The 144,179-nt window shown below is 33.8% G+C and overlaps 1 protein-coding gene across 2 annotated transcripts; it reads right to left on the bottom strand.

Moving 5' to 3' along the window:
- Positions 1-29,582: 29,582 nt before the first annotated feature.
- On the bottom strand, positions 29,583-110,535 carry LOC108911913 (B-cell lymphoma/leukemia 11A). Of its 2 annotated transcripts, none has more exons than XM_018716991.2 (3): positions 110,186-110,535; positions 55,188-55,694; positions 29,583-32,476 (listed from the first exon to the last, which is right to left on the bottom strand). In XM_018716991.2, exons 1-3 carry the CDS (start codon positions 110,220-110,222, stop codon positions 30,516-30,518), a joined length of 2,505 nt encoding a protein of 834 aa, XP_018572507.1. In that variant the 5' UTR covers positions 110,223-110,535; the 3' UTR covers positions 29,583-30,515. The 2 variants fall into 2 exon arrangements, with proteins under 2 accessions (XP_018572507.1, XP_018572513.1); XM_018716997.2 differs by having other exon boundaries at positions 55,188-55,691.
- Positions 110,536-144,179: the final 33,644 nt, after the last annotated feature.

The raw sequence follows: 144,179 nt of genomic DNA, 5'->3' as shown, positions 1-144,179 counted from the left end.
GGGTGAACTTTTCTGAGAAACCAAAAAGGACACAAAATTTCCAAATACCACCCTGAAATTTTTTCTACGAGAAATTGTAACTACAAGAGTCTAGTGGCTGTCAATAAGTGTATACCAAAAATAAAATACTATAAATTCAATTCCTACACATCCGAAATTTATTCATTATGCCTTCCATTATTAAATTAACTAGTCTTTCTAAAACACAGTACCCATATGTTTTAGAAATTTGCATGCAATTTTAAAAATTTAATTAATTAATTCATTTATTTATTTGCACCTTAACGGGAAGATCCCAATTATAAGGAATGGGTTCAGGACTGATCGCTGAGGAACACTGGAAAGGACTGGAAAACTGCGAGATGAGAAACTTTTAAAGCATACATATTGATACCTATCAGAAATATAATTCATTGATAAACAATTGCAAACACATGTTATTTACGCAGACTTTCCGAAGGCATTCGACAGATTTGACCATCAAATATTACTATCAAAGCTTAACAATTTTGGTCTCTCGAATTCCCTATTACAATTAATTGAATCTTATTTGTGAAATAGATTTCAGTATGTCCTATTTAAAGGGTATAGATTACTTAGCCACGTTGGGAGTCCCGCTTGGATCTGTTCTTGGGCTCCTACTGTTCAACATTTTTATCAATGATATAACTAATTGCTTAGATATTAATTATATATGCCGATGACCTGAAAATATTCTCAACCATTGACAACATCGACGATTGTATACGTCTTTAAAATAATTTAATTCAAATCGACTACTGGTGCAAATTAATAACATAATATCTTACACTTTAAAACCATCAAAAATAATGTTTGACTATAATTTTGGCGGTATTACTTGAACTCGACCTAATACTTTTTTTTTAATTCGCATATTGAAAAAATAATATCTGAAGCTAGCAAGTCGTAGGGTTTCATAGTCAGAAACAGTAAAGATTTTGTCCAAATAAACACGCTAAAAACTTTATATTTTTCTTTTGTTAGATCTAAGCTTGAGTATGCTGCACCAGTTTAATTATAATTATAATTCATTTGTACAGAATATCGAAGCAGTACAAAGAAAATTTGTTAAATATCCAATATTAAAATATATGGTATATTTTTCCACCTATTGGCTTTCCACAATCCGACTTATTACGACATTCGTTGAAAAGTCTTGATTTAAGGCGTCAGTGTGTACTATTTTTATTTAAAATTTTGAATAACCAGATTGACTGTCCTGATCTTTTGCATCGTCTTAATTTTTACGTTCGTTCCCACTGGCAATTCAAGAAAGGGAAACACTTTTTATTTATCTACACCACGTACAAATATATTTAAATATCACATATTCACATTTTTTTTTATGTGTAATTGTAATTTATTAGGCAATCGGTTGTATATTTTTAATTCCAGCGCTGCGAAAATAAAATCACTGTATTTTAGCTGATGCGTTTGTATACTATTCTTTTTTTAAATGCAACTTTTAATTATTAATAATGTTTTCATTTTATTGTACTTTTATCCACTGTCGTTTTTTACGCTTTTAATGTTTTTACTGTAATTTTGTATTCTCTTTACTCTTCTGTTCTGTAGTTGGGTTTTTACACCCATGTATCAAAAAATAAATAAATAAATGTAAATGACACAATGTGGGCTAATTTATTTATGCTAGTTCTTTCAGAATTTTCACATGTATAACAAATAGGGCGAATTAGATCTATATTGCTACCATAAATATAAACCATTTGTATACTTTGTGATTGGTACATTATCAACTCCAAGTTAATTTACCGAAAATGTCAAAATCTTTACTCCTTTTTCGCCAATTCGAAACAGTTTTCGAAAAAGTATTGTTCGGATACATAGTTGAGAATTCACTTTGCAACTTCCCAACTTAGAATATAAATTAACTGTAAGAATTTAAGAATAAAAAGAAAATTACATAAAAGATGTTTTTTTGGAAATTTTAGAAATAAAAAGTCACTTTCGTGACACACCGTAATCAAAAATCCTTTTGAAAATTTTTCCCTGTCTAAGCGAATTAAACAAAAGGCTCCAAATCCGAATGTTTTCCCGGCAAATACACGAACTCCCCGCCAAACTACAATTAAGCAAATGCACGCCGTCCGCCTGAAATTACAAACTACCCTGCCCGAGCGGCTGGCACGCCATTGGTCAGCCGCCCTATGGATTATTCCGTCTTTTGTTTCACCCCCTGCGACATGGGGGGCGCGGGGGGTGGCCGTCCGAGCCATGGCCGCTTCTCGTAATGACACTCGGACGGCCCGAGTTTCCAGTTTCAGAGAGTCCGGGGTTGAGGACGCCGCCCCCGCCGCCCCCCGACGCCCCCGCGGCCCCTGTGCATGACAAACGCAGAGACGAGTCTGCCGTGCGGTTCGGCTCGGCGGAGGACGTTGTTCGGGCCCCCGCGTGCCAACAGTTGGCGCAAGAAAAACGCGGCGCTGGAAATTAGTCTCGGGGTTATTAGCTGTTCGTTGGGGATGTGGGCAACGGGGTTGTTCGGTCGCCGAACAGGACTTGAGTTTTTTATAGAATTTATTTGAGAGCAGAACATAGCAGAAAAGGAATTGGTAACTTCTCGGTTAAAAGTTGATGCAATGGGCCCATTCAGTAATATTTAATTTATAACTTTTTTTAATTGTCAGTGTTGCGAGAAGCAACTACTCCGCGGGCTATATGCCCCGACCGGCATTGAATTATACTCGCAACACCTAGTGCAACAGCTAGGATCGTTCGTCAGTTTAACCCACCAGGCACAGACCGGTTTCGGACTTATTAGTCCTCATCAGTGTGTCATAGGTGAGACAACCGACGAACGATCCGCGTACAATGTACCTCTGTATCGTGAGGATACGGCCGCATAACGGCTGGATCGTTCGTCGGTTGTCTTACCTATGACACACTGATGAGGACTAATAAGTCCGACACCGGTCTGTGCTTGTGGGTTGAACTGACGAACGATCCTAGCTGTTGCACTAGGTGTTGCGGGTATAATTCAATGCCGGTCAGGGCATATAGCCCGCGGAGTAGTTGTTTCTCGTAACACTGACAAGTAAAACATTGTGTTTCGCCCTCTGTGGGTGGCAGTCGTGCAACAAATTACCTGGCAATATAGCAGGTCGCTTCCTACTGTAGCTATTTGAACGGCACAGTTGGGAGTCAGCACGACAGATGGAGCCATTTGCGCTGCGCGTACAATAATTTATAACTTGTTTTTACATTTACTTGAAGTACTAATCTCCTTAATATCTGGTGAATAAATCAGATCAATAGCTTTAGTAGTGATAAATAATTTTTAATCCTTAAATATTTAAAACTGTCCGAGTCATTCGAGGAGCATTTGTGACGTCAGACCATTCGACTGGCTCGACACGACGGCTATACGCTATACATAATTCTGATTTTTTGCACGTGTCGAAAAATTCTTTGCACAACTTTTCCACGTCTGTCAAAATAAAAATGACATTTTTACTAACGACATATATTGTCCCAAACAAGTTCGATAGGGTTCAGGTCAGGGTGGTGTGTTGGTAATTCCAGAATAGTGTTACCTTCCTTCTATAAGATTTGACGGCTTGGTATATCTCAAATATTAGCTTATGTGTAATTATAATATTATATAATTCTACATTTAACATATTATCCACAAATTGAATTCCTTTTTCTCTTAACCATTGCCTCAATTCATCCTTTCGACATGTGATATGGTTCATTGTCAATCACTAATACAGAACATGGAGGCAAATTTAATATGTGACAATTTTTTATACTTTTGATAGTTTATGTCATCATGATAGTCCCTTGGCTTAGTTTTTTACTTAAAAATTAGTTTTGCGTTTGCTACAAAATCGTTTCCTCATCCAGCATGGACTATAATTAAACGTTGTTCTTTTGATACTGGTCTTGGGAGCCCTTTATTGCGTTTATCGCACCAAACATTTTCATGGGTGTGAGAAGAATGAATGTACGTCTCATCCACATAAACAATTAATTGACCCTCTTTACGGTATTCTTGAATGTCATGACGTTCCATTAATAGTCGTCGGTTGATCTTTATTTTGCGCCACTGGAATCCTATAATATTCAAAACATACGCAAACTTTCCCTGCTTCCATTATATCCCACATTGTACTTTCTATGGATACGTCTAAGTGTAGATGCCGTTTTTTCTTGAACATACCAATTTTGAATGGTCGTTCATAGCACTACATGATTGAAGTACTGAATCCAAGTTTGCTTTTGGCGATTGAAAAAAAAACATGATGAGGTTTCACCATTTGCGATACCTTTCTCTTGCTTCTCAATATTTTTCAATGTACTGACATTATTGCAAGCTACCTTTGCAACTCTTTCTTGCACTTTTTCTAAAGAAATTAATATATCAACATTTTGTGCCTCTTCAATAATACATTTAAATACCATTATAAGTTACTGAGAATTTACCACACCTCATTTGATTATAATGGCTTATTTCACTCACTTGCAGTGTTATTGGATTTGTAAGCTACGCCATCTAATGTCTCTCGTCTTTGAAAAATTTCAAAATATTCCATTTTCTCGATGGTACATTTAGAACATCATATAAATAACAACTTTCGCATTGGTATGCCGAATTTTCCTTCAGTTTTTGAATTACTGGAATCATATTGGAACTTTGCGACATACTACATACAGAATTTTCTCTTTTTGGTCGCAAGCTTTTCTTTGCGTTCGTCTCTGTATTCGTCCACATCGCTTCGCGTCTCTTTCTTTGATCAAATAAGTTTCACTCCGTCGGTCACACTTTATACGTTGCCAGTTATCTACCAAATAAATATCCATAACAACAGAACTTTCTGAAATGATATGAGGTGGTATCGATTCGTTTGCAAAGCGGCCGGAAAGTTCGAGCGATGGGCAAAATTAACTACGCTGGCTGACAAGTTGGTTTAAGGACAACACAATTCGAGATAAAAAAAACTCAATCTACATTCCTGCCTTTAAATTAGAAAAAAGACATGTGTTCTAGTTAAATTATTCACATACCTCATCATCTCCAATTTATCTAAGAGTTAATTTAATTTTTTGTCTTCAAATTTCTTTGTTATTCTTTTATACCTAGTCTTCTTCTATATATTTGTCAATGACATTCTATGGTTTTTCACAAAATAATTATCACTTATTATCAATAAATCGTAGACAATAAAAGTGATTTTACGGGTAAAAGTCATTAGTTTAGATGTGAATATATTGAGAGACGACCATCGGAAACATCGTTAGTAAAAAGCGAAGACAAAAGCGGTCCTAAATTAGAGCCTTGTGGAACACCGGACAAAGGAAGAATGATTATTTGTTAAATAAGATTTTGGGAGCCTAATTAGCGAATCTGAATATAATATGATAGCTTATATGATCGAAAGTTTCTTAAAAATCCTTAAATATGACGTCAAATTGGCCTCATACACATGTGAAGGTGTCTTTACATATTCTTCGGACTTCGGAGGACATCTTCCATAACTAAGTAAACTAAAGATGAGTTTCCTTTTTTTCGGGGGCTAATTGCAGTTTAAATTATAGAGATAAAGAATTACTTTAAATTTTTAAAAAAATAGAAAGGATGTGATCGTAACACATAGAAAGCTGAATATAATTCATGTGAAACAAAGACTGTGGGTATATCAAACACTCCCCAACAGTTCAGGAGTGCGTCCGCGCCGGGTAAAACGGCAAAATATTCAAGTACAAGTGTAGTCTGTTACCTGGGTGACGTCATAAAGCGCGTGTTGCCGGGAGACCAATCCCTCATCCTCTGAAGAGTTAGCGGGCATATCAGCGCATCACTGTCGTCGCCCAGCGCGGTCCTGCACGCGAAACAATCACTCGCGACGTCTTCCGCGAGCAGTACCGGTTTGGGCGACGCATTCTTAAATGCCACTGAGCAAAATACAATATTAAAATATAGAAATATACACATTCCTCACTTGCCAGATATTAAATTATTGACATTTTTATTGTGCCTCCGTCTTAGCGACGCTCCCGTATGAAATTCATGTTTTGATTCCACCGTGAGCAGTGGCGGCTTCTTGTTTATTAGGGGGCATTGTCTTTTTGCTTATTGCTGGGAAAAAGTTACGTCCCATTGAATCAAGTCGCGAAATAAGTGTAAAAAATCAAGAATGTATGACGCTAATGGAAATAAAGACGAGAAAAGATTTTTTTATTGCGATAATTTTAAAACTGCTATTCCTCATAAAAAGAAGTTAACATTGTTCTTGATTGATGCACTGCAAATAATTAAGGAATTTTTAGGCAAAATTCCCAATTTCTGCATATTTCTCTTCTAAGTACTGAAACAAAATCCTTTTCCTGGAAGATTTTCACTTTTCGACGTCCTTGACTGTCGAACAATTAGCGATATATGAAGAAGAGAAATTGTGAAAATTATAAAAAAAGTGTAATTAAAACAGAATGCTTTAATTGCAAGACTAAATGTGAAACTCTACAGCAAAAACAGTTACAAGAAGGATTTTCTACTCGCACTTAATTTTTCAAAAATCCAACAGGACGCATATGAATATATCTAGTGTTGGCAAATGTCCGGACATTTTAGAGTTGGACAAAACCATCTGGACATTTTAGACACTTATACCGACATTTTATAAAATAAAATATAACATATTTATTGTACAGCACATGTCATAACCTTCAAGATGATACCAAATACTCACATTTTCTAGAATACAAGAATTAGGTGCAAAAATGAATATGTAATTTCAATCTTCGTCTACCCTTTAGCTTATTTTTAACATGGAAAAAATTAACAGTGTTAATTACTAAATTATGATTTAGTCTGAAAAAGTTTAAATTTCTGTTGTGTACCTACATGTGAAATGAAATGAAATAAATAAATTATAGAAAAAAAAAAGAAAAGTAAATAAAATAAATGTTTATTTGGAGTAACAAGTACAACATATAATATATACAGAGTGTTGCGCTTAAATGTGATACAAACCTGTAACTTCTTTATTTTTTGACCGATTTCAAAATTTTTAGAATGTAGGGTAAAAAAACTGTATCTAACTAGATATTGCTGTTTTTATTAATGTAATATACGGCCAACTAGGACACATTTTTTTTGAAGTCAAAACAGCTAATTAGCGATTTTTTTTCCATAAAACAGATTACGTATTCTCATTCAGTATCCCTAAAAACGTCGTATCACAAAGTTTCAGCAAATTCGATACCTACATCTTCAGGCGAGCACTCAATGATGTCGCGCTTAAATGTGACGCAAGTCCGTAACATCTTTTTTTGTTACCTTATATTCTAAAAAAGAATTTTTGAAATCGGCCAAAATATAAAGAAGTTACAGACTTGTATCACATTTAAGCGTGACATCATGGAGTACTCGCTTGAAGATGTATCGAATTTGATGAAACTTGGTGATGAGACGCTTTAAGGGACGCTGAATGAGAATACGAAACCGGTTTCTTGTAAAAAAGATCGCTAATACCGATTAACTGGCTTGACGTCAAAAAAACGTCCTAGTTGACTGTGTTCGAAAGTTCTTTTTACCCAACATTCTAAAAATTTGAAATCGGCCAAAAAATAAAGAAGTTACAGGCTTGTATCACATTTAAGCGCGACACCCTGTATGTATATGACACATAGTAAATATTCAGTTTGTAGTTGGCATGTTTCTTGCAATTTGATCTCCAAATCAAAGTTTTTGATTTAACCATCTTTAATCCAAATAATTGGAGTAAAAACCATAAAAAATAAACAAATCCAAGAAACTTTAACAATTTTAAATTGCATATTTTTAGGTTAACTCAGTTAGCTGAAAATGGCGGTAATTATAAATCTGAAAGAAGTCTAGACAGATATGATAAATGTCTAGACATTTTCATTCTGTCCAGACACTTTTGGACACTGTCTGGACATTTAAGGACCTTTATATAAGTAACTGCCAACACTAAATATAACCTAATCTTCTCTAAGGTGGTTTCTAAAAATTCGGACAATCCTCAAATATGTTATATGCGGCTGTACAAAAAGTTGACAAAAAAGAGAAAATCACGTAAAGACACACAATTGTTTTGAATTACAAATACAAACAGGAATCAAATTCAATGGAATGGTAAATATTGCCTAATTTGGGAGAATACTTTATGATTTAAATCCGCAGCGCAATTTTTCTTCAAGAACGACTGCTGTCTCAAATTTGGCCGAAAAAAAGGTTGAACAACAGCAACTTATTAAAATAGTGTTAAATGCTATATATAGAATTAACTAAGCCAAATGGAACTGTACCAAATATAACTGGAAAATCGTACTAATTGCTATTATGTCAAATGGTCCTATGCCAAATGCAACTATACCAATTAGTATTATGCCATGAAACATGATATGGTATGCAATTTGTTTGTTATTTGAGATTTTAAATTTGTTACACAAATTGTTAAGTGAATTTATTAGAGTTTGTTGAATTTCGTAGATGAATTATTATATTTATAAGATGATTCGTACGATTTGCTGGAAAATTCGTTAGATTTGTTAGATAATTTGATAAAAGATATATTACACATTTATTTGTTAAAGGTTTTGTTAAATTAGTTGCTGTTGCTGTATTAATAATATTATTTATTGTTTTGTATGTACATGCTCAATATATCCTATATTAAATTTTTTTCCTTAAAAACTCCTATAGATAATAATAATGATTCTTTTTCAGAAACACTTCATACGAAACACCAAAAGGGCAACATTTGAGGATGTATGTTCCTAATACCTAGGCGTTGTGTTATGTCGTCTGGGGTTAGGAGTATATTTTTGTTGTTGTTCATATCTACACGATAAATTCCTGCAAAGAATATGCCACATTTTCTTCGTGAAAAAAAAATTAAAATAGAAGTCTTGCACCAATAATATTTTTCGTTTGATTATGTCCCTTGTAAAGTGACTACCACCGAATTTATAATGTGACAATAAATCGTTTTCTGCAAAAAATCGGAATGTTCCTTTCCTCGAAAAATCAAATTTTCGGCCGTATTTTATTAAACTGATGTTCAGTTGTTTTTACTATTCCTATACACTGTAAAAAAAAGTTGAAGGAAATTTTACTCAATTGTTCTAAATAATGTACCAATTTGTGTCCACATCTGATGGAGTAAAATTTTCATGAGTATGAGTAGGTATAACAGAAATTTTATTAGTGAAAGTATTGTAGCAGAAGTGAGTAATTTTTCTCAAATCTAAATCTCTGCTAACTATCCAGTCTCTTTTTACTCTATTCTGAGCATGTAAGAACAATTAAAAGCTGCCCTTTTCTTTAGTATGAATAAATTTAACTATTATTAAGTAATTTTTTGCTCAGACTTGGTTTTTAGTTGACTAAATATTGAGAGAAAAACTTTTCTCTCATAAATTATTAATTTGCATATACAGGGTGTTGAAATTAATTAGACGCTATACAAAGTATGCAAGAAATGGTAGGAAATCCTTCGGATCTTGCAAAAATAACATCACAAATATATTTTTTTGTTCAGTAGTATTTTTATTAATATTTTGGTGTAACTTTATTCTTTCTTATTAAATTTCGATAATTTTTTTGCATAAAAGCTGTCATTTGAAGCTACTACTAACGTGTTTAATTCAACGTGAGTTACCTTTGTCACAAATAAAACATTTTTGAAATAAAAGTGTTTGGTAATGAAGGTACCATCTTATTTATGTCATATATTAATAGTAGTAAATATCTAAAAAGACTAGTCGGTCGTTTTCAAGTATTTATTACTAAAATGTGATAAATATGATGGTTTTTTGTCGCTAAATACTTTTATCTTGAAAACGATTCATTTTAAAGATAACAAACATGCACAACTTTTTTACTTAAAAAATTATAAAGATTTAAAAACAGGTGTTTCACCGCGTGCCTTCTAATATTTGTAGAAATTGCTTTTTCTCAAAAATTATCACTTTATGACAAACGAAAAAGCTCTAACGAAAACTTGATTTTTATCACTCGTTTTCAGGAGTTAATAATATTAAAGAAAAAAGTATAAAAAAAAAGTTTTATGTTAATTTCATTAGCCCTACCCAAATCTGGGAAGTTGACAACTATTTTCTGGACACCCTGTATATTTCATGATTTCTGATTACTGATGTAACCCATAACAAATATAATATTAGTCGAATTTTACATACCCAAACTTATACTATAGAAATGATATAGGTATCTTCAGAAATTTTAACGAAAAAAGTAGACTAAAAACAGGCAATAATAAAAATTCGAATTCAGAAACATGACTCTTTAACTCCATAGATGATGATGCATTTCAAGATGTTCTTTATAAAATAAAGTGTTTAAACAAATAAGTTTAATTCAAAAATTTAAATTCAGAAACACCCTGTATATATCTACAGCGATTTGTGTAAACACTTGTAAACAGCGTCAGTTTAGTCTAGATAATGATGCATGCAGGCGGCAGTTCTAAAAATGTTTCCTCGTATTATTATGGTAAGTCAGTGGATACTAAAAAGAAATGATTCTATTCGTAAAAAATGTTCCTGCCGATAGAATTTTATTCTTTTCGTTCCAAGTTTGTACAAACCTCATATTTTTTATTATTTAAAAGAAATTTCACTAAATGTTTTTTCCATTTCAGAGAATCGAGTCGACTTTCCCCGGGAAAGTGGGTGAAACTTGGAGCCAGTTCAATGAGTGCATCCTTGCGATGAAACGCTGGAAAAAGAGAGATATAAGAAAATATTTCGTCGCGGAAAACCCCAGTTTTAATTTAGCGACGGCAGAGGAACGTTTAACCGCTTAAAAACGGAATCAATACTACCACGTAGCATTTTTGTTCATTAAACCATCATAACAGATCCAAAAAGGGAACGGTTACAGTTTTTCCACAGTGTGAATCGTGCCGTGTAGGACGAGTGGTCAAAGTGACCGCTGGCTAGTGAGGACCAATCAATGGAGCACGTATTCAGGGGTGGACACTCCCTCTGTCAGGAGTGGGGGGTGATGAAGGGGAGTTTGACCCTTTGCTTGGACCATCTATCTGTCACGTCCTCTTAGGGTAACTTGGATTCAACCTATTCACTCATTTTTATCAAATATTGTTAATAAAATATTTACACATGGATTTTGTTATGTTTTAATTATAGTTCTTTTATGTACTGCTTGTTATGCTTTAGTTTTGTACGACTCGCTTATCTTATAGTTATTTTTTAACTAAAATTCTGGTAGGATATTAAACCAGACTAAACCTTTTACTAACTTTTAAACCATTTTCAATTATTTTCTGCGATTTAATATTTTTTTTATATTACTTAGGTACTATCTTTATTTACAATCTGACATTTTTGTTTTATGTAAATATTCAAAGAGTAAGTTATACGTGTTTATTATTACATTTATGTTAACTTGGCATGGCTCATGATTGATTGATTTTTATTTTAAAAACGTGGCCTATAATAAATTTGCCAAATTAATGCAGCATGTGTAAAAAGGAGCTATACATATGATCAATTGTGATCATTTCTTAAACAATTTATTTTTCCAAATACATCTTAGGCCATCAATTGAGAAGAAGAAGAAACAATTTATTGACGTCAAAAATTAGGAGGTGTAAGATAAGTTTTATAACTTTTTCGATAAACAAAATGATAATTGTAATTAACATTATTACTAACTATTATTAACATTATTATTAGTATTATAAAAGCACTTTGTTTTTGAACTTGTATTAATGCAAATTTTATGTAGACAGCAATAAAAGGTTATATTAATTTAATAGTATTGCAATAAATAATGTGTATGTCTTGATACTCCTAACCAATGTTGCTAAATTTTGAGACGTGAAAGGTTACACTGAAAGAAATGTTTTTTAGCTATAAATAGAAATTGATTAATCCTAAACAAATTCTGTTTTAAATACACTCAAAAAATTTCACTCAAATTTCACTCAGTTTTACTCAATAATGTGTCAAGTTCTGTCCGCACCCGACTGAGTGAAATTTTCACTCTATTATTATGAGTATAAGTAATTAATTTCAACACTGTATATCCTAATTAATCATTTATGAGTGATTTATTTTTGCACTCAATATTTAGTTAATTAAAAACCAAGTCGGAGTAAAAAATGACTCAATAATAGTTACATTTAAATCATATTAGAGAAAAAGTCAACTCTAAATTGGTTTTATACACTCATAATAGAGTCAAAAGTCGCTCAATTGATAGTTAGCAGTGACTCGGATTTGAGTAAAACTCACTCATTTCTGATGCAATAGTTTCACTCAGTTGCACTCATACTAATAGAGTGAAAATTTCACTTAATCGGGGACAGAAATTGATACATTATTGAGTAAAATTGAGTGAAATTTTAGTGAAATTTAATTAGTGTAATAAGTGATTTTTTGCCATAATTATGCGCACTTAGCTAGATTCAGTTCTAACTTCGTCTTTAATAATATAATACGATATTTCTATGAAAGATAGGCAAGGCATCCTTACTCCTGCAATATTGGGAACAAAATGGCCATGTAGCTCATTCGTCTTCATGTCAACTGTGATAACTACTCGCTAAAAGAATATCTAACTACTGTTAAAATTTTTATATTTCTATGAAAGATAGGCAAGGCATCCTTACTCCTGCAATATTGGGAACAAAATGGCCATGTAGCTCATTCGTCTTCATGTCAACTGTGATAACTACTCGCTAAAAGAATATCTAACTACTGTTAAAATTTTTATATTTCTATGAAAGATAGGCAAGGCATCCTTACTCCTGCAATATTGGGAACAAAATGGCCATGTAGCTCATTCGTCTTCATGTCAACTGTGATAACTACTCGCTAAAAGAATATCTAACTACTGTTAAAATTTTTACTTCGATTCTTGTAGCCATAGATAGGTAAATTATTTTTAACAACAAAGAAGTAGCCACCAACTAAAGTTAATTACCTAGCGGAATAAATTATTATCTAGTTACCTTTCATGGAAGAAAAAACGTATCTATATTCACTGTGCAAAAACCTGTTAGCAAAATAATTTTCATTAAGTTTAGCATATGATATTGTAACACAAATAAGAAAAATTAATGTTGTATTTTAGTTAATAAAGCTTTCTTATGGGTCCATTTAACACTAATAAGAAAAATTAATGTAATATTTTAGTTAATAAAGCTTTCTTATAGATCCATTTCCCTCAGTGTAGTTTAGATAAATATTAGAGGTATTTTTTGAAACAGGTATATTTTAGATGATCTAGAAATAATAAAATTTATGTAATACACTATTTTATATAGTTTTAAATGTCTTGTAAACGTGATTCAGAGTAATGTTGAGTTTGTTGGGACAACAAAAAAAGAATAGATAATCTTTACGTTTAAATACTGATCGAATATTCACTTTATTTCTGCAAATTTTCATATTAACAAACTACTTAATTATCTATTTAAATTTAAAAAAATTCGAAAATGAAGGGTACTTTAGGTAGTGTACCGTAGTTATGGATTATTCGCAAACGAACGCCACTGGACGACATCTAGTTTGCCCTCCCGCCCCTCGTCGGCCTGCAGCCGACTTAACCCCGCCATTAAGATTAATGAGTCGAATTTTCCGCGCGTTCCGCGCTTTCCCGTGCCCATTTTTACCATTGCCATAATAAACCATAAGCCCTCTCCGGATAATTGTGCCTCCTTGGTACTTGGCTGCCGGTAATTAAATGGAGTGATGTTTATTCTGCCGTAACACCTCAATCCCTGCACACGCCATATGCCTCCACCCCGCAGGCTCCCCCGCCGTATGGGGTTATTAATGATCCCAGCGCATCCTCCATAATTTGGAATTCTTATGAGAAATACGAGATGTATTCTTATATTACGAAGAAAGCAATATATGTTCGGGGAAATAATATGTCACGTAGACTTGCTCTAGGTGTGCCAAGTAGATACAGTATTATTCTGCACTAAGAAAAGAAAAAGACATTTGTGTTGTAATAAAACTGAAATATTTGTAGTGAGGTAAATTTTAAGTGAAGATGGAGGTGGTGGCTATCATTTTTTTGAAACATTCGCAATTAAATACAAAATCAGAGAAAATTACACGTGAAAATCATTAAGTATATTAATGGAAAGGAATCTAATTGCTGGCACCTTATTCCGGATTGAATGTAAAAACAATACGTTTTCTGTTAATGAACTTTTGGATATTAAAATTTTAAAGGAAGAAAATGCAGATGTAGAATTAAAGAAAATAATTTTCAATAACAATAATAGAAATGAAAGTTTATACTACAAATTACAGTTTCTAAACACTGTTCAGATTGTAAAAAATCAGAGGTGGAACAGCAAACTTTTGGAAGAAATACAATTTTTAATGGTTGTAAATTTACTGAAACTTATCTATTTTTTTTGGGAATTGCACCGTATTTCTAGAAGTTTATTGCAAAAATATTAAATATTTGTAGATTCACAATAAAAATGTATATGTGAAAGTGAACCAATAGACATGCAAATTTTTATCACGTGGTGTATGTACATATGGTGCGGTCGTCATTATAGTTGTCGCTATACATATGGCATGGTTGTTATTGTCTGAAAATATTCAGCAAGTTTGATTATGCCAGCTTTACTTACACTTAAATCACTTAAAATCACTTAAATTACTCAAATCGAATTTCGAATAAAGTATTTACAATTGGCTTCTTGCACATTTAAGTATATTTTCCTGCATTAAGGGTATTTGTCAGTGCAATTAAATCGTCCCAATCCATTAATAGCCCTAATCCTAATTTCTTAAAATTTCTGAAATCATCCCTTAACTTCTAATCACCCTAACTCTATTAATTTTAATAGTACAAGAAAATGTCATTTTTATGTAGAGTTTGATGCTCTACAACTTTTATAAGACATTTTTTTCCTAGCTCTTACCCTTTTTGAGTTATCTTGAAAAACACCTTTATTTTATCTTTTTTCATCTTTGGCCGAGGGTTGAAAAAAAATTACTGTCACTTATTGCTATTATTCAGGGTGTCCCGGTACTCGATACAAAAAAGTCCAGTACAGCTAGATGAGGTCAAAATAATATCAGTTTTTCATATATTTTTTTTTTCATACGGGCCTTCGTTAACAAGTTACGGGCCCCCAAAGGTGTAAATTAAAAAGTTATTTTTATTTACAGTCTCTAATCCATTGACTTCAGTGTGGAGGTGGAAGGTGTCCATATTGAAAATGTATTTTGATAGTTTCCTTTCTTCTAAATTATTTTTTTAACTTTAACTTATTCTTGTTTTGTTTTTCTATTTTGTTATGTGTAAAGTGCGCTTGTCAAATTTTGTTAATGAAAATTACATTAGCAGACAGTAAGATTTTTGTAGGCTCTTATTTTAAAAATATGTATGCTTCTAACATAGTAATTATTAAGTGCAATTAAAAATTAAAAACAAAAAATGGCGGAGGCGCCAGCGCCGCTCGATGTGTACTGTGACATAAAATCACAAATATTTCCTAAACTATTAATTTTACCAAGTTGAACCAAGAGAGGATTATTGTTGGCAAATTTTTCAGGGAACTTTATTTTTGATACATGCAGATTGCGATCGTCATCTCTACAAAAATTGTGGGTCGTTAACCATTGGGTATAGTCCGTTGCTGGCGTTATAGGCATAATGAAGTTTCACTTACATGATCAAAAACATGCTATACGCATGTATTATAGATCTCCAAATGTGCATCATACTAAAGTTAATAGTTTAGAGACTGTAAATAAAAATAATAATTTTAATTTTCACCTTTGAGGGCCCGTAACTTGTTAACGAAGGCCCGAATGAGAAAAATTTATATGGAGATTATTTTGACCTCATCTATCTGTACTCGACTTTTTTGTATCAAGTACCGGGACACCCTGTATACCTCAAACTAACTTATATCAAAAATGCAGGCATGTTGATCAAAATTGCGATTTAAGGGTCCATTTAATTGGACTAATATTTTACCATCGATTTCTTTTTGCGCATCAGGTTTTCCCTTAATACTTCGTTGTAAAATAAATTATTTGTTGTGTTCGTTACTGTGAGTTTATTTTGGTGGACAAAACTGTGTTTAAGCGCAATATTTTATAGAAATAATCCTGTGGTATCCCACTCTCCCACTTACTTGGGGCTACCAGCATGCTTTTACATAATTCTGTAGAACACTAGTCACCTAAATAGAAAAATTAATTGTCCCTTTATACATATACAGGGTGACGTCATTAATAATGGTAGTACGCAGCTTAATGGCAGATTGTTAACGTCAAAATATAGCGATTGAGCCAAACATGCCTTAATAAATTAATTGTTGCTCATTTTCGTTCTACAGGGTGTTAAAATTGAAAAAAATATTTTCTTTTTTTATCTATATATTAAGTATGTATGGACCGATTGTTTTTTACGTTTTACAAAAAAAAATTGTTTTGTTTAAATTTAATCTAATTTTAATAAAAAAAAAATAAAAAATTAAATTAAATAAAAATTAATCCTTTAAATGGAAAAGAGAGGAAAGGAAAATTATTATTATTTTTTGTTTAAATTACTATGAAATTGACCAAAGTGGGATTAATTCAAAGCGATTTTCTCAGAAACCGTTAAAGATAACGATTTGAAACAAGAGTACCTTTTTAACGTAAAACAGTTCGGGAAAACGGAATTTTCTGTCCAATTTGTTAAAAAGTCAAAGATGAAAAAGTTACACACGCAAAGTACCAAGCCACGTACCCACCCCAATGGACCTTGTGGAAATAAATCGATTAGTCCATAAAATTGCTCATCAAGCATTTCCGGACTCATGTTTATATGAACTTTTTTACTTAGTTTTGATCATAGAATCGGCCTGTTCAGGGTTGGCAGCTAATTATGAGACACCCCGTATTTTATCAAAATATAAGTGTACAGTAAAAGTTAACAGCGAAAAAGACAGTACATAGTAGGCTCAGGAGAACTGTTGTTTCTGTTGTGGCACATCTTTTTCGTTTCTGAGACATTTTGGGAGTGACAATAGATTTCTGGGACCTTTGTTCGTTTCGTGCCGATGAACTATCAGCATTAAGATTCGGAAAATCGGGAATCGGCTTAACGGTTGCCATGGGAGTCGTGCCAAATTTTTCCTAACCGATCCGCTCTTCTGGCGTTTACTGCTTATCTACTACCGCGAGGACCCATCCAGCAATCCCCAAAACAATCGACAATCAACCGCACGACGCAGACATCCATTGTGAGCCATTCATCTAATTAGCGATGGCTGCTGACTCGCATGCGAGGCTTATCGTTCTTACGCTCATTAGGGCCGGATTAATCCATCACCGGAGCGCCCGGAGTGTATCGGCGAGGCGTCGGAGCCAGGCCCAGGCCGAGATAAACAACAGACGCGCGGATTGGAGCAGGTGAATGGAATTGCGCGATTATTTCTTGTGAAAAAAGAACTGGTAAATTTTCAGTTACAAATTTTATTGCACGTCGAATTAACCGAAAAAGTATTAAAATCTACAGGGAGTCTGGTAAATGTATGGCATACTCTAGGGAGTGTATAGGGGAGGTCAAAATAACCCTAGTTTGTCATAACAAAAAAATTCCTAAAGTGCCCCTTAATGGAGATACAGAGCCCCAAAGGGGTACCCAGCTTTTCGGTTCTAATCATAAAGGCTCATAAAGCCATACTACAGTAGATGTTTTACACTGTCACAGAAGTCAAGAACGGACTTGCCACCACACTCGTAGGGCCAAAATTTTGACAGGTGTCACTTTATAGAGCGGAAATCTGAATATTTAAATACTTTGGTCATTCCTCTTTAAAAAGGTACTCTACATAAAATCGATAAAATTAACCATTTACGAACAAATTCAGTTTTTATATATCACGTCATTGAAATAATAAATCAGAATTCTGCAATAAAACACTAGTCGTTTTAATGTCGTTATTGACAACACTTGTAAAAATTGTCTGATTTATTGAGTACATAAGACTAAATAATTGAGCATTATTCCTATAACGAATATGCTGACATGCATTTAATTTATGGACAAGCACTCGGCAATTGTGTTGAGGCAAGAATAATTTATTCTGATACATTTTCAAATCAACGTTTACCGCACCGTACAATTTCTGAAAGGGTTAATCGTAGCTTACGAGAAAGAGGTAAAGAGTCAAGTGAAATAAAAAAATGCTAAAAGTAGCTAATCTTTTGCTAATACAAGTTTTTTGTCGCATCGTGGTACAGAAGGTCCAAGAAGAGCAAGGAAGGTTAGAGGAGGAAATTCTGGATGAGATTGCTGAAAATCCCTTCAATATAAAGTGGATCGTTCATGAGACCCTTCCAGAACAACTGCTACATCCTTACCACGTCCAAAAGGTACCTAAAATGTCTCCCGCTGATTATCCTGCAAGAGTAAATTACGCATATTGGTTCTTGCTACGATTTGGGCAAAATACAAATTTTATTATTATCGTTTTGTTCACGGACGAAGCCAGTTTCAATCAAGACGGAGTAATGAATTGCCATAATTTGCATTTCTGACATGAAGAAAATCCCCATGCAATAGTACAGACAAAGCACCAACAAAGGCTCATGGTCAACCTATGGGCAGGGATTATTGGGAATTATCTCATTGGATCGTTCCTTTTTGAAGACAATAAATGGTGTCATGTATTTGCAATTCTTGCAACAAAGCTTAAATGATTTATTAGAAAATGTGCCCTTAGAAATTTTAGCAAATTCGTTTATCAGCACTTATTGTCAAATACTTTTGGTTATCAATAGATAGGTCGACATGACAATCATGACATTGGATTTCTTTTTATGGGGAAATTTAAAGAGGTTTGTATATTCGATGCTAGCTCACACCAGGAAAAACCTGTAAATATAAAAAAGGCTATCATTTCGAAAATCTGTTGAAGTAAACAAGAAGAAGCAAAGCTTCCGAATTTTTAACAGCCTTGCGTTTAAGTGATTTGGAAATGTATCAGAATAATTTCTTCTTGCCTCCATACAACTGCCGAGTGCTTGTCCATCCATAAGTTAGATGCATGTAAGCATTAATAATGCCAAATTTTATTATATTAATACGAATTATTAGTTGTGATGTGACAAAAACTGATTTTTTTCGAAAACGTCTGATTTTATCAAAACAAATGTAGAGTACCTTTTTTAAAGAGGAATAACCAAAGTATTTAACAATTCAAATATCAGCTCTATAAAGTACATCTGTCAAAACTAGGATTATTTTAACCTCCCCTATACACTCCCGAGAGTATGCCATATACTTACCAAACACCCTTCTTCTAGTTTCTCTTGCTAAATTAGACATTAAATATATAAAAATTATAATGAGTTTGAATACAAATTTTCTAAAATACAGTACATTTCCCTGGTAGTTTTAGAAAATTTCAAAAAATTTATAAATAAGATGATGGATAACAATAACTAAAATTATACTACTCTATTTTGAAAATTTCCAGTGTTATATTTCACTGTAAAACTGCAGAAGAACACCATTTTCTTCAACATACTACCTACTGAGTTTTTCTTAAGTAAACTTTTACTACTTAACCTAAATACCTTACCCAAATAGGTACCTAACCTAAATTTTGATAAACTAAATACCTAACCAAAATTACATTGGGGTATGTAATTGTAAAGCATTTTTGTAAACGATTTGAGTAGTACATTGAGAGAAATCAACGAATAAGCAAGTTTTGCTAACCTAACCTATATTAGGTATAGTAGCAATTTTTTCCAAAAATTATTTTGCTAACACGATTTTACTATCTTAAGTACCTATATGCTTTTCTGTAACAAGAGGGCACTTTCTTACAGAAAACATGTACTTATATTTTCTGACAAATTTTTCACTAAAGTAGATCATTTATTGCACCTGATAATTGACTTTAGTTGAGGCCTACCTATTAAGGGTTAAAACCTATGGTGAAGTAAAAATTGTATACTGTCTTTTAGGCTTTGCTTTGCCTAGTATTGCGTAAGTACCTGAAATATGGAAATTTCTTGGAATTTGTATAGGCCACGTATAAGTACTTATAAATTTGGATATCTTCTAAAAGCTTGCTGCTTCCCTTGGGACCTTCATCGCAGAATTAGACAATGTCTAGGTGGATGGAATTCTAGAAATGAGGTCTAAACCGGAAGCAAAATTTCTGAAAATTTTTAACAACCTTTCGAATTGTAAAATTTTATTATTTATTGATAAAAATATGTTTACAATAAATGAATGTGCAATTTATGATTTGCAGATGATAATATAATGTAAAGAGCAGTATTTGAAGCGTACTATAAGTACTGGCCAGGTTGCGTTCCTGGTTACTAAACTGCGAGGTATCAAGGTCGACCTTCGATCCCATTCCTTGATGGATCCGCTGAGGTTCTGTAGCGAAATCCGCCTTACATTTGGACAATTAGCCTCTTTGAAATTTCGCAATTTCCGAGAAACTTTTATTTTCCGAAATCCGAAACGTGAATTTTCTGTCTTGGAGGATGCTCTGTCTGGAGTTTGTGGGCAGATGGGAGCTTCGTGAAGAACTTAGGTGGAAATCGAAACAGTCGAAAATGTTATTTCCCGCGCCGAGCCTTCTGCTTCTCGTGGATAGGAGCTTGGGTCCCCTCGAACCTGGGTTTCTACTTTGATCGAGATTATTTGGGGCATATAAGCCATAAAGTGGCTGTTTTTCGAAATACTAGCAGTTACTTGGGTTTCTGATATCGAAGAACATTGGTTTACTTCATTGGATAAGATTTTTTTAAATACATTTTTTGAATTTGTTGTAAAAAATGTGAGAGTTAAAACAGAATGTACGTTTTTTTAAAGAAACTTAAGCTATTTCCCCTAAATCTTATCTACCCTTCACGAAGCACCTGCATTAATCTGGAAAACTGTAATTATATCCCGAACGCGCACCCGTCAACGTCACCAGCAAGCGGGCATAATTTAAATCGTCAAGGACGACCCCCTCGGCCCACCCTCTCGCGCTGCACGGAAGCCGCGAGGGCTGTACTCAATCCGGAGCTGTCCCGACCAGGCGGCACGGCGGGCTAGATGTAAAAACACCTCGCTATTATGGCTGATGACTGCGAGATGGATTTGCAGCTATGGCCCGATTGTTCCAGCTTTGTTTACCTATCAGCCGCCGCTGCGGGTCCCCTCGAAAGTACGCGGGCGGCTCGGTGCCGAGCACCGCGCTGTGAATAACCGATGATTAACATGTGTGCTCACTTCACATCGCGACTAGTCGAATGGAGGGCTTATGGAGGTGTGGGTGCGAGAGAACGCTTGAATTGGAATAGCGGGAACAATCGCTATCACTTTAATAACGTTTATTTCATACAGTACTGTAAATCTCTGTTTGTGCAATTAATTTCAGTTCAGAAAATGCGTTGTTACAATATCAAACCGGTAAAACGTAGCTGGGCAACATACCGGACTTCTTTCTTATTGACATATGCCAGTATAAAATGTCAAAACATAGACCTTGAGTTGAGTCTGAAAGACTAGAGTTGTGTGCAATTTGTGTAAAAATATATTAAAAATCTTGAAAATCACTGATTATGCGTTTGTAACGTGCAAAACAATAGAGTAAAATTTACAAAAGATAAGATTGTGAGATTTTATTGAAATTAGGTTAGGCTAATACTTCCATATAGATTTATGACAATTGGATTAATAGGACTGTGGAAAATAACCTTATAAACTACTAGGTCTATGGGAAAATACCCTCTTCCATAGAATTAATCTGCTCATAGTTCTGTTGTGGGTCATACTACAGCTTCAAAGGTGCTCTTCTCAGTATTTTTTCGTTTTGAAAATTGTGAATATCATCTTCAATTATGTTCAACAGTTGTTCCTCACTATTAATACTCATACAATACACTTTCTATCTTAAGATCCCCCAAATAAAAAAATCATCATCATCATCATCATCATCATCATCATCATCATCATCATGAATTGGAACTTGGTGTATTCTGCCTATACGTCAGCTTTGGTACTGATCATTTAAGGCCCGGTACTTTGAGTCTCGGTTAAAGCTTGATTAACTGATCAGGCGATTAGACTGTACATAATACTGATTTATTTTATAATGTATAATCACAGTCTAATCGCCTGATTAGTTAATCAAGTCTTAATCGAGACCGAGAGTACCGGGCCTAAATGTTCTCTTGCGACAGAAGTGCTGTGGAGCTCCGTCTTGCATAAAATACATTTAGTCCAGTCGGTATCTGTTTTAAAAGTGAATGTTTCATATAGTAACGCTAGTTTTTGTTGGAAATACATAGTTCTAAATACTGCGACATGCGCCAGCTGAAAAAGTTGTGCATATTGTTAGCGCAAGAAAATGTAAAAAAAATTTAAATGGCGCATTTTTCTCCCTTCTTCAAGATCTATTCGAATTTTACAATGTTGATTCAAAAAAATCTTTCAATTTAAATTTATATGCAAAATAAAGAACATTTTAATTTTCAAATTTCAAAAAATTCAAAGAAGCCTCTATTTTTCAAATACTACATAGTTTTCATTGAGATAAATTCTTAAATAAGATTGTTCATTTCAAGGTTAGCATTTATTTTGAATATAGGTAATATTTCTCGAATAAAAAAAATGAAGAATTTTGTATTTAAAATAAACTAAAAGTTAAGTCTGTTTTATTGATAGCTTTTATTTTAAATATAACGTAAATTTTTTATTGAAATTAATTGAAATACGTTTTATTATAAAATAAATTTTTATTCTAATAAAAAAAAGGTTTTATTCTAATCTAGATTCTAATTTACGTTTCTTCGACTGGGAAGTTATGTCTGTAGAAATTTCTGTAGAAGCCTCGTCAAACTCTAAATTTTCATCTTCAAACTGAATAAGCTCTTTAAATGTTTCCTCTATAGCCGTATCATCTGTAACCGTATCAATCTCTTCTTGGAATAATTCTTCCACATCTTCGTCAGTTACTGTCAACGGTTTCAAAACTTCGGCATTTTTACATGTATAAATATAACATTTTCTTGCATTATAAAGTCGAATTTATCTTTGTATCACAAATATGCTCCTGTAGCAATTGAAATATCAAGAAGTAACGAACACAAACTACTGTCAAGGTCGTTTTACAGCAAAATAATAGCGACTAGATTCAATATGTTGAGAAGCTGAGAAAAAGTCGATTGAAGTTCTTCCTCTTTGACTCTCTGCTCGATTCCTGTGAAATGTATCAATCTTTTTGCATCAGAACAGTTAAAATTCATTTCCGATTTAAACAAATTTTCATAGTTATAAAGTCTTTACTTCAAACAATCAAAAAATACTTTTGATTGTCATTGTACAATATATGTTGTTTTGCCATAAGCTCACTTCAACTTTGAGCTTTCATATCTCGATGACGATTTATCGTATCCACAAGATCAAAAGTGGATTTTATTCGTCAATCCTTCCTCTATTTGATCCTATAATTACATTTGAAGAATATGTAAATACGGTAGCTCCAGCTCTAAATGTTTATAAGTATTTTTTCGAAGAAATTTTGAAAAAATTATATTGCTAAAATGGATAAAATAGAAAATTTTTAAATGGAGATTGATAGTTGGGACTTCAAAGGGTATGTATAAAAATTGGGAGCTCAAAAGAATCACTGGTTTTACCGTGAGAGAGTATTGAAAAATAAGTATAATTCTTTATTTTCTTAATTAACAATACAGTTGTGCAAAATCTATCAGGCCGATTTCGATGAAAAAATTTTGGCAATTTTTTTTCGGTCTATACTGTATTGCAGCAACAATAATGCACATAAAAATTTCGGACCACTTGTTTCCTTTGACTAGTACCAATATTCACCGAGTTATGCATGAAAGAAGGGAGAAAAATGTGCCTTTTTTATTTTTTTTTACATTTTGTTGCGCTGACAATTATTCACAACTTTTTCAGCGGGCGCATATCGCAGTTATTATTCGACATAATATTTAGAGCTATTCCCAACAAAAATTAGCCTATATAAAACATTCATCCCGAAATAGATACCGACTGGACTAATTGCTAAAAGATATTTCTCAGTAGGAGTTTCTTTCATAAAACGATTTATTTATTCTTTGGTGAGAATTTTCGACTGATTAATTTTATATCAAACTTTTTTTTTCAATTTTGAAAAATGTGCAATATTCACAATGTTTATGAACCAGCACCGTCGTTTTAACTATCGAGTATTTTGACCACAGTGACGCACAGGTGACATAAAAAACATAATATTCTTTATTCTAAATATGAAAAAGGAAGGATTTGAACTAAAAATTTAATACTACGTACTTTCTACATCCAAAAAGTATGCTCAAATACTACGTACTTACTACATCCAAAATGTATGCTCAAATAAGGTCTTCGTTATCTTCTTCGACTTGATATAGTTCTTCCTATTCGTAAAAATACTGATACTCCTTATCGTATCTTCAAACAGATTTTGTGGGAATCAATTTTCCCATTGCTTCAGCAGATTTTTACAAGAATTCATTAGAAATATAAAAATTTTTATTAACTTACATTTTTGACATTTAAAATGACATACTTACAATCATAATAATGCAAAAATACAAGAGCTAATAATAAATATATATTTTTAAAACGTAAAGTTGTAATATCTACATCTCTAGATGGACATTGTGACAAATGTCAATGAACAAAGACCAAAGGACAATAGGCCAAAGTCAAAGATCAGTGAGTGGAGATATTTTAAAGTTTTTGAGACGTATTTCAAATTTCGTATTTCAAAGTTTTCGAGATAATTCGATACAGTTTTAAGTTTTCCAGATATTTTGGCGTTTTTAATTTTTCTGAAGTATTTCGAAGTTTTTCTAATGATGTAAGTATTTTGATAAATTTTGAAGACAAACAGAATATTAGAAGAATTTTGAAGAAGATTGTACTATATATATTTTCGTGCCGCAGATTTTTTTATTAATAGTTTTTATTGATGAAAATGATAAATAAGCTAATATTTCAGAGATTTCAGATTTTCCTAAGGCCCAAAACTTTTCTGAAAAGATCATGTTTCCTTTTTTTTAAAAAAAATATAATAATAAAAAATGTATTTAGACAACGATTGTAGAAAATTTTGAAGAGAGCAATTTTAAATAATATTTCATAATTGGCCATTATTTCTGTTTTACGTAAGGCATCAACACTTGAACTACACACAGGTAACTCATGCCTATAGGCAACCTAACATACTCCCCTGTCGTACAGGTAAATAAATATGAACAATCACTTTTTACCCTACGTGCAACCCTCCTGAGCACCCCTACTTACCCTCGTGTTCATTCTTTCTATGGACACCCCTAATCGAAAGGATGGAATTATGCAACGGAAAGTGCTGCGTCAGAGACATCTATGCTTCGGTAGAATAACTCGAAGCTTAATTAAGTTGGTTGCATATGCTTCGGGGCGTAGGGAGCGAATCTCGCATTTGGAGTGGGTGGGATGAAGCGAAATGTATTTGCTCATGCATTTAGTATAGACTGGGGTTGGAATATGGGTAGAAGTTGTGTCGAGTCTTTTGCTGCAGTCATTTTTTATTGAGGGTTTGGAAAAACGTGGAAGCGTCGGTAAAAATGTAATATGTACCTACAGGGTGAGTTAGATTGATCATATGGGAGCCAAATTAAAAGTACTAATATTATTTATAGTTAGTAGTATGTTGGGATTTCTGCCAAATAGGAATAAAAGAAACCATACAATGTCTACGTTTCGTTTCTTTAGGACTCTTAAATGAAAGTAAGAATTACAAATAGTAAATAGTATATAGAAATTACAAAAAAAAAGTTCTTTCAAAAACACTCTAATATTAAAAAATGTATAATCAAATAAGTAAAAAAGGACAAATTAGATTTGTGAATAATTAAAATTATATTCTACTTAAGTCCTGAAGATGTTACAATAAAGAGACGAAACGTTGACACTCGCAAAATCTGTATTTTCTTTAGTTTCTGTTTGGCCATAAATCCCATCATAATAACTATACAGGGTGGTCCGAATTTTATGCAGGAAACTTCGAGGGCAGATAGATCTCTTTAAAATAATAGGTGTTTGCCTTATAAACATAGGTCTAGAACGGCCTCGTTTTAGAGATACAGGGTGTTAAAGTTGTTAAACAAAATTGATTTTTTGTTTATATCTCCGGAATCTATTAACCGATCTCAATAAAATTTGGCACAGATAATGTATGACAGTAGGCCTTGCATTCCCTAAAATGCGAGCTCTAGAGGTTTCAACCAGTGGTGTACAACTGGACAGGGGTCGCCCTCTTTTTATAAAAAAAACCTACGCCACTGTATTTTTTACAACATATTGTAACGGATTTATATTATAATGCACTAAAGACGTAAAAAAAGGTAACTTGAATTTTTTCCCTAAGATTCTCCGTTCTCATTTCAAACCATAATATTCCAAGAATATTTATGTTTATGCTTGTAAGTAATAATTCAAATAGATGGTTTTCTAAAGAGTTTAGAAATTATTGGGAATTTCGATGGTAGCAAGAAGAAAGGTCCACAAACTTTATTGCGAATTATTCCGAGCCACACTTTCACAGAAAATTCGTCTTGAAAAGATCTTGTTCGAATTTCATGAGGATTGAATGTAGCTTCATCGATCCAGAGTATTTTTAGTAAGAATTCTGGATTATGTTGTGATTTTAACAACCACCGGAAGTAAATTTTGCACAGGTTGTAAATGGTACGGATTTCTACCATCTTTATGTAGAACTTTTTAAATTTTCGATTTACTCATCTCGAGTTGCCGAAACGTTTTTTAATCCAAAAAGATGAAAGCGACGAGTGTAAAGAATTTTGTTGAAGTGCTTACAAATTGCACTTACTTTTAAGCATAAACATAAATACTATTGTAATATTATGGTTAGAAGTATCTGTCACAAGGGGATTGTATTGGTATGAATAACTTGAGAACGGTGAAATTTACGGAAAAAAGTTACCTATTTTACGTATTTTGTGCATTAGAATACAAATCCGTTACAATAACTTGTAAAAAATACAGTGGCAGTTTTATAAAAAAATGGGGTGATCCTATCCAGTTGTACACCACTGGATGAACCTTTAGAGTTAATATTTTAAGTAATGCAAGGCCTACTGTCGTACATTATCTGTATTAAATTTTATTGAGATCGGTTAATAGATTCCGGAGATTATAAACAAAAAATCAAATTTTTTTAATAATTTCAAAACCCTGTATCTCTAAAACGAGGCCGTTCCAGACCTATGTTTATAAGGCAAACAGCTATTATTTTAAATAGATCTATCTGTCCTTGAAGTTTCCTGCATAAAATTCGGACCACCCTGTATTTATTTTGCTACTAATTCTATAATTTCCGTATTATTATTCTTTTCCTAACTAAAGAAAACTTGAAAAAAACTAAATAATGAATATGTTCAATAATACTCCCATAGATTGCAAAAAAACATCAAGTTATATTTTCATTTAAAAAAGGAAGAAAAATAATCATTTCTTGGTTGGTAGAAATAGATAGTTAAGTTACTTTTTTTATCATATTAACTAAAATGATTTGCCACCCTCATCTCCGTCACTGGTTGCTCAGAGCACTTAGTATTTCATCGAATATTAAGGCAACCTGTATTTCTAGGTATGATGTGTATCAAACTTGGTTTAAATATCTACGTTGCTTTGGAAAATATGAAATATATTTTTGCTATCTAATTTCAAAAATACTTACTCCCAAATCTGACGATATATAGAGGCTAACTTTAACTAGGGATCAGTTTTTTAAAGGTTCCTCAGAACATTAATCTAAAATTAATATATTTTATATTTCTTTAAATTACACTTAATCCGCTGTCTACGCCGCTACTGGCCAGCTCCAAGATTCGGCTGCATGTACGTTTTTATTAATGTTGCCTCTTGTTACCTTATATAAAAAGGTGATGAAATGTCGAACATCAAACAAATTTCCCAGTGTTTCTAAAGTAAAAACTTTTTGCATGATTTGTTAAATATTAACTAATATTTACTGTATAAATTAAGTAAGATTTATTTAATAATGATTGTTTTTGCTAAAGCACTTTAATTAGTTTGTGAATCTCAATGTAAATCATCTCCGACATTGACCTAGTTTAGTTGAACTACATAATACCAATCCTCCTATTGTGATATGACAACAGGATGCTAAGCGGGCAAGAAATAGGAAAATGACCAACATTAATTCGATGAAAGAGAATTAATTACATTTATTTTAGTTTTAAGTTTACTGATTTACTAGAAGGTGTTTGCAATACAGTAGGTAATTTCGTGGTATTCATCTTATAATAAAATTTATGGTGGTACTTAGTAAGTCTATTATGCAGTGAAAAAATATAGTAAGTAATTTCAAAACAATATTAAAAGTCAGTTTTCACGAAATAATTTGAGAAAACTAACTTATGACCTTTTTTTAAAGGTAATCTTCACGTAAACATGACTCCCATCAAAAGATACACCCTGTATACAGAGTGAAGCAAATTATTACAATATTTATATTTATTGACTTGCAAATAGAGAGGCAAATCTTCCTTTTTTATAATTTTGTCAGATTTACTAATAAGAAAGAATTGAAAGAAAGCATTTAGAGTATTTAAATGTTGTAATAGCTGAGTAATTTGTATATTCTATAAGTTCACTAAACGTTTATTGTCCTAGGAAATACTAAGAAATAAAACAATGCGTGTCAGTTGTAATATTTAATGTAATACACACTGAAAAGAGATGTAAGTATAGGAATACGATTCTACTAAGTACTTTGTTGTACCCCATACAAACATCTAAAGTGCTACAGCCATATTCTCAAATAAATAAAAAATATTCGAAATAACATATTAACATTAATAGTTTACAATTACATTCAATTTTTTTGTGAATCCGTCAGACCGACAGACGGACAGAGGATGCTGGAGAGACCCTGGTCCACGTTCAACTAAATATTGCGCACCCAAATTGCAGTCACCATAGGAATCTTTTTGTTTTACGTTATATTACTCTCGAATTCTAACCCTGATTTCATCGAACACCCTGTAGAAAACAGGTATTTAAACTAACACATGAATTGTATACACAAAGTAGTTCAGTATACTAAACCCAAACCACTCCTATTCATGTACAAGACTAATAAAAGTTTTGGAACAAATGTTGTACTTTTTCATGGGTTTCTTTACTTACTAATACCACACGCTTTTAACAACACTTCACGCCCTTTTATATATTTTTCACCAACTATATTTGTTTCTTTACATCGTTCTTCCAAGTATCCTGATCTGAGTCCAATTGAATTTTTGTTTTTCGGGCCCGGAGGGAGTGTTGCAAAAAGCAGATATAGCGAATACAAATTAGAATTAAAATTTGTTCCAAATTTTTTTTCGTTCTACCTTAAATTTGTAGAATTGTCACCTAATATGTACACAGGTATTTTGATTTCAGTGAGATCTCCTGGAAATAGCCCATGGTTTGGGAACAACAAGGTATTAAATTTACAAAACAGCAGTACACAGTGGTTTTTCGAAATATCTTATATTGAAACTCTGTATGATACACTGGGTCTAATTTAACACGGCAATAATAAATAGTTCCATATATTTACATTGCGGCTTACTGGCCAAAAATGATATGATAGGGAATGTACAGCGGGCGAAAACTCCGCCAATACTCAAGCGACGGCTTCTACCCTCAGTCTCAACATATAAATCTAATTACAAATATACAAGTACATAATAATAAACTCAATAATCAATAATAATCTTGAAAAAAAGTTAAACATTGCTTTGGTATCAGTTACGAAGAACAACGTGATCCTGTTTATCCATTTTTACGGCCGGGATCACCTTTAATGTTTAATACTATACAAGATAACTTACATTAATAACACTGGACAACCCTGGCTACGTTAAATAATTTCGTAGACAAATGTCTTGCACGATTTGCTAATGGTTTTGGCTTATTCGGAAAATTTAATGATTGCTTACAAAATAAACATATTTGTGATATTTTCCCATCGCATTTTTGAAATATACAGGGTGTTTAGTGTATATGTAAATTTAAACTTAACAAATCCTTACAAACAACATTTAGTTGGTACACTAAACATCATGTCAATGTCTACTATACTGCATCCATTAAATTTCTTCGCCTTAAAACCACCGAGTGCAAATTGTGCAAGACTGTGTACCCTTTCTAATAATTAACAAGGCCATGAGATGTCCGTCCATAACGCTAGGGTACTTTCATTTTGAGCTGGCGCAAAACGTCCGATTTAAGCGAGAAAAAATTTCCGTCCAAGTTTTAGGCCACCAGAAAATTGAACTACACTAGACTTCCCAACAGAGGCTAGATCACCGCTCACAACAACAATTTCCTAAACAGTTCATCGGGACTAGTACGTTAAACTGGGGGGCGGCGGGGGCAACCTCATGCCGCCCCATGGAAAGAGTCATACGGCCTCTTTGGAAGTGATACTCGTCGAGGAATCTTCATCGCCGCTTAGCATGGGCATCGTGCCCAGGAGGTGGCCCTTGCCCTGGTTCACCACGCATTTCCTCATGTGTTTTTCCAGCGTGGAGGGTACAGAGAAGGGCATCTCGCAGAACCGGCACCTATACACGTCTTTGCCGATCCTGCCATGGGTCTTCATATGTCGTGTCAACTTAGAACTTTGCGCGCACGCGTAGGAACACAATTCGCACTTGTAGGGCTTCTCCCCCGTGTGGGAGCGCCTGTGCACCGTCAAATTCGAACAGTTTTTGAACACTTTCCCACAATACTCACAAGTGTCGTTGCGTCGGGATTCCTTCTTTAGTAGGGGGTTGGGTAAAAGCGCGCTGGGACCTGGAACTCCTTTATTCTCTCTAGGCAAACCAGGCAACCACCAGTCGGTGCGCTCCAGGTCCAGTTTCATCCTCTTACTAGCTTCGTAGGAGTCGTTGAAGGGGGGAAATAGTGGTAGGGGTTGTGGTGGAGGAACTGGTAACAAGCCTTTGGCGAAATCGTCTCTGATTTTGAGTTGGCTCAAGCTGGTGTTGTTGTTGTCCCTGTCTTTGCTAGCTAGTTGAAGCTTAAGAGCTGTGTTGGATTCCTGAAGCGCTTGTTTGTAAGCTTCGCTGTACTGGGCAATATTGCTTAAACCAAATTTATCCATCAGTTCACCTACTAGTGAAGCTGATGGATTAGCCTCGTTTTTTGACATTTGACTGGGTACGCTTAGGTCTTCCGCTTCCTCTTCTTCCAATTCATCTTCCTCTTCCTCTTCATCGTCCATCTCGTCTTCGTCCTCACTTTCATCACCCTCTAGTGTTTCTACTGACCCTGCATTACTAGTGCGATCTTCGGGAGTTCTGTGCAGCTTCATATGTCTTTTCAGTTTAGAACTTTGCGAGCACGCATGGTCACATACGCTACACTTGTAAGGAAGTTCTCCCGTGTGCGTTCTTCTGTGAACCTCCAGGTTGTTTTGATAGCGGAACTTCTTCCCGCAGTAGTCGCAAGCGTGGATGGGTTCTGCGGAGTTAGAGTTCCTCGGCGAGCCAGGTTTTCCTGGAGGTGTCGAGGCAGATCTGGGAGTATTCGTGATCTGATCGTCTCCTTTGTTACTGGGGGGCGAAACACTAGGGGGCCGACTACTGTTCCCGCTGTTGCTACTGTTGTTATTATTATTATTGTTGTTGTTGCAGTTGCTACTGCTCGAACTAATGTTGTTGGGGATAGAAGTGGGCGGCAGCTGGGAAGGGGAAGGACTTGCGAAAGGCGGTGAGTGCTTGCGGGGTGACGGCGAGCTCGCCTGCGCCGCCCCCGGGCTGGTGGTGCCTGCCAATTGCCTCAACCGCTGCGAGTAAAAATCCAGCTGGGGTTCCAAAGATAAGGGTTGGTTGGGTGTGCTCCTCTCCCTCGATGGAAGACTACTAACGGAACCGGCACGTTCCGCAGGCGAGGGGAAGCTTGAATGTGGGGGTGGTACCCCTCCGGCAGCCACGGCGGCGGCCGCCGCCGCCAGATTCAGACCGTGGTGGCGGAATTGTTCGCTGACTAACTGGTCGATCCTGTAATGGTGTTCTGGTCTTGAAAAGAGGGGCGCTGGAGGTACCGGTCCATGGTTAAGTGGTGGTAATGGAAGCCTAAGCAAACCTCCAACTCCAAAAGGGTTGTGTAGGTCCGGAGGCGGCAGGAGATGGTGCCTCATATTTGGGGGAGGTGGAGGTGCTCCTCCCGAGGAGCAGCCCGAGGAACTGTTGCTGACGGAACTGGCGCCGCTGTGATTGTTACTGCTGGTACCTTTCGAGCTGGTGGGCGAACTTTCCACGTAGATTTTAATGCCGTGGGCGTGCTGGACATGCTGCACTAGCCTCCATGCTGAGTGAAGGCGCGCCTTGCAGGTGCTGCACACGTAGTTGCTAGGTTCTGGAAGAAGAAGAAAAAAATAAGTAGAAGTTATAACAGAATCAGAAAAAAATTATAAAGTAAACAACACACTAAAAACTTAAACTTTATATTTCTCAATGGTAATGAGTTAAAAACAAGACGTGACATTATATTATACTTATTATTACTTGCGATCCAGTAATTTTCTTCTTAAAAAGTAATGCTTAATTTATACAAAATTTGCCCAATGGCAATTGTTAAAAAATAAAAATACAATTTTCTCCTAAGCATCTAAACATATATTTTTTTTTAAATTTAGCACACGAGCAATGCTAATAAATAGCCATATTGTGAAGTAAATATCAATAAAATCAATTGACGGTATAGATAGGGGGTAATGTAGGGGTAGCCGCCCTTTGTTTCACCCTGTATTTTTTATACCACATATTTTGATAACTTGTCATCAGTGGACCGATAATTTGATTATAAGGTTCTCTCGACATTATTTGTCATGGTTCATTAATATTATTAGTTAATTTTTAAAGTAGGCTGTTCAATTGTATGAAACCATTGAAATATCATCCTGATAGTGGTGTCAATAAATAAGGGTGTTATAGTCTGTTTAGAAATGAAAGAGAGTAATAAAAGCTTATTATGTATGCAAATCGTAAATAAATGTAGTACTGGTGCTTATATTCAATATTTTTATATTATGTATTTTCCGTATAGATGAGGTGTACTTTTAAAAAAACTTTGTGCGATCGGACTGTACTAAATTGTAGCAGGTAGCTAAAATTTAATCCCCGACAATCCGTCTTTGTCTATGCCGCTTCAATTTCTCGGTCCATTTCTCTTATAAGTAAACAATATAAAAACAGCATTTCAAAACATGAGGCTACTTTAAGCATCATAACCGGGTTAAGAGGGTTTTTAGTAATTCAAATAAAATTATTCAATATTATTATCAAAATATTTATTTAAATTTAATGAATAGACTTTTATTCCACACAAAAATATATGTATTTTGAAAATTCAAATTATGGTGAGTAAATGTAGTGTTGTATAAATGTACAATAAAGAAAATAAAAAAGTAGGTATATTAAAATTCATCCTCTGAATATTCTGATGAATTATCTTCGTCTCCTAGATTGATAACGATAGGTTCCACAGTAACGTCAATTAAATTATCGAGTTCCCACATTTTCTCCTCTTCTTTTTGTACATGATGTATACATCTTTGCCAGTTATCTGCAGTTACTCGTTCCAAGGAATTTTTTAACAAAATTTTCACGTCACTTAATTTAAACGTCGTATTATTTCGCGCTACATCTCCTTTTACCTGCGCCCAGACTAATTCGATTGGGTTAAGTTCACAGTGATAAGGTGGTAACCGTAGTACCGTTATTTGGCGATTTGTTGCCATTTCATCGATAACATATTTTTTCTGATCTTTATTAAGATTGACAAGTGTCAAAAGTTCCTTTTTCACCATATTTGTTTCAAAAGAAATGTTTTTTCCGGATAACCATTGAATTATATCGGCTTTCCTCCAAGCAGTCGTAGGCGTCCGCTCGGTCTGCCGTGAATGGTAACTGGCATTATCCATGACAATTACAGACCCCGGAGGAATAAGATCCAACATCTGTGTAAAATACTCTTCGAAAACATCTGCGTTCATGTCTTCGTGATAGTCACCTGTATTTTTAGATTCAAATAAAAGTAAACCGCCATCTACAAAACCACTGGCACTACCTATATGTGTCACTATTAATCTTCGCCCTTTACCTGAAGGTGCCTTGAACCCTGTTGAAAGTCCATCCAAAAATGCTTGTCGAAAACTTTTTACATTTTTATCTTGCCATACTTTTGTTACAGTATATCCCTCGTTGACCCAAGTTTCGTCTAGATAATAAATATTCCTCCCTTCGTCACGGAATTTTCTAATTGATCTTAAGTAGGATCTTCGCCAACAAATAATTTCATCTTTATCGATAAGAACTGACTTCCTGTTCTGCTTTTCCCAGCAAAAATTCAACTCTCGTAAGACGGCCCATAATTTGCTTCTACTGATTTTTGGCAAATCGTTGTCCTCTGAAAGTTCACTTAAAATTTTGTTTAGCGTTGGTATTTCTTTTTTAAAATAAAATGAGTGTACTTTTCTGCGAATGACATTTTTGAAGAAATCATCTATAACGACTTTTGACCTCCCTGTAGATGATTTTGGGGGATTTACAGTATCTTGTTCATTTTTTGTTTCCTTTAAAAGTCTGTAGATAGTCGATTTTCCAATCCCTGTCATTTTGGAACACTTTTCCACGATGTCGTCAACACTGTTGGTAGGATTTTGGTGTTTCAATGCATTAAATACATTTAATATAATAATCTTCTCATTCTGAGACAGCGCACATCTTTTCACGCGTTTAGCAGGTACGTAATCTGATAAGCTCGACATTTTACCCAAACAATATTATATCCACTGGCACAATAGTCACTAAACACAAGTCGAATTTTACTCTACTGCACTAGCACGTCTTCGTATATTCAGCTCTAAGACTGGATTGATCTGTCACAATACACTGGCTCCTGCCCTATGATGTATCCAGTAAAATATACTAATGTACACCCATTACCTGTTAGCATTAGTGTTACCCGATAATTACCTGAAACGAAATATTACCACGCCCATGGCCGGTTCTTATCTCGGGGTTTTATTACTCTCTTTCATTTCCAAACAGACTATAGTTCGTTTAAAATATTCTACTTATTTATAAAATGTTTAAATTTAATTTTTGAAAAAATGGCGAATATTACTTTTAGTGAACAACAGACAGTATGTTGCTCACTGTAGACGAATGTTAGACGGTATGTGAAATATTTTCCAAACATCAATTGAGGGAAAATAGCTTATTTAAATCCAGACATAATGACGCTGATCGTGCCTGATATGTTCGAACAAATGACAATAAAGAAATGGTTTGAAATATTGCTCCTACAAGAAAAACTCGACGACTCTGTAGTGTAGCGAGTGTTACGAGAGCAACTCGTTAGATTAGATTAGAGAAATTACGATTTCTGTTTAAAATGTTGCAAATCATCATGAGACGTGAGATTTCCACAAGCACCCTAAATGTGTGGATAGGTATGATAGAACATTATCTTGTTTCTTAGAAAACAATTAAAAGAGTCTTCTTGGTGAGGTTCCATTGAAAATAAGGCAAAATATGTGGTTCATAATGGTGCCCCAGCACATTATTCATTGATTGAACAGATCGTGTCGAAAATTTACGAATTGCTTGGCCAGCGCGTTCTCCTGATCTTAAACCTTTTACCTCTGGAGTCACTTTAAAGGCTTAGTTTGTTCTACTCAAGTAGATAATGTGGAAAACATTAAGTACGAAATGCTGTAAATGAACTTAGACGAGGACTCGTGCTTGTCTGAGTCAAGAGACAGGCGATTTGAGAACAATATTTAAGTTATTTAAATCATATAATATAAAAAAATGATATTAGGGAGAAATTTGTATTTTTACTTTGTTTTATCGTTAGGGTTGCATTTTGGTATCTAGATAAATTAGGTTCAATCGATCTATTTGACCTCTAGTTTCAATATAGTATAAGTTTCGCTGCACATTTTAAAACCACCCTGTAAATGGCTTTTTTTCCGTTATATTTGCGTCTCTTTTCCGCTCTGTGAAGACCTCCAGAAGATCTGCTCTAAAAACAAACGAAACTATCGCAGGCGCTCGTATTTCCTTATGCAACATCCTACAAAGTGCCAAATTACGCCGAGAACAATGTCCACCGTCCCATTAAAGACAGTCAGAGATCACCCGACCCATCATTACGGCATAGCTTCTTCGTTTGACCTCAGAGGCTGCTCAGTTACCCGTACATCCTAGCCATTGTCGTCGACCTCCTCGGCTCCGACTGCTTGGGCATTCCCAGGCCAGTCACGTCCGACACACCCTGGCCGAGCCGGGAGCGTCCAGGCGATTTTTCACGCCCGATTTTCAGTGTATTATCCGGCGGGCGGCGGGGGCGGTAATGGCCCGTCGACATGTGGCCGCATGCAGATCGCCACCGCCGCGTTATGGACACTTAAATTGGTTTCGTGCGGCGTCGTTCACGACATACCCGAAGAATTTCGCGCGTAAATGTTAGTGGAAACATAGCAGAGATTTTATTTCGTTAGACTGAAATTGTTCGATGTCGTTGCCAGGATCTTTCACCTGCTTGTAAATTTTATGAGGACCACTTTCAAAATTCTAGTTCAATTCTATTAATGTCACAATTTGTCTAATTCGCAATTAAAGTATCAATATTATATTCCTTATTTAGTTCAAAGCTTTAAATGAAAATATAGTAATTATTTGAAAAAGAGTTGTGAAAACCTTAAAAATCACTCATTCTGCGTCTGCAAATGATAAATCAATAGAGTGAAATTCAGTTATAATAAAAATAAATGCAATTTTTTTTCATTACAACAAGAACTGACATGAACTGTCAAATACAGGAGATACAGTCCAAGAAAGAGAAATTTGTAGAGAGCTTTATCGTATTAACGTGAAATAGCGGGTGTAGGTAAATTAGTCCTGTTTAAAATATTTTTATAAACGTTTAAAATTTTCTGCGGGTGTGGGCTGAAATTCATCCATTATTGAATAAAATTGAATGAAATTTGAGTAAAATTTTTTTCTTCGATTGTACCCCTTCAATTACCTGTATCGGCGACACTGCTTTTCAGAAAGAAACCGTTTGTGCATTATTCTTAACGCACACTTGCTGTTTACTCGTGTACAAATTTTTACATTTTTATCTTCCGTTAATTTAAAGATAATTAAGGAAAACCATATGGCAAGTAGCAACTTCAACACACTGTATCTCGAAAACAGGGCGTCCAAGAAAAAAACTTTACATGAACTATCCCTATTATTTTCCTATGAGAAACATGCATACAAGTTTTTTTGAAACATGAACGGGACATCCTGTATATATAAAATATAAAACACACCACAGAAATGAGACAACCCCCAAATCCAAAAGTCAAAGGCTTGTGCGGAAGGGGGCTACACTTGAAAAAACGCGGACAAACATCCATTATCCATCGACATTGCCAGTGCCGACACCGGAGATCGAACCCGGACCAGAGTAGGAAGCCTAGCCGAGAAATGCTTGCCACCGCACTCTCGACCGACTGCGCTACCGTGGCGATTACTTTGTTGTATCCTTTACAAGGAATGTTATAAACAATGTTTTTGTTTTCGATATAGTGAATAGGTATTTTTTTATTAGTATTTTCATTTTTTAAACCAATTTTTCATTTTACTATTATTGTCTAGTTTTTTAATATAAGCCCTCTCACATATGACATTTTAAGTCGCTGATTTATTTCCTTTGTTATACTCGTGCTTATCCCGACTTCTCCGTACATCAATGACTCCTCTGTAACTAACAATTATGTCAGATATAAATTATCATACGCAGGCATATTCGACATCGCTGTATGGAGAGGTGTGTTAAGAATAAACATACAATATCCTATTAGCATACCACTTTGTCCACATTCGACGTATACATTACTTCCATAGTCACTTTATAAGAGCGCAGAGCTACTTATGTTAATAGTGATGTTACCCCACAGCTCGAAAAAAAATCAGGCCGAATGGGACAAATTTTAAATATCCCTGTATGTATGTATGTATGTTCGTTACATACTTTTTAACAAAATTCCTCAAAAATGTTGCAAGTTTAGAATTAACTAAAAGGGAAAATAACCCATTTGTTAAACCTTTTATTCAAAATGTTCTTTTTACATATGAAGACCACACGGCAAAAACGATAAAAGTCAGTTTTATTTAATTTATTAGAAAATTAATTTTAAAGTTTAAAACGAAAATCATACAATTTACATTTTAAATCAAAATTTTTGTTAACGGGTAATTATTTATCGATGAAAACAATAAAAATATCCTTAGACCGTTATGATTTTTCTACTTTTTACACTCATTTTTTTGGTACTAAAACCATATGGTTTTCATATGGAGCATTCCATGCCAAATCACTGAGTTCGTGGCCAGACCATTTTTAATTTTCCTAATTTTTTAGTATTATTTAGTGCCTATTTAGAGTAGGTAGCTTTCATGATTTTTTTTTAATTTTTGTTTTAGCTCTTTAAGAAGTTATGAGTATTTGAATATTTTGGGTAAAAAACTTCTTTCTCTTTCATAAACTTTTTGTTCATTTTATTCGTTTTGAGATAGTTTTATAAAAAAAAAATATAAAAATACATTTTTAGTTTTTGTTTTATTTTAATTTTTAAACCAGAGTGCTTTTTGAAAAAAATTGAAAATTATACCTTCAGTTTATACAGTGTACTAAACAGTCGTACAAAGTATTTTTACGTAAAATTGTTCAAAAATATATTGCTTAGTTCAAGACTGTATCATCTTATTTTCAAATAGATGTATATTTGATTTAAAACAATATTTTTCTCAGTGTATATTTGAAAAATATATATCTACTTATATACAAGATATTTCCTTGTTTTTGGTCAGTTGAGACCAAATATGAATTATTTTGAGTATGTAGTATGTATTACCAACCCCCGAAAATTATTACGCTATTTTTTGACACTCCGCATTTGATATTACTTTATTCAGCGCCCTTCGAATTTTCTACCTCCAAATCAACTTGCATATTTATTATTTATTTGATCTGTTACTTCCACCCCTCGCCAAAGGGTAAAGGTTTTATTAAAACAAAGACATCAAGGCCGGGAGACACGTCAACCGGCGTCGTGTTTATTAAAAAGAAAATCCGGACCGTGATTGATTTACAGGCCATCGATAGCAGTTGACGTTGCGGCGAGATTCATAATCCTGTATTGTATTTTCCTGTTCAAAATTTAATATGGGGGGAGATTTGAAACTGAAAACTATCATACAAGTCGTTAGATGTGGGGGCCGAGGCAATTCGGGGAGAATACCAATGAGGTGGGTTATTTTCAGCACTTGTTACACGAGTAATTGACGAATGAAGTATTTCCTTTATGCGAATATCGGAGTTTACACCCTCAAACTAAAATTCTTGGTAAGTTCGGCGGATATAAAATAAATGATAATGTCAATTTGTATATTATCCTCAAATATAAAATTTACCAATTATGGATTTGTACCAATGATTTTATTCCCCGTTTAATTAAGTCACTACACATTGTTAGACATCATTTGATAAGACTTTTCAGAAAAAGTTAAAGTGGTATAAAAAAATCTAATAATTCCAAAATACGTAACATCCAGTAGTTTATTTCTAATAGTAATTTTTATATATATCGTCGGGTTTCAAAATAATGTTGAATGTATCAAATTCAATTTTCACTATATTTTTTTCCTTATTTTTAATCAAAAAATTACGTACAGAATTTTTTTGTCGACGGAATATTCCAACATTCTGTATGTTTTGCAAAGACAAAACGATTATTCCTTTTTTTGAACTCGTCCACAAAAAAATTCCCACTAATAACACAGCCCCACAAAAAAGAAAGTTCTGTACTAGAGACATGATCATATAGATCCTGTGTATTTCTTGCGCTAAAATATCCCCTAAAATAGGGTGAAATAGTGACCATAAGGTAAACCTTTACAATGAAAAGCAATAACTAGTAAATACAAATGTTAGTGTAAAGCAATGTACCTACTGTATAAGTACAACCAAATATACAGGGTACAGAGTGCGTCGAAGTAGGATATCCCCTTTATTATGGAAGATATCAAAAAAAGTTATTTACAAAAATTGTAGCCAACTTAACATGCACATTTTAAAATTATTTTCGTATATACAGGGTGTTATGTATTACCAGGGTCAACCAAACATACTATGTTTTAAATGGGACACCCTATATACTATTTCAAATTTAAGGTTAAGCTCATCTTTCCCATGCTTCCAATATAGGGTTTAGTTATGTTATACATGGTGTTTCAAAAGTTATGGTCAATTTGTATACGAGAATCATTCCCATTTTAGCGTCCTGTATACCCTAGCTAGACAGAACAACTTAACAATATTTTTTTACAGGCATAACTGTTTGATATTGGTACAGTTTTACGAGAAAGTGCTATTTCTTTATTAATCTCGAGCACATAATTTTCTCAATTTTTTTACATGAATCATCCTGTATTTTATTTTAAAAACTGGAAATATATTTTATGTTCTTTCATTTCTATAAGGCTATAACTAATATATCATTCATTTCTGATATATTTACCATTTAATAACAAAAACAGAGTTTTTAAAAATTCCTATTATACAATACAAAATTTCACAGAAGTTTGTTAAAGTAATTATTACTGAATAATATTTATCTGTCATTCGCCCACGGCCAACTTGTTATAATAGGAATTTTTTAAATACCCTGGTAATAAGTAACACCCTGTAGATACGAAAATAATTTTAAAATGTGCAGTTTTAAGTTGTCTACAATTTTTGTAAATAACTCTTCTTTAATATCTTTTATAATATCGGAGATATCGTACTTCCCCGCACTAGTGCCGCACCCTGTATATGTAAATATCATTTATTTTTTCGTAAATTTCAAAGAAATATGGTCATATTTAGCAGAACCAACAAAATTCAGTTGCAGTTGCGTAAAAAAGACGCTATATGGTGCACGTGAAACCCAGCCAAAAAATTGTTGAAAAAAATATGATTATTTACACATCAACTAACTTTCTGAATTTGATTTAAAACAAAATATGCTAAATGAGTCTATTAAAAATGTGTCCAACAGTAATACGGTAGCAAAATCTAGGAAATTTTTAATGGTTATACTGAGTGTAATTATAAGCCGGAGTCAGTTTTTTAGGGATAATAGTACATTTTCCGCAAAATACTAATCTGAAATATTTTTTTTAAATAAAATAAATAGTCGAATTACAATTCGTACAACACTTGAAAATCCAGTGGAATTTAAGTATTCGTAATTTCTTCTTCTTTTTGAAATTTCACCTGATCTACACAATTTGTTGGATTTTTTAAAACATTTTTCCGATAATTTTAAAATTTAAGCTATGATAGACACATATTACACAGGCCGAGAAAATTTAGCCGACCCGCTAAACCAGAAACCAGAATATAGGTACTTCACCGAAGGATTTTGGTGCACTGAATTCGAATACAATGTATTCTCTGGTTTTCGAGATATCCTAACCTAAAAATGCCAAATCGCATTTTTTGACATATTTGAGGATGTGTTATATGTATAGGTAAACTTTTTTGGTAAAACCGTTAATGGGGCCTTAAATTATTACTATACTTACTTTTTTAAACGCACTTGGATTTATCCTGTTATCCCTTTTCGTCTTTGATAAAGCGCATGTTGAAATTTAGTAATTTTAATCCATCGGCACTCGCAAGTAGGGATCTTACATATTTTTGCGATCCCTGAAATTTTGCAATAAACTTAAAAAAATAACATAACATAACCTCAAATATGTCAAAAATCGCGATTTGGGCACTTTTAGGTTAGGATATCTCGAAAATGAGAGCCATTTGAGAAATTTGGACCTCGGTTTCGCACCAAAATCTTTTGGGAAAGTATATTCGTGTTATTGGGTTAAAATCTTGTCGGCCCGTGTATAGTGGGTCATTTTAACTAACCTAAAAATAATCATTTTCTTTATGGTTTAGTTTAATTAGTTTAATTTATGTTTCTTGTGTAATTATTGAAAAAACGTGTTATTTCACTCGAACCATTTCTGCCAGTGTAACTGCCGCCTTATAAATTTAAAATTCCTGGGCATGTGGCCACTATTCCAGCCTGGAGAACGGTCCGGGTCCGGGCAATCCGTCATAACTCTCAATAGATCACTTCCTTAATACCGAGATAAGGCCAGAATGACCGCGATATTCAAATTTTTAAGCTCCGCTCCTTTTGTGATGTCCAAAGCCATATCGTGTATGCAGGGGACCACTCGAGGCCGGGCCCCTCCTGAAAGGGCTCCAGATAAATCTGTTTGGTGAGGCGATGTGTGCCGCACGGCTCTGCGGCCAAGATGTTTCGCCACCCCCGCACCGCCCCCCTCGCCCCCGGGCGATAAATAATCGCGTCTCCGTGAGGTCCTTTGTGTTGGGTCGCGGCCACATTTTAAACGTATGCAAATGCGCCTAAGCCTGCTGCGATGACCGTGATCTGAAAGTCTAAGGACTGCGGACTCCGTGGACCGGCGCGCGGCGGGGAAAAAAGAGGATTACGGGACCCTTCTTAATGAATAATGCCGCATTAAAAAAACGAATACCTCGTACCCGGTAGGTTTCCTCAATTTTTTTATGCCGGGGATTTTTTAGGCCGTGAAAAATATCCACGCCGGTCTGTTGTACATTTTTTTTTTTAATTACAACACTTCGTTTTCCAGAGACAAGGTGTTAAAGTTAAAAAAAATATAGGTATCACTTGGGTTAGTGACTTAACTAATTATAGGTAAAAATTGGCACTCAAATCTGTAAATCAGTGGCGGAGATACTAGAAAACAACGTCGAGCATCTGAAGGGATATTTAAATAAATGATACATTTTTTAACTTGAATACCCTGCATTTTTTAAACGAAGTGTTTGCAAACACAGTTTGTGACGTGTAATTATTAAAGTTTGGTAGAGTATTTTGAACACTCTGTATAGTACTATTTATTTTAGCCGAATTTGGATTATTATTATACAGGGTATTTGTAAATAAGTGAGAAATATTTTAGGGGATGGTTGCCCAAGTTATTTTGTGAAGAAAAGTTCATATAAACGTAGGTCGAAATATGCTTCGTTTCCTAGATACAGAGTGTTTAAATTTTAATTTTTTATTTATTTTTATTAATTATTTCAGAGCTTTAAAGATATTGATTCGAAATTTGAAACACGCTTTGGAGGGACAAATGTGCATTTTTTGGGGTGATCCGAGTATTTCTACTTGCACCAGTGGCGTCTGTGCGAGAATGCCACAAACTTTTTTTATAAAAAAAAATGGTACGCCACTGATATATTTTTTGAAATCCACTATCAATTCTGAATGAAACTGGCCCCTTTAAATTTTTTCGTAGGGTACACCGTTTTTTGAAGAAAAAAATAAACATTTTATTGTTGCTTTTATTAATCTTCTATTTATATATTAGGGTCGATAATTTTTGAAACCAAAAAAAATTATAGTAGGATGAAACCCATTGGAAAAGAAAAAGAATATAACAGAAATGAAAGGAAAAATAATTTACGGGCGATCTGAGGTCGGGAAGGGGTAGGGGGTGAGTTTTTATGGATAAAAAACGGTTTCCGTTGATTTCCAGAAAAACTACAAGTCTTATGGAAAAAGTTAAATGGCAAAAACCAAAAATTTGGTTATTTGAATTTTTCACATAAATTTTGAGGTTATGTGAAAAAAGTGTAAATACAAAAGTTGTAGATCTTTTTATTACCTACAACTTTGCCACTTTTTTCCATAAGACTTGTAGTTTTTCCGGAAATCAAGATAAACCGTTTTTTACCCTTAAAAACTCACCCCGTTCCCCTTCCCGACCTCAGATCGCCCGTAAATTATTTTTCTTTCCATTTCTGTTATATTCTCTTCCTTTTCCAATGGGTTTCATCCTACTATAATTTTTTTCCACTTTTTACCATTTTTGAAGGCTTAAGCACTGGTCTATTAAAGGTCTCTTTTAATAAAGCGTTATTATGTCAAAGTAAAAATGCAATTCAACATTCAAAATAAAAAGTTGATATAAATGTTTTATTTTTTTCTCTTGAATATTTCAAAAAGTTTCATTATCTAGTACAGTAACATTAAACCAAAACAATGGCACAAAATAACAGTAATAAAAATATTTTTTAATAATCGCAAACCTACAATAGATGTCGTTTTCGCTGAAATATTCCTATTGTATTTATTATTGTCTCGCAGCCGGCTGTAATTCGATTCCTCAGGTCTTCAACATTTCCAAATTTCGAGTCAGTATCTTTAAAACTCTTTGAAATAATTAATAAACATAAATAAAAAATTAAAATATAATCACTGTATCTCAGAAATGAAGCAAATTTCGACCTACGTTTATACCAACTTTTTTTCACAAAATAACTTCAGCAACCACCCCCTTAAATATTTTGCATGTACATATTTATAAACACCCTGTATATTAAATAATAATCTTACAATTTGTTTTTTGCAATATGTTAGCCACTATGAGTTTTTACAAGGTCATTTATGTTTAATGAGAGTTATTGATAAAAAATAATCCAATTAGATTCAATTATTCTTTAAGCTAAATTGCTTTACAAAGAGATTGTTTAATGAGGAAAATGGGTTTAACTCTAATTTTTCTTTAAGTTTAAGCCCACTTTTATATATTACTCATAAATCAATTTCATTATTCTGGTTATATATACTTTTTATTATTTCATTTCTTATAACATTCTTTCTTCGTAAATTTTGTACTATAAATGTATTTTATTTGATTTGATATCTCTTTCATTACTACAACCCATCGAACCTTATGTCACTGAAATTATTATAAGAGAGAGTTATAGTCAAAGAAATAAAGTCAAATATACAGGATGTTATAATAAAAAAATTCTATTGTGTCGATGGCATATTCATTTATTTCATACTGTCCGGTATATTGCTATTTCCCGGATTCATTTGGGGCCGGTAAGTGAGCTATTACAGTATCAGAGCTGGTAAATGTTGCCTAGCAACGTGATATTAGACATGTCACAAACAATATTATAAAATGACAGATCAAGCGATGTCAAACAAAAATTTGATAATTTTAAGGAAAAAATAGAAATTTCTGCTCGTTAAAAATAGAAAGACAGTATGAAATAAAATATCATACGATACACGGCCGTTAGGTGTTATTACAGTACTCGTTTTTATTCCGGACTCGGCTCCTACGTCGCCTCGTCCGTAAAACAACTCGTAATGTAATAAGTCACCTACCAGACTTGTAACGTAAAATACTATTACTTGTGGATGTCAAATTGAATATAAATCTGACAAATTGTATAAAAATTACAAGGATATACACCCTGTATATTAAAATTTGAACAGCAGCTTCTGTTAAAAATATAAAATTTATATTATCTATTCATTGCTCCACATCTTATTTCATTTAAAAACAACATTATTCTTATAAGGTATTTAATCAGATATCTGATAAGTAATGACTATTTAATTAATTTTTTACGGGGATTTTTTTTTATAAAATAAAAATCAATTGAACATCGGATTCCAGAGATATAAATGCTATCTCAATTGTTCTCAATTGTTTAATGCGAGAAAATTAGTCAAAAAAATCTCTTCCCTGCAGTCCCTTCGAAAAGGGGCTGAAAAAAATAGTTTTATTTCCTTTGCTTAAATATAAAGGCTTTTACAAGAATTAAATTACGCACAGTTTGTACAATCAAAAGTGTTTTACCGGTTGCATGGGGTAGAAGCAAGTAGATAATTTCTTGCATCGGCAATATAGTTACTAGGGTGGCCCAAAAAAAAAACGAATATTTTTTTTGTGTCTCTTGTGAAAATATGTTAGTTTATCATGTTTTAAGAACCCCCTCAAAAATCAGCCTAAAAAAAATTTTTTAGAGGTCGCTCAAGATTTTTAAAAATTTCCAAAATAGTCAAAAATTTAATTTTTAAATTTTTTTTTCTCGTTATTTATGTATTTATATTTATATACTAATCTGTGTAGAATAATTAAAGTTTGGTTTGGTTTCAAAAAAATCCTACTACTTACCTAAAAACTTAAACTAACTTTTTCAACTATTAGTCCTTAATTAACGCTTCTAGTACTTTTAATTGTCTTCTTCCTATCTTCTGTTTGATTCACTTTTTACTTATTTGTGCCCCCCAGTAGACTGTTCAGGCTATGCGACTATCATTTTTGTGTAGGTGTATTGCTAACTGCCTACTTTTCTATAGCGAAGCAATTTCTATGTGGCTTTTGACAGCAAACGTTGGAGGTAAATATTCTTCCAGATTTTTGCTTAACTTCATAATATATCTTTGTCTCCTATTCTCGATAACACTGCTTATTTTCAGCTAAAGCTTGTTTGTTTATACCGTTTCTGCTTGAGTTTTTTTCTTTTATAACTTATTTCACTTTTGCTCATAACCTCACTTTACGTCTGACTTTTAAAATTTTTACAATTTTATCTAATTAACTGTTTGCTTTTTGTTTCAGAGCGGCGTTTGCCCTTACATGGTTTATTACGGCAGACTTCTGACAGTTCTTAAATATAGTTATGCGAAACAAATGAATATCAAGTGTCTCTATAAAAACATTTTATGAAAAATTGTAGGTTTATGCTAAAATTGTCTCTAAATTAGTTCTTTATTTCACATTTCTCAAAATGTCTTTTGCTATGCAACTCTCCTTATTATGTTTTTTTACGTTTGTTGCACCTTCACTTTCACTTCACACATAAATACTGGCCTTATAACTTCTCTTATACAATTCTTACAACTATAATTCCAAATTCTTCTCTCTTATTCTAATATTTCATTGTTTTTATGTGCTGCCGTCAACAAAATTTGTTTTTACTTTTTTTTTTTCGTTTTCTGCAGAATTTCAATGAAATTTTTACTGAAATTGTGTGCTGATGTGCTAATTTAGTCTTTTTTATATGAAACTTATGATTAATATATGCTGCGTCGAGAAATCTTTGGAAAATATCTGATAACAAAGACCACTGATGTGTTTTATGCTCAAATGCTTACCAAAATTAAATACAACCTTATGCTACGTGTTTTGAAGTTAAATATATATGCTGTTCTTCGCTTCTGAATAAGCATGTCCAATAATTAATATCCTTTCTTATAGAAAATAATTTCCATTTTTGTCGTTATACATCAAACTTTTTATTTGATTTTACATATATTTTAAATAAACTTTCCTATCACTTTTGTTTTGTATTTGCATGTCTTATTTTAGCTTATTAAATCCATGTGCATGTAATTTTTTTATTAGTCTTGGCTTTCTGTGTATTAATTATGTAATTTTGATTCCGGATTGACATTTCTCGCTTTCTCCAAAGCGTATAATGCTTATCGGCTTAAGTTAAAATTGTGACAATTATTTCTGGTACTTCCTGTATATTCGACACAGTGTCCCGCCCAGTCATATCCATAGTGACAAATATCGCCTCTGTGACTGTCTATCTTCTCTGAAAACTGGTTCGGCAGCAGAGGAAGACACGCGCAAGATCCAGTTAACAGCCTCCGACTACAAAAAAAAGGTACGTCCGCTCCAACGAGCTGATTAATAAAAGGGTACTTGCCGGTAGCCATTAGCATTGTGTCCAGGCACACGCTGTACCGATTACCAATGTCGCTATCGTCATCTGCTCATCTTGTCCTGTCGCGCGTTCATATTTTTTACCACGGCGTGCGACAAGATAGGTAAGGGGTTGCAGGGTAATTAAAACGCACGCTAAGGGTAGGGTGAGAGCCATCCCCGGCTATAAGGTAGGCAATTGTGACAAGAAATCGTACTTTTAGCAAGACAATGAAAGGTAACGCTAAACTAGAACAACTTCCTTTAATTTTTCGCATTGAAAGATCAAGGAGAACATGTAAACATCAGAAAATGTACTTTCTCTGTTTTGTCCAGCAAATTTTTAAAGATACTCAATAATTGTGATTAATGCATGTGTTAATAGCTCCCTAAAAGTATTCTGGAGGGTGTGATTATGTTTGTTCGGTACGTATGCCATTTTTTGTATGTTCAACAGGCGTAAAATTCAGGAAACTAAGATAAACATGCGAGGTAAAAATATGCCAGTTGTCTTATATCCTGAATAAAACTTATATAACTGGTAAGATACATTGTTTCTAACTTGCTTAGATTTTCTAAAATTTTTCTAAAATGCTGGACAAAAAATTGGGCATATAAGCGCCTCCCTTAAGTGGCCACAGATACTAATTTATTCCTGGAGACACAAAATGAACTGCTTTATGGTATTTCTGGTATCTGTAACTATGTGGATTAACTCGAAGCCAAAAGTTGTAATTTCTCGATAGGTTGAATCGTTATGGAGAATAAATGAAAAAATTTTGTCACATACAGAAAGTAGGTGAAATGCAATTTGTAAACACCTGGTCAGAAAACAATTGATAATCACTTATCTGACGAGATAAAAGGATATAATAACTCTCAAAACTGATTGTAAAAATACAAATTTATTCTATTCATATTTCAAAAATGTTGCAATCTCCAATAAGTTTTTAGAGAAACAGTTGAATAGAAAATTTTGTAATGAAAAACATTTTGATCAAACGTTTTGTTTTGTCCGTGTACGCTTATTTTAGTGGTTTTACTTTATTTCTAGAAGTGTATATTATTCTAATTGTTTGTAATAATGTTGTTTTTTCATGCATAATAAATTTTCATACAATATTTCTGAATAATAATCGATACGATCGAATCGATCAATACGAAGTGAATTGATCCGAAGGGTGATTTTTTATTTTACTTTTCCGATGATTTAGATACTCTCTCCGTTACGTTATATTTTCCGTCGGTTTTTAAACGTTTTTATGTTGGGTTAGCGTTTTTTACTGATTTAGTTGCTTTTTTCGTAAGGTTTTTAGATACATATAGATAATTGATAGTATTGGGGATATATAATATTTGATTTTAGGAAAGGTTAGATATTTTTTCTGTAAGTTAAATATTTTTTTATTGGGTTTGATGAATTTACGAGAGATGGTTTTACGTTGGATTAGACTCTCCTTCGTTGTCTTGGATAGTTTTTCGTTGAAATATAATTTTTTGTCGGTTTTAGATGAATTACACAGTTCTGCAAGGTTTGGTTCTAGAGCAGCTGAGGGTTATTTCCGCATAGAATCCGAATCCGATGTCAGAATTGCTCCATCACGTCACGCTTCTGAGATATCCTAACTTAAAAGAGCAAAAAAGCGGTTTTTTGCTATACTTGACCTTATATTACATCGCGAAATTTTATTTTCTGAAAACGGTCTTGTTTGATTATGTCATCTAAAAGTAGAACTCCTACCCTTCAAAATTCCGTTTTCAAATTTGAAAAATATTTTTTTTTCTCGGAGATATCAGTAAATAAAGTTTAGTACTCGATTTCATTAACAGCAGTATCAAAATTGAAAAATTTCAGAACCCTTGAGTGCTTGAGTAATTTTGAGGTTGGATTTGGATTCAGCGACCCCAAAAACATAGTAATGTATATCATTCGCTCTACGCAAAAAATTACTTCGGAAATGACCCTCAACTGCTCTAGAATAAACACAACCACTTATTTTGCAGACCTGTGTTATTGATGAGAAGTAATACGAAGTAAGGACATACAAAATTAATAGAGCAATGACGTTAACAAACAATACACCAAGCAAATAAAATAGATGTCTAAAAAGTACCGAAACAAAACATTGGTATTTTTCAAACATATTATTGATTAGAATATATTATATTACGTTGTTAAATATACAGGGTGATTCTGAAATTATCAAAAAAAAAAAATTGTGGATGTACAGGGGACCCTTACAAATACAATTTTGTAAAGAAAAACTCAAAAAGGGCGGTTCGAAATTGATTTAAAAATACACTTCTGCACGGCACTGGAAACTGGTCCACTGTAAAACCTGACCTCGCACAATGCGACCGGTATGGCGGCGTGATAAAAACGGACAAAAACTTTCGCAAGGAAAGAAATATGTAAATAGAATTTTATCGCACCTATTTTATATCGGCAAATTCAAATGCTTTTGCCTTTATTAATTATTAATAAAATTAATTTGTGTTTTTAAATAATAAAATCATTTGACATACCCGATGCTGCAACAGCAATTGTTCAAAATTTTATCCACTCACGTGTAAACACATTTGGGTCCGTCTTACTCACTTTCTACGAACTAACACAAATGATGTCTTGCTTCACCATAACACAAATACTTCACCATAATACAAATGTTGTCTTGCTTCACCATAAATTAAAACGATATCCATCAACTCTGAGTTGCTATACACGCAAGCCATTTTTGACACTAACTACTAAAAAACTGATGTAAATACCACAGATAACAGGTAAAAACTACCGCAACGACGGATTTCAGTATTAGGAGTCACATGGCTCTCCACGCGTATTGCGAATGACGCTAGAGACTACAGTTGTCCAGCTATGTAGTGGTTTAATGTGCTATAAGTTCAATATTTTTTTCTCAGAAACTATAAGGATTTAAAAAAAATTTTTTTTACAATATCGCAACGACGATTGCAAAATCCGAATTCAATATTCGTAGTCGCTGAGGCCACGTGGCGAATGACGCTAAAGACTACAGTTGTCCAGCTATGTAGTGGTTGAATGTACTATAACTTCAATATTTTTTTCTTGGATTTTAGGATTTTACAATTTTTTTTACGATATTGATTCCATTTCTCATGCCGCATCTATTCCCAAATTTTTTTGGATAAGTTGTGAATCACCCTGTATACCTAACTATAATCATAAATAGTGAATTATTTCCTAAAATATGCATTACATAAACCTTAAGAACATACTTTGGCAATCTCATACTGATTGTGATCACAAGACCACCCCAGTGAATAATTTCCTGTAATTTAAGTAGGAGTTACAGGATTTGTATTCTCCCCTTGGATTACACTGGAAGTAGAGAAGTATATGGCGAAGGACTGATATATTATTATTATTATATGTGTAGGTCTTAATATCAGCTAGAGATAACTTAGGTAATTCAACATGTCCAGTAGATTTTCACTTTCCAGAACAGTCAAGGTTCTTTTTGCTTACCAATTTCCTTCAAATATAGAAGATTTTTAATCCATACTACGTTATCCTTTTTACCTAAATCAGAATAATGGCACATCTAATATTTTTCAGCTTATATTTTCCAGCATATTCTTTTGCATAATAGCAATCAGTAACAAATTTGCAGACGCGACTAAGAACAAATTATCTTTTGTCGATTGGATTAGGTCAGGTTTTTTTTATTGACTGGCGTTTTATCTTTATTTACTAGCTACAATGTTTATATGTATTTACTTTATTCAGTTCTAATTTTGTTAAGAAAAGTCATATTTGTGACTCATTTAATGATTTGATTTGTTTTTCTTTGTTTTTCTCCTAAGTACTGAATTTACGTCTTAATTGAAATTCTCTATATTTGTTCTAAGCCTATGTTGTTTTGAATATGTTGTAATTTACCTGATCATATTGAATCTTTACTGACTGGATAGATATAAATCAGTTGAAGTTACGAACCTCTTAGCACAATATTCCCTTTATTTTATTACGTAAAAATGTAGGTTCCTCTTTCTCACATGCCACTGTTAAAACTATTACCTACCCAGAGGGAGTGAAGTTAGACCACACCATATTACACATTTTGGAGAATATAACTTCCACAAAACTCTGCATTCAAAAACACCCAATTAGTGGTAACGATTTATTCTCAAACATGATATCTATATCATGATCATCACTGTTCTGTTTGAAAGTTATTGATTTTCCGTTCCTGTCAATAGGTCCGTGTCGCAACAACAGACCGAAAAGTATTGTCCAGTTAACCCTTGCCATGTGCGACCCTTATAAATTCTATCTAATAGACCCACTGATGCATGATGAGAATTTTAAAGTTCTTTATTCATATGGGGGTTGATAGTAACGCTCATCAACTTCAGAACATGTGCCTCTCCATAGGGAACCAAAGACAAAGCGGCGATAATTCCTCGTTGGAGATTCGAGAGACGAAATGGAGATACGGCTTGTATCGCATATGTTGATATATCGAGTGTTACGGAAGGCGACAACCATCCACCAGACACAAAATTGACAGCAAATTTATTTAAAAAACGCGCAATTTTTACTGCTTTTTAATAATTTAGTGCATTCTCTAACCGAGGCTACATGATTTGACTTCTTGAAATCCCGACCTATGTCAGTTGCTAGCTGAGCGTGTTAGTGCGTGTCATGAGCGTACAAGTGGGATTATCATCACATTCTAGTTATTAGTGTCGTTAAAACGTTCTTATAGTATTTTTTTTACAACTAATTGAATTTTTGCCGGTGTTAGGTTAGGCGTAACTTTATCCTTAATTCCTTCATCTCGGCGAAACCAATAAGCGAATAAATTCCGAAGGTAAGAGAATACTTGTTTAGCTTTTTCATTTTCGAGCCGTAACCGAACCGTGTATCCTGAGGCGACGCGGTGTCAAATATCAGCGGCCTGAAGGCTTAAATTAACAAACTGTCGCTCGTTCGACGTCGCGCACGTCGCCCCGAGGAATATTTAATAATCGCAGACACTTTTCCTTCGCCCGTCCACGCTCGGAGGGTGTCAATCCGTAAGACGTGTCTACTAGACTGACTTTCAAAACCATGTACACCGAGAGAACGATTTGCTGCCAGCTATGCAGATTTACTTTCGCTTAATAAACGGTATACTTGGACAAATGCAACACGATGATAGTTTATTATAATCAGACGATATACAGGGTGGCCAAATGAAAACGAAACAGAGCCATTTTCAGGAACTGCGTCAAGATTGTAGAAAAACGCTCAGACCCGTCGATTTTAGATTAAAGGGGGACATTCTTTGCTGGTATTTTTGACTCCGCCACTTTCACCCCCAAGCAAGGGTAAGCATCACCCCAAAATATTTAAATGGCATTGGGGGTTGAGTAATATTTCTTTTGAAAGCTCTTACAATTCTCTTTACAACAGACTTTAAATTTTATAATTCCGCCCAATACTTATTAAGAATTTTGATTTTAAAGTTGAAACTTATGTACAAACAATTAGTAACGGTAAAAATGTCAGTCATTCGAGTTAAGTACGCCAATGGTATAAATTTAGTATTTCTTGCGTTACATTGGTTTTTGGCGATTTGTTATCACTTTCGTAAAAAAAAACACAATTGTAAAAAACAGAAATGAATGCTATACACACACAATGAACGTAAAATTAGTGGATTCCAAATTATTTTCTAGTATTATTTGGAAGCGTTGGTTGGTAGTTTATTTAATTGTGTTTTTGAAAATTAAACACTATGGTTTATTCCATTGCGGAAAGGGTAGATATCATTTCGCTTTACTTTATGAACAATAAATGTGCGAATAGAACAGCTCAGCTATTTAATGAACAACATCAAGATCGACATGTCAGGAGGAAGTATGTTCTAGAGTTAGTAAAAAAATTTCAAGAGACAGGGAACGTAGCCAATAAAAAACGAGAAATTGAAAAACCTATAGTTAATAAAGCTAGTGAAGTTGCAGTTTTGGGACAAGTTCATCTTGATCCTACATTAAGTACGAGGCAGCTGGCATCTGCGTCTGGGATCAATCGAACTAGCATACAAACCATTTTGAAGAAGAATAAATTCCATCCATACAAAATACATTTAGTCCAGGAACTTCATGAGGATGATTATGACCGCCGTTTGCAATTTTGCGAAATAATGAGTGAGCGAGCAGGGAACGATCCACAGTTCCTTTTTAACATCTGTTTTTCTGATGAATGCAGTTTTTTCTTGAACGGGACGGTAAATCGTCACAATTGCCGCTATTGGTCCGATTCAAACCCAAGAGTTTTTCACGAGGTGCATACACAGCAACCGGAAAAATTAAATGTATGGGCTGGAATTTTCGGTGACCGGCTGGTGGGTCCTTTTTTTCTACCTGGTAATTTGACTGGCCAAATGTATTTGCAATTACTGGAAGACGCTATTGACCCTGCCTTGACTGATATTATTGAAAATGTTCCAGAGTATGATGAAGATCATTTGATTTTTCAACAGGACGGTGCTCCTCCGCATTATGCGTTAATTGTCCGTCAGTATTTGGACCAACGTTTTCTACGGAATTGGATTGGGAGAAGAGGCAGCATTGAGTGGCCTCCACGATCACCGGATTTATCGCCCCTTGATTTCTTTTTGTGGGGATACCTAAAAAGTAAAATCTATAAAACACAGCCAGCGTCGCTGGAAGATTTGCGTCAAAGAATCGTCGACGAATGCCGTCGAATCACTCCGGAAATGCTTCGGAATGTGCGCGAACGTTTCGAACAAAATCTTTATTCTTGTATGGAAGCGGGCGGTCATCAGTTTGAACATTTAATCAACTAAGTAGTAAGTAAGCAACTAAACATAATTTAAATTTTAAAATGTAAATTTTTTTCAAAGTATTGGGCGGAATTATAAAATTTAAAGTCTGTTGTAAAGAGAATTGTAAGAGCTTCCAAAAGAAATATTACTCAACCTCCAATGCCATTTAAACATTTTGGGGTGATGCTTACCCTTGCTTGGGGGTGAAAGTGGCGGAATCAAAAATACCAGCAAAGAATGTCCCCCTTTAATCTAAAATCGACGGGTCTGGGCGTTTTTCTACAATCTTGTCGCAGTTCCTGAAAATGGCTCTGTTTCGTTTTCATTTGGCCACCCTGTATTTGGTATAAACATATAATTTATTTGTTATAATTAAATAACTGAAATAAATATTTATGAAAGATTTACTACTGAGATTCTTTTTATTTCCAGAAAGACTGTTGTACGGCTTATTCTGCTTTAAGTGTTAGGACCTGGTTACAAGATTCATTTCCCAATCTGTGGATTAGCCGCCGTGGTCTATATCCATGATCACGGTGGACAGATTTAACAATTGTTATAAATGTTTTTCCGTATTTACGGGCGAAAGTATGTACATTTGGGCTGGGATCTAGGAAAATGTCAAGAACTTACCACTATGCGTCGTATTCGACTCCGCGTCCGCCACCTCAGTCCTCGACCTCTTACAGCTATTCTCCTCCGGAGACATCGTCGTATCCATCTTCTCCTGCTTAATATTCGGCTTTATGTCTTCTTCCAGGCTCGAACTCGTCAGCGGTGACGAGGCCCTCCTCTTGGGAGTCGAGGAAGCAGCACCGTCCACGCAGAGATCGCCGGGGGCGGGCAGTCTCGGCGACGCCGGCGGCGGGGTGTGCACCCTGCTGCCGGCGCTCTTCTTCCCGGAGATGGGCGCCGAGATGCTCGGCCTCCTGGTGTTGATGGTGGATAGGGGCAACGTGCCATCGTCGTTGTCGCGCTCCCTGTCGTTGTTGGGGTAGCACTGTGCGAAGTTCTCCTTGTTGCAGGCGGTGACTTTGTGCTGGATGAAGCGGACGATGTCCGAGAGTGCGAAGGACTTTTGACACACCCCGCATGTGAGGATGTCTTGGTGGGGGTCTCCTTCTACGCCGTCTGCGTCTGCTGCAACAAGAGATCATGTAAGTATCACAAACTGGATGACCTTACGCTTGGGACAACATTATTAAGTCTTAAAGACGTGATGTTATGACCTTATAACAGTTCGAAGTAGCCGTCAGAGTGTTGAGAGATCCACCAGCGTGTTTTTGTTAAATATTTTTCAAACGCGGAAGTTGTTTAATAAATTCATAGGAACTGAATTGCAAAAAAGATATTTGAGCAACGGATTTCAGTAATATAGTGTTCTCCATTTCAAAAGGAAATGCTTTAGTAAAAATGGTATTTATTTTCGGCTTAATTTAAGATGGAGCTTAAAAAACTATTACATGATATTTCAATTTATTTTCAATTATCAAAGCCTAATGATTATTTTTTGTTGGGCAAATTTTCTTTACAAAAATTGATTAGTAAATGTATAATTTGATTGGTCAACTTGATTCTACATCCCCTATTATTATAATTTTTGACGAAGTCCACTACAACTAATTACACAGACCAACAAAATTTAACTTTTTTTGGAAGCAGAAACTTGAATATATATTTCTGAAGGATTTAGGTGCGCTGAATGCGAATCTGGCAGCAGAATTGCTCTATCACGTCAGGTTTTTGAGATATCCTAACCTAAAAGTGCAAAAAACACTGTTTTTCGTCATATTTGAGGTTATGTAGTAATGTCATCTATTCTTTTTAAAAAAAATACATATAATTTAAAAGTACAAGGCTCCCTCCTTCGAATGCCGTAGAGTTTGCTCAAATATCTTTTTTTTCGTTGAGATATCACACGTTGAAATTTTTAAGTTTCTCAGTTTCTTAATATGCGAAAATCTACTAAGGATCTCTTAGACATCAAGCAGTCGATTGCAATTCAGAAACTTCATATCCATACGGTTTGTGGGTTTGGAGTTGGTGGGCTTGGGGTTTGTAAGCTTGGAGTTTGTAGGTTCGGGTTTTGTGGGATTGGGGTTTGTGGATTTGGAGTTTGTGAGTATTGAAGGTTTCTGAGTATGAAGTTTCTGTACTGCAATCAACTGTTTGACGTCTAAGGGATCCTTAGTAGATTTTCGCATATTAAGAAACTGATAAACTTAGAAATTTCAACTCAATGACATTCGAAAGAGGGAGCCTTGTACTTTTAAATTATATGTATTTTTTTAGGTTAGGATATCTCAAAAACCTGATGCGATAGAGCAATTCTGCTGCCAGATTTGGATTCAGCGCACTAAAATCCTTCGAGAATGCATATTAGTGTGTCTGCTTCTTGACCCTTATTGACCCTATGTTAGTTTCATTAATATCCTAATTCATCAATCATTCAATTGGTTAATAGTTTGGTAAATTAAATTGTTTGAGATAAAGTAGTTTATAGAAATATTTCTTTTGAATTTGAGTAAAGTTCGTGCTTGTGATTAAAGTGCGGCTGTGAACGATAACGCCCCATGGGCTTAAGAGAGGTAGGCTAGCCTAGTTGTCAGAATAAACGAGGAAAGAGAAGAAAGGTTCGTCAAAGATAAACGCTTGTTAAAGACTGCGAAAAAATTATCTGCAGAATTTGAGTAGTCATAATATAATAATCTGTGATACTGATAATTCTTTATATACAGATTAATTGAAAAGTCAGTACAAAGAATTTATGGGCGTATTTTTTTTTATGAAAATAAGACTTTTTTTCTATAAGCGTGAGTCCAAAATAAATTTTAAAATTTTTCGCACTCTAAATAGTTATAAAATTTGAAAATATGGTCTGCATTTAACTCTTCATCAGCCAATATCTTGGAAATGGTTGGGCTGAGAGATTTTGACCTAGTATACATTTTTTGTTTAAAATTGATAGGGGAATAAACGCAATAATACGAAACGTCAATGTACAGGGTAGCAAAAAAGTTAGGGCCAATTTAATTCAAGCGTACTCTTATAGGTGGCGCTCTCCACAAGTAGCGTCAAAAGCAATGACATATTTAAATTTACCATCCCAAAAAAACCCAGAGCACAGTTTTATGCGTATACATTCAAATCTATTTTAGGAAATTATTCCTAAAAAATCGAAAAGAATAAAGAACTCTGACATCCTGTAAATCGAAAACTAAGCATTTGTGGACACATGTTTATACGAAAAAAATTATTTTGACCTCAAAAATACGCCACTAAATTCTTTGTATTGAATTTTGAATCACCCTGTATACAATCCGTGGATTGAGTATACAAGAGGACAAATGGACCAAAAGTGAAAGATACAAAAAAAAAGGTATTCTTGATAAAAGTTTTTGCTTAGTTAGCAAATAACGAACTTCAATTTTGTTGAACAGGGCGAGTCAAAAACACAAAAATGTTATTTTGAATAAGAGTAAACATACCTTATTTTGCAAGATACGAAAAAAAAGGCATTCTTGATAAAAGTTTTTTTGCTTGAAAAATGAATAAGTGTTACGTTATCATACATTTTTGATACAGAGAACAAAGTTCAAAACTAAAATACATCTAATCAGTGACTATAACAAGAATTATAGTCACTGATCTAATTCAAGTGTAATTTTTAAATAATACGAACATAATTACAACAATTAAGCAAAAAAAACAATATGATGAAGATATCAAATATGAAAATAACATTTTTGTGTAGCGCTAGTATACAAAAAACATACGACCAAAAACTGTAAGTGTTTGGTATTACCCCTCTGTTAAAAACTTGTGTGGTGGTTGCTTGTTCGGGATCTGATTTTTTTTTTTTAATTCCATTGAGTAGTTTACAGTAAATTCTTGGTATAGCCCTGAGTACTAAGATATTGTTATTTTAAGTTTTGCACTCAATCGTAGTGAATATTAGTTAATTATATGATGTAATTTATCACCTTTGGTAATTGTAAAATCTAAGTTTATAAACATTTTTATCAAAATCAGTGGTGCCCTAAATCTATCTAAAGGAGAGATTTATTCATTCTACTCTCACAGCTCACGAGCTGCCGATAAGAAACTCATTAAATTAAAGGTAAGTGAGTCTAGTTTTATAATTTTATTGTTAGTCTAGACATTATACTGTTAGAGATTTATAAATTTTCTATATCGTATACAAAACAAAACTCTTGAAAAATAATCATTAATTATTCAGAGCCGTAAAATTTCTGCTTTAACTTTGATATTAGCGAAACATAACGGGTCCGGCAAAGAAAGTTTTTTAAACGTCTCGAACTACCCGACAGTAGCAGCGTTTTCCAATAACTAATTTTTCGCGGCAGAGACGTATCGATTTCCGAAAACAGCTGCGTGTCGACCCACCCCCCGACGCGGCCGGGTGTCGTAATGACACTCGACGACTGGGCGGCAACCCCTTCGCCCCCTCCTAATAACGCGCCCCTACCGAGATTAGCAATCACCAGTCCCACCGACCCGTATTTTTAATTGTTCTTCTTGCCGAGGAGCTGTTTGTCGGTTGTATTGTCGCCGGAGAGCGGGGCAATTCATTTCAGCGCCGCTTTGTGCCCCGTTATATTGGGCCGAGCAGTTGTTTTAAATGTCATCGAGATTAGATCAGATGGTGATATGCTCCTAGTTGGTTAAGGCTTTGGCGAAAGACAGTCCGGCATATGTCAATAAAACTATATAAATAAGTTTATAATATCAGTATATCTCACGAAATTTAACCCCAGTTGTACCATCTAAATGGCACTGGGCAGGTAAGGAAGCTTTCTTACAGGTAGAACATCCCCTATCTCAGGATTTTTTCACCCAACCAGGTATTGTCAGATTCACCCCTCGCTGACCACTCCCTTGCTGACCAATGGTCTGCGCAGGGTAACCCTCGAAATCTTCACCGCTCCGTTTCTATTGGTCGTCGGCGGACAATGGTCAAGTCGGCAAATTGGATATATCAGGCGTCCCGGCGTTGCATACAAATGTATAGAAATGTATCTTTTGTATCATTTTGTCGTATCGATATAACTTTGGGGAAGGGAATAAATAAAGTTGCGGAGATATAAAGATACGAAATTGGTTGTTCTTGGTCTATTACTGGACCAATATGTATTATAATTTATTCTATTGGACTTTTGTTAGAGATATAGTAGCGCTGATGATTGATTCTAGATTGGGTATCGATTTTGATGCATAGTAATGAAAAAGGAAGGGATCGAATATGGAATTGGGATGGTTTTGTGGTCTCGTATATCGTTGGTTTTGCTTGTATAAGAATTTATTCGAGTCATAAAACAATTCTTACCGATTCTAGTTCTTGCGGTAAATATTTTACGAAAATTGCGAAAGATTCAATATGAAAAAACCATATAAAAAAATAGATATGCATTTTTATATATTTTTGCTTCTATATCAGGATGAAGATTTTAGATTAAAATTCTTCGAAAAGTTACTATTGTAATAATGTTCATTCAATAGCGATTTGTAGATAATATTTGAATGAGTTGATTAACGGAAATAGATACTCGGGATAAGTGTAACTGATATGACTTGTTATCAGAAAGTATATTATGAAATCGTAAGTCATCTTTACAGTTTTATGTGTCTAGCCATTATTACCTCTGAAGCACGTTGTATCATGTAAAAAAACACTAGCTACGGTAACATATGTACACTATCCATATGTCATAGCCCAACGAGTGCCCATAAGAACATGTAGTTTGTGATACGGCTTCTTATTTTTTGAAAGAGCTGACTCTATAGAGGAATATTATATGTAACTGTAAAAGTAATAATCATTGATTTGGACAAAAGACCTTAGCGAAAGATTATAATTATCTCTCACGGCATCAGACGTACAATCATAATATCAAATACTGGCAGCGAATAACAATTTTTGCAAGTGCTCCACAAGTTATTATCATTTATTTGCTTATCGGTGATATAAATAATATATTTGTTCAAGTTTCAAATAATACCAGTCAGTCTAGTTAAAGACAAACATGTTTTCTTTAGAAGTTACAAACTTTATTTAAACATTTAAGCAGGTTCCTTAAAGTAATTTTTTTATTGGAGTATTTTAGTTTACTGGGTATTACCTGTTACTAAAATATAGGTATGTGTACATTATTATCTATATCACTTTTTCTATAATAAAAAAAACTTTTTTTTTGATATTGTGTCAAAAACTTTCTATTCCATTATTTTTGGAAACCAGGCTGACTTTCGTCGAAGAAATATTGTAAGAAACAGAAAAATTAATATGGATATTAAAACTGTTGATTTATACAGAGTAAAAAATAATATGGTATAAATGGTAAAGTTATTTATGAGTAAAATTATTTTGGTGATTAATTTTAATATTTTAACAAAGAATATGTGAGAATGAGAACATACTGTATAAAAATCACTACACATTGTCGATATTACCATTTCTAAGTAGGGGGAACACAAAGTTGTGTACACAGATACCGACGCGCAGTTTGGACTCTACTCATACAACAAATACGTTTACTTAATTGTAGGCAATTGATTTTTAGTTACTATTAGGTGTATATAGAGAAATATACCTGTATGAAAAGGTAGGTACATTTAAAAAATGTTAATTTTATTTACATTGTTTACTGTGTGCCAGTGCCTGATTTACAGTAGGCTGACAATTGGTGGGGGCCTATTCTAGAAAAAAAAATCCTTTTCGATAGCCCCCCCCCAAAAAAAATATTCTTATTGTATACGCTTTCTCCCTCTAGTGGCAGCTCTAAGAATCATATCTTAGTGGATAGAATTCAAATTTTAAGATTAAAAAATTATATTTTTCAGAATATTTTTTCTTTGTTGTTCATAATGGGGAGGTCTTAAAAAAATCTTAAAAAAATAGTTTTCATTAAAAAAATGTTTGTTAACATGGTGGGGGCTCCTAATTGGTGGGGGCCTGTAGGCTGCAGCCTACACCAGCCTATAAGTAAATCAGGCACTGCTGTGTGCTGTACAAATATCAGAATTTAAATGCAACAGTTAGGAAAAAAATAATATAATATAAAATATAATATATCTAATCAAAATGTATTTTGGAAAATGAATTTGAAAAAGTTCAATAAACTTCCAATGACAATATTTTTTATTTTTGCTGTTATAATTTCACCATTTAAGTGCTATCTTTGAATGATATGATTTCGAAACTTTACAATTGTTTACCATGTAATTTCATTTGATAAAGATGATTACTTCAAAATTTAACAAAACAAGTAAAAATTGTTGTACATAATTATAAAACTATGACGTGTTATTATGTTTTTCCCTTTTAAATTCAAAAAACATCATGGACTTAGGCATGACATTTAAAAACATTACTGAAATATTACTGAAAATAAATAAAACATTTCAGGAAAGTGTAGAAGACGCGACTAAATATAGTGAAGTTTTGGAACTGAGGAACAAAGACATCATTTGCCAAAAGTAAAAATGCCCTAAACCGAGGGAATCCTATTTATTATAATAGAAACTTTATTTTCCAAACAATAGCAATAGCAAACACTATAATTTGTTTACTACTACACAAAAATTGTGTAACCAGCCAATAAAATATAATCACTAAATATTACTATTTTGAGATTGTTATAACACTTAAAATTTATATGATTTTATTCATTTTTATTCATGATTGATTTAAATTGTATGGATATAGTGGAACCACATCAGAAAATAAGTGTTTGCTGCTTAGTAGTGTTATATGCCTTAGTTTTTGAGTAAATCTAGTAAGCTAACAATGCAGATTTAAAAACTATTCTAGGTATTGGTGTGTTTCAAAAACATTTACTTTTGTTTCACTTTATTTCATTATACATTTCATTGTTACAATGTTTTACTTCATGTTTTACAATAACGATCCCAACTTTTTGAGAAAAAAATAGAAGTTGTTCTTTTACTCGAGTGAGAGCGCCTTTGCAGCCACATTTCGCCAACAAAGAATTGTCGGCCATCGCCGGTAATTCCGCTAACACAAATAAAAAAGTTTCCTCGACTTGTGACAAGCCGAAGCCGAGCCCGGAGCTAGACTGGCACTTCTGGGGGCCTAATGAGATTTCCTTTTGTTTTTTGATACCCGAAGGTGGTCAGTAATCGCATTTCTGCCCTCCAGGGTCACGCTCGTCACGACGACGTCGCCTAATCTAATGATGGCAGCGACTAACCGGAGTAATACCGAAATTGGGTTAGCTTCGCCGTGGATATTTATTGTCGTGTGTAAACCGCCCCCCAATGGAGGGATCGATGGAATATTTGGGGCAATAAACGGCCGGACGACAGTTTTCCCCCATACGAGGCAAGTGCGTGAATGGGAACATTGTTGACTTCTTTTGTAAAGGACCAGAGTCTGGATGCAAGCAAATAAACACCATGAATTGTCTCCCTAGGTCTGTATGGCATATTCATTGGCATACTTGATCGGAGGTTGCCAACTATACACTTTTGTTGCACTAAAACAAATAATACAAACAAAGAAGCAATTATAAACGATCCTTGGCAAATTACACAGACCCATAAAAAAATTGTCTATGACTTCTGTTTTGACCCTCTACGTCAGGATTTTTTGTAAATTGTTAATTATTGTGTATATTTTGAAAAGTCCTCAATTGTACATTCTAGAGTTCCACTTCCATTCAGCGCCAAATTACTCGACTACAAATAAGTAGTAAAATAGGTATTTCATGGGACTTTCATACAAACTCTATAACCTTGAGACCTCTAACCCTATGAACCTAAGAATACGTGGAGGCTCGTATCAAAGGATGATTTTAATGGGTTCCAAAACCTTGGAATGGGGAACTCAGCACCCTATTACCTTTTATCATACCACCATAATCTCAGAAGTCCATAACCTCTATGAAACTATGTTTTCAGTCTAATATTCTCAAAAGAAGTGGCTTTCCAAATGGTTTAAAGGTTCCTACACCTCAAAATACTCCTTGTCGCATGAATTAGGACAAAATCCTTATCAAAAGAAAAAGTCTCCGCATGAACGGATAACCTCAGCAAGACTTTTAGCAAAGGCAATAAATGATGATTAATTATTATCTGCCTTTTTTCAGTGTTAGATTTTTTAGTAGACAAAACTATTTTCATAACAATAATCCTGGTCCTTATTTTTTAAATTTTTTCACTTGTGGCAAAATACCCAAAAAATAGAACGAAAACTATGCCACAAATAAATAGGTATCTTCAAGCAATAGCTTAATTATTTGTTTGTTTATTTTTACCTTATTTTAAATTAGAAACTCATTTTGTAGGGAAAAATGTATCGCATTTGTCTCAGACAGGTGATATGACTTACTTAATTTTTTTCGTCATAGTCTAAGATTAATACCTACTAATTTTGTAAGTGTTTTGAGAATATGAAAACAATTTTGCTTGCAAACGTTTAAGATTAAACATTACAGAATAAGGACTTCATTAAAAACCGTGTGTAAAATTAAATACTAGGTACAGTATTTTCTCATATACGTAAATAAGAAGTACATATTTTAATTCTTTACAGAAATTATAGATACGGGGTATCTCAAGTTTAATAGGAAAAACTTAGTAGGGGATAAAACTCTCAAAATTAAAGAGAAAAATTCATGTAAACTTGTATGTTTCAAAGCTTTGTTTTGGAGATACAGATTATTAAAGTTAATAAAAAAAATCTTTTTTTTTTCAAATATCTTTCTCAAAAACTACTGTGCTTATTTTGGTAAAACTTAGCACGTTTTCAGTAATAAGTAAGTAAGGGGTTTAATTCGATGTAATTAAATTAAAATTAATTATTCCAGATGTAGCGTAGAGGCATACTAACTAAATATTTAAAAAAAATAAAATGTCTCAAATTAAATGGTACCGACCTTCCTCTTTAAACGATATTCAACAAGTATACCTTTTTTACGTAAAATACCATAAATTTTTATAAAATGATGGAAAATTTGGGGTATAGTGGAAAATTTTTTTTTTTTTAAGAAATTTTGGTGGGGTGTGCTTTGCCCCCGAGCCCCCATAATTATTATCGAGGATTTCATATTATCATCCAAAGCAGTTTCAAAAATTATAGATCCAGCCAAAAAATTTTCAAAATTTATTGAAAAATACAAAAGTTACAGCAAAAAAAACATTTTTAATTCTCAACTTCAAGAGCTAATAACTCTACAGGGTGAGCCCGGAGGAAAAAATTTTATATGAACTTGTGACATTATTTTCTCATTATCTATCCATATCCGAGAGATTGCTCACCATTTCCGGGACACCCTGTATACGGGTAAAGAATTATATCTTTTATAAATCTATAGTCTTTCCCGATCTCAATTATTGAAGACTAAAGAGCTAGGCAGTATGTACCAGGTTCAGTCGCAACGCAGTAACTTGGCATTGAAATATTTGAAAAACTTGTTCCCACATTTATTTAGCCATACCCATATACAGGTCTGGTCGAACTAAACGTGGTGGTTGAAATGTATACGACCAGTGGAAGAATGCGCGCGCAGACAAACGCAGCCGCACTGGCCATAAATTTCAGTTGTTGACAAACTGTCTAGCAGTGCAGTGCAGCAATGCGGAATTATTTTATTGTTGATTATTTATATTTAATAACTTTTCCAACTTAACTAAACTAACAACTTTATGAATGTTCATACCTTCCCGTTGGTTCTTAGCGAGCAGTAATATATTTTGATGAAAATATAAATGTTTTTTGATATGTCATAACCAAAATTTACCATTAAAATAAAAAAAAATTGTTTGAGGACATAAATAATTAAAANTGCTCACCATTTCCGGCACACCCTGTATACAGGTAAAGAATTATATCTTTTATAAAATATTATAGTCATTCCCGATTTCAATTATTGAAGACTAAAGAGCTAGGCAGTATGTACCAGGTTCAGTCGCAACGCAGTAACTCGGCATTGAAATATTTGAAAAACTTGTTCCCATATTTATTTAGCCATACCCATATACAGGTCTGGTCGAACTAAACGTGGTGGTTGAAATTTATACGACCAGTTGAAGAATGCGCGCGCAGATAAACTCCGTACAAACACAGCCGCACTAGCCATAAATTTCAGTTGTTGACAAACTGTCTAGCAGTGCAGTGCAGCAATGCGGAATTATTTTATTGTTGATTATTTTTATTTAATAACTTTTCCAACCTAACTAAACTAACAACTTTATGAATGTTCATACCTTCCCGTTGGTTCTTAGCGAGCAGTAATATATTTTGATGAAAATATAAATGTTTTTTGATGTCATAACCAAAATTTACCATTAAAATAAAAAAAAATTGTTTGAGGACATAAATAATTAAAATGTTGTAGGCCAAATGAACATATAATATTTCTGCACATTATATACAAATTAATATTATTTTTTATCTTTAGCAGAAAACTTTTTTAGGGACGTCTATGAAACCCATTAAATTTTATTTTCAGGCGTTTTTATACATGTTCAACTAACTTCGAAAAGACTATACAATGTAATAATGTTTAAATTATCCTCTCGTCTTAAAAACAGTTATATACATTCTGTACGAGTAAACTATTGCCTAACTCACACCATTTTTAAACTGTCTCAAAGCAAACCCCAAACGTTAACGACATTCACAGCTTCACTTTCGTATTTTTCTGTTTTTGTTTCTCTGGCCAGCGTATGCCGGTTAAATAGAAGCCGGGCCGCCCTTCGGGGCTCCGGACAATGCCCAGCGAGCTGTCCGTTGTTTTCGCTCTTTGTAGTGGTCCAGCAGAGTCCTAATAACTGCGCACCTGGACGTCCGCCGTTAAAAATGGCGGATCGAAGGGTTTGTGCTTAATTTAGCGTGGATAATGTGTCGGGACGACAAATGAACGCGATCGGAAACAGATGACAGCTCGGCTGCGGCGCACCGGCCTTTGTTTTAGGTCTAAAAGAAAACCGTACGTTGAAAGTCAAGTGGGCCAAGCTTTAAGGTAGGCAATAAATATACAGGGTGATTCACAAATTGTGACCAAAAATGAACCCAAACGTATTTTTTGGTGAATTTTATGGGGAGTCTTTCCTATTATAAAGTTTTTATCTAGGACGCTTCGTTAGAAAGATAAGATCCGAAAACATCATAGTTGTTACCGTAAAGCAGTGGCGTAGTATTTTATTTAGAAAAATTTGCCACCGATACCCTGTATCTCCGCCACTGGGGCATGTACATTTTAGGAAAAGCCCTCAGATTTTGGACAATGTTTACATAAATACATGTGCCTAATTTCAAATTATTTCACTTACTAGATTTTAAATTATTTAAAAAAATTAAAAATATATTTTGAAGTTTAACAACCTGTATCTTTTTAACGAAGCGTCCTAGATAAAAACTTTATAGGAAAGACTCCCCTTAAAATTCACCAAAGAATTTCATTTTTGGTCACCATTTGTGAATCGCCTTGTATAATAAAAAACGTACTTTTCCACACCCTGTTTGTACAACAGACGTACTGTATGTTTTACAGTTGCAAAAGGAACAAACATATACGTACCAAAATAGTACAACATTGCAAAAACAATGATATACAAATGCATTCATCAAACGAACTTACAAAACACTATCAATTATTGTAACTTCTTATTAAAATTAAACTTATTAAACAAGTGTCAAAAATAAGAAATTTTAATACTGTTCCCAATCTTCCCAATTTTCAAGCAAATCCAATTTTAGTAATTTGTTTTGTACAAAATTGTTTATAATTAGGACGATACCACGTCCACTACACTTAAGGCGTCTGCATATGCAACATAACTGAAGTTAACCAATCTACTATAGTAAAAGTGTAGATGCTTAATATATCACTACATTTGGAACATTGTTTTGCACAATATGGTGTATAGTAATTTTTTGTAAGGCTTATTTTTTGTTTTGCAGCATTAAGACCATTTAACGTGTGCTACATTGTAGCTACCCGTTTGAAACCATGTCCGCGACGTCTCCGCAAAAAGTGTCCTTGTTCCCGCACTATTCCCGATAAAATATGTCAACAGCCATAACCATTAACCGCAGCAGCCCTCTTGATTAGGAATAGCCCGGCACTATCCTGATTAAAGCCACCCGACCCAATAATGTCCGCTCGACCTTCTGAAATACGCCACTTCGCGGATACTCCGCATTATTTTATTGGCACTCCCAAAGACAAATGAAGACCGGGTCGCGACATTTACTGCCCGGATCCACCGGATTAAGTTGTTCCTTAACCTTTTCGATTCCGGGAAGTTCCGAGACGGTTTTACGGCGGTTTAGGCAGAGTCGAATCAAAGCGAAAATTTGAGGCGAAAAACTAGAGTCATAAATCGATGAGAGACAACTTTTTGTGTATACTGAGTGTGCCATCTGTTCAGGAAATAGTTGCAGAATGCAAGACTTTAATTTTTCAAAGTGGAATCAGACCTCAATTGATTAAAATTGTTATAAGTACAAAAATTCACACAATTTTTTATAATTAAAGTGAATAATAAACCACAAAACGTCACAATCTTATTGTTAAAGTAAGTTATAGCTAGTGTCTCATTTTTCATTTTGCATTTTAATGATTTTCAAAATATAATTACCAGAAATGTACCTAGAGTGACCTACAGGTGATTAAAATTGAAGTAAACATGAAATAATACGTTTACAGTTACTGTAAATTATAGCTAGCATCATTTATGTCTATTTTAATATAATTTTCAAAAACCCGCTTCAGAAAGGTGCAAGAAGTGAAAACAGTTTGATGTAGAATGTAGGGCGTTCAAGTTTTCAAAGTAAAATTAGACTTTTGGATGATTAAAGTTGACAACAAGTAATGACAACTACGGAAAAATGCAACTTATAACTAATAGTAGGTTTAGTAAAAATTAAAAGTAATTTTAGAACAGTTGTTTTTTAATACATTGACCCTTAAATTTACAATCGTATAGAGATAATATGAATGAACGTATTAGTCACAAAAATAAAATTAATCCTCCAAATTATTATCGATGATTGAGAAATTTGGTCATATTCCGGAATGAGTCACATATTTTTAAATGAATATAAGGCCTTACCAATGAATTCCTTATAAAACAGTTTCATTTTCATGTACAACTCTACCTCACTCATGACAGAACTGTAGCAACACATAAAAACTGAAAATACAAAAATATACATAAAACCACACTATATCCAACGAAAGTAAGGAAAATTAAAAAGGCACTGGTCACATGGGATGCTGATCAGGGACTGATCTACTACAACTTACAGGTAGTAACTTTAGGGGTAGTACGAGATGGGACAAGGGAGGGGGTAGCGCGACCCCACAGACCGTGGACCAGGATGCCAAAGGGCAGTTGCGACAATGGATTTTCGACGACTCCGCAGAAAATGATGTTAATTTTGAGTTACGGATTCGGAAGCGCATAAAAAATGAGGGGTGAGGGACCGTTACAAAAAAGTCCTAAACAATGGCCAGGTAGAAAAAATTAAAATCATGTAGGAAATCGTGGGGAGAGGTAAGGATTTAAAAAAATCTCACGGGTTTTTTTGCGAGGAGTGTATAAGACAAGAAAGTCAGGTGGTGGTGAAGAACTGGATGCTAATAGGCAGTACGAAAAAATATGCATATAGGGGCATAGAAAAATTAGCAAAGGAACAACTGAAGGTTTTTTCTTTTTTTTATTTTTACCGGAGGAATGTTTATTTAAAATTAGAACACTGTACAGATACACACTGTATAGATACAAAACTAAAAAATGTGAATTCTGTAATAGAGATATAGATACTATCATAGTTAAATAAAAATTCCTGTCTACAAATAAAGAACTTTCATAGTTTTTAGTTAATTAATTTGAAATTTAATAGTACCTAGAAATGATTAAAATAAGTCACTTGAGTCGGCGCAGCTTTAGAGGGAGTTTTTTCTTTGTCTATTTACATATCTTATACATCTTAAATAAGTGTGACAACCAACTACAATGAGTGTAGGGAATGATAGGTTTTACATACCAGTGCATTACATATCTCCAAATAAGAGATGAGATTCTTTGTAAGTAATTTTGATCAACAAATACGTCATATTGGAGTCAAATTAGATTACTTCAAACCGTAACAGTTTCTGCTTGTGATACTATGTATGTATACAGAATAGAAAATAACCAGTGAAGAAATCAGCACCTGTGCTCTTTGCATCACTCTTATCTTTTGACATTCTGGTAGCTGGTGAGAGGTAAGTACCAAACCCAAAAAACGTTAAAAGCTACTCCTAGAAAATGTACTAAGTGAGATAAGCAATCAAGAACTATCCACTAACCTCGTTGCTGCAATATACTTGCTTAACAAAGGTCAATCCTAAACACGATCCTCTTTACAATCCGTGGGATATATGATATGAAGCGAAATCTTCCAAATCCAAAATTCCATTCATACAGGGTGTTCTAATATTCCCTGTACTACATTGGATCAAAAGAATTGTGAAAAATGCCCTCTTTTCCGGGTTAATTAATATTGATAACTTTGAAGACCTCTAGCGGCTAAACGCAGCAACCTAGTAGAGGTACGTTTAGCCTAATCTGCTTGTTTTTATCGCAGGAAAATATGGCATCTTCATGTACGCAGAACATTGGGACACCCTGTATATCGTGTCAGTTATATTGGAGGACATCTAACGCTTGCCGCATTTACTTTTTCAGTCTTCCATTATCTTCGCTTGTGTATCTACGCGTTAGATGGCAAAAATGCGTTTTTCCCGCGTATCCCCATTGCCTTTCTCTCTATCTCGACCAATCAATAAAGGAGACCGCACACAAAGCCATTTAAATTCATACAAAATAAAAACGTACACTTGACATTAATTAAATGGACATCATTAGTTTTTACCGATGTCGACGAAGGAGAATGCAAATTTGCGATCGCAGAGAGACTGATCGGACATATTATGTAAATAGGAGGACAAAAGACGCTGGTTGTGCTGTTATTTTTGTACGTTTGCTGTAAACCGTACGACCTGAGTTAGTACCCGACAGAACAGACAAGTTTTGTCGTTAGAAAAACGAATCTTGGTTTCTAACAAGGCGATGTCTTCAAATTTAAGTTCGAGGTTTATCTTTATTCGAATTTTTTAATGGTTTAATAAACGTTAATAGGTGAATTATTAGAATATCTTGTACTAGACCAATAAGGTTTGGTCCAAGTAAGTAATAGCACTAGTTTATTTAAATTAAACAAACACAGTAACTAACAATCATTCCATTGACAAGTAAATATCGATGAAAATTTAACAATTCTACTGCTGATAAACAATTTGCAAAGAGAACACAGTTCGGGAAACAGTAAAAACAACAGGAAATTAATTACAGCTAAATATAAATCGAACTTATAACGATAGAAGGGCTATGTTATTGAATCGTTATATTTAATTTATCACCATTTACTTCGGATACAAATTTAGGATTGGATCTATGGTAGTATTAATTATGTTCTTTGTATACAAAAGGTGTTTGATCCCAAAAGTCCATTGGATTTAAATCTAGACTACGAGGTGACCATGGATTGTTTTTTAATTTTTGACCACCTGTATGTTTGTTATTATTTGTATAAACATTTCAGTTCCGACATGTTTTATGGAATTAATATTTTTTATTTTGATATACACTATTACATATTAAACGTACGGTACTTGTACCATGGACACCCTGTATTAAACTTCGATTTCTAAATGTCACCGACGGCTAGAAAAAACTGAGCGGTGAAAGATACCTCCGACAAGGATCTGGCAGACAATGGAGACCAGGAAGTCCCATGGAGATGATTTCGAAAAAGTCCATGGGAGAATCGCATGTTCTCAATTTGTGCGCTATCGTAACCTTCGCCAATTTTAGCATTGTTCCCGGCATATAATATAAATCTAAGATAGTGCGGCTGTAAATATCAACTCATGGCTTCATGCTGGTCCGAGCGACCCCTTGACATTTAGAGGTCTGCCTCGATGATCGTACCGTACACGTAAGGTTAGAGGACGTCAGAATTCGCTATAGGAAACCGGCCGAACCTCGGTTATATAATGAATAGACGTATAGGCGTAGTGCGATGGCATTAATCCGAAGTTATAATTTTTTTTTCAAGACGTACCTATATGTCGCTAATTTGACTCGCCAATACTTTCGAATAAATCGAATGGATTTAATTGCCTATTGTTGCTTACTACTTGTACATTTACGATAAAGTAAAAACATAAATTTATTTCATCATTTTTGATTATATGTCTCTCGTATTCCTAATCTCTAACCGATTTTCTATAAAAATACATATTTACAAAGTCGTATAGGTAATAAAAATCTTTAAAAATATATATATACAAATCTTTTTTTGTGGCTTTCCTTCTGCTAATATTGAACCTTAGTCACTATACCTACAATAAGTATACACTAATCTCTGGGAGTCGTACAGAGGAGATCAAAATAGCACTAGGACTTCTTATATTTTTTCTTAATGTTCCTCCTAAGGGAGACGCCAGGCCAAAAAGGCTTACCTAAATATTTACGTTTTGGGTTCTGACTGAACAACCTGTATATGTAACATTTCGATTTTGATGTTAAAATGTTATTTTTAATTATAATTTAATTTTTACTATTATCTTTAAATACTCTCAAGATTTTTCTTCTACATCCAAAAATATGAAAAAAAAACGAAAATCTGCAAATGCTTCGTTTTCGAAATGGAAGATCTCAAAAAAAATAATAAAAAATATGTTTTTATTGATAATTTCTAAATTTTTCTACGAAAATCGTTTAAATTTGGTCATTTATTTCTCCATAATGTGTAGCATTTTGAAACGCTACTTTTCTTATTTATTAGTTAATTAGGATTAATGTATGTATTGTAGTATAACAACCCTAGGTTCGACAAAAAATAAGTAAACGTAGTTGTGGCTAAAAACATGTTATCGTCATAAGGACTACCTACGTTGTGTGTATCCATTTTTAATTGACCGGAAGGTGCTGACTACTAACTTTGTAGAGGAGATGTATGGTTTAATTATATAAAACAAAAGCAGAGTAAATACACCTAACCTTTATTTACATACAATTCAAATTAAACATGTGACAAATAGAAAGAACAACAAAACATTAACAACCATTTAACATAAAAGGAGAGTGCCAGGCTCACCTAGAGCTCCTGCGGGGAAAGAGCATGGCAGAGAAACCCACGATCTTTACTCTTACCACCCAAATATAAATACAAAACAACCGCTAACCAAAGGCATAAATTAAGAACCTTTGCTAATGATAAATAAGTCCTGTCTCATTTAGTGTGTCACTAAATGTCATCTGTTACCTCATATTAGTCATACACACTTCCAAGTAAAACTGAAGAGGTTTGGTGTTAGTTAGCCGGCAGAGCCGGAAGGTACTGGAGTCCCATACGGGAGGCAATCCAGCTATAGTTGAGACTTCGGAAGATCCTTCATATCACTGGAGTCCCATACGGGAGGCAATCGAGCTTAATCCAGATTCGTTCCGCACGGGCGAAAATGTTAGTATACTCAACAAGGCTCGTACAGACGTATGACATAAAGTGAGCACAAGAAATCAAAAAACAACCTAATCATGATAGTTAAATGTGAAACAAAGGTCGTTAATGCAATATCTGGGCAGTCACGACAATATACATATTTTAACATGTAATAAATAATGAGCAATCTATAATAATAATTGTAACAATTTTATCTTAGAAAAATATAACATATACAGAATTATTATCATGAAACATCTATATTTTACGTATAACGTAATCGTGGCAAAAACAAGTTAGATGTGAAACAAAGAAGTCGTTATTGTAATGTCTGGCAATCAGGACAATACATATATTTTTAACATGAAATAAATAATGGGCAAACTTTAAGTATAATTATAACAATTTACAATTTAAACTTACAAAGAATTATTATCATGAAACATCTAGGTTTTTCGAACAACGTTATCATGACAAAAACAAGTTAGATGTGAAACAAAGAAGTCGTTATGGTAATGTCTGGCAACCACGACAATACATACATTTTAACATGAAATAAATAATGAGCAATCTTAATAATAACTATAACAATTTTACCTTGGAAAAATATATACCCTTGAGCACAAAACAATGGAAGCTAAACATACAAAGATCACAATCACAAGATTATATAGAACAATTAACAACAAAGTACTTAAATAATATTACCTGCTAACTAATAACACTTTAAACAATTAACTTTTCACTACTTTGACACACTGCCCGTCGATCGTCTTGCTACTTATCTGCACACTGTTCTCACTTCAACTGCCTATATTCGACCATCTAGGCTTCGTTCCAGAATTGCTCCACCTAGGCGTATTTCTTTTTTGCGCTTCCTTCTACCAACCGTTAATATTACTTTTTCATTATTATACAACACCCATGTAGCAGGTGACGTGGAAGTTGATAAGATAAGTACGGTTTTGCACAGTATAATTACTAACAACACTACTTTAAATTTAGTATTTCTTCTTCGCATACCTAGGTATATTCTATGATATATTGTACTTTTTTTCGAATTGCACCTACCCGCTCTTCTGTTTTATCAGCATCGACTTTTCCTGGTTGCTGCTATTAATAATATTGTCTAAAGTATTAGATACGATAGACAACCAGCACACCACTTCTAAAAATCGTTGAAATTAGATACACAAAAAGTGTCCTCTAGGTCTCCTCAGAAAATAACATCTAGCTGGTAGAGACGGACGGGTTTTGGTGAAGTGAAAAGCAATAGGTGGATCGTGATTAATTCTACGGTTTTCCATTTTCCATTTGAAAAACCACCTTTTTAGTGCTTATACTGTGTACCGTCGATGTGTCTCTATATCCAGAAGTCTCTCTCACCAAAAGTTTGACGAGACGCTTTTGTGTCAATTTTTTTTGTGCAGAAATTCAGCCAGGATAAATTTCGTTCTATTTTGTTCCAAGATTTACTTTACATCCGAAGGTAGTTTTGGTTACCTCAATTTAAACCCTTCTATATAGAAGCTGAGTTGCAACTAAAAGGCATTTTTTTAGTTCATAGTAGGTACTTAGGTAACTGTTCTATTTTAGGGTTTTTTAGGATAAGTTCGATAAGTTCAGCTTCTGTGAAGTATCCACTAGTTGGCTCCCTGTTGCTCATAAGGGCATTGTCATTACATTTTGTGGGCCTTGAATCAACGTCCATCATCAGCTATTACAGTTTTCCAGCAACAACCGATATACACTGGTCAACAGAAACCTAGGACTGGATAGATGCTATTTTGTTTCCAAGTCCCTCGTTGCCACCTAAGAAGCAACAACTTATTTCACTCTCTGGATAATCAGATAAGCCTCATATATTTATTAATGTTATTTTTTTTGTTTATATATAAATATTTTACAACTATTCAAACCTACTAAACTTTATCTTGAAAACGTATGTAATGCACAATCATAGTACTCTTAGTCCATGTTTTAATATCAGTTTTGTTTACAACAGAACAACCTGTCACAATAGTTGTGTTAAAACCATCCAATTTTTTTATTTTATCTCTAAACTTTATATAAATTATTTTCTCTACTCAATTCATTTACAACAAGATGCTTCTTTCTGGAGTTAAAATAAATAGTTTTAAATTTTATCTACTTATATTTTTTAAATCATTCAAGTCATCATTCTGCAAGTGACAAAGCATGTAATGGTTTCATAGATATATTAGCATGATTTTTTAAAATCTTCAATAGCTCGAATGCCGCTCGCTAAATGACAAATCTGCATGGGGGCTTTTTGTTCTAAAATAAATGAGGTTCCTAAATGTAAAGTAAAAACCAGTAGAAAAACCAGTGGCGTAGATTTTCTGGTCAAGAATAAATACGTACTACCCCTTTTCTACTTCCCTGATGTGTCTGAAATGTAATCGATTATACCAAATTATAACCTACGTATCATAAACATATTGACTCAAATTTAAACGATTTTCAATGAACAATTTAGAAATTACATATAAAAAACATATTATTTTAATTTTTATTTTGACACTATTTCGAAAACGAATTCGCTGAACAACATTTTGCAACACCCTGTATGTTTCCGAAATCTTAGCAGATATTTATCAGACACAATGCATTTTTCAGTTTTAACCTTTTTCTGAAGCAAGTTTTAATATGCTCTTTACATCTTTACATAGCGCACTATATTACCGTTGTTATTTGTTCACTGTGCAAATAGATAATAAATGTAGTTGCTTCTAAAGTATTTGACTTATATTATTACTCACATCTGCATATATTTACCTGTTCCTTATATTTGCATAAAAGACTTATGTGCAAAATAACAGTCAGTAGGAATAAAACATTCATTAAAAGATCACATTCTATGTCTATTATGTCTATACAGAGTGAACCTTAATTTTATAAATATATTTTAACCTTCGCGCCCGCCGGTATAATTCGCTGTGTTGTTTAAATCCGTACATGTGCATTATGCGAACTCTGGTTGCCGAGCTAATGATCAGTTCTGGAGATGCGGCTCTTAACAGGGTCGTACTCGGCTCATTTTCTCGGTTTTCATTTCAGTCCTTTGCTGTGACGATATATTTTTATAGATTAAAGTAATAATACTTTATGACTGTACTGTATTATAGTAAATTTTACAAAAAAGGCGATCAAAAACAATAACACGTGTGCAGTGTTGTGACTAATATTTTTCACGTGTTCAGAAAAATATTAGGTATGAAAATTAACAGAATAACTGCATAGATTTAATATTTTTCACACACTGAGTATTGACAAGTAGGTTTAAAAAAACACAATTTAACCACATATCTAATAGTCCAGTCGAATTAGATCATAAACTATGAAAACTTTAAAAACTCATTAGTAGACACAATAGCATAATAAAATCAAAAAACTAACTCGAAAAAAGTGACTTTAAGTTAGCAAATTGCAAATAAGGTGCAAAATTACGTGTTTGTTCACTTTATTTACTGCCCATGAAAATTTAGACGACCTATCGGAAAATTAGTTATTTTATGTTTTAGGCAATTAAATTACCTACAATTTAAGGCAAGTAAAATCATATTTCACCAGTTTGTTAACAGTAAAATGAAGATCGAACGCGGAAAAATCAAGATTTTCATTATTATTGCAAAAAGCGATGGATGTTGATGAAATTTATGGAAAAGACGGTAAATTCATTGACCAACATGTGTGCCGATTCGATTGACCTTGAAATTGTTGCTCCAGGTATTTGTTAATTAATTTATTTCATTTTTTTGCAACTAATTGTTCTCTTAGTGTATATTCTCTTGGTGTGAGTATTTCTATTTCCATAACAGATTTCATTTCGAAAGCCTCCGTCTCTCCTCTCCGGTTCCAGATTGGCGACGGAGAAACCGCTCTTCCTGTTCTGCGCCGCTGCCCTTCTTATATTTGGAAACCGTAGCTCCGCTAGTCTTTGTCCACTTGCAACGCGGATTTCGAAACGTCACGACACGCTGCTTTTCTAATTATTATTTGGCTATTATGTCGCTTTTTGCAGCAGCACGGCTCGGGCAGGCTGATTGTCTCGTTTCAGGCATCTCTGCGGAGCTAACATCCTGCAGAACTAGGCCATCGGAACTGCAGAAGGTCCGCCGATTAGAGCGCGAAGCCCCTTGGAGACAACTCTGATCAAAGGGATAGAATTGGTGCCTAAATGATGCCAAAAATAAGACACATATTTTGGAATGATGTAACTTACAAGCAGTGAGTACAAAATAATGCAAGAGAAACTTTACAAACACATAAAAAAAGAATTGTGTAATTTTCGGTTTAAATTTGAAGCAATTCTGTATGTTTTTTTTTTTACTGAATTCGACAAAATTACCTGGGATTGGGAGTGAAAGTTTCAATACTAATTTTCCAAAATAAATTTTCCTGGTGATTATAAAAAATTTATTCTAAAGGACTAAAATTTTCTTTTGAAGAACAATTTTATGATCCGCAAGAAGTCCTATTTGACCTACAAAAAGAGATCTAATAATTCTGGAGGGTAGAAAAGGGGTCACTGTCCAAAATTTACATTGAACAGCCAATGAGTCTTCTGGACTACCCATGTTACATTTTTGCATCACAAAAAGGGCCAATGTCAACAAGTATTATAAGCCTTAATTATTTAAATTTTAAAATGACCTAAGTCCATCTTAGTTTAATAGAAAAAGGACCAATCTATGGACTTTGGTCCTTGAAATACTTTTAAAACGTTTGACAAACGACCAATGTCCCTTTTTCTACCAAGCTCCAGAATTTAGAGCCCTAAGGGAGAAAATGTTGATCGAAATTAGTACTATCAATAGTAAGTAGTAGTTATTAAAAAAACTTGCGAGTAATGCATATACAGTGTGTCCACGTATTGAGTGCATGTGGGGTGTAAACGACAAAAATTTTTCGAGTTGTAATTTAAGCTTCTGGGTTTCATCTCTGCTTGGCCTTAAACTAAGAAGTTGAAAAAAATAGACCAATTAATTAATGCACAGGGTGTTTTTACGATGAATTTTCAGAAATTGTCAAGATTAAAGTACCTTTGTTTTTGAAAATATCAAAAATATTAGTTATTGAGAACTAACAGTTATGACAGATTGTCAATTTTCAATTTGATAGGCTACCTTTGTTTTTCACTGCCCATGGCTTTCTTTAAAATCTCAAGAAGAAAATTGTCTAAAATTTTGGCGTGGATTTGTTTACAATTACAAATCGATTACAATAATTTCACTTCAATATGTTTACTTTGAATTTCTATATGAAATCTTATAGAATTACTCCAAAAAATCTGTTCATACGATTTGAAGTAAGGAAATGTTTACATTTCGAAAATAATTTAAGAATTTGTGATATTATAAATGAGAACGCTATATTTTGTCGGCACCAACATGCCTTGTTCATCTTCCGATGTCACTAGCGGCCGGTCTTTTTTTGTTTATCAACTCCCATGGTCCCAGGCCGCGCCGATGTCCGTCGAGATAACATCCTTAGATTTCATAAACTGGATCGCAGAGCGCCTTGCGAGCAGATGTGGGTGGTGTGTGGGAATCTGGAGTTGACCGCTCAACCCTTTTGTCAACACAATGGCAAATGTTTGGCCCCGTACCTTTCCGATCGTCGTGTTTATGAAATGAAAAATGATAGCGGTGAATGGGTTTCTCGAAAAATGAGTGGCACCGTGTGAGAATGTAGGTGGATGTGCCGTTAGGTGGCCCATTTCTTGATTATTCGCAAGGTCGACGTCGAAACTCAGGTAGTATATTCATAATAGCGCCAGAAGTTCAATAGTCGCCTCTTTCAAAGGATCAGTTGCGCTTAAAAACAAAGGCGAAGATCAGAAGTGATCTACATCGATAAACTGGCAAATAAAGATTATGCGATAGTCAAAGTATTCAAACGAATTGAGCTCCGAAGCTATTGATGTATAAGAAAGATTTTGAATAAAAAAAACAAAAATTTATATTACTTTTACATATGTACGTGTTGTCCTACAATAGTTGTGTTTGGTTGATGATCTATTACCACTAAAACTAAGTAAGATTGGTCGTTTTGCGTTACTGACAAAAAAAAATGAGGAGTAAGTATTTTAATTACTTTAATTAAAAAACTGGTCCAAATATGGGTCAGAAATTGATTTTTTCCTAAATTTTGTCTAAATATATCGTTTTTGTAGTAATTTGAGGCGCTCAATACGATACCATTAGTAAAATTCACCCATCACCTCTATATTTCTCAGATAACTGACCTAAATATGGGTCAAAACTGATTTTTTCTTAAGTTGTATGCAAGTATATCATTTGCGTAGTATTTTGAGGCGCTGAATCCAGTATTTGGATGAAAATTGGCCCAAATATGAATCAAAATTGATTTTTTCCTAAATTTTGTCTAAATACATATATCATGTTTGTAGTATTTTGAAGCGCCGAACACGACACCTTTAGTAAAACTTACCCATGACCACGATATAATAATAACAATAATAATAATAATAACGTTTATTTACAATGTAAATACAAACAGTAACAACAAAAAGAAAACAATAGTTAAACAATTTTAAAAAATTTTGCTCCAATATCTGAAATATCCATAAATTTGTATGCACTATAAGGTACACTTATTATTGGAAGCATAAAGTAAAAATTTATTAGAACACTTGTCTCATTGAGAATCACAAAAAGTGTATTCCTTTTTAACTTTAAAAGCTGGAGGATTCAATAATTTAATATCTATTGGAATGACATTAGATAACTTATAAATATGATATGAAAAACATCTACAAAGAATTGAGGATCTATGAAAAGGAGGTGACATAAGTCCCCTATAACGTAAATTAAGTGCATGGACATCTGTACGATATGTTATTTTATGTATTAAATATGGAGGACACTTGTAAAATAATAAACGGTGAAATAATACAACAGAATGAAGATTCCTTCTGTTCTGCATAGTTATTCATTTAGCGTCAGTTAATTTATAAGAGATAGCCTTAAACAAGATTTTTGTAACTTTTCGATCCTATTGATTTCTATTTTATCAAGACAAGGACCATAAACAACGTCGCAATAATTAAATTGACTGAGAACCAAAGCATCCGATAGTTGAATTTTAAATTTATGTGAAAGAATATGACGACTCGAATATAACATTTTCAGATTACCATAAGTCTTTTGAATACATTTATTAATATGTGGTTTAAAACGTTAAAACTAATAGTAAACCCAAATTCTTAGCTACTTTTGTAAACCGGAAAATCTCGCTTGCGATGTTAACATTAAACTCTTGTTCAATCGTGTTCCTATGTTTACTGAATATCATAACAGAAGATTTTGTCCCATTTATGTCAAGGTGATGTTTTACAGGGAATCAACCAAGTTACTAATGTCAGTATTTAAGGCCATATTAGCATGAGTTAATTCTTTTGAATCAAAAGATGAATAGATCTGAGTATCGTCTGCATGAATGTGTACTTACCTTACTATTTTGTAAACTATACAAATTACATGTACATATACTAAATAAAAGTGGTCCAAGGATAGAACCTTGAGGTGCTCTACATGAAACGACACCCCGAGATGACTCCCCTTTATCAGTTTATATGCAAATTGAATTCTATTATTGAGGTAACTATGCATAAGTTGCTGCACTTGCTAACTGCACTCTCCGAAAATCCAATGAAATGTAAAATAGACAGTAATTTGGCAATTTTTTGAAGTTACTGAATTCAGAAATGTATGCCGGTCATTGTTCCAAATTCTGGTGCTGACCTGAAAGCAATCAAGCGTGTGGAGGATGGAAGCCATCTTCAGTGGCCGAAGCTTATATAGAGGACTCAGTATCGAAAAAAGTTAAAGCATCGAAGAAAATACTCAGTGAAGAAATACAAAATTCTTGCAGTTCAACACTTGTGTGTTTGTTAATGAAAAAAGTTCTGTTCGCAGAATAGAAATTCCTGGAAATGTTAGTGTACGATTAAATCTAATATTAATTCTAATCAAATTTAATATTAAATCTAATTTGAGTTGTATAAAGTACATTTTAACTTTAGCTACAAAAAAAATTCCGTGTGGGTCTGTTCTTATAAAAGTTTTCACTTGTTTTTAATCGTAGAATTGAAAAATACTGCTTCTGGACAAGGAAATACAATGAGGAACCAAATTCAAATACACTGTCGGAAAAACCGACAAGTACAAACAAGTTACGTATCCAGTCCTTTAGCCGCGCGTGGGCCTGTTATCGCGTTACACCCTGTACGGCGGATGTGATAACGAGTTTTTTGAAATAGGTGAGCAATGTTTACCTTAGATAAGGCGCCGTGTTCGTCGGGGCAACGCTGATAAGATAAAAATAATAACCGACAGACTGGCCACATGTTTATTGCCAACTAATTTATCCGCCGTAACCTACATAGTTTCGTATTTAGCGAGAATTATGATACGCCGGAAAATTTCAGGCTTTTTATGGACCCGCGCTGCATAAACATCGGCGGAGTTTTGTGAAGTTGTCGTCTCGTTTACGACAGTATCACTACCAATATGATCGACACAATAAAATACTCACACACTCGATGTCGGAACATGACAAGGCACACAAAGAACGGTGAAACGTTGATTACGTAGGAAATTTTGTACCATATGTACTCACGCTGTAGTTGTTAACGATGTTTGTGTTGAACACAGGGTGTAAATGAAATGCTTGGGCAAACGTAAATGCCGGATTCCTCGTCACAAAATAATACAAAATTACCTACTTGTAATCTCGTCTGGGACTTTTTATAATTCGGAAAAAACATCAACTATTGGTAAAATATACAGAGTGATTTCACTTTAAATACAGAAACTGCAGGACCAGAGTCATTACCAAAAAATAGGTAGAATCTGCTCTACTTATAGACTTTTTTCCTGCGGGACTCGGTATTCGAGATACAGGGTGTTAAAGTTTCCAAAAAAATTATATTTTCGATCATATCTAACACCCTGTATCTCGAATACCACGTTACCCAAGAAAAAAGTTTATAGAGCAAGCTCTACTTATATTTTGGCAACTAATCTATGCCTGCAGTTTCTGTAAGTGAAATCACATATGTCTTTCCAAATTAGTCTTTTTCCATCGCTCAATTTCGGACATGTCATTTTGCCAACAATGAATTAAATTTGAAAAATCCCCCAAATTACTTCGCAGTATGTAACAGTTTGTGGGCAATCAAAAATTCAAAACTGCATACCAAATTTTAAAAAACCTCTTCAACATTTTTTTGGACATATTTCTTTCCTTTAACACCCTGTATTTCGAAAATGAAGCTTTTAGAAATTCTTTTAGTTCATTTGTAATGTTATGTCCTCTATACTAAATTTTTAAGATTGTTTCTGTGGCTTTTAAAAACAATTTTAACATAATAATGATGGACTGCATTTTTTTTATAACGATAGCATCTTGTTTTATCGTAAAGATAAGTAGATCTTTTGTGTATTTATGGATTAGTCTATTGCTGCATTTAAAATATTCTCTCCATTTTTGTAATGCCGATGCCGTCTGGATAAAAATATAAATGTTTCAAAGGAAAGACTAGTCTACAATGAATACCCTGTATATATGCATGATATATTTGATATACACGTATGAGTATATAAGTTTATACGATTATATTACATATATTTTTGAAAAATTGTAGTAGTAATTTTATTACCTGAAATCTAATAAAACGACGTTATTTTATACCCCGTACCAATTTTTATAATCTTTAGAAACTGGGAAAATATTGCACTAGGCTAAGCCACGAATGAAGGAAAACGTCGTGTTAGTAAATTGCCGATACAATTTTTCAATAATTGGCACGCAAAAGATCGTAGTAAGCCTGGGGGCTACAATTATTAGAAAGTTATAATAATTATTGATTATGTTCTTTCATAAAAGATATACTTGATTTGTTTTTCAATCAGGACACTTCACAGAATTATGTGATATTACACATGTTTCTGATAAGGCGAGTTTCAATAAAAAAATACTGATTCTGATTCTTATTAATAGAGTTCGGGACTCGGTCGGATGATCATAGCCGTCGCGTCGGCCTTTCGCTACAGCGCACCATACGAAACCGGTAATAACGGCAGTTATTGGTTTCGCGTTTGCTTCGTGTATATGTCTTTTAATATTTTAATAATGTCGAACGCTGCAAGGGGTAATAAACGACCTTTCGCTGATATAATACGCAAATTTATTTATTTTTATTTATACCTGCCTGTTTATTTATTTGTTTTCGACGAACACGCCTATGACTAGCCGACGAAAACCCCGAACTCTGCTTATTAATGGATTGAGAACGTTTGAATAAAGGAGTTTCATTAAAAAATTGTCACATCAAAAACTTAAAAAATAAATTAAACATAAAAAACATGTAAACATTGTTGTAACACGAAATACAAAAAATCCAAATCAAACTTCATTTTAAAAAAATATATACCTACATAGTTCTTTAAAGAAAAAGTACAGTTGTTATTTTTTAATTTAGGTATTTGTGTTTCATCAAAGTTAAACTATATTTATATATTTTTTATATTTAATTTATGTTTATTTGTTATTCTTTTTATATTAACCTCCCTCAGATTTAGTTATTTATGTTTTAAGCTAAATATAACATATAAGCCTGTTGAAAAACTGTATAGTTCGCATTATGAAACAAAAAAGAAAAGGCAAATGCTATACAGTTTACCGAAATATAATTCAAATCGAGTTTCACGTAAATATCTCGTTTTAACAAAATATACACAAATATTTAAAAAGAAAAGAAGTATAAATGAATAAAAAAAGTTGAAGTATTTTTGCAAACATTTATGATAGGTTTGCAAAAAATCGCTTAACTAAAAGAAAGTTAAGACAAAATACGATATAAGATTTTTTCTAGATTCACCATCATTATTTTGATTAAAGTGGCCTTATAAATTTTTTCTCATAGCTTCCGGACATTCTGTGTGTGTATTCTTTTCTGACGATAGAACATATACCCACTTGCAGAAATAGTTAAAAAATCAAACAACATACTTGTTATTATCAGGTACGTTGCAATTAAAGGGAGAAAAACAAAAATTAAACTATGGAAATTACAATGGTACTTAAATTGAAACAGAAATTAGATAGTATTTTATGTAAACAACTAAGTAAGAAGTTTTAATGATGAATTATTTTTTCTATAATTTTAAACTTTATTTCTGATGTATCACAAACCCTATAGTTTTCAGGTTTCCCTAAATGCATTATCATTCGGAAATAGTGCTGCAAAGATCAGAAATTGTAAGTTGACACACATCGAACGAATTTGATACGTGGTGGGTATTATCTGAAAGTAACAATTTTACAGTGGCTCGTCTGGAATATAAAATACAGCGCTTCATACATCGTTAACCACCATTACATGGAAAAAAAGTTCAGGCACATAAGCTGGCCGACCTAACGGAATCGCGATTGCGTTCAAAACGTTTTATTGTGGCATAAATCTCTTCTAGATTTTATTATATTGTCATGTCGCATTAATTGGCATTATATCACTATAAAATGTATAAATATTAAGTAAAGTCGTAAATTATGGGGCAGGTTAATAATACCTTCGCCAGCCCACGTCACGCGGTAAACAGTTTATGAAATAATTCGGGATCTTTGAGGAATAGTCACGGATTTACAGTGCGATTAGTTAAGGTTACGGAGACATAAAATATTGTAAAAAATCAGCAATATTTTCTTTACAAATTTTATTTGAAACTTTATTGAATTTGATTGTAGAGTACATTATTGAATTTTTGCTTGAAGTTTTAAAATAATATCCCGTTTGTGATTTCAATAAATCTGACAGTGCCAAAAGCGTATATTTTTATTTTCAAGCAAATAAAAAATATTTTATCTGTTTTCCAGTAGAGATCATTTAGGCTCTTTAGTGATTTAAAATTTTAATTAATTTTTTATAGAAACTGTTTGTTGCCATTAACTAGTATACTAAATTTGAAAATAGTTACGACAAATTACTGATTTAAGAATACAACTTTGAGGTTATGTAACTTCGTAAATTTTTTCGATATAGAAAAAGTGGCAGGGCAATTTGTACCACTAGACTTGTATTATTATTTTTATGATTAGAATTACCATCCAACATTTTGTCTATAGTTTCCAGATATCCAGTATACAGGGTGATGAGAAATGGAGTCAATATCGTAAAAAAAATGTTTGTTGTAGTACTTTCAACCTGTACAACTGTAGTTTCTAGCGTCGTAATACGCGTAGAGAGCCACGTGGGCTCAGCGACTCCGAATATTGAAATCCGATTTTACAATCGTCGTTGCCATAGTGTTTATAATAGTTTTTTAGTAGTTAATGTCAACAGTTGTAACATCAGATATGCCAAATTATTTTATTATTTAAAACAAAATCAGTTTAATTTGTCGATATAAAATAGGTGCTATAAAATTATATCTATTCCTTTTCTTGCGAAATTCTTTCAAGTTTTTGTCGGTTTTTATCACTGCCGCCGTGGTGGTTGTATTGTGCCAGGTCAGATATTACAGTGGACCAGTTTCCAGTGCCGTGCAGAAGTGTATTTTTAAATCATTTTTGAACTGACTTTTTTGATTTTTTATGTACAAAATTGTATTGTAAGAGTTCCCTGTACATCCAGAATTTTTTTTAAAAAAGTTCTGAATCACCCTTCGGCTAAATAAAATATGATTTTGACGATTCTGTTGTAGCAGTTTTATTAATGAAACGAAATTCTCCATTTAAGAATCTCTTTTCCAATTGACACGACAAAAACCCTTTAGAAATCGCCAAATAAAACGGATAAACACGTTGCAAGCGAAACACCATCCTCCGCACAATAGCCCATTATAATCTTTGAACATTCTCGGCTACAGGTTGCAGGCCCACACTGACCATTGTCCCGAAACAAGTGTGGAAGGTTGAATGAGTGACCCTTTCCCTTCGCCACCCGATCTGGAGCAACCAGATCGAGTCAGCGTGGGAGAATCTCGGATTTGCACCTTGCGTCTAGGCGGCTGGGAGTTAGGGGCTACCGTTACGGCCACAGGTCATCCGGCTATCGCTAAATCACAATCCCATGGCTGTTTAGAAATTAAATTCCACATTAGAACAGAGCGGGCTTATCTGGCAGATAAATCTCGACACAAACAGAGATAGCGCTGAATGTTTAGCAACTGCGTCAAATTATGTTTCGTCCGCAGACGAACGTCTCGTTTTATGGGTCTTATCGAAAGTGTTTTGGTACTCAGGTGATGTTGATAATTATAATTAGGCCTGTGGTAATGCGCGCAATTAGGCGTGTGGTAATATGTGCATTCCGCATGACTCTAGAGGCAAAATCAATCATAGTTTTATTGCAAATGATGTGGAATGAGCATAGAATATAATCCTGAGTATCTAAAAACTGGAGCAGTAAAGACGCCGTCTTAATTTATGACAAAAGTAGAAAAAACAATTTTAGCATCAATATTTTATCGGTTATTATTAAAACCTGGTCCAGATCTATATGCTGTTGCTCGTAAATACACAAACAAATATAAAAAGTGTCTGCAATCGTTTATACAAATACATGTTTTTTTATTTTCCATCGAGAGCGGAAAACAAAAGTTTTAAATACAAATAATTGGTGTCGACATGATTTTTCATGGGCAAATATTGTATGGGCATAAATTGACCAATCTTTTTCGAAATCCGAAAGTTTCAAGAACAAAAAATCTCGGATAGGTAATTATTTGTTTTCAATTTCCTCAAAAAATTTTTACATCTTAAAAAATATCATCCACAAACGTCTTTTTCTCTCTTCGAGTAAAATGGAGTAGTTTTTGAAATCCCACTAACAAGTAAAAGAACTGTTTTGGTTTAGAAAATTCTCATGGGCATTAAAATTTTGAACTTTCTAGTGGTATTGAACCCTTGTATGTCCGTCAGTGGTTGACAAATGATTTATTACCGAACTGAACGTCCATGAATATATTGTGGACGTATTTTCATTGCGGTTTTAAAAATTCCAACAGTTCCGCGACTAAAACCCAGCCTATACAGGGTGTCCGGTAAGTACCTCCTAATCTCTCGGGAGTGTATAGGGGAGATCAAAATAAAACTAGTCCTTCCTATAATTTTTTTAGGTGTACCTAGAAATTAACGTTTAGGGTTATAACTTTGAAACCACCCTGTATATTTTAATAAAATTTTCGTACGTTGTATTACACATGGAGCTCTACGATTTGATGCTAAAATCAACTTTTTGCTATTATCAGGTGTCCAGAAACGGACTGGCCCTATCACAATTTTTCTCAAAATTTTGACAGAAGTAATTTTATCAAACTGAAAATATTATTATTAGATACTCTGAAGGTTTTTCTTTAAAAATGGTACTCTTTATTTATTTCGAAAAAATGAACGGTTTGCGAGATAAATCGGTTTTGAAAAAAATTGGTAACAAATACAACAACAATTAAAATTTATTTTTTTTACATATTATTTCATGCATTTAATTTCTTTAACTTTATCAAGTCCAGAAATCTTTGAACGGGTTGGCTATACTTTATGAGCAAGTAGTGACCAATTAAAAATAACATTTGAAAAATAACTTACTTACAAGACATGCAACAAAGAACATTCAACAATGAACAAAGGTACCTAAATGTTACTTCGGTAGATGTTCAAAATGAGCACCCCGTACTTCAATGCACTTTCTAATCCTACGAATGTTTTCCCGGTGCACTTGAAATAATATTCCGTGATTATTGCGGAGATGGTCACAGTTCTGTGTTAGCCTCAGCAGAAGTTCCTCTCTACTATTTACGGGTGTTGAATAAACGTTATTTTTTAAATGACCCCACAGAAAAAAGTCTAATGGGTTTAGGTCGGGCGACCTAGGTGGCCATAATACAGGTCCGCCTCGACCTATCCATCGATCACCAAAAACATTCGTCAGATGTTGACGTACTAAACGATCAAAGTGGGGTGGTGCACCGTCATGCATGTACCACATTTCAGTTCTTATTTGAAGGGGCACTTCTTCTAACAAAATATTTAGATTTTCCTCTAAAAATTGCAAATAAAGAGCACCATTAAGTCTTTGCTCCAGAATAAATGGACCAATCAAATGATTCCCGATAATGCCAGCCCACACATTCACCATAAACCTTTGTTGGTAGCGAGTTTGAACTAAAGCGTGAGGGTTTTCTTCATCCCAGACATGTAGATTATGCGAATTAATTATGCCGTCTCTTGTAAAACCTGCTTCATCGGTGAACAAAATAGATGTACCAAAATTATGATTCCGAATATGATGCTGTAAAAACCAATTGGCGTATTGAAGTCTTTTTGGATAATCATCTGGAGACATAGCATGTACTTTTTGGATGTGGTACGGGTAAAGCAATTGTTCTTTCAGAGTTTCATGTACAGCCCATTTTGTAACATTGTTTTGCGCCGCAAGCTTCCTTATGCTATTTGAAGGATTATTAGCAACGTCTTCCAATATTTGTTCCTCTACATGAGGGTCTCGTACTCTCCTCGGGGCTCCTGCTCCACCACGGCGTGGCAAAAAGCTTCCTAAATAAAGGATTCGGAAGAAATTAGTTTCACTAACGTTTTTCACTATTTTTTTTTACCTGTTTCTCTTAAACTACGATCAACTCTTTCAAAAGTTTTTGGACTCGGCAAATGTCGACCCGGAAACCTTTCCTCATAAAGTCTTCTTGCCTCCACGGAGTTGCATAATGCTTCCCCATAAATTAGGTGCATATCAGCATATTCTGCACAGGAATATTCTTCCATTTTTAAATGTTATTTCTAACGGCTTAAAACGAATACCACAATAAAATTGAATTTTTATTCTGTCACGCGCCTTTGACAAGTACTTTAAAATCAACAGGGTCTAACAACGAAAACAATAGAAAAGAACTCCATGGAGACAAGAGCAATAATAATTTGTAGATGTATTTTGGTCATAGATGTTGATTTTACAAGAAACGGCATTATTCATTCCCTTAATTCACCACCAGTAAATGTTTATGGTGAATCTGTAGGCTGGCACTAGCGGGAATGATTTTATTGTAAAAAAATAAATTTTAATTGTTGTTGTATTTGTTACCAATTTTTTTCAAAACCGATTTATCTCGCAAACCGTTCATTTTTTCGAAATAAATAAAGAGTACCATTTTTAAAGAAAAACCTTCAGAGTATCTAATAATAATATTTTCAGTTTGATAAAATTACTTCTGTCAAAATTTTGAGAAAAATTGTGATAGGGCCAGTCCGTTTCTGGACACCTGATAATAGCAAAAAGTTGATTTTAGCATCAAATCGTAGAGCTCCATGTGTAATACAACGTACGAAAATTTTATTAAAATATACAGGGTGGTTTCAAAGTTATAACCCTAAACGTTAATTTCTAGGTACCCCTTTGACCCCCCATAACTCCGTTAGGGGGCACATTAGGAAAAAAAATTATAGGAAGGACTAGTTTTATTTTAACCTCCCCTATACACTCCCGAGAGATTAGGAGGTACTTACCGGACACCCTGTATACACTAGGCACAAAAATTAAAGGATATTTAAAAAATCCCAAAATTTTGGGTGATTTTCAAAGAGCTTGGATTTTCTGTACGACCATTATTTCTCGACTAATTGATTGCCAAAGTCAAAAATTATTTTTTTACTTCGACGATTATTCATCTCCAAGTTACAACTCTTTGAAAATCACCCAAAATTTTATGATTTTTTTAACATCCCTTAATTTCTGTGCCTAGTGTATTTAAGAAAAAAGTAAAATTTACTTTTTAAATGTTTTTCGTACTTTCTTACGTGTTGAAACGGAATGCCAGTTTTATAATCCCCGTCCCCACTTAGTGACTTGGCTATTTTAAGGTCCCCCAAAATAGTAGTTGATTTAAGGCCCATGTAATATTTTCTTGGTTGGCCATGGGCTCCAGATGCACCAAGATAAAAATACCTCCGTTTTGAAAAGGGGTGGCTGGATAAATTTAGAAACTTTCAAACAGTCGATCTCAGAAGTGCAATGAAATGAAAAACGGCACGAAAAGAATTTCTCCAGTCAGCTTTTGTTATATAAAGAACGAGGTGATAATGTAGCAACAGAAAAGTTTTGAAGTAATATCAAAAACAAGTTCAACAGCATCCATCAAAGTAAATTAAAATACTCATCCCTGAATTATTTTTATGACTTTCATGTGGCCAAACAATGATATGATGTTTGTCATAATCCCAAAGAGCGTAAATACACTGTGATCAGTACGTAAGATCTAAATCTTGCCACGTTGGTCAAAGTTGTAAATTTCGTAATGGATTTCACGATAGTGTCGAGCTATGACACAACACGGAAAGTATGGAACAAATAGAACAAATATTAGATAAATGAGCTCAAAACCACTCGTACGTTTAGATTTTCAAACGAGTCAAGTAGATAGATTTCAAATTTAAAAATATTCAGATAAAACTCAAGGAGAAAGAGAACTCATTCCAGAACTTTTTCATTGCTTGAAAGAAAACTACGTAGATAATGGGACAGAGTCGTTTTCCTTCATTACCTGATTTGTGTAAATCTTCTGGTTGTAGCAAAATTCCCTATGTTAATCTATCTTAAGCTGAAGTAATAGCTGCTAAGTTCCTGTAGAAGTTTATTGCGACAAAGGAGTTTTATGTAAGAGATCTTGGATCTCGGTGTAATAAAATTCCGCATGTTTTTGCGTCAACAGATTTCAATAAAATCAGTTCAACGAAATCATAACGGATAATTTTGTTTACCTTTCCATTTACTAGTCCCTAATCACATCATATTTTCGACCACGTAGATCGATTGAGTTTCCTACCACCACTCTGGATATTTCCAGTGCAGCCCATAGTTACAGATAACTCTTATCTGAACTTGCTGTTAAAAAGCTCGAAGCAAAGGCTATGTTCGAACAGATCAATCAAACTTTCCATAACAAGCTACATTGGCAAATAAAGCATCTAGATTATGACTTCACTAGTTAACAAGTTATGTCTCCGTGGGTCTGCAGGAAGACGAATCCTTCCCTAAGAGCTTTCTGTGCCACAAAGTAATCAATACTTTACCAAAACCACTTAAACGATGAGTTAATAATGTTCTTTATTGTTTCTCAAATATGTTTTGTGAAGTTCAAATGCGTTTTATTTATATACTCGCTTTGAAACAAAGTTACATTTACTATCAAATACATACTGCAGGTAACGCTCAACTGAATTGAAAAATAATGTTTTCTCCACTGGAAGGCGCAAGTAGTAGATACCGTCCGCGTATGGCATAAATGTCACTTGAAATATGTTTATTATTAATCGTAAACCCATGGAATTACACTCGCTAATAAACAACGGTTCTTCTGGGCTAGGATACGAGGAAGCACCTTCGGATTTACGATCCTACTTAGCCGCTCCTCTTTGCTCATGATGCCTGCTTATCCGAGGTATATTTACAGCCCCAGGTGATATATCCTTCGGCAGTAAATAGCGATAAATTAAATGTAACTTTCGCGTTAATCAAAAACACTCGTTTTTGCGAACTCGACGCAGGAAATGCCGCTAATCACTACAGACACGATTTATGTTTTCAGAACAGGGGTCTGGGTTGTAGTTTCAACAATGTTTTGAATCCTACTAACGGAGTTGTCCACTAGTCGAAAACCACTTCAGACACACCAAACCAGAGCACACGACGTTCAGAAAGTCCGATGCTGTTGGTAGAGCGACCACCGAAGAACGCCACAGCTCAAACCTTGAAGAACATTTTTGTCATTAATACTTCCAAACAAAATTGTAATGCAAAAATACAGGGTGATAATTAACTTATGTTAAATATTTTTGCCGTTATGTTAAAATGAGGTAAATACACGAATTTGTCTTGAGTAAAATGTAATTTTAAACGTTGATTTACTTCAACTTTGCAAGGAGCTTCCTTTTGAGAACTGCTGATTTTCGTAGATGTTCGATGTACATCGCACCTACCATTTGCTTGCACACAAGCTTCAGCGCGACGTATCCAATTCGCTCGCACGCGTTGCAACACTGCCACGTCCTCTCAAATCGTATTACCAGCTTCGGCAATACGATGTCGCAGTTGGTCGATGTTACGAACTTCCGTCGAACACACTTTTCACATATCCCCACAAAAAGAAGTCTAAAGGGGTGAGGTCCGAGGATCGGGAGGGCATCTAACTAGGCTGTCGCGGCCTATCCAGCGATCGGGAAAAGTAATGTTTAGAAAGTCCCGCACTCTCCGAAAAAAATGAGGGGGGTTCCGTCATGCAGTACCCACATATTTTGCCGAACATTTAATAGCACGTCTTGCAATAACTGCGGCAAGCGATTTTGCAAAAAGTCTAGATATGAAGCACCGTTTAAACGTCTAGGCAATTCAAAAGGTCCTATTAAAGTGTAAGTGTAAGTGTAAATGGGTACCACTGAGCTTCTCGTAATGTCCGCTACACAACAGGATGCGAAATATTTACTTGCTGTGCTATATTTCTGGTGCTACGATGAGGATCTTCTTCGACGAGATCTAAAATAATCTCCTCGACATTTAAAATTTTTAGTAGTCGCCCTGGGCCACCGTCGCGATCTCGACGCGGTTGTACTTCACCGGTGTCCAAAACTTTGCGCTATAGCTTCAAATGTTCGCGATGCGGGGGCACTTCGTTCAGGATATCTTGCACGGTACACTTGACATGCAATATAATAATATTCGCGATTGCTAAATAAATGCGCCATTTTCAAAAGAACCCTCGGAAATACCGCTATTAGATGTACTCTCGAAAAACATCACAGCAATCACTACAACAATATATTACAAACTGACTTTCGAATACAGTCCGACTTCATAAGAAACCTTTATACGAGTAATTCATATGCTGCATGCGCAGTAATAATAATTTTCAAATTGGACCCCGCAAGGACATTGTATCTTAATGGACGGACCCCCAAGTACCATCCGCTCCTCTGACATGTCTCGGCCTTGTTAACAAACGTATACGGACCACGGTAGCTCTCGAGATATCGATCTCAGATCGAGATATCGATCTAATTGACGACCAGCGCCGCCAATAAATCTGCCGCTGAATGATATTGCCTGGAAATAATAGCTTGGCCATCGGCGTTACGAGAAAACTTCCTTTCCGGATGTACTCACTTATCACAACAAATTTATAAGCAAATTGTGTGACTCTGCTGGCCTTTAAAGGAGCATAATGCCAACTTAAATCCTAACGGCGGTGTCTGCGCGACACTAATTACGTACAGGGTGATCTATATGGGACCCGACCACTGGGCATGTTGACCCTATTGGTGAGAAATGTAAGGTAAGGGACCTAAACGAGGCCCATGTTAATTTTAATTACTATTATCTCTTATAGTAGGATCATATTCGATGCAAAGTAATAGATCATTGCCTGTCAAGGGAACCAATGAAGTACGCTTTTAAGGGTTTTACAAATTGAATAATTTCTTTATACATTATGAAGGGACGAGGGGATCAGTTCAGGTCTGGCACCCTTGTTCCTACAAAAATTCATTTATTCTCATAAAATATTTATTTTAAATGTAATTTATTATAAATCCAATTTGTTTCCTAAATTCCACAAATGTACTACATTTTACCTTTGTACGCGCCACTGTTGTTTACTTGTTTTTTGGAAGTGCTCTCTAATTGACGGCAAAGCTCGCCAGGTTAGTATTTGACGTAAAACCGACCAGTTCGTACACTCGATGCACCTGGGCGACTACAGCTACTACCAGAACACAGTGCGTATGCAGCGGTATTTTAGATTTTACATTGAATTTCATTTTAAATTTGAAATGATTTATCTTACGCCTCCTAAAAATGATGACACGATTTTCCTTTGATAAAAAACCGACAACTTTTTGCTCTACTTTGCATCGAATACGATCCTACTATAGGTTTACTAAATTTTTGTTCTAGGGTTATCATTTGTACGGTATGAAATTAATAAATGAATAAATAATAATTGAATGCCTATATGTATAGTGATGATAATTAGGTAAGTATACCTTTTAAACATTAGCAGTAGTTTTTTTACATAAAAAAATAAAATAATTGAACATAATATAGCATACATAATAATACGTTGTATAGAATTATGTATTTGGGTGTATATTTTATTTATTGTTTTACTTATACCATATTTTGTTTCAGATTAATGTTTTCAAAAGAAGATGATATAACAAATTCTTAATAAATCAACAAGTCGAGAAGGGAACAATAAACTGTATCCAAAAAACAAAATTTAAAACATCAAATCGAATGGTAATGCATAACGCAAACAAATATTATCAGGAGTAATAATATAAAAATCAAAGGATAAAAATATACTACTATTCTACAAGCCCTACCTGAAACAATACTTTTCCTTTTCCTCTCATAATTTAGAAGTGGTTATTTAATACAGTATGTTTTCATACATTCAACAAGATTATATGTCTCAAATTGCATACCTACTGTTACTAAATAGACAATCAATCTGATGGTAAGTCTAAAATTCATGTCCACATGCTTCAGCTCGTATTTTTCAGTGATAGACATGATAAAAAGTGGCGTTAATTGGATGTTCCGTCAAAGCCAACTTGTTGGACGAGAAAAGGACAATGGTATTGTCCCCACAAAAATTTCGTGGCAGGTCCTGCCGGTGTTTTCATAAAACTTCAGGAGAGAGGATAATTATTTTTAACTAATGAAACAACCACTCTACTTTGTGCCAGTAAAATATGCACTAACATAGAACTTACGGTGAATTCAGGGAATGGGTTTACCTAGTATTAGTGGTTTCTTTTATTTGTTTTTTTTACTTTCTTCCTGGTTTTGTCATTTGGTATCCGAATAAGATAAAGCAAATAGGACAAATCTATATTGAGCACAAAGTGTTCGTACTGGTTAGAACATAACATTAATTGTAATAATTGTTTATGTAATTGAACAATTCGAGTAATTAAAAATTAATGTAGCAGTGTTAGATTTGTAGTTTAAGGATGGGATTCTATAAAACTTTTAGTAAGACAATGATTAGAAGAAAATCAATTTAAAGTATAGAACTGTTGCAATAAAATTTTCGACATCGTGCTTTTAAAGCCAATTTTAAATGCCAATTCCCAAAAACCGTTTGAAAAATGACAAACATATGTGTCGATTCATGTGTGAATGTAATTTCATTAGATATAATATTTTTTAAGAGTTGATATTAAAGAAACTACAAATGCAACACCTAGTAGAAATGTTTCTAGGCTTTTTCAAATGCCAGTTATGATGCTTGAAGCATAGCTAGATGTTTATCTTTCGAATGTGCAGTAAATTGAGCAAAAATCTTCCGTCCATTTCTATTTTTATTTTTTCTTACGTGTCTGTAAGTTTTATTTGGCTTGGTATCTTAAGAATACGTGATATACGTGCAAATGTATAGAATACGAGTTTAGCAAAGTTGAACAAACACCAAAATGTTTTAATTACTTTTGCTAAAACTCTTTATTATTTACAACTTTATCATCCTATTATATAGAAACATATTGCACATATCATAAACTGGTGTTTAGAAAGAGGGTACTTCCCAGATAAGTCGAAGCTATTATTATTAAAACGCTTTAGGATACAACCTTTCCGTACAATAGGTTGGTTTGTTTCATCTGGTGACATAATTATGTATAAAAAATTTTGTATCTTTATTTAATGTAATGTAATTCATTTTTATTTATATATTTACCTACGACCACTACTGTAAATACTTAAAAACACACCGTCTGCGAGCAATGTAAGATTCCTATTACGTATGGTAAAAAAATCGCACAGTTTTCCTAGCAACCGCCTAGCAACGGTCAATACAATACTAGTTGCTAGGAAAACTGTATGATTTTTTTACCAAGCTGTGCGATTTTTTTACCGTACGTAAAATAGGAATCTTACATAGGTCGCAGACGGTGTGTTTTTAAGTATTTACCGTAGTGGTAGTAGGTAAAGTATAAGTACGTAATACGTGGTGTAATGCAATTACGCACTCATAGAACTACGCACTCGCCGCTACGCGGCGTCGTGCGTAACTTTTCCATCCGTGCGTAAAATGCTTTTTACAACACTTATTACGTAATATACTATAATTTACATTTTGTCACATAAATTATATTTTTCAACTATTCTTGAATAAAAACTTTATACCATTGTAGAAATAAAAAGATATAATCATTGTACTTTGCTGAACAATTATTTCATAAACTTCTGTATGATTATTGTAACAGATATTTCATTTCTACCTTCTATATTACTGAAAGACCTAATAGTCTCATTTTATGGAACTAACATTTATATAGAACAAATGAGAGTGATTATAGTTTAACAATCTCTAAATATTCCTTTATTTCTATTAACGTTTGGTTTATTTACAATTTCTTGCTAACAAAACATATAGATTTCGGTGCATTTAAATCGTGTCACGTACAGATTTACAGTGGGAACTTTATAAAGCAGTTTCCCAACAGATTTTTAACCACCCGCTGAAGATAACGAGTATGTGAGACGAAACATTCTTCCGCTTTCAAGTAATACTTATCTGTGCACGTAATGGTGTTCAGTGTAAAAGTTATTCTCCCATAATTTCTGTACCTGCACTAGTAAACGGTAGTCATTTGTGAATACCTTAGGCGAAGAACAGCAGCACGTACTTGGTTTAAAATCTGCTAATTGAACCTACCTAATTTGTTGATAAATAGGCAGACAATGAGATAGTTGGACTATGGCGGCCGGTTCTGATAACAATAACACTCCGTGGGCAATGATATTTGATTGGTCGTGTTAAACAAAGTCACAGCGCGAGGTTTGCCTTTGGCCAATGGATGTATTTAGTACTACTTAGGGTTGGAAAACAATGAGCTGGCCTTCATTGTGGACTGTTTTTCTGGCAGCTTTGTGTTAATCTTTATGGAAGGTAGTATAGCGCGAAGCATAGGTCTCTTAGAGGTCAAATTTTTTTGTTGAACACAGAAAAATTAGTACAGTTATTCATAACCATAGGATGAATACCAAGAACAACAAGTCTGCACATGTGACAGACCTAAAGCTAACTAATCTAATGTAATAAAGGCATAACAGCAAGTGTAACAAAGAACAATTATGGTGCATGGCAGAGTCGTATAATCATTTTTACGACTTTTGTAACTGGTTTGATATTATAAACAATTATAGAATACATTGAGAAAGGTGTCAATAACGTCTACGTCCAATAGTAGTACGAGGAGAACAAACACTGCGAATAGAAAATATTTTGTCATCTGTGTAGTTAAACATTGTCCGCAGATGACTTAGAGATCTTCAGAACATTTTTGCAGCAACCTCTTTTGCCTTAAGTGTGTAGTAAGCTTAGAATAATACACAAATAAAATACGACTCGATAACGTCAGAATAAATAATAAATACTTTAGAAGACTTCGCAAAAATTTAAATCAGGGTTGATTGTCAATAAATTGTAATATTTTTCCAGATCAGCAGTAGAGTGTTCTTTCTAAAATCGTTCTTTTTGTATAATTAGATATTACACTGTACTACAACCTGTCATATAATTTTTTCTTCTATAGGGTCATCCGTCCTGTTTGACTATTTTTTAAAATCAGTTCGTGTCTCCAAACGGAACATATCTTTGTATCCGTGTGATCAGGCGAGACTTGTCACTGGCAGTAATTTTACAGCACAGTAAAGCTTTTAAGTGACAATTAATTCTAATAAACCCACTTTGGTGTATGGCAGTTTTAGAGGACCCGAGACTGTTAAAAGACCATGAAGTTATGTTGACAAATTTTACGAGTCCGACCACCCAACTGTTCCCGAAATATCCGGCTACAAGTGCTCGTTTTACTATGTAATTATCGATTTATTCGGTGATTTTTAATGCCTTTGGCGCTAGCCGTCACTGGAGGTTAGAGAAATGGATTGTAAATCACGTTTATGTCATTTGCAGATATATCGTTGGTGTGTAACTGTTTCAAAAGTTACAAACACGTTTGATAAAGATGATAAAATATTTGGAAGATGTGTAAAATTTCGGTGAAGAGGGAAAGTTTTTTCTCAGCCGTTTGTACGGGTTTGATAAATATCTAAAAACAGATAGAATCGAGGAAAATTGCAAATTTTGATTGAAAACGATATTTAGGAAGCTGCAATTCTTTTGCTTCAAAGATAAAACTACTCCCTCCCAAGTCAAAAAACGAAATCATTCGCGATCTATGTATTGAAACTGTTTACTCTATTAGCTTTTTCTCCTTGAAAGTAGAAAATAAAAATGTTGCTCTTACTTATGTACAGTTTAGATTAAACAAAATTATAATGATATCATACGATCTGTGGATAAAATCATTAATTTTTCTAACCTCTAAGGGTTGTATAAACATTATTAACAGTATATTTTGTCAGTTTAATTAGTGAACTATACCTACATATGTTCACATTTATTTATGTTCTTGTAGGAAAACAGACTACACGCACCAAACTTAATTAATTTTTCTGATCATCCACAACTTTATTATCTCTTATAACTTTTATCTATGCGCCCGTGACCTTATGATACTTCTCTTTTCAGCTTTCTATGAACAAAATCGAAGTAGTTATAAAGAGAAGGTCATAACGTGTTTTTATACCACACTATCTTATAAATTATACAAAACAAATGGGCTCTAATGCAATTGAAGATCTTGGTAGGCTTGGTCTTAATTCAAATAACGTATCCATTTGTTACTTATACCGTTAACATGTTTACATTAACTCCATTTCTTTTGACTAATTTTTTGCACATCACAGCTTTCAAAATCACATTACAAGATCGAGTATAATTGACAGAAGTTGTTCCTGACCAAGTGAAGTAGCACTATATTCTTGTAGCAATTGGCGCGTTCAAAATATCACGTGTGCGTGCCACAAAAACCCGGTACACCTGGCTAAACGCTTTATTGATATAACTTTATGCCACTGTTTACTTTATCCGGCTTTTAACTACTAATTGGTCACGTCAGATGTATCGACTAAACAAATATTAAGACCTCGCGGCCTGACCGGCAAAAAATCGTGTAGAACAGCGTCTGTGTTTGACTTCGTTTTGTTTCAGTGAGAAAAAAAAAACGATGTCGGTCGACTGAAAAGGAAATAATTACAAATGTTAGTATCCTGAGTCTTAGAGAACACAAAATGTCATGATTTTTTGAAATATACTGATGTCTCTGTGTAATACATTGAATACTTTCAATATATAGAGAGGTTTCTCGACATATTCATTAAAGCTTCAGTAAACAATTGAGAACTAATGTTAGTATGTTATATTTTCAAAAAGCAGTAAATTCGCTTAGTCTGTTTGGAAATGAAAGAGAGTAATAAAACCCCGAGATAAGAACCGGCCATTGGCGTGGTAATATTTCGTTTCAGGTAATTATCGGGTAACACTAATGCTAACAAAAATGACAGGGATTGGAAAATCGACTATCTACAGACTTTTAAAGGAAACAAAAAATGAACAAGATACTGTAAATCCCCCAAAATCATCTACAGGGAGGTCAAAAGTCGTTATAGATGATTTCTTCAAAAATGTCATTCGCAGAAAAGTACACTCATTTTATTTTAAAAAAGAAATACCAACGCTAAACAAAATTTTAAGTGAACTTTCAGAGGACAACGATTTGCCAAAAATCAGTAGAAGCAAATTATGGGCCGTCTTACGAGAGTTGAATTTTTGCTGGGAAAAGCAGAACAGGAAGTCAGTTCTTATCGATAAAGATGAAATTATTTGTTGGCGAAGATCCTACTTAAGATCAATTAGAAAATTCCGTGACGAAGGGAGGAATATTTATTATCTAGACGAAACTTGGGTCAACGAGGGATATACTGTAACAAAAGTATGGCAAGATAAAAATGTAAAAAGTTTTCGACAAGCATTTTTGGATGGACTTTCAACAGGGTTCAAGGCACCTTCAGGTAAAGGGCGAAGATTAATAGTGACACATATAGGTAGTGCCAGTGGTTTTGTAGATGGCGGTTTACTTTTATTTGAATCTAAAAATACAGGTGACTATCACGAAGACATGAACGCAGATGTTTTCGAAGAGTATTTTACACAGATGTTGGATCTTATTCCTCCGGGGTCTGTAATTGTCATGGATAATGCCAGTTACCATTCACGGCAGACCGAGCGGACGCCTACGACTGCTTGGAGGAAAGCCGATATAATTCAATGGTTATCCGGAAAAAACATTTCTTTTGAAACAAATATGGTGAAAAAGGAACTTTTGACACTTGTCAATCTTAATAAAGATCAGAAAAAATATGTTATCGATGAAATGGCAACAAATCGCCAAATAACGGTACTACGGTTACCACCTTATCACTGTGAACTTAACCCAATCGAATTAGTCTGGGCGCAGGTAAAAGGAGATGTAGCGCGAAATAATACGACGTTTAAATTAAGTGACGTGAAAATTTTGTTAAAAAATTCCTTGGAACGAGTAACTGCAGATAACTGGCAAAGATGTATACATCATGTACAAAAAGAAGAGGAGAAAATGTGGGAACTCGATAATTTAATTGACGTTACTGTGGAACCTATCGTTATCAATCTAGGAGACGAAGATAATTCATCAGAATATTCAGAGGATGAATTTTAATATACCTACTTTTTTATTTTCTTTATTGTACATTTATACAACACTACATTTACTCACCATAATTTGAATTTTCAAAATACATATATTTTTGTGTGGAATAAAAGTCTATTCATTAAATTTAAATAAATATTTTGATAATAATATTGAATAATTTTATTTGAATTACTAAAAACCCTCTTAACCCGGTTATGATGCTTAAAGTAGCCTCATGTTTTGAAATGCTGTTTTTATATTGTTTACTTATAAGAGAAATGGACCGAGAAATTGAAGCGGCATAGACAAAGACGGATTGTCGGGGATTAAATTTTAGCTACCTGCTCCAATTTAGTACAACCCGGTCACACAAAGTTTTTTTAAAAGTACACCTCATCTATACGGATAATACATAATATAAAAATATTGAATATAAGCACCAGTACTACATTTATTTACGATTTGCATACATAATAAACTTTTATTACTCTCTTTCATTTCTAAACAGACATAGAAACTATATAGGTGCTTTGAAAGAAATCGAAAACTAAACATTTGTGAACCCACGTTTATAGAAAAAAAATGTCTTATTTTAACCTCAAAAATATGCCTCTAAATTCTTTGTACTGAATTTTGAATCACCCTGTATATTAAACATAAAAAAAATAATAAACCGCAAACAAAAAACATGTATAACTTCTTTTTATAAATACGTTTGACTAATTTTGAAATGAAAATGGAAAATGTGTAGTAATATATTATAAAACAAAATTTCAATAATCTACTTTCACTCCTTATTAATTCTTTATTGTTCTCCTCCGAATACGAATACGTACGAATATTTACAATAAGAGGATTGGATCATTTTCTACAAAGATAAAAACTAATCAAGACCGTTCAACACAGTTTTAATATTTGGCACCGCAGAAGGTCGTTTCATGGCTACAGCGCCACCTATCGCGGGGTAGTCGTACCACCCCGCCGAGGGTGCATGTGTATCGCCCCGAGATTTGGGTCATTTATAGAGGATGTTCTCACTGCATCGCCATATAAATTAATCGTCACGTAAGTGGTGTCATTTAATCACAGATAATTTCAGTTTTAGATATACAATTACGGTGTCGAGTTTAATATTGCACATTTCGGACAAATATTTGCCTTTCGCCATAAATAAGGTCACTGTTTGTGTATTTACTTATTTTCAAAATAGATTAGATAAAATTTCGTCACAGAGATCATGAGTGCTGTCGCGATTAAGGGAATTAAGACAGGGTACTCGGGAGGCGGCGGCGTTTCTCTGATTTGTTGGTGGAATTTCGCAAGTTCGGGCAAATCCACTTTTATTGTTCCTTATCGCGGGATACAGTCAGTAGTTTCCAGAATTCCTACAAATTGGAGCGAATTATAGAAATCCAAACAAAAATCTATAGAAATACACAATTCTTTCTGTTTTTTTCTCTCACTGTACAAAACCGCTTGTGTTATGGAGGTAATGTGGGGCCAATTTCACATTCCCTACACCCCATTTACTAGAATCGGTGTCCACAGAGGGAAATTATTTAGTTGTACAACCTGTTTATAGCGATGGTACACGACTTTTTTAATTTTTACACGATTTTCTTCTAAAGCATTGAACGTTGAAACTATCATACATTTAAATGTTCTTGTCTGAATTTTATGAGTTGTATATGAATATAAACTAATTAATATACGTCTAAAACAGTAATTTTTAGTATTTGGAAATCTCTATTTGTAAATAAAAATTATTCTTTGATAGGAAACACCTAGTAAAAATTGTTATATGATGACACACTTCTCAATTTTGCTGTGTGCTTTAGTAAAATTTTCAAGAGCAATTTTCAGTTACTATCATTGTCATGCTACGTTTGGTTTTATGACAAAAACTACTTAACGTTTTCTTAAACGTAGAAATTTTGCTCCAAATCCAGGATATAAGGAATTCAACAATTATTTTTGTCAACAATAATATATTTATTTAAAACATAACATTTACAAATTATTGTAATACAAATAGCATCGCTATTTTCCCTTTTAGAAGCTAATAAAGAGCAAAAGCATGTTGTTCTGGAAACGGAAGATTCAGAAGCATCAGATACGTACAAACTCAGAATACGCAGTTTCAGATATGGACTTTGAAATTGCAAAAATATTTTTTCTGAGCTAAACATTTTAGTTTGCTTTTGTGTTGAAATTTTCTTAAAATACCCTTCAAATATTGTTTATTTTGTCATAGAGAACTGTTATTTTATTTCTCTTCCCTGTTTTTATATAATAGGTAGACTGATTTGATATATGAATATTTATACAAATATTGTTATTTTTCATAACTGTATGAATATGAGGTCATCAACAACAATAATTCGGTAATATTTCAACTGGTTATATTTAAAAGAACATCTTCAAGTTGCTATATTTTCATAAGAATATGAATTAAGGAATACCCTGTATAATTTTGGCTTCCTAATATTTTATAATAGGCTGTTAAATACAGAATCTACATTTAAATTCTAAAGTAGGTACTTACGCAAAGATTTTAAAAGTATTAGACGAACAATAGAATCTTAAATATTTGACTTGATAATAAATATGTAGTTATAAACACAGTATAGTGTGAAATAATAAAAACAATCTTAATAGATTAGTTTGTGCAGTCATTGATGTAAAGAAAAACTAATATTAAAGTTAAAATATTTAGTGTTAAATGTATTGTTGCTCATGAGAAGTAATAAAGTAGCCTGTCACATATTTCAAATAAAGTACTAGTCACCAGTTGTTCCAAAAATGTTCTGATTCTTGCTTGTTTATATTTTGTTGTTATAGTAATTTATTACACCACCTTGTAGTTCACATATTTGCTAGATATATCTTTTTAAGCAGTTTTAGGCCCACAATTTTTATTACACAGAGGCATTTGCAATTTCTCTATTCTTTTGAAACACTACAATGACAATAATTATGAAAATTTTCAGACATTTTATAAACAAAAAATATAAATAAAATGTAAGTACACCGACCCGTTTTGGTTGAACCAATCAGATTAATCATATGATCACCCATTGTGGTGTTAGCGTGTGTAAAGAACTATGTTAGCGGTCTAACAGAGCACATGTTTACATTCATTTGTATCGTAATAATGAGGTATAATATTTTAACAACTTAAATAGAATGTTATAGTTAAAAAGTTCTAAGATCAAGTCAAGCTTAATTAGTTTAAATAATTTGTGTATTGCGTAATATTGTGTATTATTTGGAGAAAATTACAGAAAAAAATTACACGCTTAACATGTATCGCCAAAATAACAACGATCCATCCAATTTCTATGAGTGTAGGCCGTTTCGGACTGTCGCGACTTTTGTTAGAGCGGCATTTTCAATTTCTCCAGATTTCGAAACGCTCAGTATTAATCCAAATCGAATCGGAATCCTTCAGAGAAATCAACCACACGAAATCCGAATCCTGGTGTCGCTGCCTTACCTTCACACGCATTACTGGCAAGAAATCGCCTAAAAAACTAGCATTGTGACACAAACAAAAGGTTTCCTGTTCAAATCGTGGCCGCGCTTGACTTTTCCACAAAATGCCCGTAACACCCAGTGTCCACGTTTACCTGTAATTGGGTCGAAATTTAAAGGAGATATGTAAATTATACTGTTGCGAAGGAAATGCCGATTAGGAGCCAAGTGGTCTGCAAAATAGCAGTTTAACAATGAAGGCTTATACTCTGCACGGTTCACCGGTCACCCCATTCTAACTGGACATGGTCACAGCGAAACACCCCTTTCATTATCAGGGCCACCTGAGAGAAGACTAATTGCAGTGAATCATCATCGAATATTAATAACAATATCCATATTAACCATAATATTTACTTAGTAGTTATATTTTACCTTCTTATTATGTTATTAATGACTTTTTGAATGAATATTTTCCGAATATGTAGCAACACTGTCATTAGATACAACAAACTGTTTGTCGAGCCTTTCAAAAAAATACTATAGTATTGTGGTCTTCTATTTTATGTTAAAAATTATTACAATCGTGTAAGTAAAATTTAATGTTGAATTCTGTATTTTATATCTACCCATGTGTTTGTAGTAAAAAGTAGTATACGTTGTGAATATATTTACTAGAACATATTTTACATTTTGTGTTTCTAATTAAAATTCTTTATATTTTGTCAAAAATATTGAGCTAAATCTGATCTAGACATGTGCAGTAAGAGTTTTTAACAACTGGAAGATAACACCGTGTCAAAATTTTCCGTGGGTACTAGGGAATATAATATGTCGTTTACCCATTTACAGAAATATTAAAAATACCACACCTTAAATAATTATGTTCAAATTCTTTTGTAGGTGAACCGACAACTTATTTTATCTTAAAAATAAAGGTTTATTTCAAATATTTTCCGTCTAGTAAACTTTTTATACCTCTAACGACTTCCAGGTAATTCATTATTTTATTAATTGTCAATCATCGCGAACGCATTTTTGATACAAATCTGATTTTATTGCTACTAAATGTTTGATTTATTTGATAAAAAAGCCAAATAATAATAATTCTTTGTGGAGCTCAGAAAAAGAAATTACTAAAATTACTTTTTTCAGTAACACACGGATTAGAAGAAAAAATATAGCATTTATTTCAGACCTTCCTCAGTCTACATACATAAAAGTAGTTGCTCAGTAGCTCGTTTCTGTACAATCACAATTTACAGAATGGGAGAAGTCTGTACAACTCACCATACTTGTATCCTTATTTCATGTATCGATTGAAATACATTCAAAAATGCATTAGAAAATATACATTTGAAATAAATTGTACGAAAGTTAGTGATTTACACTTTCGTAACAGAATTTGTTAACTACTGAAAACAAAGCGAAAAAGAAGGTTGGTTGACAATAGCGAGCACAATTTGACATTTGTATTTGACGCTGTTATCAAAAACCAGTAGCGAATTACTTACAAACAAAGTAATAAAGTAGTGATGGAAAAGTAAATAGAATTAGAAACATTCAAAGCAGAGGTGTTATTTTTGGTTAAAATATGCTGCCTTTTATTCATTCTCAGAAAATCTCTCAGTGTATCAAAAATGTCTATTTAAATAAAATAATTTATCTAAAAATTTACAGTTTGAACTATATAAATTTGTTTGTTTTTTAGGCCATTTGAATATATGTGACATAAAAGCTATATAAAGGAAAGACAACGTCACAATTTAACCCGAATGAGGGATTATTTACTTGTGTCAATATTTTTCTATAAGGGCTAAGAACATTTTGTTGTAGCAAAAAATCGTTTTATGTAGGTTTTATCAATATATAGGAAATATAATAAATATTTTTGAAACACTAATCATAATCCTGGATTATGTAAAGAGGGAGTCATTTAACAAGAAATCATACTTTTAGTAAGACAGTGATAGAACAAGTAGATCCATCCAGTAAGTGAAGAAGCGAAACGCTAAACTAAACAATTTCCCTTAATTTTTCGCATTGAAAAATCACGTAGAACAGGTAAACATCAGAAAATGTACCTTTCCTCTTTTGTACAGCAAATTTATAAAGATACTCAATAATTGTGATTAATGCATGTGTTAATAGTTTCCTAAACGCATTCTGTGGGGTGTGATTATGTTTATAATACCGTATGTGATTTTCTGTATGTTCAACAGGCGTGCAAAATTCAGGAAATGTTAAGACGAACACACGAAGTAAAAAAATGCTTTTTTCCTTATTTTGAATGTATTGTCAGTTGTCTTACACCCTAAAGAAACTTATACACGTGGTACAGTGAAGAAATATTGCTTCTAACTTGCTTAGATTTTCTGAAATGCTAGACAAAATATCGCGCAAATAAACGCCGCACCGCCCTTAATTAAGATTAAAATATGCCGTTTACCAGAACATTGATATTTTGACACGCTTCCTTGTTACATAACAATATATTCCTACTCTAGTCCATTTCTGTTGTATACTAATCTAATTGCAACTTTAAAAATTGTCTACTACTAGAATTATATTAAAAAGTTTCAAATTAAAAATACTGGATAGGTTTCCCGTTCTGATATAATAATAGTCACATAGTAATCCCATTTTTACCCAATTTTAAGGTATAAATTAATTTCATATATAATCTAATGCAATCTAGACATAACACACATTCCTTTAACATCTCTAACTCAAACCGACTTTGCTGGAGTTATAATGTACTCCATCCTAGCCCCGAAAAGTCAAACCAGGTCCATTTTTTTACAGAAAAATTTCCACACACAACAATAGGAACAATTAACTGACCGTTACTACTTCCTAGACAGCCATTCTTGTGACCACGAAATGACCAATATCACCGTGCGAATACGAAAAGGGTTAACCTGACTTTACCCTTGCTTCACTCCGCTCGGAAAAAACTATCCTCTACGTCCGTCGTACAGGTAGCCGGACACGAGCGCAAGATTACTGCACGTATACAAGGGGTTATTAAAAGAAGATGCTCCTCTATTAACGGGTTTCGGGTCGCTCGTGTCACACAAAAAAGGCTTAAATTGGTGTGTGGAACCGGCACGCGACTGGAGTCATTACAAGGAAGTTTTTGTACACTTCGAACTTGTATGTAAATTACACTGCATTAATCTAAGAGAAGGACTTGCGGTATTGTATCAGTGTTTTATGCTGTCTATTTATAATAATTAAAACAGAAGTTTGGCGCCCAACAGAATAATCTAATTACAGGACAGTATAAATTACAAATTAACAATATTTTTAATTAATAGACATAGAAAATAGTAGAAAATGGTAAAACAATAAACAAACCATTACCTAAATCAGAGTTATAAAATGGTGCAACAAATACACTAATTCTATGAGTAAAATGCAAAAACAAGAACATGTCATCATTTTGATTAACTGAGGTGCAAGCAGACATTATGGACTAAACAGGGGATTTTAGAAGCACATTTGTTTGACTTACAGGACTGTAAAATAATTTGTGTAGACGCTATTCTAGACTTAGAACTTGAAAATAAATCTTAGATATTAAACAATATATTTTTGAAGTGAATAAAAAGAAAAAATTTTTTAATTTACAAAAAAAACACTTGTTAAAATGTTTGTATTTAAAATGAAGTTGCTATGGAGAGTATTTCATGTACGGGATGTCCAAAAGAAAATTGTTCGGAATTAAAAGTTGCCTAAGTAATTAAGTGGCCCACTTTGATTATTTACAAAAATTTATGTCTACGGTTAGAGTGAATGGGGTGTGAAAATGTGGAAGAACTGAAAATGATGCTACTTTTATATATGATCTTGCGACAAAGTTTGAAGTACGAAAAAGGATAATATAGAAGTTATGGCAAAATTAGTATACTGTGTTTATTAAAAGGTGATAACATTTTAGTAATATAAGAATTCAACGAAAACTACCTAGATACATACTGTATAGTAATCTATGTAGGCAAGAGAATTATAATTATAATCAGTTTTTCTAATGACCGCATATTAAATCACAACAGTAATAAATTATTGGGGAAACCACCCTCGGGATAATGATTATCAATTTTTTAAATAACATATTTTATAAACGTTTTCTAATGTTTGAATATGTACCGTGTGCCGCAACTTGGAATAAATTTCGTACATCAAATTCAAAAGAATGTTCGATTACCACTTTTTTATCAAAAAGTATATATATACCTACAGATTGTCTCAAAAGTTTTTTTTATAACAACCTCAGTTTTTGGTACTTTTTTAAAATAGTTGATACTGGTTGTTGCCAAGATAGAGCAAGTTGAAAATTATTCTTTTACCATTCTTGTAATTTGTAAATTGTTCTATTCTTGTAAAATTAAAAAGAAAATTATAGGTTTCCTTCAAAATACCGATTTAGCAAATCAAAGCAGCAAATTTTGCCAGCATATTAGTAGGATTCTTTCGGACTAGACTTTTTTTAATTAATAAATACAAAATTAGTTACCATCATAATACATGAAGGAAAAATTATCTCGCATCAAACTATACTCTATTTTTTTACAAACATAACCAGGGTTTTTCCGAAACAAAACATATTTCTTGATTCACAATATTTACATCTATAAAGCAAATGCCGATTTCTTTTTTATCAAGGTAGATGATAAACCTATTATATTTCTGCTAAAAATGTGTCACACATTCATCTAAAGCGCACAAGCATCTAAATATAACCAATCTTATATTTCTGTGAAGTAAAAAATATCTTTTGAATCATGCTTAATAAAATTTGATACACAATAAAAATCACTGTCGAAAAAGTATGTTACTATTTGCATTTATGGGTGGTGTTACAACAAAAGAACCTCTATTGTTTTACTTTCATTGGACTATGTTCTCCGAATTAAAATGGATTAGATGTTCCACTGTGTCATTCTAATATAATTTACATTTTAATGAACTGCTAGACAGTCTTGTGATTAAAATTAACATAGCAAGTTAAGGCCTTTTCTGCATAGCCAAACCATTACCGTTCAATAAAGTTTGAATTCTCTAAAAATTAGTAGTTAGTAGGACTATAAAATGTATAAAATTCTATATATTCAATATCTTAAATACACTCCACAAAAATGGTATATTTAGTATTTTTTTTATAAAATAGTAAATAATTTTATTTGAAGTTGTTCACTAAGTTTTTAAAAAGTACATACCGTAGTAGCTTTAAAAGTAGAGAAAAACGCGCATCGGCGCTTTTTCCGTCACTGTTTTCACTTTCCGGCATCCTAGGAAACGTTATTCTGTCACCCTAGCACTGAATCCAACCACCGAAAACCGTAGGAAGACCGGCAAATCAACTGCAGAACGCGAATTAAAAATAATTTGTACACGAGGCAGCGTACCGCGAGGAAATCTGAAGGGGACTGAAAGAAGCTGAAAGACGAAAAACCCGCGCAAGTCTCCTTGCTGAAAAATCATTATTATAACTTTTTGTTATTACGGCTCGAGGAGGTGGAGGAGGGGTAGAGGAGGTGCTGCCTGTCTAATTAAAAAACGGGAATCACGTGGCTGCAACTGATCAAACTCGAGAAGCCGGAATATTCCCGGAGTCTCGAAATAGAAAGTTACGGCGAGTGCGTACCTCTGTTTTTGACACATTTCAAAACATTTTCAGTGCTAATTGCAATTCTATTTCCAATAAAACGTCAAAATCATGTGGTTAGTTCTAAATTATCTAAAAGTTATGGTAGTGCTTATGATTTCTGGGAATTTCTGAAAACTTGGAAAATGTTTTAGGATAAAAAGTCTGGAAGTTTAAAAAACTCGTGTAGTGCGTAGATTGGGAGTTGTTTTGCCGTTGGCGCGGTGTGGGGACACTTTTCAGTTTCAGCGCTTTCTGAGGCTACTCACTCACCTTGTGCGATCCTGACCGCTGGCATTTTGATTCTCATTTTGAAAACGTTGAATTGTCCTTGCGCCCGCACCAGTAAAAAAAACTTAGTCCATCCTGGCCACTAGATCATCGTCACTGAAAGGAACACCACACTGTCGAGAAACACCACCAGACCCGTCCGAGATCGCATCGGCCGCGACAACTGGCAAACCGGAAGTGTCAGAGCGGCGCGCGTGTGTCCATAGAGCTCGCTGGACCAGATGCTGTGTGGTCACAAGTCCAAACGCGTGTGATTCCACGGCCAGCTTTTCAGGCGATTCTGTCGGCCGCGCCGATCGGCCGTCTTCGGTCGCTTCCGGGCTCCGTCGTGGCTACTCACTAGCCAGCGGTCCTAAGCGCCCCGTGTAGAAGGGATGATGCGCCGCGCATACATCACCGGAGTGGGGGTGAAGGCCCGCTGGCCTCCCGGATGCGTTGCTCCGGTCCGCTCCGGTGTGCCGCGCGACAAGACGCTCGAGTCTGGTCCCCGATGATCGCATTCCCGTACTCACACGCTGGCAGATGCGTTTCTCACGCCACGACGCTAATGAATTGGAGATTGTCGTCGTTTGTTGCAATGGATGACGACGTCCTCAAGCAGCGTACATACTTTAGCAAAATATTGCACGAGGAAATGAATAAGTGAGAACTATCACAGAGTAGACTCTAACATTATAGAATATTAAAAATTTAAGCAGATCTTCAAGCAAAAGGTTATTGTGGTTTAAAGACCAGAAATACTCTTCATATTTATTTATTTAGAACAAATAAATATAAAAGGCAAGTAAGGAATCTAAAACAGACACACTTAACATCATAAAACTTTACAAACGCCAGTTTTAAAGGAACCAAATTTCAATAAAAGTGCTATTGTTGACCCACTAACATATACAATAAAGCCGGAACTTTTCTACAAGCATTAAAAAATTGCAAATAATACATACACTAATGCAAACAATTAACAGGTCAAAAGAATTTCCTAAATTTTTCCGTGATTTTTGACAGACCGTATTTAGGTGAAAAATGGTCGTATCAGGAATTAAAAAAAGCATTTTGAAGCTCTAAGATTCTAGTTTTTAGATCTTTCGGTCGAAATTTTTTAGGGGCATGGTTATCATGCAATTCTAGGAATTAGCGCGATAAATAAATTTTGAAATTAGTTTTTTTCTTCTAAATTTGCCAAGTCCACGGACCTGGCAAATTTTTTTTCAGTTAAGCCATTGCATAGACCAGATAGTTTGTTTATTCACCCTCAATTTAATTTTTTTAAATTTCGATACAACCATTTTTCATCGAAATATCGAACTTTTAATGGAAAAGGATAATTTTGTCTTCAATCATCGATATCTCGGCGACAAATGGTCGTACATGCTGCCGCAACATTTCGGAAAAAAATTTTTCGAAATGTTTCGAATTTTAAAAAACAGGAAAAAAAGTTAATTTATGGTATTTTAGAAAATTAACGGCTAAATTAGAAATATTCACGAAAAGTCTAACATTATGCAAGACTTTTACAGTTCGATATACCCAGAAGAACCCTGTGAAGTTTCATCTCGATCTAGCGAACCGTTTCCTTGTTTCAAACAGTCAAACTTTGGAAAAAATTAAAGGACCACGTTTTTTGAGCTTAAACACTTCATAATCATGATTAAAGTGGAACAAAATTTTGTTGAGGCTTTCTCACATTTTTATCGCAAATAACGTTTAAATTGGTGAAAACAAAAAAAAATTTCGAAAAATTTTCGAGTTTTTTTTTTTTGAAAAACCGTCCAGACATTGAAGAAAACAAAATCCAATTGTTTCCAGCGCGATTCGACTTTTTCATCCTATGCTTCTGTTCATCAACTTTTAATTAAATTAAAATTGTTGATGGCTCAAACCAGATTTCGACCCCGATTCATATCATTTTTTGAGACAAATTTCTAATTAATTTTTGTGCAGTCTGTAATCACTTAAAAACAGTTTTTTTTTCAAAACTACTCTTTTTCTTTGAAACATTTTTTTTATACAGGATTCTTCTGGGTATATCGAACTGTAAAAGTCATGCTTAACATTAGCCATTTCGTGAAAATTTCTGATTTAGCCGTCAATTTTCTAAAAAACCATAAATGACCCTTTTTTTGTTGTGTATTTGAGCATAAGATTACTTTCTAAAGAATTGTAATATAATAACAGCTGTACACTACTATATTGATAAAATATTAGACTGTATTGGTGCGGGACAGTGTTCCGATGCAATAATCTGCGATCTTGGCGTTTATTACAAGTTAATATTATCTAAATTAACCGATTACGGATTATTGGGACATCCTTAAATTGGGTAGTCGCATTCCCTTGAACGTAGACAACAGTATGTAAATTTGCAGCATTTTTGTCAACTTACAATGAGAAGTGGTGCTTAGATGTAAGTATGAGTGATCCTCAAGGATCCACCTTGAACCCCATTATCTTTCTTTTGTACGTAAATGATATTGACCTCACAACATCTTTAGCACATATCTCTCTAATAATGTCTACTAGATCGGAGGAATCAGTCGCCAATAAAGCATATTTCTCTCAATATTAGTTTGATGAAAACGTGGAAACAATATACTCAAGTTTTAACCTGACAAACTCCTACGCAAACTTTTTAAGATTCTTTTATTAGCAATAGGTATAATGTAACTTATGTTAAAAGGTTATTTGATACCAAAAATTACACCCACCAAATTCTTTAAATTCAGAACCATGCGACACAATTTCTGTACCTACCTTTATTATACGCATAACAAAATAGGCTTCAATTTTTTTGTGAATGTCATAATACAATATTTTGATATGTTCGGTGGCAGTTTATATTTTGACATCACTTGTTCATTCTTGACAGCTATTTTTCTAGTATGACATACCTCAAGAGATGTAACAGAGGTGTACAGTTTGAGGTCAGCTGCATATAAAAGAATCGTAGTTAGAAGATTCTCACAAATATCATTAATGCGCACATTGAATAACAGCGGGCTAAGAATTGAACCCTGAGGTACTTCAGAAGAAGCAACAATTCAATGAAATCCTGTGTTCTGATAACACATATCTACCTGTATTAACAAAAATGTTTCATCAAAATACATGACACAAGAGGTGTCACGAACTATGTTACTAAACTTATTGGTATACAGTAAAAATAGAATTAGGCCTAATATAGTTCCCTGAGGAACAGAACCTATTTTCAACAATGTAACATATTTGGGGCAACCGATTTTATTAAGGTTGTTATGAAAAACAAATATATATTAACTCAAGACAGTAATAAAAATAATAAGCGATCTTCTACAAAGAGCTTTCTTTAGATTCAACATATAAATTTTTACATATAAATGTTTATTTTTGTTTTTACTGATCCGATGAACACTTTTATCGATTTTTAATAATGATTTAGTATATTTCGTCCAGTTTCAATAAATTTAACCGTGTTTTGATCACCTACATGTCGATAACTCCAAGATACTGAGGTAATTCCCAAATTTACACGCGCGATTGATATCTGGTAAGTATCGGAATTGGCCAGATAATAATTTTCCTAGCATAAAAATATTCCTCTGAGTTTATCAGCAAATGTGATGATATTTTCGGTTCGCAAGACACTTCGACATTTTTTCTGAAGTGGTACTACGAATATGTACGATGGCAAATCAAATTCAGAGCAGGACCGTTTCTTATCTCTGAGATTAAAAAAATCATACGATACTACAAATGATCAGATTAAGTATTAGAAGATTTTGTGGAAGAGATCTGAAAAATGTATTTCCTGTCTTTAGATTACGTAGAAAACACTACACACGGATATTTTATATTTTCTGTACAATTTTCGTGATATAGCAGTATGTGGTGTATACTCTTTATCAGGCTGTACCTGTGTAAGGCCACCATCATGTAGGTAGAGCGATAAGAATATCAGACAAACAAGGTGTGATAACCTAAGAAAACAAAGATAAGGCCAAAATATGACCATACCAGTTTATTACATACAAGTTTTATTAATAACACTATAATAAAATATCAGCTCAGGATGAGATCTCCTAAAATAATATGAAAACATGCCGGAGAAAAACAGGTGTACGAGATTTAAGTTAAATAATAAAATATGATGGTACCCAAAGTCGATAATATCAACATGATCTTCGAGGAATTAAGCAAGAAATTTTAAATTTTAACGTGTAGTAGTAACTTTGATTATAAGCACTTTTTCGTAGAATGGAAACATTGAATAAGAAAAATACAAGAAAACTAATTCTAAGAAAGCTACTATAAAGCTGTAATCAATTAATCTAGTTTATATATAATAATATTTTTTTTTAGTTAGGCACAAGTTTTTTTTTAATTTTGTAACACAACTTCCACAAATTAAGATTGCCAACTCAACTGTCGAACTTCCAAATCCAAAAGCAAAGAAGATCTGGTTTATTAAATCATTTTATTACATTTTATTTCAGTGAACGTGTATCTTACTCATCTCGTATTTCAGCAATAAAAAACACGGTAACAAGAGAGCTACAATCGAATTACGAATCTTTAAAGCCTAAAACTGGCACTCGTAGTAATTGGCATTCATAAACAAGGCATAAAACAGCTGTTCGGAGTTGGCAGGGCAAAAAGAAAACGTAATAAATAAACTTGGGAAAGTTCCCGGCAACTTTTCACATTATCATTCAAAGGGAAATCGCGTTCGAGCGGCGCATTTTAAACTGTTTAAAATAATTAATTAACTTTTCCGACTTTTTAAGTACACATTACTGCAGGCGGGCTGGTGGTGTCGCGATTTTCCGAGAAGAGGCGCCACTTGTGGCGTCGCGACGCCCTTCCTCGGAGTTCACCGGAGCCTCGCCGACGTAAAAGTTATCAGGAGCGAGTTTACTCTTTAGGAATTAAATTTCTTCTGTTTACTTAACTGTAAACATCTGATTATATTGTTCGGAAAATATAATTTTTCGAAAACAGTCATAAAATGTTTTAAATGTATTTTAGAAGTTATTCATTGTCGAGTTGTCCCTTTTTAAGATACCGAGTAGAAATAGGGGAATGATGACGTGCTGTATTAACAGACGTAATATAAGTAATTTAAAAAAAATTGTTTTGTTCCTGGAACAGTCCGTTTCAGTCAGACACATGCGCATTCCGATATAATGCTTTCATAGGGTATAAAATTCATTATTTTGAATCAAATGCTATTTCGTTTGATTGTTGAAAACTGTTTCTAATGCACTAGGAACAATCATATCTGTTTTCCCCAATATCCTCTTCTACCCAAACCACCAGGTCCATGTTCCCATAATTAGTGTGCAATACTTTAGCAGTAGATTCTACGATAAAAAATAAGATTATTTTTTCCTATAAACAAGGGTCGAAAACCCCCTAAAAGGGGCTTCAGGAGATCATATTTTTCAAAATATTTCCAAAACCAGTTAACGTATCATTATGAATTTTGGTATGTTGGACATTCAATAAATGTTCTAACGAACTACATGAAAACTGTTTAAAAATTTTAGTCAGGGGTGTCTCAGGCAGGGGGGCTCACGGGTCCAATGCGCCCCGAATTATTTGCATGTCAATATTTTCAAATTTAAACATCAAACTATGATAGATACGAGTTTTTCACAAAAAAATGTACTCTTGATTTATTTCGATAAAATGCTTCGTTTTCGAGAAAAAACTATTTTAAAGTTTTATACATAATCTCAATAATAACGAGCGTTCAAATAAAAACGTGATCAAGTTGGTTCTGAAAATTTGGACGTAGGGCGTAGCGTATAGCAAATGAATTTTAACGTCATCTGTCAAAGGGCTGTATCGCCGTTTTGTTATTGAAACTGATAGCTGCTATACAGCTCGTTGAGAAATGAGGTTAAGTTGGTCGCTATAAGCTACGCCCTACGTACAATGTGTCAGAGCCAACTTCGACCACGTTTTTATTTGAACGCACCTTAGAAAAGGATTACATGAATAGGTAGGTAGGCCATCAAAACAAACGTTTGTTTACTTGAACTAATTTGATAGATTATTAAACTAATACTTTTGCTGTCACTCTACGTGTATTGAATATTAAGTAAAATCTGAAGAAAAAATGCAGAATTTTAATAAACATCCTGTATCGCAAGTTATCTGATCTCTGATATACCAATACAAAACTATTACAATTCACGTAACACAATATATAATTTATTACTCAACAATTGCCTTAACACCTACAATGCTTGTTTTCTTCTTTCCAACCCGCCCGAGGCTCGTGCGAGTTCTGCCACTAAACGCTGCCGAGAGCTGCAAAAAAACAATTTACAGCGAACCCACCGAGGTTCTTCACAATCTCGCCTAATTAACTGATATATTATTGACACGGAAGCAGTGAATAAACAAAAGCCTGTACTCTAAGATGCAGGTAACTGTGCATCGCTGTAGCAGGATAGGACATGTCCCTGCCGTCCCATGAAGTTAATATTAAATATTCAATAAAAGCATGATTACGCATCTATGCTCATTTTTATCACGTTAGCGAATATACTGTTATATACCCGTGTAGCGAGTTCAAATATCTTGAATTGATATGTGGATCGGGCGTTAGTAAATTGCCCTGAATGTTGTCGAGATATTTTGAATGATGAATGTGTTTATAGTAGATTCAATTAAACCAGTAGTACAAATGCTACACTAAGACTAATACAGACTGATGAAACTTTTGGAAATTTACATTGAGCCGGTGTGTGTACAGAACTTTGCTAGGGAATGTTTTAACTAGCTAAATACAATATTGCTATGAATGAATGTTGCGGTAAGTTTTTTCCCCAACGAAATAAATGAAGAATGTTTTTATTAAGTTATATAGTTTAAATATTTTGTTCAATTTTCACCGAAGTTTCCAATCCTACCACCAGAGGTGACCACATCATTTCCATTTTGACGCAGCTATCAGTTGGAGCGATCGAACGTCAGCCTTGGTCAAGTGCAGTTTAATAACTAGGGCAAAGTTACTGTTCAGTACAAGAAGTATGACTATCAAATTACTTTACTACTTGCGTTGTATACTACCTGCTGCATGTAGGCAGCGACCCAGTCCAATTGAATATGTCCTTCCAGATACTAATCCAGTCACTGGTGAAGAAATAATGTACCGGCCTTCGACGAGAAGGAATCGATCGCGAAGGCTGAGTTGCACTATTAGGATGTCATGAGCACATCGAGGTGTTCTTTGCGAGCGATGTCAAAGGTTTCGTCAGCTATTGCACACCGTCAGTGCAGGGGTCACGTGTCAGACCGTCGATATGGTGAAGAGGCCAGCAATTAATGGTGCTATTATGCATGTTCCGGCAGGAAAAGTATAAATTTAAGAGCTCTGTTAAGTACGTATACTTACCACACCGAAAAAAAATATATTAAAAATGTACACAATTGTAGCACTATTGATTATAGATTATATATACAGGGTGTTTCACCGTGACGAGACATTACACATATTTCAGAGACTACTTCGATTTTAATTTTGAAAATTTGGGAATAGTGTTTTCGAGCATGCCCTTGTCAACTCAAATAATGGCGTCCACCTAACGCTTCCAGTTACACACTCTGTATATTACTGCAATTTTGGATTTTACGTCAATTTTTAGGTGAACGTTCATAAAGGTTTCCTATTCTCAAAGTTAACCGTTTTTGATATATTATGTATTTAATTTGATTTCAAAAAAAATTAAAAAAGCACTTTAATTTCATACAGGGTCGTAGAAATTTAATGCCAAATTTAGTTAAATTTAAACCATCTTATTTTTTAAATGAACACCCTCGAAAAACAGTAAATACCTTAAAAACCAGAAGAGATAGGTATAGGGAACCATACCATTCGAAGGAGAACAAAATTGTTCATCAAGTTGAGCAAAATAATACAGAGTGTTCCATTTAAAAAAAAATAAGATGGCCTGTATGAAATTAAGACATTTTGAAATTATGGCAGGGGAGCTTAGAGTTTTAGTTATGTCTCCTATAAATTTTATAGCTCTAACTTTATTATTGTAAAATACGCATCTTTTTTAATTAGGCAGTGCTTTTTTATTTTTTCCAGTTTTGTAAAAATATTCACTTATACTGTCTTGTATTTGATACATTGGTAAAATGGATATTAATAAAATTTCAAATTTTCAATGAAATACTTCTAAATTTTAAAGTTATTTTGGTACCATATTAATTGTAAAATACACCCCTATTTTGTAGCCAATCAAATGATGTTATTTGAGATGTTTGCCATGGAAACAAAAAAATTATCAGGAGATTCTTCTCTTGGTAGCTACTCTAGACGAAATTGCCTTGAAAATCGATAAAATATTACTCTTATTAATCGATAGATACTAATGAATTTAAGCACATTTTTTAAGTACTTCACAATATTATCTACGCCTGTGATGTTATTTATAATTTATTGCAGGAAATATCAAATGCCAGATGCAATTATTAGTGGCCATTAAACTTGCTTTTTGTTATTACGTTTGTGATCCCAGTCTTAAGGATAAAATACGGCGAAGCAGATAAGAGAAAAGTAACCAATCCAGTGATAATTGTATCGCTGTCTAGACAGTTTGACCAAACGATAAATAATTGTACCAAAGTCTACAGTAAGATAATACATATTTTTGCAGCAGTTTTTTTTTAAATTAATGTAATCTCCGGTGACTTATATTCTGCACCTGTATCAATATATTTTATCCTTGTAATTCACGATAAATATAATTAGATTTAAAAAGACTATAGTCTGTATCCTTTCTTCAATAGTTCTAATGAGATGTTAGAGAATGGAACACATTCCAAACACGTTCAGCAATAAAATCATCATGGGGCAAATTAAAGCTACCAAATTTAATTTTCATAAAATTATAAGCTATATTATTGACAAAATATGAACTTATGTAACTTATATAGAAATAGCTTTAAGCTAAAATTGCCGTAAATTTATGGGATCTAAACTTTTCACAGCCCTCAAAGTATTTTAGAAAAAGTTTACATTTAAACTAAGTATATAACAAGTCTATAAATGTAGAAGAAAAATAATACAATTTAAGGAAAATTAAAAGAGACAGCGATTACTTTGTTGAACAATGAAAGATATGGTTCAAATGGTTCCTTGTTGGCTACGAATACTAAAAGGTGAAGTAAGTAATAATAGAATAAACATATTTTCTACTCGGAACTACTAAAACGTTTCCAACCGCTCTACATAGGTCAATTCCGGCCAAAATTATGGCGGACATCGCTATTGGACTTCTGCGGACCCATCAAAGAATGTGATCGACCGTCGACCTTCATTCCTTACCATTCATTAACCAGGAACGGAACCTAGCCAGTACAAGAAGTACCATTTTACATTGCATAAAGCCGCTGCAGATCAATAATCAAATACCCGTTTGTTATAAATACACACAGAAAGTACAAGCGATCACACACACCGATATTTTTACAGTAAGACAGACAATATACTAAGAAATTTACACAACAAATATTAAGGTAAATATCAAGACCTCCGCTACTGTGCTTCGTCGTACCACCAACAATGTTGTCCGCTGGTCCGTAGCCATTTCCACAATTTTGCGCAATGAACTCTCGAAGAGAAATTAACACATTCATCTATCAGAATTTCTATCGCCGATGTCCATTACAGGTAAGTGTACGCCGCCATTATCGTTATTACTATTTACATATTCATAAATTGCCAGGTCGAAGGTCGCGTACACCTCAATTATTTCGAATATGTGATAAAAGTTACAAGGTCCTTAAAAGCAAGTGCCTCAGGTGAGATTGTCGTTGTTTACGTTCGCAAATAAGCAGAAGGGATAGTAGTTTTAAATAGTCAGTAGAACTGTTAGGCAAAAATAAAAAATACGGGTCGCCTAAATTTGTCATAAGAATCTATGACAACATTTGGTTGCATTAATTTCGGGACACCCGGTATATGAACTCCTTGCTCGCCTTTTTTGTGAGACCATTGATGGAGGAATGTTCAAATAATATATATTATACTTTTTTCTAAATTTATTAAGTTCTCTAAAAAAATTAAACCAGTTTTTTTATATACGAATTGTTTTATTTAAAAACTGAAACAACTTTTTTCATGACTTGCTAAGAATAACTTTTTCGAACAAGTTAAAGTTGACATTTTCCTATTTTTTAATTTTTCGGACGCTCCATACATGAAATGTTAAGATCCCCATGCTCAATTAGCTTTGAAAGTTTCTTTAAATGACAGTTTTCTAAAAATGTGATGTGACGTCGCATCAAAACTTACTATTTTTCTTTGACTTTTCAATAAAAGCTCTTGTTTGTCGTTGTTTGAGAATAATTTGAGGCTAAACATAAGGGTTGAACTTATCTGTAATCAATAAATTTCCTTGTACGTTTTATTCAGTGTCTCAAAAGATATAAAACACTTCTACTTTATTACGCGCAAGAGATATTTCTCAAATAGCGCTTCCTTTTATGTACAGAGCACTTAGAAATAAATCCGATCGCAATTACCTGAAATAGGTTCGTCCTGCAAGGACAAATCCCCTGCAACTCCTCTTAAGAGTCTTACGTTTTAGCGTTGAACCGCATTATCATTCAAATAGAAAAATATATATTACAGTTGTCAAAAAAATTTTTCGTTTTCAGTATATAGTTTAAGAAATAATACATATCTTCCAACTATGTTTTTTTTATTTAGTTGTATACGGTGTATGTACCTCTCACTCAACTGAATGGGTAAATGGGTAAATAAAAAAATGTGTAATCGCTTCTGCCTTTCGACTTATGACACATTTTTTATACAAAAACCTCAATTTATCGTTATTATTGAAAATAGTATTTTATCGACGGATCAAACTTAGCTCGCTATTTAATTTCAAGTGTTGATAATATATTTTATCCACAATCACCTTGTAATCGGACTTTTATCCATATATAATATGAACCTCTAAAGTGATACTTTATCCACTAGTGGAATCAAGTAACTTTATTTCGCTAGTAGAATAATGAAAAAATAATAAACCTATAATATATCAAATTCAATTTATTAACATTAACATTTACATTTACAGTACTTGACATTTCGTTTATTGTTTTATCACATTTAACTTCTTTTCCGTTAATAACAACCCTTGTAGTATTGTTGCCATCATTTTCGGAACGCATAACATCTGCAGATTTGCAGATTGTGAAGAATTTGCACAAGTTACGGATGTCTCTTGTAAGGAACAGCTATCCGCTCCTTGGATTTTCCTTGCAACTAGACTCCTCAACATAACTTTCTGCGACAGAGGAGCTCTTCCATCCACTATGCCGTTTGACGATTGTAAGATCAGCACCTTTATTGGCCAATAAAGTTGATGAAGTGCGCCTCATACAATGGCGTCTGGATTTGCGATATTCAGGAATGAAGCAACTATTGAGGGTACCTTCGCCAATGTATTGATGCCAACAGGTTGAGAAGTACATTTTTGATTGATGGATCTTAAAAAGAATCAGTCAACAGCATTCACGCAAAATATTTCTTCTATAATTATACATATATTTTCTGGGAATGCCCGTCTTGATACCAGGTACTGAAACAAGTAGGTAACTGCCAACGTCCTGTACATCACTAATTTTCAAATTTGTCAATTCGCAGCATCGACAGGCACCAGAAACCCCCATTGTTAGTGCAACCTAGAATAATTCAAAGATCACTATGTACCTAACAACACGTCAAAGGTAAAGAGATATTACCTTAATCATTAAATTTTCTTTATCGGAAGCCCCAAAAATTATTCAATATGTGCTCTTTCCAATACTGCAGCTTTTTTGCTTTGTATCCTCTCGATTCGGTCTTCAAATAAGTCGTGCGAATATTTTTTTTATTAAATTCCAATAAGTCCACAAATATGATTGTGATGTGATTATGGTTGTATTGCATTTGTGGTTTAATTGCCTTTTATCCATTTAAGATTATATATTAAACATTCTTGCGTGGAAAAAATGCTAGATACTTAAAACACTTATACAATAAATAACTAGTATCCTCATATATGCTAGATTTTTTTACAGCTAATTTTATAAGTTGGGGTTACTAGGGATGAATAACTTCTGCTTTGTGTTGCCTATATTGTTCTGCAAAAATAGAAATGTACGAAAACGAAGATGAAAAAGAAAAACTTTCTTCAGTCGAGGAATGAGATGCATTACCGGACGTGGGGAAACTATTGCTCCTAAAACCCCTATTGATATACAAAAAAGAATATACGTGCTTCCAGCAGTCGAAAAACACAAAGTGTCAGTGGTGTAAGCGAAAAGTGACATAATTTATGGAGAAGTCAAAGAATATAAAGCATTATGGTCCCATTACTCGATGTTAAAGTTAACATTGATGGTAAATGAAAATTGTGACATTTTAAAGTAAATAATACGTCTGATGAGTCCGCTCAAGTAATGATTCGTAATATTTTCTGCAGAAATAGCAAACTGTTTTGTTTTTCATGAAAATTTTGACCCACTTTCAGACAGAACATTTTTTAGAGATTTTTTTGAAAGTTTTAACAATATCCCGAGGCAATTCTGGAATCGCTAGCGCTCGCAAAAAAACTATCCATTCTGGAGTACAAAAGCAGTATTCTGCAACTAGAATCGAAAACAACTATTTTATATTTTTTAAGTTTCGATGTTCTCTGTCGAATTTTATCGATTCGGGGTATTATTTCATTAAATTTTCCCCATCTACGACCGTCACTGCACCCTTTGAGTTGAGTTTTGGTTCCAAAAACTTCAAACCTGTTGTCGATTACGCTTCTATTACGCTTTCATGTCAGACGTAGAGCTCTTAAAAGCACCCGAGACTTGAGCAACAGCGTCCCCGCGACTACCAACATAAATCCAACTGAATAATGAGATTACCATATATAAAAGTATGCGGTACGGACGGGCAAACGTGTCGTTGTTAAGCCAAAACCGAATCTAGCAGGCCGCGGGCACAACGGGACTGTCTCGCAATAGAAATCGGGTCGGAGGTCACCCACCCGGGGCATCCTTACTTATAGCCGTGCTCTTACTCTGTAGGACGTTTTGCAACAGTATGAGAACGATGGTGTTGCCTGTACGGGCCGGAGAATGTAAGTTTGTCCCAGCGTCGCGTCCTTCGGGCTTGCAAACAGCCTTAAAAGGCGTTAAAGGTGTTTAATAGTTTTATATAACTCTAAATAATAAACTAAATAAATCATTCTCCTAAAATAATGCCAGTTGATCCTATGCCACAGAGGTTAGATTTGATAATGGAGGATCAGTTTTCTTGAAAGTAATGGAGTTGGGAGGAATTAGACTGATTTTATAATTTGTCTGTTGGTTCGTTTGTTCGTTCATTTGTTGGTTCGTTTGTTCGTTCATTAATTTATTTATTTGTTTGTTGGTTGGTTTGTGTATTGCTTGTTTCTTTGTTTATTTATTTGTTTGTGTTTGTTTGTATGCCTGTCTGTCTGTCTGTCTGTATGTCTGTCTGTATGTATGTCTGTCTGTCTGTCTTCCTGTCTGTCGGTTCGTTCTTTTGTTTGTAAAACGTTTAGATACATAGGTTTAGTTTGTTGACAATTGATTTTCTAGCTTTGACCTTGAACTGATCTTAAACCAGAGCTAATCGCGTCAAACGGACACCGGCTGCGGATTCGCCGACCCCAAAAACGTATAGATACATAGGTTTAGTTTGTTGACAATTGATTTTCTACATTTGACCTTGAACTGACCTTAAACCAGAGCTAATCGTGTCAAACGACACCGTATTCGGATTCAGAGACCTCAAAACTATATGCATGCCATGGTCTTGTCTTTCGGACCTGACACTTTTTTTGCCTGCCTTCCTGCCTACCTGCCTATCTATATGTCTGTCTGTATGTCTGTCTGTCTGTCTGTTTGCCTGTCTATCGGTTCGTAATTTCGTTTGTAGAAATGCAATATCGAACAGGAGAGTCTCAATTACAGGAAAAGGTAAAATAATTGAGTGAAACCTAAATAAAATAAATACATCTAACAATAAGTGTGAAGACTGGTAGACTGGATAGGTAGTGCAGAATAAAACATCAATAAAATTATCATAAATTTATAGATAATTAAAATCATTAATAAAAACAACAAACAAGAATGGCCCAGAATTGACCCTTGGGGAACACCTGAAGATTGATGGAATTTATCTGATTGAAAACCACGATACTGTAGAAATTGGTGAAATCTCTTTAATACAAAACATCAACCGTATAGTAGAAACGTAACTAATTAGTAAATGACAATATAGGTACAAGAATAAAAAAAACAGAGCGCTATAACAAGGTTTCTTCTATCTTCCTAACGGAGAACAATCAAACTATTTTGGATTAGATAGTTGAATTAATGTAATTAGTCGAAGAAATAAAGCACTAAAAACGGCCTTACCTCCGAAATCTGTGCAATAAGATTAATCGTGATGCAGTTTTTTGCATTCGATAGGTTAGAGAGTCCAGAAAGTTTGTGAACCTATGTAATCAATGAGAAATGAAAATTGCATCGCTGCATAAGAAAAATGCATTTTTAAAATTGCATCTGGAAGACTTAAAAAAATGAAAAATTTATAACTCGGAAAATATTGACGGAAATGAGTTCAATTTTCCTACTCGAGGGTTTTTGGGGTCACTGAACACGAATATCACAATGGTAATGGTCTCCGAGGTACCGATGTCATCTTCATAAGCTTTATCGAATATCTAAATAATTTTTTTTTTTTTAATTTGGCGCTTTAATACAGTTGGTCGCATTAATGAAATTTTAGGTAAGGACTGCGATCGCTGGCCGCTGTTTCCACATTTTACTGTTACATATATACTAATATATACTCTTACACATATTAGTATAATACGGATACGCTCCAAGTTATAGCGCACACGTGTTTTTTCTTGGAAAGAGTATACTTTCAAGTGCAAAACTGGCTTTATGGAGACGAAAATGGTTTGAATCCGACAGACTGGGGATGTAGCACGGATTGAACTGCAGCATCGCGTGCAAAAATTATGCAGGCATTAATTTCACGAATAATGAAAAATATTCTGCAAATGACATATTTTCTTCGGAACTGGAAACACTAGATGAAGAAGATAATAATGAAAATTAAAATATTAAATAAAAAAAATTAAAATTGTAAATATATCTAAGTATAATATTTTTTTGAAAACATGTATTTTTTGTAATGTAATGTAAATAGTTGTCACAGAAACCAGCCATCCTGGGTACTAGGTACCTCGAGGGCCGTTACCGTCGTGATATTCGTGTTGCGCGACCTCAAAAACTCCGAAGTAACGAGTTTCGGCTAAGTTTATAACGAACTTCCACAAAACTCCAGGAGACGACGTGGAAATCGGCCACCCTGGGTACTAGAGACCTTGAGGACCGTTACCGTCATGATGTTCATGTTGAGCGACCTCAAAGACCCCGAGTAACGAGTTTTGGCTAAGTTTATAACGAATTTCCACAAAACTCTAGGAGACGACGTGGGAACCGGCCATCCTGAGCACTAGGTACCTCGGAAACCGTTCCCGTCGTGGTATTCGTGTTCAGCGACCCCAAAAACCCCCGAGTAGCAAAATTGAACTCATTTCCGTCAATATTTTCCGAGTTATAAATTTTTCATATTTTAACTCTTGATGCAATTTAAAAAATGCATTTTTCTTATGCACCGCTGCAATTTTCATTTCTCATTGATCACACAGGGTCACAAACTTTCTGGACGCTCTAACGAATCGAATGCAAAAAACCGCATCACGATCCATCTTACTGCACAGATTTCGGAGGTTCAGTGTTTTATTTCCTCGACTACATAGTCCCTTTGTTTTTATGATAAATTTTCTTTCCAAACATAGTAACTTTTCTAACCAAATAAGATGCTTGTTGAAAACAAGTTCTAGTTTAATTTGACGTTGAAAAAAGAAAAACAAATCCCCTAAGCTATCTTAGTTGCGTGATATTTAATTCCTTCTTGATTGAATTTATATTCTGTTTATAACCCACCATTAACGACACGAAAATGACGCGCTTGGCCTACAGCTCAGTGTAATAAAAGCTGATATTATGCTCCGAAACGTGGTCATTAAAAGCGACGTTTTTTCATCTTGATGGAAACGTCCAGGAGGCAAAAAGTGACCACTAATTTTCTTGCGGTCCGGTTAGTTGTGTCTATACACGAAACATAAGGGTGTTGCTGCCATTCAGAGGGACAAAAGAGGTGTCATTAGCGGTGTTACCTTAACTGTCGATGTTTTGGGAGAACAGAGTCGGAATAAAAGGAAAAGCTGATGGGAGCTGTAAAAATGCTCCATATGCAGAGGATTGACAGTGATCGAAGATTATAAACACAGGCAAAGTAGCTATCGCCATAAGCCATAAGCTGTATTGTCTGTGATTATAAATGTCATCGAAACTAATTTCCAGCTACTCAAAATTAGTTTCTGTGTTCAAAAATATAATTTCCACAGATGTTACCGACCAATGACAACAACGAAGCAGGACCAGTGATACTAACAGTGTCATAAAAAAAATACTAAAATATTTATAGAAAATGGTATTTGAATGAAGATGGTAGGAAAACTTTGATAATTTTTTTTATCAGATCAGTGTGTATGGGAATTGTGTCCAGAACAGGAGAAACTTTTTATATGTTAAAATTTCTACTTGGTTTCAAACTTCTAAAAATGTTACTACTACTTTCAATATTTTATAAACAGGGTGTTAACATTTTTTTGAAAAATTAGAACCTGCATTTATTGTAACATCAAACGGAATTTCATAATCTTAAATAGAATACGTTCATAATTCAATAATGGGGTAAAAAAAAATTCAGTAAAATTTTATGATCTGGAACTCAATTCAATGGATTTTTATTATCATTTGTTGTACTTTTTGATATAATTATGAGAATCATAGATATGTCTAAGTGATAGGAAATAAAGTAATCAATTTTTTACAACTGAAACACTTTTCAAACAATTAAAAAAATTAAAACTAAATATCTAAATAGTAATAATATTAGTAATAATTTTGTAGAAATTTTTAAACATTTTATAAATCGTGGGACACGGGGTATATATCGATCAGTCAAAAGTGTATAAAATTTTACCAAACCATGTATTAATATCTTTTTAACAGAAAACTGGATTAAAACTACGTACGTATGTCAATTGTTTATTAATTTTTTCATCGATTAAATTTTAGAATCACTTGAAAAATTTAGAACTCTAATTTAGATAGATACGTTTTTAATCATGTGATCCACTTAAATAGATAATAATTGTATCCAGAACGTCATACTTTCTAATTATTATTGTAAAGTTCAATGTACAATTTGTAAAAAAAAAAATATTATCACGTAGGTATCGTGTGGGTGTGGAATTTGAGGATTTGTTGTTAGGAGATTTTAATGCCTACTTTATAGAACCAACAAATTTTCTTCTGTTATCAAATAATCGGGCGAATACAGTTGTTTTAAGGTTTCTACAAAATTTTTCAAGCAAAAGCAAAACTTTTCAAAAGCAGTCATTTTTTCAGCCACCTTCAATTTTTCACACCAGGTTTAAGTTTACATTGTCTCGACAAATTTATCAAGGTAGATATGAGCCATTAATAGCTAAAAATATGTACCAAATTTGATAGTGATACTTCAACTAGTTTAGAAAAGTTGTTGTTTACAGTCCAACTTCTAAAAAAGACCCTTAGTTCATTCGGCTTTTTGTGTTAATTTTTACTAAAGAACATACTGTAGAAGTTTGGCAGTGAAAGGCATACCCTGTATTTTCTTCTATTAATATTTATTAATTCCATACGAAAGGAGACTAACTAGTTTCTATTTTTCTGTACTAAATGCTTAGTACGTAATAATAAGTATCAGCAAAAGTTAACAAAATAACTATTTCTTCCTTATAAAGCGATCGTAGAAAATAATAATTAACAGTTGTCCGCTGTTAATCGTCTCCGGTGATTGGTAAATACCATTTCAAAAACGAAAATGACCGTTCAACATTTACTGAGGTCGCAGGCGCATGTTTAAAATAGTCAATGTTTTTAATAGGTGCTTTTTTGACTAATGGTGGCAAAGCATCAAGTAATCACATTTTAGTAATCCCACATGTCTGCCTTTGAACTGAAGCTTCGCATCGATCTATTTATTCAATACGTATCTAGCGGAATAATGCCTGCCCTGTCGGTTTGGTGTGCCGGTGAACAATTCAAGTTTTTTGCTGAGGGATGTTGGTCGTGCATTTCATTGTTGTTTGTAGGTGTGTGAAGGAGTCTCACGCTTTGATTGGTCGAATCTATGGTACGTGTTTTTATGGCAGTCAGTAGCATTGTGTGTTGTGAGCAAAGAGCGGCAGACGGCTTGATCACAGATTTAACCCATTTCTGCTACTACAACGCGTAGTATAATAGTATATTCCTTCTGTTTATTTATTTAATTGTCGCCACAAAGTTTCTTTTTTAAGAAGTTATGTCTAACTAGACATAACTCCTTAAAATTTCAAAAACACCTGTCTAGAAAGGATTATTAATTCACACAATCATCTGTAAAATTGAGGGAGGTATTTAACAGGAATTTTTATCAATTCAGTATGCACCAGCGGTTGGTCTATGGCTTTCAGCGTCCACACAAAAGATCTGTTCTCAGCGTGGTCCATGTACAACAGTTTATGTGTGTTTGGATCACTCTGCCTGCCTGCCCGATTTTATTATAAACAATCAATTCCCAGAACCTAACAGCATGTCCCCGAGATCGTCATTTCGGCAATATTTAACAAAATTTTATGGTATCGCGGTAACGTAAACTTTTCGGATTGTTTACATGTATGGAGTTTTTGTGGAACGGTTAAAAACGGTGGTCCGTCTCCCAGTATAAATATAGCCGGCATATGGTTGTCAGTGCCAGCGATAGCGTGTCCGCTACAGGGTGAACACGAAAACACAAAATTCTAAGAATGAGAGAATATTTCTAACCGGTATAAAATATGAGTAAAGTAAAACGAGTTAATTTATTTACTTATCAGCCTGCTCTTTCTTAGGATTACCTAAAAAAAATTACTTAATTACATTATAACAAATGAAATGTCATTATTTTATTAGTTTTTGGCCAATTACATAGTTATTAAACCGAGTCTATTGACTGACCTATAGTTTTATTGTGATAAACCTAATTGGCCCAAAAGGTAATATTAATACGTTTTTTAAAGAGAAAAAATTTATAAAAATTATTGTAAACTCAAAAGTCGAGGGATATATTTTAAGATTATTTGCCAAATGAAAAATATGTATCATTCGATTTTTTTTATTAATACATTTATTTAAAAGGTGAAAATAATTCATTTTTTTCCTACAACTTTAGATGTTTGGATCAAGATTTGAATACAACTGTTGGCTCAAGTTGGGTCGGTGTTTTCCATATCTACTATACATTTATTAATATTGTTTATTTATTGTTGTAATTTTTTTTCAATAATATTTGAGTCTTCGTCAGAAATTAAGGGCATCTATCTTCATTGGCTTTGTTCTGCAAAAACCATTTACTAACTGTTAATTATTTTCCCATCTCCTTGAGAAATTTTCAAAAAAAAAAATGGATTATACTCGATTTTCTCTGAAAGAATAAGGAATACCTTTAGTGCACATTGTCACGAAGAATTTCTCAATATTTTTACTGGATCGATTTTCGACCTTATGTATTTTGGACATAAGTGCCAAAAAAATGTCTTCTTTGTCATGACCTTAAATATCGCGATATTCTGACAATCGCGATATTCTGGAAATATTATAAATATTTTAGAAGATCCGAACCCCAAGTGACAAACTAAAAGAATTATAGAATTTATTTACCTATTTAAATTTATAGAACAATAGTAATTAATAAATTAAAATTATATCGATGTTACTAAGCATGCGCATTAAAGATGATTTCATGTAAACGAAGTAGGATATCATTTGAGAAAAGTTTGGTTATGGTTAAGAATCTATAATAAACAACTTGAAGAAAAAAACATTCGATAAACACACTGATCAGCACAACACCAAGAAAAACAATAAAAATAATTATTAGAACTAGAAAATGCCAAGATTAAATAAAAGAAGAGAAAAACACTAAAAGAGTATTATAAATATTAAGACGAAACTATGGGCCTTGTGTATCTGTCTCAGTGTAGCAATCATGTGAATTTATTATTGTTATTAATAAGGCATTTTTGCTATTTTACTTAAAAGTTATACTTATTTACACTTATGTCCGATATGAGGTTTCAGTACAATTATATTATTTTAAATGTTTGTCAAATTTTATGAAGTATTTAATAAGGCGTTGATTTGTTGAATCTAAATTTTCGCGAGATTTTGGATGCTGGTATATGGAAGGAATTAATCACAACTAAAACCACTTAATATGATTGTATCGGTGAAAGAAAAACACGCATTGCTAGATAACTTAAATTGATTTTCAAATATTAAATTAAACATGACAGCTTGTGAAACACTCTTATTAAAAATCATTCGTGAATTGGTAAAACTTTCAAGAGCCAAATCATAGTGGGATTCAATTAAATGAGAGAAAAAATTCTAATAAAACCACAGTATTTTATATTGTATAGGATGGAAATTCTAACACATAAAATACATTTTTCAAGGAGTAGCAATGATTCGCATGAAATTAATTTAGTCAAGTTATCACTCACTTGAGATAAGAAATTTTACACAACATGTGAAGCCTACTCTACACAATTATAAAATCGTATTGTCTGTGTCCCGAAGATAAACTGACTAATAAGAGAAACACAATTCCAAGGTGATTAGTCTTTGAATCTACTGAAATTTGTAATAAGATTTGGAGTACTGTGATTACTCAGGACTAAAGTGACTTTGCCGAACCTGATAACACGGCTAGTGTCATAATGATTGTTGCTGAAAACAATTAAGATCCTTAAATGTTTAATTTTTAATATTTGCAATGCGATGACACAGATATATTTTTATTTTAAATAGTCCCTGTCGTATGCGGATAATGTTTTCAATTATATTCCTTTTCTAAATTTTAAATAATACTTTAAATGCAGATTTGTTAGTTTCAAAGATTTTATATCATGTTCCTAGACTTGTTGTCTTTTTTAAATTTATTTCCGGTTTCCTGTTTAACTTTATTCTCTAATTGGATCTTTGTCCCGTTGTATATACTGTAATTTCTAAATAAAAAAATATTTTTTTTTATTTAATTTCGTTATTAGTAACAGTTCAAAATTCAGCGAATCAACACTTTTCTAAATGGTGCATTGGTCGAAATGGTCCAGTCCTTCTGATCACCAGATTTGAATCCGTGCAAATTTTATTTATGGAGTGTTTTTAAACCTGTTGTATTCCACTTCAGCTAATACGAGAACGAATAAAGAATACTATCAAAATAATAGCAACAATTCGTAAATCTTAGAAAGACTGAAAGAAGTGTAGAATTAATCCTTGGCAATAACTGGGACATTTTGATATGTTGTAACTTAATTTAGTCAAATAAGTATCAAAATAACAACGTTGCTTTCCTTTTGGTGAACAAAAAGTTATCAATTCTTTACTTTTGATCATTTTTTGCTTAAAGCTTACAACAAATTTCGATTTTTTTTTTGTTTATTCAATCAACTAAAGGTTTTGACGTGGTAACAAAAATTTAAATAAATTATACTAGCTTAAAAACTAAGAGCTTTCTGAATAAAAACATTAAACAAAAGCTGTTATTTAGATAGAACAGTTTGTTATTGACAAAAGTGTACATTCACTTTTTCCAAAGTCTTATAGTTTCATGGCAAAATTGATTTTTCGGAAGGGTGCTTCTGGGTTCTGTCGATAAACTTTATGAAGACGTTCCTCATAAAACCTAGAATACTATAGTAGGTACATATTAAAATTGGTCTTAGTCTCGAGTATGTGTGAGTCAAATAAGCCCTTTTGTCTCCCCTTCCTTTGGGTTTAACCAATAGTATTAAAATTATTTAGGAGATGCTTCGTTTTTGAGATATAGGGTGTTTTTTTTAGAAAAAAAATGATGTTGATGAAAACAATAGAAATATTTAAGTTCCTAACACCTAATGTGACTATGTTGTAATGCGACAACGTAACGACCCTTGCAATACTCCTAAATTTTTGTCAGACGGTTTTTAGTCACTTCATTTACTTGTGTTGTGTACGTTTAAATAAAATAAGATGGCAAACAATACATGAAAATTTATTTGTAAATTGAAACAACTAAAAAATTACTAATTAATATTATACCTAGACAAAGCGAAAAGTGAATCAGAAATGAAATGATTTAAAAAATATGTTGTTCAAAATGAGCACGACATCTTCTAATTATGGAGGTAGTGGCCGATCGACACTGAATTGGAGTTAATTCTCGACACGCTTGGACTATTCGCTGTCTTAGATCTTCTAGGGTATCAACTGGCACCTCGTAGACTTTTTGTTTAACACACAAACGAAATAATCCATCGGTGTCACGTCCGGTGAACGTGTGGGCCACGCTGCAAGTAATTAATGTTTAACCACTCCCTAGGACCTCTACCAAAATGGGCAGGACAACCATCTAGTTGAAACCAACTGTTCATTCGAGTATTAAGCGGAACATTTTCTAACAGATCTTGAAAATCATATTCAAGGAACTCGAAGGAAGTAGGGACCAACTATACTGTTGTCCAACACACCCAACCATACGTTACACTGGAATTCATGCTGAAAACTATGTTCCCTTACCGTCCGTGGATTCTCGTAGGACCAAATATGGTTGTTCCTTTGGTTTAAAATTCCCCTTCGAGTAAATGTTGTCTCATCTATCCACATTACTTTTTGCGTAAACTGATCATCATTCTCCGCTTGGTTTAACATCCAGTCACAAAACACGCGCCTGCATCGTATGTCCTGAGGCAATAAATGTTGCACATGCTGGATATGGTAAGCATGGCGTCCATAAGCCCAAATGGAATTTGACGAAATACCTAGCTCATAGCTAGATCTTCTGATACTCGTGGATGGATTTTCATCGAAATGGTTTAAAATAGTATTCGATCTTACTTCGTCCTGAAGTGGGGCAAAATGTCCATCAGCATAAGTTGGAATACCGAAAGACCCAGTTTGTCTGAGACGACTGAAGTCGTTGAAAATGTTTCCTTTGCTGGTAGTCTGCGATGAGGAAATCTTACTGCATATTCACGGCGAACCGCCGTGGCATCTCAAAAACCAAAATCCACCAAAAACCAAAAATCATATACAAAGACCATATCAGCATATTCATTGTTCGAAAATATGAACAGTATTATTAAACTTATTTTTATTATTAGTTTGAACGCTTTATCTAATGGATAATTTATGCAACAATTCGCAAAATAACATTTAAAACGTCAAATTAACATTGCTTAACAGCAGCCTACTCGAAAATTTTTGTTGAAGTTCATTTTAAAGTTTATCGACAGAATCCTGGAGCATCCTTCCGAAAAATCAATTTTGCCATGAAACTATAAGAGTTAGGAAAAAAAGTGAATGTACACTTTTTGTCAATAACTGTTCCATCTAAAAACAGCATGATTTTTTATTGTCAGTAGGGCCGTATTAATTTTTTTTTTATAATTTAATGAGTGAGTCCCCATAACTCCGCCACTGGTTGCTTGCGGGACTTCTACTTCTATGGAAAAATGGTAGCTTAAAAGAAGATGTGTCATGCCAAATTTGGCTTAAATAGCCTTCTCCATTTAGAAGTTATTTAAAAAATTCGAATTTAAAGAAATTTTTAATGCCCTATATTTCGAAAATGAATTGTCTCTGGAAAAAAATTTATACTTGACTTTTTCCTTATTTTTTTATGAGGAATATCTTCTTAAAGTTTGTCGACTTAATCCTGAAACGCCCTGTATGTATACCATTTATTGTGAAATAAAATCCCTGCACAGAGAGTTAACATTAAAATATGCTTTTTCTGACGATAAAATATTCGAAGACAAAGTTACATGTTTTATAGGTATATGTTTTATTTACACCGCTGTTTTTAATTTTTTGATATTTACATTAATTTAAAGTCTCCTATTTTAGTTTACATAGAATAACATCTTAACTTCGAAATTAAGCTTCTAATATTGAAAGACCCTCCACAGTGTCCAATTTTTACTTTCCAGGTTTTTGTTCTCCGCCCTGTACGCTGCAAGGGAACGTCAGCGTGGCTCGGAGGGTCGCAGCACATGTGGACGCGTGTGAAGAACATGGAACATCTTCCATCCAGAGAGCAGCATGTGTGGCTGGGCGCAGTGGACATCCTCCTTCTCGGAGAGGGTTACGGGATATTTTTAACTCCCGCAAGCCTTTGGCCGGGAATATTTCATTCTCTCTGGACATCCTGTCAGAGTTTTTTCCCTCCGAGAAAAAGTCTGTGGTGCAGATGAGGCGGCGGCGTCATTGCCGGATAAATTTATTACGTGGATGTGTGCGTGTACGAGCTACAGAGGCACTGAAAAAAATGTGGTGAATGCACCGTAATGTACACCGCTGAAGTTGCACCACGCGGATGGGAGGACAGAAATACTTGGAACATTAATCTACAGTTTAAATTATTTGTTGTCGATATAAATATTAAGTAGTACAATTTTTGAAAAGTAGTAAAAATATATGCATTTTAATGTACTTCACAGCAGCACATCGTAAAACCTTTAAAACTTCAAAATACTCCCAAATGTTTCGAAACAGGTGATTTTAAAACTCTAAATATGTTGAAATACCTCGAAAACTTATTTTGAAAACCTCGAGAAGTTTAAAATGATCGAAATCCATAAAAAAAATTCAAAAATTAGAAGTGTCGTAAATACAAGGTGTTCCACCTGAGAGGTGGAGTTTTCCGAAACAGTAGCTATGTAACAGCGTCAAGAAGACCTTGCAAAACCACTTTTCTATCACATTTTGTCAGGCCTTAGTGTTCATATTTACTGGTATGTTTAAAAAGTGGTTTGACAAACAAAAGTAAACCACTAACAACAACTAAAACAAAACGCAAAACGAAACAAACTAAAATTCGGAACACAACAAGGAGAAGAATACTTCCTCTGATTTACATCAATTGCTCAAAGTGTCCTCCACTGTTAAAGATAAGTATGGTCAACCTTATATCAGTCGAAAGGGCATTCAATTTTGCATTCAGCAATCACAATGAATATGGCTCATACCATTTGAAAAAAAAAAAAGTTTTTCAACTCGTAAGATTATTAAATGCAGAGTCGTATGTCATGGTCCAAGTTCAAAAGTAGGATATTTGTCAGTGTCATTTTATGTTGCAATAGTTTAACATTTGATTACACGTTTGTACTATCAAAGTGTTACAAAATGCCAAGAATTTACTCAAATAGAGTATGCAAATATGGTGTTGGTTTATGGGTTTTGTAATGGCAATGCTAAGAATATCGTCAACGGTTTCCACATTACAGATGTCCTGATAAAAATGTATTTATCGGAGTTTTCAACAAACTGCGCGAAACCGGAAAGCTTTCCATTGCGATTGGACATTCCACAAAAATGGGATTGGACATTCCGTAAAATACGATTGGGCATTCCACAAAAAATTCGATTGGACATTCCACAAAATGCGATTGGATTCCACAAAATGCGATTGAATACCACAAAATGCGACTAAACATTTGACAAAATGCCATTGGACGTTTGACAAAAAGGGGTTGGACAGTGGACAAAATGCGATTCTACAAAATGAGAGATTAGACATTCCACAAAAAGAGTAATAGAAGCCCTCTACTAGCAAGGTTTATATCCTTACCAAGTACAGAGAGTACAACACCTACATCTATGATAAACGTATCGAGTTTTGTCGATAGATCAATAATAATCATCTTATTGTATACCTACCGCATACTTTTTACGGATGAAGCAACATTCACCCGTGACGGCATAACTAACACTCGGAACTTTCAACACTCGAAAGCAATTTTCAGCATAAGTTTTCGGTAAACATATAGTATGACCGATAACTATTTAATTGGCCCTTTCATTTTGGAGAATCAACTCACAGGAGACTTTTGCTTAATTTTTTTACAAAATGAATTATAAGCACTACTATAGGATGTTCCTATAAACATGAGAATGCGAATGTATTACTATTGGATGGATGGATGGATGGAACTCCTGCACATTTCGTTCGTCTAGTCGAGTTACATTTGCGGTGTGTTTTGGTTCCGACAGAGAACAGTTCTAGGACGATTCAAATTAGTTGACAATTCCATTCATAAGAATATTTATGTCATGATATACTAACACAATTGGGTAACTATTCAGAACTATTCTTAGACTGTCCGCTGACAGAACCAAAACAAGACTAAGTGAGAGGTTGCCATCAGGGCGTCGGATTAGCCGCGGTGCGGTGGTCCTATTAGTTGGCCTCCAAGATCTCCAGACATCACATCACCAGATTACTGTTTCTGGGGCTACAGACATCCTTCGTAGACGAATCAGAAAGTGTTTAGAAATCAATGGTGGTGTTTTTTAGCATTTAATCAAAGAACGTTATATGATTAATAGAATGCCATAGCATTTGAGTTTTTTCTTATTATTTTGACGTGTAAAATCCATTCCTGGATATTGGTGCGGGGCAGCAGAGTAACTTCTTCACTTTTCTGTTCATATGACATTTTAATTTTATCTAGAAGTAGGTACGCTCTAATAAATTACATTATTCCATATTCATAAGCTGACTGTGAAAGTAGAGTTCTCTACAAATTCTCTGCAATTCCTTTTGCAAATTCCAGAGAAGTTTTTGTAGAACTCACATGACATTAGTTTTAATAAATTTAAACTTGTGTATTAACAATTTCAAGACCTTTAATGATGATATTCAAAATTATAGTAGTTTCCTTCAATATTTTGATCATTTAAGGAAATTTCAAAAATCAAGAGCATGTAAGAAGTCCAAGGAGGATTTCCATCAGGCAAAGACTATTTTTAAGGATACATTTTCTTTTTTTATTTAATGTTCGAATTTTTTTGTGAATCTGAAAAAGTTTACACTTTCACTGAAAAAATTAAGATTATGATCAGATTTGAAGAATCTTCGGACGTCGTTGTTAATAAAACTAGCAGTATTGACACAATCAATCTGCAATTGTTTATGACATCACCTAACAAGCCTACTACGATTAATCTAAACACATTTTTCACTCGATAAGTGGAACTAATACATTGTACCAGATCATCTCGCCTTCTAGACGTGTAAGTACCTACAAGCATATGACTACGTGAGTCGGCGTCGTCCGTTGCCGGTGGGGATTGAAAGGAGCGTCACTCTCGTACAATAGTGACCCGGCTCGCCCTCGTGACGTCATCCCATTCAATGCTAATGCGACGCAAGGCCTCATCTCACAAGTCACTCCTTGAGCGAAGGCGGCTGGGCAGCGGCCCCATTGCCAAGTCGGGTTGACCGATGGACGTGGGATTGACGGACCGAATTTCACTCGCGACCAAAGGTGACTGCGACTAGGCGAAGGATGGAAACGAAAGTCAACACACCTCGATGTACGCGATACCTTCACAGTAAAAAGAAAAATACGACAGCTAATAATAGAAGACATGTTTTCCAAGACGTTTAGCAGAAAGGGCAAATATTATTATTTTTATTATTAAACTGGCGAAAAGAGCTGAGGTCGAAACCTCCAAATAAAGATAGATATGGACGATTTAATGCTACACATTGGTTCTGATAAGATTGATTTTTCAAAATTGTTATTTGTAGAGACCAGGTGTTATACAACTGTTCGATAACATTAAGATGGCTCTGTATAAGGTCATGTTGATCTAAGTGATTGCGATACATCATCAGCGTGAAGGAATGAGGAATGGTTATCACCTCATCAAGATAAGATGATATGGAACAGCACTGGTCCCAAAGCGGACCCTTGAGACACATCCGAGTAGACTCTCGGAGAGAAGAACAATCAAAACTAACAGGAATTGGAAAAGGTGTATAAAATCCAAGTGAATAGTTGGCCACGAATTTCAAGATAATCTAGTTTTACGAGTTTGTATTTCGTACTTTATCAAAAGCTTTCGTGAAGTCTAAGTAGATTATATCAATTGGACGTCTATGATGTAAGCAAGGAAACCGATTATCGTGGACCTACCTGACAAAAAATTGATCCTAGAATGCGTTGACAGTGTTGACACCTCCACTCCATCTTCTAGCAGTGTTTTTTGCGGAACCAGTACATACATTTTACGGGACAATAGTATTCTAAAATATATTTTCTTACATAAATTTGTAAAAATTTTGTAAACCAGCGATAATTCACAGAAAATTTAAGACTAAAAGCAAAATAATAATTCGAAAATTACTCATCTTGTGAATAATATGGAAGAGATCTTTTTTCTTTGAAATACAATTAAATGAAATGAACTTAAAGCATGTTTAAGATATTCACTAGAGTCGGAATCCTTTGATTCTTAAATAGAGTATCTCCTTGTATCTCCACTACTGGTTGATACATTTGTATAAAGTTGTATCTATATTTAGTTGTCGCTAATCTAAATTTCATTATTCTAAATCAAACCCATTTCGAGATATTTGCATATTTGTGTTGCTTTCTAAATACTAGCAAATGAAGCAACTTATAGCAAAATGTTATGTTTTTAATTACACATTCTTTAGAGAAATTAAAAATATACAGGTATATATTGATATACATCTAACATTGAACTTTTCAGTAACAGCTCTTTATTACGCCTGTGGCTTTTGAGCCTTTATTATTTTCGATTAATTAGCTTTAATTCAATCGCATATCAACTGTTGTTCTTGGTATCCATCCAGATTATGAATAATCATATAAAATAAATGTAATAAACGGACATAAAAATAAATTCATAATCACATTCTACTAACCTTCAAGTACTTTCGTATCAAATTTTATTAAAATGTCTTTGAAAAAAATAAAAAAATTAAGGATATTTTTACTCAAAGAAGATACCTTTGACCCATTCGCATCCGGACATCCTGTATAATACAACAAACTCAGTATTTAAACAGTCTCTGGCAAATGCATGCAGAACAGATTTTGTTAAAAATTAAACTGGCAACGCTGCCACAACTTCGTACGTTCTGAGGAGCATGCAACGGATGACATCGAGAGTGCTGCGCTAGGTGGGTGTCACCACACTGTAAGACTTGTCAAAAATCGAGACAATTGACAATAGGTATTATGCAGTGTTTTTATTTATTTCAATAAACTTCTCTTGAGGTCAATATGCGATAGGATATGATGGAGATATATAAATAAGGTGCGCTAAACTCTAGCTGACTGTTATTTATTATGTTTTGTTAGGTCTACGGGATGTTTTGTATTGGAACTGTTATCTTTATTGCTCTAAAATAAAATTTAACAAAAGAGAAAATATAAAACTGCGCCTGAAGGATCAGTTAGGAGTTGCTTTTGTCGAATTATTTAGGGCTAAGCGAAATTCTTACTAAAAAAAGAACAGATAGCTATATAAAGAATTCTATGTCGAAGATTTAAAATGAATAAGGTTAATTATTGTAGCTAAAATTAGCTATTAGGATATAATAACTTCTAAAACGAAAAGACTTAATCATCTAATTTTTTAAATATTTCATATTTTTAAGTTCCTTTCCAAAATTGACGAAAAATAAGAAGCCCGAAAAATTCAAAACTCATACCTTAAATAGACATTAGGGTTAACACTAAGACAAATGATTTTCAGCACCTCAACCTTTCAGAGAACGCTACCACTTGCAAAGGAATGCTTTTCCAAAACTCAAATTTTCCAAACTGAACTGGAACGCATACCTGACTATCCTGCGGAGTTAGCGTCGACAGTGTTCGAACGTCAGCTCTAAGGACTATGCTGTTTAGTAATCAGCGTCAGAACCTGGTTAGTACTAACAGTATGCTCCAGACTATAATATATACGCAATTAGTTGCTCACATTTATTGATTTTTTACATAAATTACTCATATTTTTAAAAATTACAAATCGATTTATATTTCTCATAAAAAAATACAATGAAAATAATTAGGTTCTTGCAAGCGAGCAGGCGACTTAGCACCCGGCACCGCAGGCAAAAATGGAGCCCCCTGGAACCGTCACTCAATGCGATTCCAATACGAGGGTGTATGAAAAAGTACTATGTTTAGGCCAACCTAACGACCAATCAAAATTTGTGACAATACAGGGTGATTCACAAACAGTGACCAAAAATGAAACCTCGTATTCTTTGGTGAATTTTAAGGAAAATCTTTCCTGTAAAGTTCTTATCTAAGAGGCTTCGTTAAAAAGATACAGGGTGTTACACTTAACAAAATATTTTTAATTTTTTTAAATAATTTAAAAACTATTAAGTAAGTGAAATAATTTGAAATTGGGCACATGTATTTATGTGAACATTGTCAAAAATCTGGGGCCTTTTTCTAAAATTTATATGCTCCACTGACTGAGATACAGGGTATCGGTGGCATATTTTTCTAAATAAAATACTATACCACTGCTTTACGGTAACAATCATGATATTTTCGGATTCGTCTTTCAATTTTCTACAAATTACTACTCTCGTATGTTTTTTGAAAAAAGCCTGTTTTTAGTAAAACTTAAAAAACTAACTGGAAACACTTTCACTTAAATGCCATGACAAACACTAATCATTCGGTTATTTAACTGTATGAAGAAATTAATAACGTTAGTCAACATTTTAATGATTTTATTTGAGTAAAATACCTCAAAAATACCTCCATTTCCACGAACACAGGCGCGACATCTCTTTAATAACGAATGTAATTTGTTCGAAATTTATTGTTGCTTGAATATGATGAAAAGCATTATTTATTCTTTCTTCTAACTGCTCTGGTGAATTAATTTGTTCACTGTATACCAGCCGTTTAACAACACCCCACAAAAAGAAATCCAGTGGGTTGAGGTTCGGTATTTTTAATTCGTTTTTTGAGTTTTACTCTAAAATCAGGCTTTTTTCGAATAATATAAAAGAGTAGTAATTTGTAGAAAATTAAAAGACGAATCCGAAAATATCATGATTGTTCCCGTAGAGAATTGGCGTACTATTTTATTCGAAAAAATATGTCACCGATACCCCGTATCTCCTCCACTGAAGTATCCAAATTTTAGAAAAAGGCCTCAGATTTTGGACAATGTTATATTTGCCTAATTTGCTCCCCTTAAAATTCACCAAAGAATACGAGGTTTCATTTTTGGTCACTGTTTGTGAACCACCCTGTATATTGAACAATATATGACAAAAAGTATAAAAACTTTATTCACAATTAAATATGACCGCTTTCGGCGAACAATGAAACGGCACAACAATGAAATTTTTTTGGAAAATATTACAAACTTACATCATTCAGATACCGTCTAAACAAGATATAATAAATAGTTCGACATATAATTTAGTACACAGGGTGTCCCACAAAGACCCAAACCCCCCGATAACTTTTCTGACTTGAATTCTATCAAAAGAAAATTTGATAAAAGTTGTAGCATTTGCTACACTTGCTTATTCTACTCACTTTATATTCAAATATATTCTATTTCGTCTTTAGGTAAAGTTTTTTCTTATACGATAGGATGAACTTTAGATTTTTTATCTCAAAAAAATATTTTTTGTCCGCTTTTTTAAAACAGTTATTTCCTGAACCGTTCGGAACAGGAGCCCCAATCTTCCATTTACAAGCCCTAATCTGCGATAATGCCGTTTTACAACTTCGCTACAAGTTGTATTATTTGCCGAATTGCACCTTACACTTCCGGCCCTTGTGGCCTCCGAGCCGGACATCGGTATGTTGTGACAGGTCCCTGGATGTTGCGGTCAGCGTTCCTTTCTTCCCTCGCCGACCACCATCAACAGGCTATAAATCTCCGGAGGGACCGAATAACTGTGGATTAGGGGAGAAATCTTACCTTGACCGGCTCACCCCACGTCTAGGTCGCTTCCTTTTCTCGAAATCTGGCAGAACATGTGATAGAGATTAGCTGGGATTCGGAATTGGCCGTTATTCTATTAGGAATGGGGAAAATGCTTTATTTGAGGAGAAATTTTGTGCCCCGCTTTAAATTGAAGCAATTTTATAAAATATTTGATTCAGTTCTTATAAGGCATGGTTAAAATTACTTTCTGCAACTTAGACACTTATTTTTAACGACAATGAGGCCTTAAGTATACTCAAATAACTAGGTTTTAAGTAAAAAACAGACATTTTTAAAGTGTCAAAGGAACTGTCAACATTCAAAATGTCAGCTGTTAAAATTTAAAACTTATTTAACCTCATTTTTCTAAAACACATATTTAATTCGACATTGTCCGTGTTTAATGTAACCAAGCGGAAGCGTACGCATGCAAGCTGCTTTCTGCTGTCATTTATTAAATGATTGCGCTGAAATTAAGCAGATCAAAAAATCAACAAGCGCAAATATTTTCGCTTTATCGCTTGCGCTTGGTGTGAGCCGGTGTAAGCAGTTAATTTGCGCTTGCGCGAATAATGTGACAACTCGATTTTAGATTAAAATTACAGTATTTGAAAACTTTATAATTTGTATTTGTGTTAAAAAATTAAAAATGGAATAAATCTAAATTGAAAGCTTACTCCAGACCTACAAGGTTGTAGTGGCAGACGGCATCGCTTTAAGAAACAAATTTTTAATAGTGTCTTCAGTGTTCTACTGCTGTAGTGTATTAATTTTTAAATTTGCTGTAAGTTGATTACAAAAGTCTACACAATCACTGTTTCTTTCTTGCAACTGTAAAAGTGCATTTGCAAATAATACATTACTAGTATTTTCACAAAACATATACATTATAAGAGGATCCATTACGACAACTTAGGTTATGTCGTGATCTGTGGTTATGAATTCAAACTTCAAATAAACCGCGAGCAAGCGCAAACAGATATTTGAACCGGTTTAAAGGAACCGCATGCGTTTGCAAGCGAACTATTAAAGCGCTGCAAACCAAGCGCTTGGAAAGCTTAGTAACATTAAACACGGTCATTGTTTGTCCATTTTGTACTAGTGTCTTGAATTTTACATACCGGGTGTCCCAAAAAGATCGGAACTTCAAATAACTTTTCAAGATTGAATCTTGTCAAAAAAAGTTTCATATAAAAGTTGTAGTCTCTAATGTCACCTTGAAATTAATAAACAGAACACTAATGCCAGTAATCAATTCCGCGATAATTTTTAAGATGCAAGCGCACCAAGCGGCGAAAGCGGTAGGCTCCGAGACAAGGTAATTTTGACCTTGGCGTTCGTGTTTACACATTCATTTGAACAACATTCGTTTTATTTCTCATTATTATTAGTAATTTTGTTATTAAACTGCGGTTATTTGACTTTTGTGTTATATTATAGGTTTCAAATATTTCATAAATAAATTTTAATGCAAGTATTTATGCCTACCTTTTTTGTTTCTAGCACTACAATTTAACATTTTTTGAGGTTATAACTGTGAAGTTATCCGTTGTGGAATACGTACATTTCCTATTTAAATGCCAACGAAAACTCTCGTTGTATCAGGAGAGGCAGTTTTTAACGCTGGTCATGTGGTACTATGTGGGAAAATTGGGCAAAGTGATTTAAATTTAGAAATTTATTCATTGTGTCCGAAAACTAATTCCCTTTCTAACAACCCTCTTGAAATTCAGGGAGTATTGAATAATATTTTGAAAATTTCTTCAATGGTTTGATGAAAACTTAATTTTGGATTTTTCTTGGGCCATGAAAAACAACCGTGAACTGAACAATAATAGTTCGACAATTTCTTCTTTTTATCCATAACTGCTGAAGTTTTTCTCACACCATTTTTTTAAAATAACAGTATCCAAAAAACAAACACTAAACACAGTTTTAAATAAAATACAAAACGAAATGTCTCGCACACAAGAAATGTTTACCT

The sequence above is a fragment of the Anoplophora glabripennis genome, unplaced genomic scaffold (genome assembly GCF_000390285.2).
Source record: "Anoplophora glabripennis isolate ALB-LARVAE unplaced genomic scaffold, Agla_2.0 scaffold6, whole genome shotgun sequence".
Taxonomy (NCBI): Eukaryota; Metazoa; Arthropoda; class Insecta; order Coleoptera; family Cerambycidae; genus Anoplophora; species Anoplophora glabripennis.
The sequence above is the reverse complement of the archived record's forward strand: the minus strand, read 5'-3'. Positions and strand labels throughout refer to the sequence as shown.

Bases quoted from the DNA above. Each gene is read 5' to 3' on its own strand.
- LOC108911913 (XM_018716991.2), bottom strand. From the start codon at position 110,222: ATGAGAATCAAAATGCCAGCGGTCAGGATCGCACAAG. The intron at 55,695-110,185 runs GTGAGTGAGTAG...CTCTTGTTGCAG, and splicing joins AGCGGTCAGGATCGCACAAG to CAGACGCAGACGGCGTAGAA. The intron at 32,477-55,187 runs GTAAGTTCTTGA...TTCTTCTTCCAG, and splicing joins GTCGAATACGACGCATAGTG to AACCTAGCAACTACGTGTGC.